The sequence below is a fragment of the Balearica regulorum genome, chromosome 2 (genome assembly GCF_011004875.1).
Source record: "Balearica regulorum gibbericeps isolate bBalReg1 chromosome 2, bBalReg1.pri, whole genome shotgun sequence".
NCBI classification, from domain to species: Eukaryota; Metazoa; Chordata; class Aves; order Gruiformes; family Gruidae; genus Balearica; species Balearica regulorum.
In genome coordinates this window covers 50,399,771-50,517,455 of record NC_046185.1, presented here as the reverse complement: position 1 = coordinate 50,517,455, position 117,685 = coordinate 50,399,771, and the positions used below count along the sequence as shown (strand labels likewise).

The 117,685-nt window shown below is 43.0% G+C and overlaps 1 protein-coding gene across 3 annotated transcripts; it reads left to right on the top strand.

Moving 5' to 3' along the window:
- The first annotated feature begins 25,979 nt into the window (after positions 1–25,979).
- TAF4B (TATA-box binding protein associated factor 4b) lies at positions 25,980–99,278 on the top strand. 3 transcript variants are annotated; one of them, XM_075744207.1, is made up of 15 exons: positions 25,980–26,480; positions 41,881–42,029; positions 42,801–42,908; positions 47,167–47,334; positions 47,441–47,563; positions 49,760–49,849; positions 53,122–53,700; positions 58,792–58,927; positions 59,399–59,504; positions 64,814–64,983; positions 67,734–67,864; positions 72,022–72,147; positions 73,213–73,269; positions 84,225–84,344; positions 97,463–99,278. In XM_075744207.1, exons 1-15 carry the CDS (start codon positions 26,165–26,167, stop codon positions 97,628–97,630), a joined length of 2,547 nt encoding a protein of 848 aa, XP_075600322.1. In that variant the 5' UTR covers positions 25,980–26,164; the 3' UTR covers positions 97,631–99,278. The 3 variants fall into 3 exon arrangements, with proteins under 3 accessions (XP_075600322.1, XP_075600321.1, XP_075600323.1); XM_075744206.1 differs by having other exon boundaries at positions 64,811–64,983; XM_075744208.1 differs by lacking the exons at positions 47,167–47,334; positions 47,441–47,563 and having other exon boundaries at positions 64,811–64,983.
- The last annotated feature ends 18,407 nt before the right edge of the window (positions 99,279–117,685 follow it).

Below are 117,685 nucleotides of genomic sequence, written 5' to 3'. Positions count from 1 at the left end.
GCGCGGAGCCGGTGCTAACCGCCGGGGGAGGTGCTGCCGCCGCCGCCGCGACACTTTTGCCGTTTGTGGTGCCGCTGCTTCAGCAGCGCCTGTGCTGCCGCCGCTGCCAGCGTTGACAGGTGGTGGTGGGGGACACAAACCATGAAGAAAAAGTTGGAGGGGGGCAGCAGCTGGCGCCGTGCGACCCCCCGGCTCGCTGGTGCGGGGCGGCTTTCCCTGCCGACCTCGGGGGCCGCAGCTTCCGTATCTTGAGAACGAGACGGAGCAAGGAGAAGCAGTTGGTGCTGCGACTTTAAATAAATTATAGACGCTGAAAGTGCTAAAGTCAGCCTTGATTTTTTACAGTGCGGCCGCTGGAGGGAATCTCGGTTTCACCACAGATCCTCATATACAAGTTTGCAAAGTCTAAGACTATACTTTCCAAGGATGAAAGTTTCAAAGGGTAATGGTACAGTAAGGTTGAAAATCCCCAACTAAAGCATTTTAAATCTGCTTTTTCCCAGGCACATCCCCTGCTCAGCCTGTGTGCTTCTCAGTGCCGCGCTGCGGGCTGTGAGTGCCGTCTCCTTCCCAAGCTATGGCCTTCTTTAAGCTGATGGCTGCTCCTGCGGTTGGCAGACGTGTGTGCTGCTGCAGCTGATGGGACACTACTCGGTGACGTGATGCCACACCACAAAACGTGAATTTTGTTGCTTCCTCGGTGCATTGCATGCTCTGTTTCTCAGCTGTTACTGGCTGAAGTCCCTGGCTTTCCCCGCAAGCCCTAACCCCTTTGGTTACAGCACACATTTGTCAGTGGCATCCATGGCCACCCCGTGGCTGTACAGCTGCTTCCCAACTGGCATGCTTTCTCCTCAGACTGTTTCTAGGCTGGCTCCTTTCCCCAGCCCCATGGAGATCACTCTTCCTGGCTCTGCTGTCCTAGGACCGACTGTGACTGCTCATCACCCCCTGCCTTTTTCCCTTGACAACCATTTCCCAGGCTGCTGGCTCCAAGCTGTTCCTGCCTTCCTACAGCATCCCCCTCTCCAGGCGCCCACCACCTGGGCCCGATGCTCTCTGCTTCCAGCATGGCACTGCTTCTGTCCTGTCTCTTCAGATTATACAGGACCCTGAGTTGATATGATGCTAATCTGACTTGCTGTCCTCTCCAGAAAATGTCTCTGGCTCAGTCCTTGGACTGAAGGTCATGCTAAGGAGGAGGAGAGACGCCAGCATATCTATTAGGCTGTTTGTGTTTCTAACCATTCCACTCATCATCATGGTATCTGGGTCCATTTTTTACACTAGTAGGGTGTTTTTTTCTGTCTCCCACACACTACTTCTTCATCATCATCACCACCGCTATGATACTTGTAGGAAACCAAAAGAAAGGGTTGAAGAAACCTGTTTTTTCTAAAGTTGATAGTCTTCATGGTGATTCATGGTTATTATTCTATGATCTTGGAGTAAACTCATAGAATAACTGTCGTAATAGCTCTGTGCTCAAATTGATACTATTTCTAGTTACTACACATGACAAGGAATCCTAGGAATGAAGAATGCAAGACAGCTGTGGCCAAATCAGCATGTCATCAGAAGGTGCCATCTCTTAGCCAGTTACAAATAGAATGACAAGGACTTATTTATTTAGCATATACTTAGCTCTGGAGAACTGGTGATGTGTCTGAAAGTGTCCCAAGGCTGCAGGCATCTTCAGCAGCTGGAGGGCAAACATGTTCTCATGAAATACTCTGAACACTGGGAATTCCACCTAATGTTTTTCTCTTCCCACAAGTATAACTTGTCTTGCTCTCATCCTCTGGTTACCCAAACACTGTTTATAAAATATTTTGGATTGGGGTGTCTTGGTGATTGCAGCATTTGAGACAATGTGAGTTAGATGTCAGCCACATAAATAATGCTTTTAAGATCTGAATGCCCCATCATATTCTCCCACATTTTCAGGTTGATTTTGAGTGGAGGAAAAAAATAGACTTGCAGAATGGCACAGGTGAGGAACCTTGAAATTAAAGTAGTAATTTCCCATGTATTTCCCCAAACCGTCTAAATGAAATATGTGATTTTTTTTTAGTACATTCCTGTTTCTATGTAAAATACAGGAGAACAGTGTTTGGAATTCAACTGTATCAGTTTTTAGAGGATGATATAAGATCATTCATCATTCATAGTAACTAAAATCATCTCCTTTGCCTAATTTTGTCTGACAATTAAATTAAATCAAATCCATTTATTCCCCTTTGTGATGATTTTTCATTCATGTGTTTAACATTTTGGACTTCCACATTCATAAATAGCAACAGATCTAAAGAAACATTGAAAAAGAGAGTCCGCAGGTCTGGTTTTTGTTACCAGGCAAAGGGAAATTCGCACTCAAAATCAACATTTAAATAATGGCACAGATGCATACAAGCAGGGAAATAGATAGCTACAATGGAAATGTGCCACATGTCTCAGAACACATAACCACAACAGGGTGTCTCTTTTATGACTTTCTTAATGCACTGCAATATGCCTAGATATCAAAGGACATATGGTATATTTTCTCTTTAATTGCACATTTCTTTGCTCTTGTGAGTTGCTCACAACCTTAACATTATTTAATTGTAATTTAGATGCATAAATCTAGATCATCATCAAGAATTTCAAATGCAAATACATTTCAATCAGATCTTCTTCCACCTCTGTTCCAATTTTTGTCAGTGTAGTGTCTTTTTTGTTGATGTGCATTTGTGTATGTCAGTTTTTTGAGAGAGAGAAAAGAATGCAGACAGAGGAGGATGGGTCCTTTTCTGAAAGATTTTTTCCCCATGTTTCCAACTTGTATTTCTCAGTAACAAGTAGTAGGTAGATACTGTTCCTGAGACTTGGGTCCGGAAAGCATTAACATTTAGTTCCTAGAGAAAGCTATCTGTTTGAAATGAAGTGCTAACAGTAGAGCGATTTTAGTTTCCTCAGGATTGTGTCACAATTCCTCATTGCAAAGGAATTAATTTAGTTTTGGAGAAACCTGTAATATTGCAGTAATCCAGTCTTCCAACAATTCTGAGAAAAATGGTAAGCGATCTTCAGTTTCTGTCTATATTTTCTGCCATTTTTATTGTCTGATTGTGGTGGGTTGACCCTGGCTGAGGGCCAGGTGCCCACCAGAGCCACTCTATCACTCCCCTCTTTCATTAGACAGGGGAGAAAAGGTACAATGAAAAAAAAACTTATGGGTCGAGATAAGGACAGGGAGAGATCATTCTCTAATTATCATCACAGGCAAAACAGACCGAACTTAGAGAGGGAATTCATCTTATTTATTACTAAGCAAAACAGAGTAGAGGAATGAGAAATAAAACCAAATCTTAAAACACCTCCCCCCACCCCTCCCATCTTCCCGGGTTCAACTTCACTCCCGGCTTCAACCTCTGCCCCCCTCAGCAGCACAGGGGGACGGGGAATGGGGGTTACGGTCAGTTCATCACGCGGTGTTTCTGCCGCTTCTTCATCCTCAGGGGAGGACTCATCGTTCCCCCGCTCCAGCGTGGGGTCCCTCTCATGGGAGACAGTCCTTCACGACCTTCTCCAACGTGAGTCTCCTCCCTGGGGTGCAGACCTTCAGGAGCAAACTGCTCCAGCGTGGGTCCCCCACGGGGTCACAAGTCCTGCCAGCAAACCTGCTCTGGTGTGGGCTCCTCTCTCCACGGATCCACAGGTCCTGCCAGGGGCTTGCTCCAGCGTGGGCTTCCCACAGGGCCACAGCCTTCTTCAGGTGTCTCCACCTGCTCCGGCATGGGGTCCTCCACGGGCTGCAGGTGGAATCTCTACACCCCCTCATCCTTCCTCCATGGGCTGCAGGGGGACAGCCTGCTTCACCATGGTCTTCACCACGGGCTGCAGGGGGATCTCTGCTCCGGCGCCTGGAGCACCTCCTGCCCCTCCTTCTGCACTGACCTTGGTGTCTGCAGATGTTCTTACATCTTCTCACTCCTCTCTCTGGCTGCAAAAGCGCTAACTGTTTTTTCTCTTTCTTAAATATGTTATCACAGAGGCACTGATGGGCTTGGCCTTGGCCAGCGGCGGGTCCGTCTTGGAGCCGGCTGGCATTGGCTCTGTCAGACACAGGGGAAGCTTCTAGCAGCTTCTCACAGAAGCCACCCCTGTAGCCCCCCCGCTACCAAAACCTTGCCACGCAAAACCAACACACTGATTTTCCATAAATTCTCTGGAATAGAAGCGAGAAGCAAGAGAAGGAACCAGCAGACATTCCCATCCACAAGCTGGAAAATACAGAATGCTGATTCATCATCATTTTCAAATTTACATTTAAAATTAAAATTTCAAACTTGGCATTTACAAAGCTATATATACAGGAGAGAGGACAGCAAAGAATTATATGGTAGCACCATCTGCTTAAACTTGCTTGACTAAAGGTCTCAGTATGAAAGTTGAGAATGATTCCTGAGAGTTAGACATTTCTCAGATAAAGCCTTTAACATGTTGGTGACAGCACCTCATTTTGTGCATTCGCTTCAAATTAATTAAAAAAAAAAAGAAAACATTTTACTACAGTAAGTATGATAGCTCAGGGTCTATTGCTAATAGGATGACAGGGTGAATTTGAGCCTCTTTTTCAGGGTAGACTACATTTTCAATTTGTGATTAAAAAAAAAGAGGTGTTTATGCATGTGTTTTGTGTTTTGTAATATCAGCAATACAATCAGGTAACAGAGCAGATCCCAAGGAAGGAGTGTCTTTCAGTGTATGAAAAAAGAAGACAGCAAAAGGAAGAAATGGTATTTTTGGGTAAGTATTTCTTCATCAGCTGAATTTGGTGTTATCTTGTAACTTTGGTGGGATTTTCTATGCGCCCAGTCTTCCTGTTAATGCGTCATGTAGCAAAATGGTGCTTGCACCTGAAGGCCTGCCTATGTAAATGGTTGAATCCTGAAAACTGTTCCAGTTCTCCTTATTTAATAAATGGTAATTTGTTATCAAAATACACAACAATATCAGACTGTTGGTAGGGTAAACGGTGCTTTTCACTTTCTCTAAGAGATCGCGCTAACAGGATAAATTTGTCTTGAATTTATTCTGTCAGCTTCCTGTCTGTTTTTTTCAATTTTATCATTTATATTCCACACTGGTTATTGTAGAGAATATTAATAAGAAGTAGCACCTGAAGTGCAAGCCTATATGTTCTGATATAGAGTGAAGTACCCAAACAGCACTGCACGCTACAAGGATATTGGTGGCTCTGCCACGTTCCAGAGGGACAATAACAAAACCAGAAAAAAATCATTGGGATGCTAAATTTTTATTCTAATATCTGTCATTTTAGTCTGCAAATATAAATATTTAGAATAAAGAAACTCACAGCGTGTTCAGCAGTTTGCAGTAATGGGAGTAAGTGCAACAGCTGCGGTGAGAAAATCTTTTTGTGTCTTGATTTTATTCTACAGAAGGGAATCTCCAGCTACTAGGACTGTATGCTATAAATAAAGAATAGCAAAATGTCTAATCGAAGCCTCCTTAAAGCTGAAAATTCTTCAAGAATTCTTAGAGGTTAATATTTTATTTTAGGATACAGAAGCAAAGTATTATAGTTCACTAACTTCCTAATTTTTTGAATGTTGAAAGCAAAGCAGAAAAGATAAACGTGAGAAGGCACTGCTAAGCAGCGCTGAAGAAAAGGTAGCAATGATCTTGACGATCTGAATATTCATATCTGTTAAAGGCAACAATTTGCAATGGAGAGGTATACTATTCTTCTGGACATACTTTTGAGGACTCTCACTTCTGCATCATCTGCATCATCTTCAGCTTCTGCCTGACTCATGACCATGAAGGTCAGAGGAGATGACTGAACGCTACAGGACAGTAGTTCTCCCTTACGGTCACCATCCTAATCAACAACTTCCTGAGGGAATACAGAAAGATAATTGTATCATCAAGTGCAATTTTCTTTCAGCAAGCCTGATCTCATAGCGTAAAGAAGATCTCCCTTATTCTACTGGCAGTGCTGCTCCCAGTGATGCCCAGAACGCTGTTGGCCTTTGCTGGAAGTGGCCCATGTTCTCCTTGTCCACCAGGACCCCCAGGGCCTTTTCTGCAAAGCTGCTTTCCAGCTGGCTGGTGCCCAGCAGGTACTGGTGCCTGGGGTTGTTCCTCTCCAGGTGCAGAACTTCGCACTTCCCCTTGTTGAACTCCATGAAGTTCATGTCTGCCCATTTCTTCAACCTGTTGTGGTCCCTCTGAATGGCAGCATAACCATCTGGTGCATCAACCACTCCTCCCAGTCTTGTAACATCCGCAAACTTGCTGAGGGCGTGCTGTCTCCTGTCATCCAGGTCATTAATGACGTTAAACAGTATTGGCCCCAGTATTGATTCCTGAGATATATCACTACTGACTGGCTGCCAGCTGGACTCCATGCCACTGATCACAACCCTATCAGCCTGGCAGTTCAGCTCATTTTCGGTACACCTCACTGTACACATATTTAGTCTGTACTTCATCAGTTTACCTATAATAATGTTATGGGAGATAACTGTCTAAAACCTTACTAAGGTTGAGATTAAAATAAAATCTACTGCTGTCCCCCACCTGCATGCTCAGTGTCTCTCTATTGCTCCAGGTCACCTGTCCCTTATTACATCTCTGGTATGCTTCCTTTTTATGTCTGGTTTGTGTCCGGAGCTCCTTGTTCATCCCTGCAGGCCTCCTTGCTCAATTTCCTGCACGTCGGAGTGGACCATCAGCTTGGAGGAGCTGATGGTTGAAAATTGATCAGGTCTCTTGGATCCCTCCACTCTCCAGGGCCGCATCCCACGGGACTCTTTCAAGTAGGTCCCTGAACGAGCCAAATTCTGGTCTCCTGAAATCTAGGGCTGTGATCCTGCTTTTTGCTTTGTTCCTTCCTCTCAGGATCCTAAACTCCATTTTCTCATGGTCACTGCAGCCAAGGCTGCCCCGGACCTTCACATCGCCAACCAGTCCTTCTTTGTTTGTAAGTGCGAGGTCCAGCAGAACACTTCTCCTTGTTGGCTCCTCAATCACCCTTGTTAGGGATTTGTCATCGATGCACTCTCCAAACCTTTTGTATTACTTGTACCCTGCCCTGCTGCCCCTCCAGCAGATACCAGCATGGTTAAAATCCCTCATGAGGATCAGGGCCTGCAAACATAAAGTTTCTTCCAAGAAGAAGGCCTCTTCTACTCCTTCTTCCAGATCAGGCTGTCTGTAGCAGACACCCAAAACAACTTCGCCCATGTTGTTCTGCCCCACCAGCTCACAGCTGACTCCTCATCCATCCCAAAGCAGAGCTCCATGCTCCATTCCTGCTGCTGTCCCACATAAACAACATTTGGTTTTGTTCTCTTCTGCCTTCTCTCTTTGTTGGTATACTCTATATACTACTTTTTAAATCATAGAAGAACAATAATGGCCATTTAACATTGTGTTCTTTAGCTTTCTATACATAGTGTATCTCAAAGCTGCTGTATATGGTATCAGAAGGTCTTCAAGATTAATTGTTTTGATAAATAAAATTAATAAATTATACAATGAATTACAAAGCAGGAAGTACAGTTATATTTGACCAAAAATAGATTACAGAGATAGTCTTGTCACTGTTAATAACCAGTGGTGCCACTTCTCTTATGCGGCACCTCAGTGACAACAAAGCACAGCAAAGAAACAATATACTCACATTTCTGTAAATATGCTTTGTGAGTATTACTATGCTTGAAACTAATTTGGGAAAATGTACTCTAACTAAAATCTTGTTGTATTGAATGTACATTTATTGTTTTCTGCTTTTAATGTCTGTGAGATTCTTGCTTCTTGCTTGCTTTCTTCTACTTTTCAAGTATTTTCAAGGACAAAATTATGATGACTGGAGATCCAGTTGCAGAGTGAGGCTCTATAACCTTTCTATTACGCACAATGATTCCTCTTAGCATGAAACTACAGATACAGTATCTTCATATTTTGTAATGTTTAAAAAGAAACAAAAATAAATTTATATTGAAGACGCACATTGCAACATAGCTTGTACCATGGAATTCACCCTTCCAGAAGTAGTCCCGTTTCTGTTTGTCCCCATTTCTGTATTTGGTATGTGTGCAGTGATTTAGTCATTGGGAATGCTTAGAGACACATGATTCACTGAAGGACAAAACTCCTTTCCTGTGGAAGCTTATTCATTTATGTCTTTTTGTCCTGAGTAGTTCCATCATTAGTGGAAATACAGTAACTGAGTAGGTATGTATTTTCAAGAGCCAGGAAAATAATTAGGAAAAATAACTACAATATTCAGAAATGTTTCTTTTATGTAGTCCAAATTTCTAACCATAGACTGTGCAGGTACAGTGAATGGCTTCTTGGAATGGTAGTGTCTCTAACTTGCATTACTGTAAACACATATAGAAATATATATATGTATAATATGTGTCTGTGTATGTGTGTTTCTTTTCAAGCAGGAGCAAAAGGGCAGAGAAGGAAGATGCTTCATGTGAGTGCAGTCTGTGAGAAGAGGTACCCAAGGTACACTAGGTCTGCTGTACAAAACAGGAGGTTGCATCCATGGGGAGAAGCCTGGCCTGTAGGGATGATGGCTGCTGGAGCGCTGCTCTTTCCCTGTTACACTGCTGAGGAAAGCAGCTAACTGATCTGGACATCTGTAACGATGGCAAAATGTTTGGATATTCCCCTGTCATGTGAGGTGTCCTCCTGCCTGCCTGGGAGGACCTCCCTGGGTGCTCACAGGAGTAGGCACACCAAAAGGTGGTGGGAAGGTTGAGCTCCAGGAGAAGCAGGGAGCACACACAAATACACTGTAATTACAATGTGTATAGATGGTATTTGCAAGGTAGGAACGATAGGCCTTGGTCTCCCCTTGTTTTAGAATGAGGGCAACAAAGGACGAGTGCTAGAAATAGGTAAATTGCCTTTGAACTACCCTACAAGGAGAAATTTTCTCTAAGTAACATATGAAGCCAGAAAAAAAAAAAAGTAACTGTGTTGATTTCTAGTGTTTATTTTGCTTTAAGGACATAGCAATGCTTTTTACCGCTCTTCATCTTTTCCTTTTATTCAGCATGAAATTTTAAAGCATGGCTCTAGTCTAAAAAGATACTCTAGAAAAGTATCATGGTGTTATTACATAATTGCTATATATTCTTTTGCAAGTGAAATAGCAATTTATCAGTCTGAAAATCAAGTTGAATTTGCTCTGGATATCAGTAAGAAAAAATCTAATTTAAAGGACTAATTAGAAGCCTTCTTGATGGGAATGTGAGTCATAATAATAGCTATGTCTCTCTTGTATTGATTCTATAGGAATAAAAAATGAGTCTTTTGTTCAATGACATCATCTACACTTTATTATTAAATACTACTAGCTTCTGATAATGATAAAATGGGATTTTGCATAACTTTCTGAATACATTAATTTTGCTATTAGGGTGTATTTTTTTCAGGAATAATGTATTGTTGCTCAAATAAATTCATTATGCCATTTTCTAAATGCTACATTCTTTCTTACTCGTTCCAAGTGGGCCTTTGATTCTGCCATATATGATGCATCATTTTACCCTGCTGATTCAGCTGTCAGGAATAATTCCGTTCGGAATAATTCTGTTTTGTAGGATTCAGAGTTTATGTATTTATTGAAAATATTAAGTATAGATTTTCGTTGATCTTTGTCTTTCCCAGACTTCCTCATAGTGTTTGGTCAGCATCAACTTGAAAAGTTGACTAGATACTGCATGGACAAGAAACTATAACCCATGAATCAAGAATAGAGGTAATTTTGCTCTCTGGGGATAGGAAACAAAAGTCTGAAATTCATAAGAAATGATGACCAGGAGAGCCAAGTGGAAGAGGTAGTGGTCAAATCTGGTGAAGAGAAGCAGATAAAACCTCCTGTGTTTATTGGTATTTATTAGTTCAGATCTAATTTTGTAAGCAAAACAATAAATGGTAGGGCTAGAACAGAGGAGAAAACTTGTAATGGATTGAAAATACAACAAGAAATTGCCTATGAAAATTTTTGCTGGCCTATTTAAAATAGAAGTTGTATGAGCTCTAAAACAAGTAGAATTGATGGCTAGATTGCATGTTGGTTTGGATTTTTTTAAAGAGCAAACATTTTATAGGACAAGTATAAAACTATAGCCTGTTATTCTTCCTAAAGGCTCAAAGACATCAGCTTATGTCTTTTAAAAATAACATACAGTTTTCTGCATTCATTTAGGTAATATTTTACCCTCTATGTATTTTATATAAAATAGTCACAGAAACTGAGAAGTTTGATGTTGGTTGTGATGTAGCAAAGCTTTGGTCTTAGGTAAGTGATAAGGAGAATATTTATCACAAGGAATTCACGTAAAAAAGGGATGAGTTTTGTATGTAGTGTACTCAAAGAGCTTTTCTTTCTTGAGTGCTAGATAAGATGATCAATTTCTGCAAGGAAAGGACTACTCATCTTCCTGTCAGCCCTCTTTTGCATCAATTCCTTAGTGCTGGTAGGAGAGCATCTTTGAGGAAGACTGAAAAACCAAAGGAGGGGATGCTTATGTGCTGTTTCAGTCATGCTTGAGGCTTTAAGCTCCAAATCCTAGTCTATTTATCATTGTATCATTGATCATATCATTCATTTATTTTCTTCAGCCCATTGTCAGACCTGACACAGTGCTGGTCAGTTTTTCTTTCCTTTTGATCTGCATCTTCTAAGGAAAAGGTTTTATGAGGGGAAACACCAAGTTTCAAACCAACTGAGAAAGAAAGAAAGTTCTTACCTGCACTTGAGATGTTGGCCATAACATCCTTTCCATTAGTCTTTCTTAGAAGTTTTCAAAGCAGCAGTCTTCATCTTTCTTTCTTTCTACCTGTGGATATGAAAGGAGCTTCTCATCAATGTCTGCAGTACTTTGTTGTCTACCTTCAAAAGTTTTCCCCACCAAAATACCTATGAAACCAGGGACAGCATTGAAGTTGCAGTCTGGCATTATCCTATAGCTAAGTAAACCTCACAGCTAGCTGTTACCAAAAGCCATGTTTTTCCTTCGGCCCCCTCTACGCTCACTTGTGGCCTCATGTTCCCACTCTGTCTCCTGTGCCATCACTTCTACTCATCTGACCTTGTAGCAAGATGTTTAAGGAAGCTAAATTAGCAGAAAAACAATTGCTTTTCTATAAAAGCACTTTTCTGCCTGTCGGAGTTTCACAAATTGGGAGCAGATGAGTTTCAATGTCAAAGCAAGAGGGGACGATTCCTGGGGCAGAAGAGTGGAGCAGAATTACCCTTCTTTGTCAGCAGTTAGCTTATAGATCAGCCTAGCCATGATTGCACCTATAAACAGTGAGCATACGAAGAATTCTGCTTATCACGTTGATCTTTGTTGCTTTGCTATCTCCCTGGGTTCTTGTGTCTGTAACCACCTTATTTCCTTTGTTTTCTACTTTGGTTGTAAGCCTTGTGTGCAGGGGCTGCCTTTCTGTACTGCATTTGTAAACCACAGCTTTTGCAACTTTGAAACTTTTTGCTGTGATCTTTACCGCACCTTATCATTTTTCCTTCCTAACAGATGTCAGACATTATTTATCGTTTGCAGAGGATGACAGAGCATCCACATAGCTGTTTGCCTATGTCCTTGTGAAAAACCTTAGTATTATAACATGCCCTCTGCATAACATAAATAAAGTTAATATTGGAGATAACAATTTCTATATTCTCATCTAATGGGCTGGAATTTGAGGGCTGGATACAGCTGTGTTGGGTACACAAAAAAAAATCTGTCACCAAGCTTCAAGAGGGAAGAACTGTGAGGAAAATGTATGCACTTGGTGATCACGTCTGTTTGGCTTTTGCAGGTATTGTTCCTAGTGTTATTGCTCCACAATACATTCCGTTGCAGGTATGGAGTACGTAAAAGGCCTTGAAAGACTGGATTTTTGAAAATCATTGTGAAGATGGACACAGTGGTTTGTGAGATTGGTACTAGAATATGAAGGCTTGGGTTCCTACATAACTGGTTTGAATATAGCTGAAGGATTCTTATGTGGCCAGTGGGAATTATTTTGATTTTTTTAAAACTTATTGGTCTCTTTCTTGTTTTTTTAAACCATCTCTGGGTCTGTTTGCATCTCTTCAGCAAAGACAAGCCCCTCGGATAGCATAAGATGCTCTGTACCGGTTGCAACAGCAATAAGCAGACTGAAAGGGAGGAGAAAGGCAAACCTAGAGACCAAATTCAGCAAAACAAATGAGGCTGATATTGGAAGTTGGAAGACAACTTTGAGCTTGAATCTGTGTCCTCCTCTGCCCTCAAAACTACCTCTTGACACGCTCATCTCATGAGATCCTTGTTCTGTATTTGAACTAGCACTTAGGAACATTTGCCTCTGCAAGGAATATTTTCCTTCAGATGAGGATTGAATGAAGGAAGAGCTGCATGGAAACCCAGCAAATTTGTTAGCAAAACTGCATAGCGCATACGTCTCATCTCAATGTACAGTTTCGTGTGACCACTAAACTGACTGGTCACGGCTAGTTGCCACTGCAAGACAAAGGTCTTACTCCTGGCTGTGCTCTTCCACTGTGACTTTTGTGCTGGCTTTTGTGCCTGGCTGAGGCGTGGTAAGAGACAGAAGCCAGGAAGAAAAGGTTTCTTGCAGTGTCTGACCGAGGTCAGGCGAGAGCCGGCAGAGGCTCAGGGGAAAGGGGAGCAGTTCACAGACGAGAGCCACGGTAGCACTGGTTTAGATCAGTCTAAACTCTCATACAAGTGTGTGCTCCTGTCTCTGCTCTACCCTGGCACTGTCATCTCCTCCCTGGTGCCCTTTCTGATGCTTCTTTGACCCCTCGTGAGTTGACACAACTCACTAACCTCACAGAAAAAAAACCCTCTTCGTTTGCTTGCTGAATTGATTCATTGTGCAACTGTATGAACCCTCTAACTCTGTGAGGGAAGAGGGGAGTGAAGGAAGTTGGAGGAGGAGATGGAATTGTCATTTTTTGGTGGTCAAACCATTATTATCACCCACTGAGAGTGAAATTTGATGTTAAACCTAACCAACTGTTCACACGAGCTGCTACTGAAGAAAATAATCCCAAACTCACTGATCTGATCAAAGCGCATTCTTTTTTTGGTGAGTTGCCACAAAGTTGTGTGATTGTTAAATCCAGTTCAGGAAAGCTGCAGGAATGTCTGTGTAGAAGTTGCTGGGAAGAAGAGAACTGCTGCTTTTTGTGGCAATCTCCATTTAGGTTATGCTGTCAGGATGTGAAACTGTCTTCTCTGCATGCTTTCAGAAGGAATGAAAACAAAACTCAGCTTGTCAAAAAAAAATAGTTTTGAGTTGGGTCAACACACTGATCTGACTTATCAGCTGCAGAACAGCTTGTCCTAACATAAGGAGAGAATGAGAAGATGCAGTGAAGGACAGGAGATGGGGCAACCTCCTCTTTTGATAGCAGCGTGCTCTTAGATTGCCTGATGCTGAACATGGAGCTGCTCCCCAAGAAGGGGGATTCCAAGTGATAGAAGAAATTTTCAGCTTTTTGTAGTCAATGGCTCATCAAAATGATCCAACCTAAAAAAAAAAAAAAGTTAAAAATTATCTTTTACTTTTGGAAGCGGAGTGTTTTCACTGGCCTCACAAGCAGGTGAATTTGTGGGAGAACAGGAGGGTAAAGAGCTATGCCATTGAGTGAATAATTGATGAGGAAATTGGGAAATCGGGAACCTACTCAACTGACTTTACCATCAGGAAAGTTATAATGTGAAATGTGCCTTGGATTCTCTACAGTAGCTTGTAATGAAGAAGAATAAGGATGTACCTCAGCAACCCTCTCTTCTTATATGCTATTATGGTGCTGTAACACCAATTTCCTGGTACCGTGGGGTGGAGGGAGTTGTACAATACCAAAACCATGATGTGTGATACGGTAGGGAGGAGGGTACTTTTCATATGTGGTTTTGGAGCAGCTAAATCCATATTTAATTCTGTAAGTTAACTTTCTGTAAACTTAGAAACTGTTACAGCCTGGAATTTACTTTCAATTGCTGTTTCTCAGTTAGAATAGTTACTTCTGTGTGCTGTTTTGAATTTATTTCTGGCTTCACCTACATTGCTTTTTCAGCAGTTTCTGATTTTAAAAAAAAAAAAAAGTTGCAATGGTTTGCTCCTTCTTGAATAATAATTTTTTGTTAGTTAATGAAAGAATCTTTGTGATGACTTTATCATTATGATTATGCAGACCTGGCTGCTGGTGTTAGAATAGTGATTAACAGCACCATAAACTGACTCTTGAGAGTCCAGTCACAACAGAATATACGACATGCTGCCTTGCAACTTTAGCAGGTAAAAGTTTGACACTTTTAGGTTTTTGCTTAAAAACATCAGATGATCCTGAGTATTGAAAACAAATCCATTGTTTCTATCATTATCTGTAAAAAAAAGGAAGTCAGGTTAAGTTTCCTTTGCACGACTTCTTAAAAACAGTGAATATCACTTGAGAAAAAGAACTATTTTTCACAAGAAAATAATCATCGTTACAAGCTCTTTTATTTTAAGGAGCACCAGCAAACATAACTGTTCCTCAGATGTATAGGTCTGTGAAGAACTTTATTGTATAGTTTGGCTCAGGCAGAACACCTGTGAGCAGGCTGATTGATTGCAACCATCTGAGATGTTCCTTCAAATCTGTTCACAACTGTGCCTGAGATCATGTTAAAGGATAATCTAATTAAGCCTTAATTCCTGTAGTCTGCATGGTTTTAATAGGGAAGGGGTTTTTTATGTTGAAGTCTGTTTTGTCTCAGTTATTTGCATGTGACTTGAATGCAGTTGTACAATTAAAATGCCAACTGTGACCTGACTTCTGAAGATCAGAAACGATTGGAAATGAAAAGTTTTATGGTAAGTATCTGTATCTTTTTCAATCTTGTGTTTTGCTTGTGTATTGGGCCAGTAAATTTCTTCATTTTCTGGGATGCCAAAAGTGGTCAGCTTTCCTACAGTGCTGCACACAAAGCTGTGGCTGCAGACCTTTTGCTGTGGCTACCTTCACTGTGGACTTTGATAGCAATGGGAGTCCTGAATTCCACCAGTCTTAGAAGATGAGTGTCAACTTTATATATATATAGTCTGTAAGTATCTACGTATATATGTAAGTACTGCATATATAGACTGTATGAAGAATCCATTTTGTGCATTAAAAGTTTTTGCATAATCAGTGCATGTCTCTGGCTTTGGATGTTGAATTCTGAATGAAACATCAACAGGATCAGAACGAAGGTTCAAATGAACTAAGTCACTGAAGCATATTTGGCTTTGGAAATAAAGTTATAATAAACTATAGCAAAAATACATAAATAGATGCAACACCTTTACAGAAGCTTAATACTTACTGCAAGAAATGGTAACCTGTTCAAACGGGGAAAAAAATCCATCTGAAATGTGTCTTGTGTTTCTTTGCAATTGTTTTGTTCACCTGTTACTTTTTATAGAAACTTTTCTGTATAGATACTGAAAACTCATATATCAGCTGTATTTGAAAGAACACAAACAGCAACTAGGCTGTTACTGGAGTTTTTGTGCCAAAGAATTTTGAGTCGTACCTTGCTCTTGATCGCAGGTTTTTGTAATTGACTCGAGCAGGACTGGAACAAACACGGTGTACCCTTCTGTCTACGCTCTGTTCATACCAGAAGCTCTCCCTATCGGTGCTGCAGCTGTGCTGCTGGAAGCAGTAGCGAGAGAGCAATCTAGATGAATTATATTTAGGTTTCCATTCCAATTGCAGGGAAACTGTTGAATGTGTTGGTGGGTCATGGAGGCAATGACCAAGGGTATCATGACTGTAATATTATATGAAGACAGGTAGAGGCAGGGTTGAGGAAGTCCTCTGGCTAAATGAATGACAGCAGGTGGTGGTGTCCATACTTTGTACTCAGTCAATCAGATATTTACCACTTTAAATTACTGGTGTAATTTCATTGCTGAGTTTGTGCCAGGCAGTTGCTGAAAGCCCTTACGGTGCACGAGCTTGTGTGAGAGAGCTCACTCTTCATTAGTGAACAAAACTGCCAAAGCCCGCTTCTTGTCCCCAGGACCATGTTCATACCAGTCTCTCCTTGCCTCCAAAATGGCCTAGCTGTGTCCTGGCTGCCTGCTCCCCGTGTGTGCCAGAGATAATTGCAGCAATAGAGATAATTTGGGATCCATGCGCTGATGGCTTTTCTGTTCTGGCATAGGTATAGCTAAGGCAGCTGAAAGCTGCTGCAGGGGACCGGTCTCCCCAGTGCAGACAGGAGCGGTGTCCACCTTCACTGCTCAGAAGGCTGTGGATTAATTCTCTTTGAAAAACAAGTATCTTCCAAACTTAGTAGGAGAAGACGAGGGAGGAAGATAACATGCTGACATACTGTATTAGCTTCTGTGCTTTGGTTATGTATAAATTTGAACAATTTTTCTGTAGAATGGATTAAAACTGCCCAGACTTGTAAGTGTATGTGCCTTGGTGAAGGCAAAAGCAAAGATCACATTTGGTTTGAGGCAAAGGACTGAAGTGCATAAAGATCCTTTTAAGTCTTACACTAGTTTAATGTATGTTCCGCATATTTTATGAATTTCTTTCTGTCTTTGGCCACCAATGAAATAAAAAATCCAAAGAGAAAGTTGAATAGTGAGTATCACTTCTGTATTGACCTACCTTTGTTTCAAAGTGGATAGTTTTGTTATATAAGTATTTCTCATTACTCTGTTGACACTGTAAATGCTAGTTTTATCAATTTGATATTTTTTGCCATTTTTCTTACACCTCTTAATGCTATTGCTGGCTTTAACGTAGCTGCTAGAACTGTCAAGTAAGTAAACAATTTGCATTGTCTCCATTGAAGAAACTTTGTGGGGAAAGTTACCTTTTAGATAGTTTAATATGCCAGGTAATAGCAATTGTTGCTGTTAGCATTCTCTCCCCTCCAACTCCCTTTTGCTCTGAGGCTTGGGCTCTTAACTTGGAGGTTATGGACAAATGGGAAGGAGAAGTCCTAATTCCTTCTTTCCTCCTTTCTTAATTATTGCATGTTTGTTTTTATTTTTCCCAAGATGAGCATAGAGTATTGAGTTACCTACCAATGCAAGCAAGTGGTAGTGGTTTTGTTTTGCAGTCTTCTATTTTTTCTATACAATGATGCGCACATCATGCCGCCTTCTTGGTTCCCTGTCCTGCTGGGACCTGCCAGTAGTTGCTTCTTATTCCCTAGTTTTTGCCTCAAGGGTGTAGTTAATTGGATTACAGTTCATGTTCTCTGCTTGATTCCCAACAGCCAGAAAGCAGGGAAGTCCTAGCCACCATCTGCTTTTCCCCTGTCCTGTGGATTTCTTTTATCTCTAATGAACTCGGACCAAAACACGGACTGCTGTGCTCGTGAGCTATCACAATATTTCAAAGGCGGTTTTGAGCTAGTTGGGAAACAGTCCTGGGACATGCAGATAGATGCTGGATAGATCAAGCAATGAGCCTGTGAAAATTTGACGGTTTACAGAATCTGACAACTGGCTTATTAATGACAGTGTTGTAAATACAAAAAGAAAAACAACTTTCTGAATGTACTTCTTTCACTGTAAACAGTGCAAGACACCATTCTTGCCATTCTCATTTTAATTTGAAAAAATGCTGATGGAACCTTGTCTGCAGGATTGGCAGAGGTGTGTCAGCAGTTGGGCCACCAGGGATAGGGTTAGCTGACAAAGTCATGGCATGGGTCGAGATGGTCACGATCAGTTCCTCAGTAAACCCAGATAAAACTTCTGCCCACCTTCCACTTCCCTTTCAAGTGAACAAATGTTAGTGGGTTTTTTATAATTATTATACTAGAATATTTATTTTATCATTAAACTTCTGTTCTGGGTTTGCATGGCAAGGGTTTCGTAGCAGGGGGGCTATAGGGGTGACTTCTGTGAGAAGCTGCTAAAAGCTTCCCCCCAACAGAGTCAATGCCAGCCAGCTCCAAGATGGACCCACTGAGCCCATCAGCCACAAGTGGCAGTGCCTCTGTGATAACAGACTTAAGAAGGGGGAAAAAAACCCCAAACCAAACAACCTAGCAGCAGTTTTTGCAGCCAGAGAGATGAGTGAGAAGATGTCAGAAACTCTGCAGACACCAAGGTCAGTGCAGAAGGAGGGGCAGGAGGTGCTCCAGGCACCAGAGCAGAGATTCCCCTGCAGCCTGTGGAGAACACCATGGTAAGGCAGGCTGTCTCCCTGCAGCCCATGTTGGTCCATGGTGGAGCAGATATCCACCTGCAGCCCATGGAGGACCCCATGCTGGAGCAGGTGGATCCCCAAAGGAGTCTGTGATCCTGTGGGAAGCCCACGCTGGAGCAGGCTCCTGGCAGGACCTGTGGCCCCATGGAGAGCTGGAGCAGGTTTGCTGACAGGACTTGTGACCCCGTGGGGGACCCACGCTGGAGAAGTCTGGTCCTGAAGGTCTGCACCCTGTGGAAGGGACTCATGCTGGAGCAGTTTGTGAAGGACTCATGCTGGAGAAGTTTGTGGAGGACTGTCTCCCATGGGAGGGACCCCAGGCTGGAGCAGGGGAAGAATGTGAGGAGTCCTCCCCCTGAGGAGGAAGGATCGGCAGAAACAACGTGTGATGAACTGACTGCGACCCCCATTCCCTGTCCCCCTGTGCTGCTGCAGGGATAAGGTAGAGAAATGGGGAGTTGAGACCAGAAGGAAGGGAGGGGTGAGGGGAGGTATTTTAAGATTTGGTTTTATTTCTCATTGCTCTACTCTGTTTTGCTTGGTAATAAATTGGATGATTTTTTCCTGAGCTGAGTCCGTTTTGCCCATGATGGTAACTAGTGAGTGATCTCTCCCTGTCCTTATCTCGACCTGTGAGCCGTCGTTATATTTTCTCTCCCCTGTGCAGCTGAGGAGGAGAGTGATAGAGCGGCTTTGGGGGGCACCTGGCCTCCAGCCAGGGTCAACCCACCACAGCTTCAGAGATGGGAAGATAATCCTTGAATCGCTACAAATATTTATTCACTAGATATTGCAAGAAAAGACAACAGCTGCAGCACTAGAAGCCAGTCTTGCCCACCAGACCATGTGGACACTCCTCAATTCACCAGGAAGCTCTTGTAGCAATTTAGATGCCAGTGAAACTGAAAAAAGTTTTTAATTCCATTTGAGAGAAATCACGTGTATGCCTTTTTTCCCCTCTCTGATGTAAAGAAATAGGTACTAAGCTTTGGCAGTTCTTCCAGACAGAACTTCTTGGCTTTTAAGTGAAAAAAAACCCCACCATAAACAACACGGCATTTGTAAAACCCTGAATATGGATCTCCATTAGTTAGAGAAGAATTCTACATCCTGGCTTACTCTGAATGCTTCTCCCATGGACAGAATTTAATTTGAGTTTCTTCAACTATTGCTCACAGGACTGTGTTAAATGGTTTTGAAATTTCTGTCCTTCCCCTAGCTCTACACCAGAAGAGGTTTTAGCAAACACAGAGTTGCTAAAATGGTTTACAGAAAGCAAAAAAACATGTGTGGCATGAAAAAGTTGAGAACTGCTGTTCTCATATATTAATGTTTCGCTATTTGATCTTAGGGTGTCAGGGAACATAAGCAGAGCCTAAGTAGAAGCTGCAAGGGGAAATCATTGACCTGGCAGACACAGGCAAGCTGCGTGCTGCATTTTGCATAGTGGTAGTGAGGGAGTCCCAGTATGAAATGCATACGAGCCTTTATAAGATTAATTACAGCAGGTAAGTTAATGTATGTTGTGGTGAGACTTATAACTTCCTTTCTGTCCTCTACAGGCCAATGCAATTTATGGCAATGCTAAAACTGGTAAAGAATTTTTGGAAAAGAATTGCCCGAAAGAAGCTACAGGAGCTCAGAAGGACACCATTGAATTAGCAATCAGCTTTGCTAAGAAGTAATCCAATACAAAGCACATGATAAATGCTTCAAGAAAAGTTTGGGCTTCTTTCCTTCATGAAAATGTAAAACAAGTATTTTTAACAAACATTTCAATGATTTCATTATATGCTACGCTGTGAAATCTGGTGGAAAAAACATTGACATAGGGAGAAACCAGCCACCACAGGTATGTGTTAATGACTTTATAGGAAACAAGTATATAGCTGGCATACAAAAATCTTCTCACAAAAATTATTCCAGGTGACACCTGTGCATTCAACTTGATGTATGAAATCTCCCCTAACACCTGGTGGTACAATGTTAGGTGACTTTTGTAATGTCTCTGTAGATTGATAGTGCTGGGAGCTATAGTGATTGCTAATTTATAATAGTGTAAGACACTGTTGGGAACATTTCATGCAGGAAGCAGTGTAGGAAGGTGTATGGCAACATGCTACTTGTGTGGGTTGTATAAGACATTATCATTGTCTGAAAATGATGAAAATGATAGCAGTGTTTTATCCTGTAGTGATCCTTATCACAGTATTTCTGACATGCTGGGATCCGTTTGTAGCTTAATAGCTACTGTTTCTATCACAAGTGGAAAATACAGGCTTTAGAGGATATAAAGAAATTTACATTAAAAATATTATCAAAATGCAGTATTTTAATTTTTTTGAACAGTTACTATAATACTTATGTAGTATTACAAAGTGTTGCCAGCAGGCTGGGGGAGGTGCTCCTTCCTCTCTGCTCAGCAATGGTGAGGCTACACCTGGGTGCTGGGTCCAGTTCTGGGCTGCCCAGTGCGAGAGAGACATGGACATACTGGAGAGAGTCCAGCAAAGGGTCCCAAAGATGATGAGGGACTGGAGCATGGACTATGAGGAAAGGCTGAGAGCTGGGACTGCTCAGCCTGGAGAAGAGAAGGCTCAGGGGGATCTTGTCAATGTCTACAAATACCTGAAGGGAGGGTGTGAAGAGGATGGAGCCAGGCTCTTCTCGGTGGTGCCCGGCAACAGGACCAGAGGCAATGGGCACACACTGAAACACAGGAGATTCCCTCTGAACAGCAGGAAACACTTTTTTTTAAATTTTTTTTTCACTGTGAGGGTGACTGAACACTGGCACAGGTGGCCAAAGAGGTTGTGGAGTCTCTGTCCTCAGACACATCAAAAAGCCAGCTGGACACGGTCCTGGGCAGCTCTGACTGTTTGCATCACTTTGAAATGCTTTACAAATATTTAGCAGCACAGCTTTTGCTATGGAATGTAACTAAATAGATTAGAGCATCAGAATTGGAAATTGGTTGTGTTAATCATTCAGACTTTTAGTGCAAAAGATATTGACAGGCAAGTTGCAGAAATAGAGAAGGGAAAAAGAATCTGAAAAGAAAAAGAGAGAAATACCTATGACACAGAACAATTATGATAGCTGTTGTAAGGTTTTGAAGTTCTAAGAGGCAGGAATTGTCAGTGCACAGAGCTGTCGAATGAACTTTCTCCCTCAGTTCACTTAGTCTTCTGATCTTCCTTCCTTACTCAAAGCCTAGCTTGTGCTTCCCTGACCTTCCCACCACATCAGATCATTTCTGTGGCTTCACGATGTAACTTTGGGTTCCCAAACCAGCAGGAGTTGCACAGCCAGATAGGCTTTCCTCTGCTGGGACCTAATGGGCCTCACCGTTCAGTTAGCTTTCTCGTTACTAGTAGCTCAGTCTGGTCAACCAAGCTTTAGAGCTTAGAACAACATAACAGTATTTTGCCTAATTCTTTTGTTGTACCTTCCTGTTGTACTTTTAAATGTTTTATAAGGTTTTGAAGCTGCAGTGCATTGTACCTCATGGAACAAAGAATTTGACTTATTCATGTAAGTGTCATGTTTGGTTTAGCATCTGTCACCTGTCAAAAGAAAGAGGCACCTCTGTAAAAGATCATCAGTCAAGACAGAAAAAACAGGGCAGACTGTAACACTGACTATACATTTAGAAAAAAAAAAAATCTACTCAAATCAGAAATTTAATGTAGAAGTACTGATGATATTAAATAGCCAGTTTTGATTACACTTGGTTGTTTTCATTAGTAAATAAATTCACATGTGCAACCATATTCCCATTAGTTAATCCTTTTTTTTTATATCTTCTATTTCTGCATTTCCAACTAACTCATTCTCACTTTTTTGGTATGAAACTCTCTCTCCCTGATTTTTACTACTCTTATTTATAGTATTGCATTTCTTTAAGCATCTCTTCCTGAAGAGCTAGTGTTCTTTGTTACTATTTAACTTGTTTCATGGTAAGCTTTTCATCTTTCCCATTAAAAGTAACTATTTTAACTAATGAGATTAGATCTTCACACATATTGCTTCCCTTAAGGTTGCAGTTACATGCTTAAGTTAATTCTGCAGTGTTGCCAAGTCTCTGTCATTTCAGAAAAGCTTAAGGCAAGTATTACAAGTTTCTCATTCCAGCCAATTTGCTGGTTATATTTAATTGATGATTTATCAATCGGAGAGAAAATAAAACTTTTGTAAAAAGGATCACTGACAGATTAAAACCCCTGAGGCATATTAGATGGATTTTATAGGAAACTAAAACCAAAGTGTTGGATGTGAAACTGACTTAAGAGCTGAAGACTTTATAAAGGTCTGTCTTTCGAAGAGTTAAGGCTGGCTGTCTGGACAGGAATTTTGGAGGGTGGGTAGTTGGTTTGTATTTTAAATATGCTATTTGAAAGCCTCAAGAGAGCCTGGAACAGCAGAGATGGATTCAGTGTGCACTGTATGAGTCTCAGCTGTTAGAAAGGGGTTATGCAGACCAGCTATGGGCACTGTATCACCTAATAGCTCCTGGGGAGGAAATCTGGAACTGTTGTTTGCAGTAATGCTCCCCCAAACCCACAAGGTACAGGAGATACTTCTACACGAGCATTGGATGAGTCTGTTCACGGGTTATTTGGAGAGGTAAAGCAGGTCAGTTTGCCAAGGCTGGGCATTCATGGAATGAACAGCTAGGCGCATCTCCACCTGACTTGGAAAAGCAGTTATTATATTTATCAGTATCTCCTGGACAAGGTTTTTTGGGGAAAAAAAGTTGTAGACAAGAATGATGACTTAATGCAGAGGGTTTTTTCAATGCATGGGTGTTTTTGGTGGTAGCAGTCACCCATGAAAATACAGACTTTTAAAAAAACCTGAAACTCCAGGTAGTAACAAAAGTAACTTTCCTTACATGTGCTATAATCTATTCAATTATGAAAATAGCTTTAAAATTCCAGATTCTTTGTTCCTTGTTATTCTGACTGACTTTTTTGCATTTCTCTTAACTTGAGTAATGAAGACTGCATACTGGTAATATTCAGTCCTCTATTATAACATATTTTTCCAGTGTGGAAAAAGGACTCATTTCCTGTGCAGTTTCATAGAATGATGGGTGCATCTGCTTTGTTTGGAGAGGACACTTACGGCACTTTAACTTAGCCCCGTTTGTTTTGTTTTTTTTAAGATATGCATATTTCTAAATCTTCTGGGCTTTGTTCAGTGTGGATTGTTTTCCTTTCCCCGCCCCCCCCTTTATTATCACTGGGGATACCTTTTCCTGGGTTGTCTTTCATATAATTTCCTTTTCTCCTTTTGCAGCCTCTGTATGTTCTTCTCACAGTGCTGTATTTTCTACTTCCTCTTTCCATGCTGCTGTGCCTCACAGCTTTAGTGAATAAGCTTCTGTCTTCAGCTGTTTCTTTTTATCTATTCCAGGTATGCTTTCAGTCCTGAGCACTTGCATGAGGGGCTCAGAGAGTCCTTCAGAAGTTGAATGGCCCCAAGAAGAGAAAAACTTGGCCTTAAGTAATAAGCCAACTCCAATCTTTCTGAAGTCCAGGAACAGTGGCCAACGTGTCTTCCCTTGCATCCTTCTCCTCCGGCCATCAGTCACTGTTGGTCTTTGCTTGAACTGAAGTTTCCATGGCTTCTCTGAGCATCCTCTGACTTGTGGGAGGTAACTCACTGTACCCTGGTTGTTACTTTATGTGTATAACACAGCTTCATATCCCTAAGAAGTGATGTAATTTGCTCAGACTTAGCAGAGCTCTAAGGGGTACAAAGACTGCTTCAGTCCTGTGGTATTCCATCACCTACTCTTCCACTGTTTTCCTGGCCTGCTCTTATATTTGGGATCTGTAACCACTGTTGCTGCCGCCTCTTTGGGATTTGGGGCTGTTTGTTCTGGAATGGTCAGCACGGTGAGGAGAGCTGCGGCAATGAGGGAGAGGGGATGCTGCGTGAGAGAGCAAATACTGTGTTTGGGTCCTAAACAGGCTTCTGTGGCACTGTGTTTCTTACTTGGTATCTTGTAGACGTAAGTGTGATAGCTGCGTTTTCTGCAATCTGTTAAAGTTACCAGTGTAGCAATAGCGGTGAAAACATGGTAGAATGTGTGACGCGCATGTGAAAGATTAAGGCATTTATCCAGCTACTCGCTGCGAGTTATCTTCATGCCTGTTGTCACCTGTACTAGTGGAGTTTGGGAGGGTACAGCTACCTGCGTTGTGACCACACTGGAAACTAAGCTGTGCCCATATGCTTTCAGTTCTCATCTCAAGCAACTTCTGTTCTGTCGCTGTTTCAGTGGCTACTGACAGCACTTTAAAGCAGTAATACTGTGAAATCAAGCAAGGCTGCGAATGGAAGTAGTCTGAGAGGAGTGTTCCTTTGGCTCCACGGTCTGACATCCTGTAAGCAACTATCTATCAGGGCATGGAGAAAGAGTTGTAGAATTTTTTGCATTCTCTTCACGCTTTACATGATTTTCAGTGTATCCTCAAGTATTAGAATTTCTTGTCTACATTTCTACCTGAAAAACATAGTTGCAAGGGATGTTTAATGCAGGAGTAATTAAAATGAAAATTATTTGTTGCTCTCCTAACACTTTGTTGGATTTTGTGCTTTTTGTACCACTATACTGAACTGTACACTGGGCCTTGTAATCACTTAACGCTGTGCTCAACTTAAGCAGATGAGCAATGCCCCTTAAGTTTTACAGGTAAAGGGAAGCACGTGCACAAGCATGCTTCAAAACCTATTGAAATTTAGCCCAAACTTAGCTATGATACACAAAAACCTCAAACCAGCATTACTGAAGGTCATGCTGACATCCCTATCAAACGAACAAAAACTTCCAGTTATACTCTGATAACTGTTTTTAAAAGCTGTGTTGTATGTATCCTGTAACAATTACACTTGTTTTACAAGGGGAGTGAGCTGCACGCCCCTCCTCAGCCGTCCTTCAGACCGAGCCTTGGCCGGGAAGGTCAAACGGCACACCTCAGCCCCCTTCATCCTCACAGGTAGGGGCCGCTTTCGTCTTGCCAGCCTGACAGCGAGTTCAGCTCCGGCCCTGACCTGATCGCGATACGGGGAACTTCTTGCGCTTGCTGTGGAGCTCCTTTGTTTTTCATGGAAGCCCCAAGGACACCTGCAGCCCCCAGGCAGGGCTGGCGGACGATACGGCTTTCGGTTTGGCGGCTCTGCTGTGGTCACCCGCGCTTTGCCTACTCAAACGGACCCAAATCGGGGCTCTGAGGGCGCCCAGGTGGTACCACCCGCAGCCGGCTGGGACGGGAGCCGGGTCCCGCAGCGAAGCGTGGGCGTCGCCTCCCGAGGGAGGCCCGGCGGGGCCACGCAGTGTCTCCCAGGGGCGAGACTCCCCCCTCCCCGCCGTGGAGCCATCCTCCCAACCCCCGGCAGCGGCTGAGGCGGGGGGCACCTCAGGCTGTCCCCAACTTTCTCCTCAGCGTCGGCCCGACTCCGCCCCACTGCGCGCGCGGCCGCACCCTCTGGGAGGAGGTGGGGGAGCCGGGCCTCGGCGCCTGCGCGGGGGTCCGCATGGCTCTATAAACACGGCCGGCGGGGGCGCGCCGCGGCCGGGCGGGCTCTGAGGGGCGGCGGGGCCGGGTTGGGCCGGGCGCCGCCGCAGTAGGGTGCGCCGGCGGCGTGGGCCCGCCCCCCGGCCGTCCTCCGGCCGTCCTCCCCTCCCTCCCACCGCTGGCAAGGGAGGCCGGGCCGGCCGGGCCCACGTGCGCGGCGCCCAGGAGCCGGCAGAGGGAGGCCACCATGTGTTTCCGTGAGCGAGCCGGCGGCCGGGGCAGCGCCTGAGCGTCCCCCGCCCGCGATGCTGCGGGGCGGCGCGGGGCTCTACGCGACGCGGCCGCCACCCGTCCCCTCGCCACCTCCTCCTCCATGAGCACCTCGGCGGCGGCGGCCCCCCTCAGGCTGATGCCCGGCGGGCAGCCGGAGCAGGCGGCCGCTGCGCCGCCCGCGGGGCTCATTTGCGCTCCCGCCGCGGGCCCGGCGCCCGACCGGGGCAGCCCCGCCGCCAAGGTGTCCGGCGGCCCGGCGCCCTCCGCCGCCCCGCAACCGCCGCCGCGCCTGGCGGCCGCCCCCCTGGGAACCCTGGTGGCACGGGTGCCCGCCCCCGGGGGCCCGCGGCCGGTGGCGCCCAAGGGGCCGCCCACGGCCACCCTCCAGTTACCTGCCAACTTCCAGCTGCCCCCAGGTGAGTGGGCGGCCGGGCCGCTCCAGCTTCGGGCTGGGTCCCGTGTCGCGACTTAGCTGGCACGTCGCGCTCCCTCGTGCCTGGGAACGGGTCGGGAGGACGGGGTGGCAGCCGGGGTGGCAGCCGGGCGTCCCCGGGAGCCGGCCGCCCGGCCCTTGCGGTGGGGGACGAGTCGTGGCGAAGGACGGACGGGGCGGCGGGGGAGAACGGCGGCGGCCGCTGCAGGAGGGGTGTTACACGGGTGTGCCGAAAGTTTGGGGCCAGTTGCTTTTCTGCCCCAAAGTTGTGGGAATCGGGGTGTTTGTCTGTCTCGCAGGGCACTGGAAACGTAAATGGGTGAAGTCATTTAGCACTGGGGATGCTTATAGCATATCTGGAGGATGGATCTGGAAGGCTCTGGATTAAGGCAACTTTTTACTTTGCTGGATAGCACGAGGAGCAGGAGGAGTAACCAAAAACCTCAGTGGCCAAGTTCCCATAATTTGTGACTCGAAAAAGACTAACTGAGGCTTTCGTGGAATTTGGATGAACGAGTAACACAGGGAAGCGTGAACGTGGGTTGGCGACTGCAAAGTAACTCCCACTTGCAATGCAAATCATACTGCTACTCCCCTCCAGACAAGCTGTTCTGGAGGAATTGTTTTCGCTATTACAACCAGGCCGATGTGAACCGTAATCGAAACAAAATATTACCCTGCATAAGGAGTGTCATGTTGAAATTTCATTACATGTTGCTCTTCGAAACGCTTTTTGCTATAAAGCATATGTGGGAAAGGAAGAGTTTAGAGAGGTACCACGCTTATGGATGTAATTCCTATAGCAGCAAAGAAAATATTAATGTAGGAATTGCATAGTGCTGATAAAGATGGCTTAATACTTTGGATAGCAGCAGAGGGTTAGCCAGGGCTCCTACCTGCGCTTTCTCACAAGAGGAAGAAGGCGCTGTTGGTTCCAAACTTCCCGCTCTTCCCTGTCAGGCTGTATTTAAATGCTTTTTAAAAAAAGATGGCTTTGCTTCCACTGGTCTTGGTATCGCTATGTTGAGATCCCAAAATATGTAGTCACTTTATTGCTATTGTTGCTATAATTATTTTCTGCCAGGACAGTTCCTTTGTTGGAGCATCTGTTCTGATTACTTTCAGGTAGGATGTTGCCTAAAAGGATGACTGGGTTTACATTAATTCCTGTGCTGCTGGGGCATATTTACTTTTTTCTTTTTTTCTTTCTTTCTTTCCTCTTTTTTTTTTCCACCCGTGTCTTTATCAAAGGCATGCACCTCTCAAGGACATACATAATGCTAATGTAATTTTTAAAAAAATACTGTCTTTAATCAGTAGTTTCACTATAGATTTCCCAGCACTCACATGATGCTGTAATGTCTGGGTAGTCAGTAGTCAAGGATGAGTCTAAATCCTTGACAACTTTCTTCTGAAATGAACAATGATTGATAGAAATATATTGGGTTTTTTGCAGTAGAGCTCCCAGATCTTCTGCTTTTCTATCTAGTATTTTGGCTTTCTGGAATGTGTTGGCATTCAGTTAAACATCTTGCTGTGGCGATGAATGCTTATGTGAGTTACCTGTAGCTTGGGAACTATAAGTTAGCAAAACTTTTGGTTTTCCTAGTACCCTGGGCTTGATTACATCAAGGAATACTGCTGAATGTCATCTGACTTGTATGGTGGCTGTATGCAGGTGTAACAAAAATAGTGTTACCCTTCAGTTGCATCAGCTTGTTTTCCTTGCTCCTGGGACAAGAAACAAAGCAAGCAGATTTTGTATTGGAAGTTCAGAAGTGCCAGTACTCTGTACAGCATAGTAAATTAAAAATAACAGTATGGAGTTTAATGCTCCAGAAGGAGCACAGCAGTTGTTGGATTTCAAATGGATCAATATTTCAGGGAAACTCCTCTAAATAATTGTCCTAAGGAAGATTTAAAAATGCATTCTGGCTTGAGTGTTAGTATTCTACCTCTGTCTTCTATGTAGATTCAATTATTAATGAATAATAAAATCATTCAGAAACTTAAATGCAAAATTAATACCATTAAGCTAGAAGTGTTAGTATACTTTGAAAAGACAGTGGAAGAAACCACCAAATTCTTAAGTTTGAAAAGTTTGTATTTCAAATAAATTTCAAAATCTAGCCATGCAGGATAAATAAAGCACAGAAGGGAGGATGCACTTGGCTTTAAAATCACGGCATTTAACCTGTGGCACCTGTTAAGGAAAATGCATAAGGAAAGTGTCCTCCCCTGAGTTTCAGAGGGAGGTATTTGAGCTGGCTTGTTTTGAGGAAGGCTGGACAGCACTGCCCTTAGTGGCCATCCTCAAGTACTCGTCAGCTGCTTGTGGCCCAGAGCAGGCATTGTTTGGCCCAGAGCTTTAACAGGGCTGCTCTCCGGGGAAGGAAGGGTACCTGGGGAGCTGCGGTTGTCCCCGTAGCTTGTAGGGTGGTGGAGGTTCATGGAAGTCATGGATTTAGGCTGTTCTTTCTCTTCCATCTCTACCTTCCCTCCCTCTTGCCCAGAATAAAGCCTGGCAGTGGGAGAAGTGGTGGCTGATGACCAGGTAGGACTTCACTTCTCTAAGCACGGATTGTCCTTCTGCCAAGTGCCACTTTACCTGGTTGCCCAGGGAAGATCACTGAGCTTCGCAAGTTTTCCAGGTCTTGCAGGACTCAAGGCTTGCTCATGAGTAACAAGGGTTTTTCATCACCTTTCTACGTTTTCCTCTACAAAATGCCAATTTTTGGCTGAGTAGCCAGCTGTTAGACCAGTGCTGGTACTCAAGGTCTTCCTCCTTCACCCTCAGGGTATCTGCTGTGCTAGCAGTCAGGAGGTGTGAGTCTGCCCCTGGCTTATGGCCGGCCACCACTGGGGGTTTTAGCAGACAGTGGGGCTCCAGCTGGGCACTGTGTCCTTTATATACCTTCAGCTGGACAGATTCTGCCTTGGCATTGGACTTGGTTGTGGCATTTTGACCTTACATACCATCAACTTTTAGACTGAATGCTTGGGCTATGTCTTCCTAAATGAAGGGAATTTGTATGATCTACCAAAGAGACCTTTCTTCAATTGCCCTTGTGTTGTCAAGAACATGTTTGCATCGTTGCAGAAGGCTTTGCATGTAGCAAACAAGTCTGTGGGACTGGCAGAGAGCAGAGCAGCATGGCAAGGGTGGTACTGCCTCAGTTCTGAGCTCTGCTGGTCGTGTGGCCTGTGCAGCCGCTCAAAAAACCGCAAATGTCTCGTGTCACGGACCATCCGCTTAACAAGAAATTGTGTCCTTGGAGGCAGGGGACGACACACATAGGAGGAGGGGTTAGCTTGAGCTTAATGTTGGGGGGTGGTGGTGGGCTGTGCTATTAACAGGAGGAACTAGTTAAAGGCTTGGGAAGGGGAAGGAGTGACAAGGTTTTCATAGGCCATGACAAAAGTCTGTAGCTCACCTTAGTGTCTTTGGGCCCCATACCGCTTTGGAGGAATGGGGGATAGAAAAGCAGCATAAAAATAGCAAGTAAAGTGTTGTGTTCTTGGTTTTCCTTCTCCTTTACTTTTCTTGAACTTAGTTTTCTCTCTTCTGTGTCCTTGTGGCTTTTATGCTATCCTTGCACCTGGAATGCTCATTACAGGCAGGTCTTGAAAGGACAACTAGCAGGTGTATCTGCTTCTCTTGTGGAGGGACAAAAAAAAAATACAGAACTCGACTGGATGCTAGGGATCCTCTGTCGTTACCTTAGGATCTGCTTACAGCAGGAAGCTGTTCAAACAGCTTGCCTGATGCCACTGCTGCTGGTTACAGGGCTGTGGCAGCAGCTGCCCCTGGTGTGTGTCTTTCTGTTATTGCTAACACCAATGGGCCCGAACAAGTACAGTGTCAGCAAAGTGAAGTTGCCCTGGCTCTGCCTTAATTTGTAGTAGTAACCTGGTGCAAGGCATGGCCACCGCATGCCTTTGCATCCGACTTGGAGGGGAATGGAAGCAGGCACAGGTTCTTGGTTTCTGTTTGCAGCTCAGCTGTATTTGCTTGGATATCCGTTTTGGCTTGGATATCCGTTTTGGCTTGTCCCTGGCAGGTTTTCTGCTGCCTACTGCTTATCTAGGCTGATAGTAGGTAACTGTTCAGAAAGTACCGCCACTGTTCGTGGCAGGTGGCCAGGGCTGTGTGGCAAGGGACGAGCAGTCAGTGTGCGGACACCTGCGGGTAGGAGGGAGAGAACTGATGGAGGTATCCCAAAACTGCTATGGGGTGATATGGAGCCTGATCTTGTCAGGTTTCTCTTTGTTGGATATAGAAACTAAGGTAACCTGAAGAGGTGTGGGCTGGTAAACATTGGGATGCTGCCTCTTTCTGCTTTTGAAGTTGGCCTAATACCTCTCAAGTACAGCACTCTGAATCTCCCTCATCATGTTCTAGTTCTTACTTCTCAGTTGTAAGACCGTATGAGGAATTTGATATTTTCATATTTGCATCTGGTCCTTCACTTTGGCATAGGAGGAGGGCCTGATTTGAAAATACTACTTAGTTTATATTTTGTTTGGGTAGGAAGAGGCTATCCAAAGATTTCTTGTTTCAACAAGACAAAACCCCAAGAAACTCCTTCAGAGTCTGCTATTTCTGGATGCTGATAATCTCATGAAGTCTGAGCATAATACTTGTGCTGTAGGATGATCAGTAGGGATTAAATAATACTTGGTTGCAACCTTTTGTATCCCAATAGTGTCCTCTGTTTAGCAGGTTTATCAGGATGGATAGTTTGCAAACTTCTCTCTTCACAATAGGCGACACCAGTCAACTTTTTTCCTGAGGAGGAGGGAGCAAAGCTTTGGTGGACTTGCAGAGCTAAGTCAAACTTAAAAAATAGTTAGTAAATGCTTTCTGCTGTAACCAGTAGAAATTTCAGCTGCACTGTAGGACTTAGTTTTGCTTTTAGGACTGAATGTGTCTAGCAAAACAATGCCTTCATATCATTAAATGCACAGCCTTGTAGGAATTATGATTTAAACTTTGGCAGAAGATATAAAGCTAACTTCTAGATTTATGATTTTCACAAAAAAACCCCAGATGCATTCTGAATACTGAAGCACTGAAATATGATGCTCAGTAAAACTAATGTTAAATGCTGTTCAGATTTTACAATTAATTGGAGTGTATTGCAAAGAATTGCAGCTACGGATTGGTGAATAGTAAACATTTTTTAATCCTTAGAAGAGAGAGAATGTAAGCCTGACTTCTACTGCTTTTGCAGTATTTAAAGAACCCTCCAGCAGTAAAAATAGCATCATCCACACACAAGTGTCAGCTGGAAGAAATACTAATTATATTTCCGTATTCTTTTCCCAAAGATAAAGTAGGTAAGCTCATGAGTTATCTTGAGTAGTTTGCAACACCAGATTATTTTTTTTAAGTTGTCTTGGAGAACCAAGTATATGTCGTGCCATGTGGTAGAAATCTGTGCTGTTCTTAGTGGACAGGATTGTATGCTACAGTTCTATATGCCAGTTTTGCTGTAAGTTGCAAAGCTTCTGATAACTATCAAAGATGAATAATTAGTACTGCCCTAACCACTTAGACAAAAACCCAAAGGCAAATACTTTTTTTGGAATTCTTTCTGCATGAAGCTACTTCTCTGAAAACTATGATGACTTCAGAAGAAAAATGTGTGTAATTTGCAAAGTGGAAAAGATTGCAATAGATGTTTCTAAGTGGCTTGCTGTTCAAATTGTCACCGCTGAGGTCTGTTCTGCCATCTGAGTTACCTTTAGAACAAAGTCCACTAATGGATCTTTTCCACCACTGTCTTGAGCAAATAGTTTCTGGTCACAACTGAAGCAGGGTAAAAATGGCAGCAGATGGAAGATCCTTGTTGCTAATGAGCAAATCTAGGGTCTGTTAAGGCTGGAGAGCTCATGAAGCTCAGTAATCTTACTGGGGTGATTTGGTGAACTAAGAACAGTCAGATGTTGTGATGGCACTTGGTTTCCTTAGCTCGTGTTTGCAGGCCTAGCACATGCTTCCAGTTTGGTGGAGGCAGCGGAGATGACGCCTTTGTTAGTACTGGCTGCTCCTAGGAGTTGCCTGGGAAATCAAAGTTCCTTGTGTGGATGTCCAAGCTAGATTAACAAGTGGGTGAAATAGCATGTCCTGGTTGGCAGTATTACTGGGCAGTCTGCTTGGAGCAGCTGATGGTGTGTGTTGAAGGGTTAAGTGTATTCAGAACATCTTTATATACGGCTTACATACTAGCCACTTGACCAATATCACACAATTTTGGTGACAGTTTCCACAGTATCTGTGTAGACAGAAGTTAATGCTTTCATGAAGGTTTTGTTGTCTTCTACAAGAATTTTTGTTTGCTCCATCCCACTTAGAGCAAGGTAGTAATCAGTGTTACAATTCAGTGTTAAGACCTCGTTTGTCCTTCTGAAATGAGTGAAAATCCATCCAACAGAGGGGTGAATATGTACTTTTAGAGGAAATTAAGTGGAATTGAACCCTCTGCTGGTCCCCATGTGAACACCAAGGAAAAAAAGTGTCCCATTTCAAAATGAATCTGGATGAATTGAGTTGATTCTCCTCAGGAGACAGAGATTTAAAGGGATCTTGTCCTTTATTAGAACTGTATCAAGACACCAGTAATGTTTTTAGCATCTCTTGGTTTAAAATTAATATTTACAGTTTGAGAGTCCGTAAGTTTCAGATTTCTCTGTAACAGCTTAATAGCTAACGGCGTTCTAGAAATGGTAAGTGCAGAGTATTGGCATACCTTCTGGTCCTTATAAAGCTATGCTCTGTATATATATGGCTGCAATATGCTGAGCATCTAATTTGATATGTAAAGAATTTGCCTCCAGTGAATACTAGGAGTACACAGCAAAACTAGAAGAGGGTGCGGTGTATAGAGTCATTGCCTTTTTCAGTGCAGTAGGAATTGTCTTGAAGGAAAGGAAGTGTCACTTTGGCTCCTTTGAGTTACTATTTCACTGCCATCAGCTGAGTCCTCTGCAAATACTTCAGGAGGTAACTTGGGTCCTAGAGAACTCTTAAGTCAGATCATCTTATCTGTAGACAATCCTGGAACTGTCTGATTACTCGTAGAGGAAAGCAACCAAGCCTCGAGTAGCAAAGTTGCAAACCACAAAGATAAGATGAGGAAATGCTGATGGGAAATGATCCCAGTTGAGAAAGACATGGCCCAAGGACAAGAGCTAGATGTTCTCACAATATCAAATAAGACTCTGCCTTGTGGAACACAGCAGGAATCCTGTATGCCTACTCACAATAAAAACAAAAACTCTTGGGATTCAAGTGTAATAAATAAACTTCAGATTCAAATAGAAACACTAGTGCCATCTTGGAACTATGCCCAGAAAACATCTATGACCTGTCAGTTATTTACAGCCCCTCCAAGAATCAATGCAATGTCCAGATTTTCTTTAGGTGGTTGGTATGGACATCTGTTGTTTGCTATAAATAAAAGGTATACTACCTTGCAACTGGGACAGTTATATTTTTGCACAAGAGTTCTACTAGAACTGTGAAATTGTGTGGATATAAATGTATTCTCAAGTAATGAAGCTCAACTGTGCGTGCACTCGAGGAGAACTCATAGCTCTATAACGTGGGCCTGTATTCTGTGAAAAGGCATCAGCACTATGTGGGCCCAGTTGCTAGTCTGTTAAATAGATATATCCATCTGGGCACCAAAATGCATTCATGAGCAGCTAGCCTCCAACAGCTTGGATGAGACTTACTGATTAAGCAGTGTGTGAAACTTGGCTTCTGGTTTTTGCATTTTTAGCACTTTTTAGTTCCTGGAGGAAGGGAGGGAGAGAGTACGTTGTTTAGACTCTTCAGAAAGATGCATGGAGTCCATCATTCCAGACTATTTGAAACAATAGATTATCAGATTCTGCTCCACCCTGCCTAGAAGAGATATCTTCACCCCTTTCCTGGCTCCCTGTGCTTGAAAAGGCTGTGCCTGTACTCAGGAGCTGGTGCCCACTGTTAGCATAGAACCTTGCTAGAGAAAGGTTGGAGTTCATGGAGGCAGCAGCCTTCACTGGGGTTGTATGCCCCTTGAGATGTTCAGAGTTGGGGGTGGGTGGTGGTTTAAAAAGCTGCTCACAGCAACCCAGGCAATCTGGGAAACAGTAATGCTAGTGAAACAGTGCTATCAACTGGACAGTCTGCAAACAGTGCTGGTGCCTGGCTTTGCAGGGGATGAGATGTGGTCAGACATCTGAGGCTAGTGCAACCTTAAAAGCTGTAGGCCAGAGTCTACAAGAATCTGCAGTGTGATGTTTGTACAGTTGGCAAAGATGCAATCAACTAAAAAACTTACGGGTATAACATTGCATTGTATTTTATTTAGCCTGTCTGTGTTCTGTTGTAGCATGAAAGCGTATTGGGATTATGCCCTTTGAACTTTTCTCCTGACCTGGAAATTAATGAATTCCATATCTGTGGGCAAAATAAGGTGTCTTTCATTGGAACTCAGAATCGGGCATCTCATTGTGACACTACAATATCTACATGCTAGTCATGGTCCTGAGCTATTGCTACAAAGACCTGTTAGTATAGAAACTTCCCTGGAACAGAGGGAAATGGTGCAGAGGGTGATTGCTGAGATATGTAATTATTTGGTTAGTGAAACGACATGTGAATGGAATGGCTTGGTTGAAGGCTTGGGTATGTGGTGCGTGATTCTGGCTGCTGTCATAACAGTGTTAATTATGGGTTGATCATTGCTGAATTCCTCTTACATCAACTAAAGTTGACCTCCAAAGGTTGGAATTATTTGTCGTACAGAGTGAAATGCTTTGTGGATGTAGTGTACAAGCTGAACAACTCAATCCACATGGTGTAGGTGAGCCCTCTACCCTGCTTATCTTGGGAAATCTAAGAGCAGTCAGAGACGTTTTCCCAAGAAAAGCCCCAACAGGCAATGTCTGTGGTTTCCCAGAAGATCAGTTGTCCGAAGTCAGTTCTGTTTGATTTAAGAATAGAAGTTAGAGCTCATCTTTGTGGTGGTGAACCTGTGGTGAGGTAACCTCAAATGGCAGCCAAATTTTCATTGTAGCTTCATTCCTAAGACTGAGAAGCACAGCTAGCTGTTGCCTCCAGATTGGTCTGTCATCTTTGTTTCTTCATCTTCAGTACAGAAATCTGCAGTAGACATCTAGGAAAACTGAAATACCAAGTAAGGGTCATGGGAAATAAGTAGTTTTCCAGCATGTGGTACAGTCCATACTTCATCTGAAAACATACAACCCCAACACGTTCGAAGGGTTATTATGTAAGTCAAGTCAGTTCAGTATCAGACTTACATGTCATGTCTTTCACAGCATTTCATTAATGCTTTCTGCCTCTTTAGCAGTCTTTTACAGCCAGTCTACAACATAATATACCTTGATATCACTACCTAAACAGTTGATGTCTCTAATAATGTTTTGGGTCTGTCTTAGTCCTGTAATGTGTTTTTGTAACTTTTAAGTGACCTATTCTGTGGGGCTCAATAAATGGGACTGAAGAAGAAAAAAATGTGTATTTTTTAAAGGATCCCTTTAGACAGAAAAACTATCTTCAAAGCTGTTGCATGGGTTAGTAGTATTTGGCCATTTATTTTCTGAATTTCGAGTCTTCCTAAATAGTCAGGCTCAGAAACGTAAAACCAATATTCCTTTCTAGTTGCCATTCAGTTTCCTACTGAAACATTCCCTTTACAACTTGGTCTTACCTTGTAACTGCCTTAAAAGCTATCCCTTTGTTTTGAGTAGTTCAGTGAAAGAATGGGATTTGTTTAGGAACAGAGAGCACTGAAAGATCACTGTTGTTTTCAAACATTTTTGTTGTTAAACTGTTCACTTACTGACTTGGGACCTGAAAGTCTCTTTGTAATGGGTGTTAAAGTGAGCTTTACTAAGGTTGGCAACATACCCTGATGCAGGAACCCCTTGATTTGAAATAAACTAAACTTACCATTCTTTCAAAGCGGCTTTTGGAACTTGTGTTCTCTTATATGAGTTTGGTCTAATGCAGTTGGTTCTTGCTTGTATTTTGTTTTAGGCGCAGGAGACTTCACTTCCTCATGTTGCTCCCCAGCCAGCAGTTCCGAAGAGCTGTTGTGTTGGAAACCACGTAATCGAAGTGGTGGCTTAACTTGACAACTTCAGCTTCACGTATAGGAGCATATGGTGTATCTCCACTGGAGCATACCTGCTGGCTGGTTCATCTCAGGAAATTCCTTCTGGATGTTCCCCTTCAGAAATGGCCTCAGGCTTGTCATATGTGGTAGAAATGTAACGGTGGAAGTTGCCCTTACGGTGAGATGCTTTTAGCATATGTTGGTGTTCAGTGCTGCTGGATGAAACCCTGAGCATCAGTTGGCAGCACAGCTTTACGTTAACAACAGTGTGGTTTCCTCAACACTATTCCCCGAAATACAGTGAAGCCCATGCAGATGGCCTTACATACAGTGGTATAAACAGATCTCTGCCGTGATCCCACAGCATCTTGTGCATGTTTCTGGTGAGTTTTTGGTTCTCTGTATGTAGTTACAATGAAGAGGTATCTGTAAGCTGCTGCTCCTGCTAATCTCTCTTTCTTCATTCCTGGATTGGATGCTCAACACTGCTACAGCTTAGAAAATTTGAAGTGCATTATAACCAAGTTCAGAAAAAGCTAGATTTCCTTGGCTGGTGGTGCTGGGACAGCAAAAATTTACAGTGGAGGTATCTCAGGTTTGAGCGGCAAATGGAATTTTAATAGAAGGCCTCTGGTTTTCCATGGCATGCGCTGCTGGTGTGCCTGGGTACAGGCTGTTCTGGGTGGTGGCTGCCTGAGCTTTGCAGGAGTGATGCCGGGCATTCTTTCTGGAGTCATGGTTTCTGGACACCCTGTTCAAGGAGAAGGCAAGTCACTGGGGAGGAAGGGTATAGATCTCAGTGAGACCCCGTCAAGGTGAGAAGCTATAGCATGGCTCCTTCTGTGTAGCTTTGGAGGAAGCTGACCTGGGTTTCTTTTGTCAGTTCCTTCCCCCCCAGCCTTTCTGCAGAATTGCAGCTGAAGGAAGGTGTGCAGGGAACAAAGGGCTGAAATAGCTGATTTTATTTTAACTGCCTTCTCTGGCTGGCAAGAAAAATAAATAACTTTCCAAAGGATGTTTTTTGGCAGGACAGGCAGAATATCTGGAGACAGAAGTCTCAATTCATTGTAAAAAGGGCTGTTTGTTAATCTGCAGGAGACACCCGAGTCCTCCAGCGAAGCGTGCAAGAATTAATCCCTGCTGGTAACTAGTCACTTAGGTTTTCTGTTTGTGATCTGAAAATAGGAACAGCCCTGTAGCCCCAAAGGGTTTGTCCCTTACTATCAAAGTGCACGAGTGGTGAGGAAGTCTTTCCTGTTCTCTGAAACAACTTCAGTAAAACTATCAAACTGTGTATCCTGTAAACGGTGCTTTCTTGGAAGTGCTGCCTGAAAGAGGGTACCTTTGGCATAATGAAGGTGCCTCATTGCTGTTCAGTAACTACAGTTGGTGCTGATATTTTGGTCAGAGATTGCAGATACCTTTCCTGTTTTTAAATGCTGTGCTGAGTGGTGTTAGCTGAAACTTTACTCCCCTCCCTCCCCTCCTCTCCCCCCCGCCCCCCCGCATTGTCCTGTGGAATTGCGATGACTGCAAGACCTGATCTGTTTTCACATTTAGTTTGGCAAAAATTGCCTTCTAGTGAATGTGAAAACAGCTCTTGATAAGAAATATTATCCCCCCCCCCCCGCCCAAGTGAAGAACGTGGATTCTTGCTCTTGTCTTCTCTTCATTTCTGATAGTAACATCTTGGTAGCTGCATGAGTCTGTTTATGTGATCTTTCTGTTGAGAATCTCAAGGTTACCATCACCTGCTGTTCCCTCATTTCACACTGGTGCAGCTGTGTGTTGTGTATGAGACTTCAGGCATTGGTTTTGAGTGCCGTGGAACCTTTTCTTCTGGCAGAAGACACCTCTCGTATCTCCTCTTGGAGCCTGTTGGGTTGTTGCTTTTGTTTCAAGGCAGAAAGGGAGCAGCAAAAGATTAGGGGTATTTTTAAGTTGTGAAAAAGTAAATAAGTAAATCGGGGCTACCAGAAGCGAAAAATAAATGCCTTTCTCAACAGCTTTCAAACTGTTTCAGACAATCCACCTGTCAGTTTACTGTCACTTTGCGACATTAGGTTGTAACTGCCCAGAAAAGTGTGTTTCATGCTTGAAGTGATGTCTTGTAACTCTTCACTACACGGATCTGTAGCTATGACAGTCATTTCAAATTTGCCTTCAGCTTTATTTGTGCTAGCATCAGGCATTTACAGTATTAAGCCTGCAAAACCAGTAGTTATTAGATTACCATAATACTGATTTTGGAGTTCTAATTTTGCTAGCTGTCGTGAAAGGCTACTGCCATGAAAAACTTACCACCATATTAAAAATTCTGCAAAATTGAACAAATATAAGGAAATGAATGTTTGTTCCAAGTGGAACAGGTTCTTGCCATAACTTATATGGAAGTAAACAGCAATCATCTTAATTGTATGCTACAGTCAAGGCTATGGCCACTGGAGTGCCCTTAGGTAACTTCTTCTGTGGATGCTCTCAACAAGAATAAGCCTAAAGTTACTTTACGCTGTTTTGATGAAGTAGGGATATCCTTGTGTTGACTAATCCTATTACTAGGAGGAAAGTTGATTCATGTTTCAGGTTACAGCACTGTTGGGGATCATTGCAGTCATGGTCAAATGTAAAGGGGCTACTTGGACTTGTTAATATTTGTGGTGGTTGTTTTTTGTTTACCTTTTTTTTTTTTTTAGGTGTTTATGAATTTGGGTATGAATGGTATAGGATTTGCATAAACTTGTTAGCTGTGTTGCTCTTCAGTTAATTTCCTGTCAAGTCGAGCCTGCTGGAAACTCCCCATTCAGGTGACTGGAGGATGGGATACTCTTGAGGCAGGGTCTCCATCTCTGGCAAATGCTAACTGAAACTTCAGAACAGTAGTGCCAAAAAAACCCAACCCTGTAATTGAGTTGACTGGTAATGATGCTGTTTCTGGTATGCAGTATGATTCAGAGAAGTAGAAATTATGCTTCTGACAGTTTGGCTTAGAAAACAAATGTAACAAGTAATGACAAAATATCCAAATACATGAAAACAAAAACCACTTAATGCATTCCGAATCTCTAAAGGAATTAAATGATAAATTTATATGTGCCTTCTCAAAGAGTAGAGCTAGCAATGACATTTTTAAGCGAGCTTAGAAAAGCAAAGCCTAAAACATCCAGTAGCAATGCCTCTGCCATCCTGAATGTAGACCTAAAGCAGAGAGAAATGTTATTGCTATCAAAATGTGTGGTATCATCAGCTTTCTCTCTTCCCCTAGAATCTCCATAAGCATGTGATGTGAACAAGGAAAAAAATCGCCCTTTTTTGATTGATGATAAATTGTATGCCATGAATCACTGTCTAAATAAGATGGCACGAAAAAAAAAATCAGAAATCTGATATGTTTTCTGTGATTCTGGGTATGCATTGATTAAATTAAAAGATACATCTGTACCTAAATATAATTATAGTCAAGACTTCAGTGGAGGAGGAGAAAGTTGAGTTGTCAGATGGAGTAACAGTATTTTTGTGAATAAGCAACCGTTGTGCGCATCTGCCCTCTAGTAAAGGCTGCTTGCAGAAGGAGGGAATCACTCTAGATGCTACTCTTGCGGTCTCAGTTTGTGTGCGCTATGTAAATGGCAATATGTTGACGTTACAGGATTTTATACCAAGTTTTGTGTTGTCTTGCAATGTCCTCTTATGCTTTTAGATGTGGAGGATGAAAAGCTGTTTTTAAGCATGTGGTTATAGCTTGATTTTTTTCTTCTTAAACAAAATCCAACTCATGGAGCTTGTGGCTTTTCCTGTTGTATTCATTTAAACTCAGAGAGAAGCAGTGTTTTAGGCTGTATTGTACAGCAATATTTTGACGGCTTTCAGACTAACTAGGTAGTAAAAAGACTGTTCCGTCGATGCGGGCTTGCTTTACGCTGGGAAAGATTGTAAGTGTGCATAGAAGATCTGGGACTCTTCAGATATTGGATGACTTGCAAGAAAGTTTAATCCTCCCAAAATGTTGAGGTATACTCTTATTTATGTATCTGGCATTCTCCTGGACCTTCCCCCTTTTTATGCGAAAAGCCTTTGTGAAGTGAGGTGGTTTTACTGGTGGACTCTGCAGCAGCTGCTATTCAAGGTAAAGGATGTGAGGCATCAGCAAAGGTAAGGTGCTCTGTAGCTTAGCTCCCTTGAAGGATCGGAAGCAATTCAGGCCAGGGATCCAGCTTGCGTTTTGTATTTGTGACCCTGATGAGACGTCTGGAATTTCCAGAGCGTAGCCCTTAGGGGCCTGGGGAAGAGGAGGAGGCATTGGTAGCTGAATGGTTTCCAAATGCAGGGAAGATGGGACTGTGCTGTGGCATCTGTCTGACTTTCCTTAGGGGGATTTTCATTTGAAAGCTTTAGTAAAAATACTGATTGTTTGTTAACTGTTTAATTGTTTGTCGTTATAGCTGATGGGGTATGAGAAAGGTGATAAGAGTTGAATGGTGCTGGGCTGACATGGCTGTAGGTTTGAGAGGAAAACAAAAAAGCAAGGAAACAAGGCAGAAGAGTTTTGTTTTGGTGTGTCGTGTCCCGTCCCCCCCCCACCATTGGATTCTCTTTATTTGACTGTAAGCTGCTGTGACTAAAACCACACATTTTAATGCTTTTGGACACACCCTTGACAGAGGGACAGCTTCAAATGTCTGAGTGGCTTTGGCTTTCATTGGAGACCACTGCCCTCTGAGAAAGAGGGATGGTCTTGATATAGGTAGGTGAACTGGTATCAATCAGGCTTCAGTTCCCGTTGCAGGTTTTCTTTAAACCGTGTCTTCACCTGTAAGCACGTGCCTAAATGTTCAAAAAGTGAAAATGTATAGAAGCAACCAAGTCTAGTGGTGATGAATTTTGCAGGTTGAAGAACTGCCGTTAAAGTAATCACAGAGCGTCAGGGAGAGGTGTGCCTGTCTTTTTAATGTCCAAAATATCTTCTTGACTCAGATGGCATACTGCTTTGGAGTTTGCGTCTTGTATGCATGTAGTGTTTCGATGTAGCTGTCTAGTTAAGTTTTTCTCTTGACTTTAGGAATTATTTTCTGTCATAAAATGCAGAGTAAAGCTGATGTACACTTAGCTTTTACATTTCTTGGCAGCTGTTCCTTGGAGTAAGAAACTAAATATTACATTATCTTATCAGTGTGGTCTAGTTATTTCTTCCACAGAAGCATAGGAAAGCCATATCGCTTAATTTCTAACAGTCTGGATGTTTTTCTCCAACAGGAACTGTTCTTATCAGAAGCAGTAATGGCCAACTAATGCTAGTATCTCAACAAGCAATAGCACGAGCACAGGGTCAGCCACAAAATAACACAAGCGTGAGACCATCTGCACCGACCAGCACACCTGCAATCAGAATATGTGCTGTACAGGTAACTTCTCTCATAGCTTTAATTTGACGTAGCTGTATGTTATGTAGTTATAACAGAGTTTGTAAATAACTTATGGAGGGTTAAATAAGCATTTGAATGCTTTCCGAACAGCATGATGGTGTTTGGTGTTTGGACATAAACATTACTATGTGCTTTGCTTTCTCAGTTTGAAAAAGCTGCTAGCTGTTACATATGGTATAGTTCAAATTAAGGCATTCCTCTCTGCTGGTGATGATGGTGATGTAAAGGGTTTTAAGGGAAAAAAAAACCCAAAACAACCCCAAGGCAACAAACCTACCTAAATGGTTACTGCTAGTAACTGCAACCTTGTGGTCCTCTGGTGGGATACTTCTCTGAAGCTGAGGACCTTTCCCATGTCCCCTGGAGGTTCCTCCTTCCCTGAGGTCTGCTGGCTTTTTCTTCCATCTCTTGTAATGTAGTCGGCGCACAACTGTAAGAGCGAGTACGAAAAAAGTGACCATCTGCACAGGTCTTGCCACCGTGCTCATCCTTTAAGCATTTTGTTCTGATTAGGCATTGCATCTAAATGTCTCTGAATCTGTTCATGAGTATTAAACTGATAGACAAATAGCTGCTTTGAACAGTGTTTAAACTGTGTGGGCTATGTGAATGATGCCTGTATTGTTACTGTGAGAGTGGGTGTCTTGTATCGGACAAGAGCAGGTATTAACTTCAGTGACTGTTTTGTTATTGGTTTGTCTGACAACTGTTCTCTTCACATGTTTGTGTTTGATTTGTTTTGTTTTTAAGAACTCTGGCACCCAGTTACTAAAAAAAGTAGCAGCTACTCCTGTGAAACCATTATCTCAAACAACAAATGCTGTGGCTTCTACTGTTCAGCCACCTGCTGTAATACAGGTAGGTGGCAAGCTTTATAGTGCGGTGGGATAAGAAGAAGTGACAGAGAGAAGTGAAGAAAATACGGATGCATTCTTGTTATTTCTAACTCTAAGGTGGTTTTCACTGAGCTGGTAACTTTTGTCCTCATGATAAATTCTTTCCTGAATGTCTCTTTTTAAATGCATAATTTAATTATGCTTCTTCTAGTGTGTGTCAGCTCGTCTTCTCTCACTACAGGGGAAAGCACATGAACAATGGATAAAATAAATAGTTCAGAGAGCTATTTCCAGTGCTTTTGTACCCCATGACACAACTCCTTCAAGCTCTAGCTGATGCTTTTCCGGGGATGGAGACTTCCTAATGCTCTCTCCTGTTTGGATTCCCTGATTCCTGAGGGGGAGAAAAAAAGTATACCTGGAATGACGTTGAGGGGAAAATGAGCTGTCTGCACTAGTCAAGCTCTTTTTCAGGTCTACATTTTTTTTTCCCCTCATTAAAAGCTGAAGGAAGGTCATAGCTGAAGATGTCTGTTATCTAGTTGAATTTGGAAGACAGGTTCCACAGATATGACTATAAATAGACAGTGGTTGGAAATGCCTCATTATTTTTAGGTAGTGTTTCTGTCTTATTTCTTAGGTCTTACTTCTTTTTTTCCAGAGAAAAATGTTGTAGGACTTTTCTGAAGAGGTTCTTGGTACCTGTAGAGTATGAGACTTCTAGATACAATTCTTCTGTTCTTGAGGACCACAGTTCTGGATGAGCACATCTGATGAAATAAAAACCACTCCTTTCTACAGCCAAAATACTCTGTTCTCCTCATAACCTGGAGGAGAAATTGGGAAGAAGTCTGGCTTGTACATACCTTTTCTTTTGTGAACAAGAGCTTGAAGGAGACTGGGCTGTGGCGGTTGACTGAGCACTCAGTAAATGATCAGGATCAGTCATTCAAAAAACCTCACTGGATGTATGTTCTTGACCTTGAGGGTATTTGAAGGATTGGGGGATATGTTCACTGACAGCGGTAACTAACAGTCTGACTTACAAATTTGTCCTCCTGCTGTTCTTCTCCTCTATCTGAAACTGAAAACTACTCACAGCTCTGTCTGATCTTTTTTCTCTTCCTTCTCGCTACAGATGGATAATGTTGGGGTTGAAGCCGGAAAACCTAGAGGCCTCTCTTAATGTGTATTCTATTTTGCTTAGAATGGAAACAACTTACGCTTTGTGTCTAAGTACAGTAAGGAGTATTCCTTACCCACTTTTATTTTTGAATACTAGCTTGCAAACCATGTGCTTGTGACCTCTGCACAGAGGTCTTTAGGATATAAAAGCAATAGTCATCTACTATACTACCCTTGCGCTGCGGCGAAGAGATGAAGGTAAAGATTTCTTCCATCTGATGGATGCTGCTGCCTGCATCCTTGCGCTCTCATGTGGATAAACACTGAGAATCACCACTTTTTAAACTTAGGTCTGCCTTTTGACTTGGTTCTTCTGTACGTACTTAGTTCAGTTTTGATATAATCAATTTAACTTGTGTTCTTCTGAGATACTTAAAGAGGTAGACATGGAGTATCTTTGTAAGCCATATTTTTTTCTGTTGTAGAAACTTGAACCCTTCTAACAAGCTGTAGGGCTGGATTTAAACAGCAGGTACAATGACTCTGGGGGGAAAAATAGTGCCATTCTGTTTGGAGTGGCTTCCTTGGAGCCACTCTGTTTTGCAGAGGATTGCAAAGCTTTCTGTACAGCAAAGAGTAAATAGGTGCCATATGGATACATCCTGCCATCACAGGGCCACTTCACTCCTCGCCCTGGGGCAGAGAAGAGTGCTGACAAGGGATTCTGTGCATAAGGTTGCAGGAACTGTCTGGGAAAAGAAAGGAGGAGTCCTTGGGTCTGATTTCCTTAGCAGCAGTTCATTCATCAGTCCTAAAAAAACTTGCTATTAGTCTTGACAGTTTTTTGAGGCCACAGGAGAGGAGTGTTGGTGTGGAAGTATGATGTCATCACAAAAAGTGGGAGACAGCGGGGAAGAAATAATCCTTGGCTTGGCCGTGTAGCTCCTATCCTGTACTAAGTACAACTCAGAACACTGCTATCTGCAAAACTCTAGTTACTGTCTCCAGGATTATTCTCCTCATCTACGAAAATATTTCCATTTTGACATTCCTGAATGTTTAAGCTCTGAGATTAGACAAAATACCTGCACATTTTTATTTTTTTTACCTTCTTTCCAGATGGGGTAACGAAGCTGCAAAGTATCTAATTAGCATCATGCTGGGGCACTCTCATTTAGATGCAGAGCACTTCTTCTTTTGAAATGACTTCAAAATATGCAGGATTAATGCCATTTTTTATGGCGACTGTTTCTGTGTTGCTTGAAGTGAGAATGAGAATTGTCAGTAGTGAAAAAGGTTGAGGGCAGATGACAGAAGTTAATTCCCATATATTCATCTTCTTGGGAAAAGGGTCCAGCAGAATTCCTGTTGTTCCCTCCCTCAGCTGATAAAATGCCGTTCTGGTCTTGATATGTAAACACGCTGGAATTTGCAAGAGATCAGCTCCCCAAACCTCATGTTTTCGGCTTTTAAAAGCCCAGGGCATTGCAGCTTGACAGATCTGTACTCTGTCCCCTTCCGTCTTCCTCCCATCCATCTGTTTCTGGGATTCTCTTGCCCAGTTTGCCTCCCTGTGGTCTTAGAGCTGTTGAGCCTCATCCTTGGAAGAGGCAGTGGTGGTGGCAAAGATCCTGCAGAGAGCTATTAAAGTGTTACCAACACTGGGAGCCTAAGCTGGAAAGCTTTCTGGTAGCTGCCTGCTTCTTTCATGTCAAGCTGGCAGCAGCTTGGGTGGTGGGGGGACCCACCCAGGAAAAAAAAAAAAGATAAATAAATGACAAAAGTGCCGTGTTTTGCTTTAGCTTTAAATGTTTGTTCATTAATTTTCCCTATCCCGAAACACTTAAAAGCCCTTTGATATTCTATATGATGTCTGTCCAGCTCTGATTAGTTTTTGGTTTATCCATGGTAGGGCAAGTTGGGCTCTAGTGCTACTGTGTTATCATTAATGCAATTAGCAAGTATTAATTCGTGATTGCTGGACTAAACTTTGGTGTTTAAGTGTGTTAAGAGTCAGTGAAAGCAATTGTGTTGCACGGATCTGAACCTAGAATTTGGCCTACAAAACCTGACTTTCCCTTTCTTTTGAGAGGTTTGGAGGAAAAACTACATCCAACTTCAGGTTTTGAATGCTAACCTGAAAATCTTGCTTTTCTGTAACCTGTGGGTTCAATCTGGCTTTTGAGTTTTCAAGTTGAGAAATTGAAAGTAGTGGTTTTTATGGAGGCAAAGTCTTTTACTCATACTGTATTCTGTTGTATCAGAACTGTGTTGGGTTTTTTTTGAATGTGGGTTTTTTATTGTTTTCCTTTCTTTAAAATCTGAAGTAGAAATACTTCAGTTTAGTAGGTTTTCCTCTGGAAACTACTGTTTAGCTTGGTTTGCAAATGAGAGAGGCAATTGTGGTGTTCTTTTTTTCCAAAACCTTTGTTACTCTCCTGTAGCTGGAGCTTCTGAATCTGTTGGTAAATTCTAATGAGATTTTAAAAAGAGGTCTCAAAATAACTGAATTTTGTGAGTTTGTGTCTCAGCAGAGCAGAAAGAGATCCAAATTGCTGCCCACAAGGTAAAGGCAGGAAGAACTTGTTAGGTGCATTTGCTCAGCTGGCTGCTTCTGCTGGCACATGCATCCTTCCAAAGTGGACGCAACGTCTTTTGCCTAATGCTTGTGTGATAGGAAGAGTAAGGGATATTGCAATTGGGAGAGGAGCTGCAGGGGAAGAAAGGAAGATAAATAATCACTTAAGATTGTATTTATCTTCAGAGTGGTATCATCTGGCTTAGCATTGTCCAAAATTCATTAGTCTTAGACTGTAGGAGCTTGACAAAGTTAATATGTTGGTTTCTTCAAGACAACTTTACCTTTCTCTCTTCACTTGAAGTTGCAGGCAGTGCTTCGGTCTAGGTGAGCCTGTGTCATTTCTTCCCCCCACCCTTGATTTAAAAATACAATTATGGCTGTGGGGGTTCTGTCGCTTACTCTATTAAATAAAGCCTTTCAAAGCAAAGGAATCCAAACTTTAAAGGCAAAGATAAAAACCCATTTATTTGTTTTAAATAGTATGTGGAGTGAGGGTGCTACCTTATATGCTAGCAGAATACAGTATGTTTGTCACGTTAGTCTTTGGTTAAAAAGTGTTAATTTTTCTTTTCAGCCAGCAGCTGCAACGGCTAGTGTTACTACAGTTACTGCTGTAAAGCCTTCGAGTACTGGAACACCTGTAAAACTTCCAGTTACAGGACCACCTGCACAAGATTTCTCCCAAAAGGCAGTCTCTGTGAAAGCAGAGGGCACAACAGTAGCACAGACCAGTGCTTCTACAGTAAGGAAGAAAAAAATTTTTAATTAAAAATTAACATTCTCTATATTCATCAGAGGTTGGAGAGCCAATGCAACATCTAACAGGCTTCTCTTTATTTCCATGTTAGGAGATGCTAGAGAATGTGAAGAAATGCAAGAATTTTCTTGCTACGCTAATAAAACTGGCATCTAGTGGACCTCAAGCCCCTGAGATGGGGCAGAATGTGAAGAATCTGGTGCAGAATCTATTGGTGAGACTTTTCTTTTTAAACCAAGTCTGCATCACTTGTGTATCAGTTTTGATGTTGACTTTATCGTAGTTTTATTTCTTGTCTTTTTATTTTATTTTTTTTTAAACAGCTGAAGAGTTGGAGTTGTGGCTGTGTGCATCTGACCCTCTTTAAGTCTTACATTATAAGTCTTACTTTTAACTAGATCCCATGCTGTATCCCCCCCCTTCCTGTTTCATTTTAAGCACACAGGTAACTACAGCAGGAGGAGCCGATAGCATTACCACAACTTCTGGGTCTAAGCTGCTTTTTTTTTTTTTTTTCATGGCAGTGTAGTTTTCAGTCCCCAATGGCAAAAGTGTTACTGTAGAGGTTGTAGTGCAGTGCTAAGTCTATACTACTGCTTTACTCCAAGACAGAACTTATAGGTTGATAGTGAAGCTCCAGTGGAACAAGCATGACATTATCTATGTCTTTAGACAATGAGATGGAGAAAATAATGTGGTAGCTGCCAATGTCTCTCACTCTCTCCTTGCAGGTGGCTTCTGTACGGTGCTTTGTGCTGTACCCCAGCACAGCTGGGTTTTCTTGGTAACGATTTCTCTTGCCACTTCTTGTCTTGGCATTTGACCACTGCTGTTGTTTTGTTGTTCCACTGTAGCAGAAGGCTGCAGGCTGGTGGAGGGAGATGACTTTCCTAGTGGTACCAAAGGACTTTTCAGTCTAGAAAAGCGTGGTGTAGATGGAGGTGTAATTTCAGAGAGCAGATTGTTTTAAGATGCACCATTGCAAATCTGTTTGTTTCCTCTTTTTCCTCTGCCTTTGTGCCCCTGCTGGACTGTACACCTTGATTATGTAGAAAAACAGTAGAATTGTTCCTTCTCATGCTTACAGTACTTAGGTTTTTTTTTAAGAACAGTTATTACCAGACACTAATACATTGTTTAACTGTGCATTTGTTTGTTTGCTTTATGTAATATTTTAAAAATACTGCTGTTCTGCCGTTCAGTATGTGTGTATGATTTAAATGCAAAATAAATTAATGTTTCATATGCATGAGAGAAATGAGTAAATGACAGCTGTGAAGTAAAATGGTCCTTAAGGCAGCATCTCATGAAGTGGGTGTCAAGTGCCTTATATACACTGAGATGTAGCGTGCCAAATCAGTGCATCTGTATTGGTGAGACCTCGGTGACCTGTATCCATAGCTCGAGACCGAACAGGCAGCAGATCAAACTACTAAATAAGAGGTGCTGTAAGTTCTGTTTGTGAGTATACAATCCTTAAAACCCTTGCTCTGGTCATGTAGCTCCTTGGAACAATTGTTCCAAAGGAGAATATGGGTGAGAGGAGTAATTTCTCTGTAGACACAGAGATTGATGCTGGGGCGCCTCTTCCTTGTGTGTCTGTACCTTCTTGGAGGAGGTAATGCTCTTGGTGACTCTGTGGCAGGGTTTCATCTGGGAGGGTGAGACAGGGCAGCAGTGTCTGGGGCTACCCACCCCCTTACCCCTATCACGGTGGCACTGAAGTAGTGAGTGAGGGGTCTCAGGAGTCTGCTACAGCTTCCTAACCCTCCCAAACCCTTGAGTTTGTGTTGGGGTAGAGCAGAAAGCATTGCAAGCTGGAGGACTGTTACCGAGGGCTGTTACCATTACCGAGCTAGAGGGCTGTTACTGTAGTTGTATGCAAAAGTGATGCTCTCATGTTCAGTTTCTCCTGCTTTTGAAAGATGATGTTAAGTGTTGTGCTTTATTATGCTATGTGTGTGTTAGACTAGAATTGTCTTACCAAAGCTACTGAGCTGTCTTTTGTCTCCCATTGCTTTAAATTGATCTTTATGCAGATAAACTACTTTTGCAGAAAAGAGTATTCTTGGTGGATTTTAAATATTTCTGCATAACAATGAGGTACTCAGTGCTACTTACAAACTTGTTTCTATCAGTTCACTTCAGTGAGGTGTTTGAACAAGTATCCTTAAGTGCGTTACCTGCCTGGAGTTTAAGAAAGTAATTTGATTTGATAATACTGAATCTAAATTACAAGATCATTCTATCCTAAAATCTTTTGTTTATAAATGAGGGGAAAAAACATGTGAGTATTGATATTGAACAATTTCACAATAATGTAAATCTCCATGAATTTTTGATACACCTGGGGAAAAATGTCGTGGATTCATAGTTATAACTTACCATTGTAATTATACTTTCCTCTTAGGAAGCAAAAATTGAACCAGAAGAATTCACGAAAAAGCTATACGTAGAGCTCAAGTCGTCTCCACAACCGTATTTAGTTCCTTTTCTCAAGGTAAGTGATTGTGGATATGTAGTATTTAATGAGGGGAGGAAGGATGACCAGAAAAGGAAAGGAAAGAGAGCATTCAAATAGGTGTTTTCCCATGTCGCTTGAGGAAATGGTATTTAACCTAGCCCTGAGTGACTGTTGCTCTTAGACAACTTTTTTGGGGGATGGAGGATTTCAGAGGAGTAACTCATGCTGTGTTCTTAAATTGAAGAGTAAATTACCCTCTAGTCATTAGTGGAGACTAATGTTTTGGTGCATCTACAGTAGAGCAGCTATAGTAAGATGACCTTTTATTTTCTCATCAAAACTGTAACCATACTAAGTTCTAATACAGAAGACTGACAACGGAGGCTGTGTACAACTTAGGCAGTTTTTAAGCTCAAAGAATCTACATAAAGCTAGTACTCATCTGTCTGCTGTTTGTGTTTAAGTAGAGGTAGAAAAAACCCAGTCCCTTTCTCCAGGAAGTCTGGCAGGATTACTGCAAGTTAGGAAGAGTAATCGAGGATAACTGTACCTCCATTCAAGCAAATAATCGTGTAAATAAAAAAAAAAGAAAAAAAGGCACTCAACATTTTAAATCATATGGTAGAATGGAATTTATTAACGATCAAAATAAAAAACATCTTTGTATAGCAAGCATTCAGTTCTACTGAAAACATTGAAAACTTGTTTATATTTAATTGCAATGCACATAGTGTTCTTAGGTTTGATAGATCTGTACTTTTCCTTGCCATTCACTATGGGCACAATTGAGAATCAAGGAAGAATAGGCTGGGACAGAGGTTTTCTGGAGTTTGTCTCCTTCCTCAGTATTTGACAGCATAACAATGCACATGATAATGTTGATATTACTTCAGATGGCTGATGTTAATCTGTTAAAGTGTGGTATGAATAGTTTTGTTACAGTAGCAGCCTTTAGATGCTTTGCTAGAAAGTTTGCCATGAGTCTAGAAGACTACAGTCTTTTCTGCAGGGCTTGATACAAAATTTTCATATTGGTCACTTACTCTCTGTTTAATTTCCTGGAGGTTTCTTAAAAGCCCAAGGAAAAGCTTTAAAAAAAAAAAAAAAAAAAAGCTCAGGCCTTCCTGCATGTAGTGTAGCTCTGGCTGCAGAAGGACCAGGCTGTGAATGCAGGGTCAGCGTGAACGGCAGAGGTTTTCTGTGAGCTGCGTGGAGTCTTGGCAGAGCTCTGCTAACTGCCAGGGAAGTTTTGGCTTCAGAAGTAGCATAGCTGCCTTCTGCAGGGCCCTGGCTGATGAACCCTGCTGGAGGTGGGCTGGCTGCACGTGCTTGGGGCCAGTGCAGGTGAGCCTCAGTAGCTCCACATAGACTCAGCCTAAGTCTGGCACAGCTAGACATCATCTGGGGCTGGTAAGCCCTGGACTAGTTCATGCAGAGGAGTTGAGCTGAGACGAGGTGGCTGCGCAGCACTTGGTAATGCTTCTACCCCTGTTGGTCCCCGAGGAGTTTATTAGCTCAGGCACCATGCTGTCCTCACACACTCGGAGGACAAGTTAATAAGCCATCCCACAGTTCAGAGAGTTGTGACATGTGGTGCACAGACCTTGAGGCAGTTCCACAGAAGTTAAGTTGGGTTCATCAGCGTGGGTCAGACCCTGACCCATCATGGCAGAGGTGTTGCACGTTTCTCCTGTGGCATGCTGGCCCCAGGTACTGGCCCCATCTAGGCTTTTCTGTTTTGGCAGTATCCATACTCCATAATTCTTGACAAGGTGCTCTCTCCCTGTTGTACTCTGTATTAACAATGAAATACTATGACTTCAAAAACTTTGACCATGACAGTGACTAAACAACATTAGCTGACTATAGTGTTACCATCCTTTAAAACATCTTGCACCCTGATTGCTTTTTTTTCTGAAATACGCTAAGGATGTGTAGTTGATACAGACTGGACTTAATTGGTGTGTAGCTGCTGGGCAGCTGTGACAAGATTGAGTGCTAAATGGAAGGTGCCTTCAGGAGCACTTCTCTAAGGTGCTGTGAGGATTCGTGCTGGCCTTGTTTGTGGGGGAAACACTTGTAGCTCGAGTCCGGAAAGAAATGTGATACAGCTTATTGCCAATTGACTTGCAGCTACTGAAGTGGAATTTTAGGGAGGACTCTGTGCAGTTGTCTTTTATCTTTGAGCTGCAGGGTTTTTATGAAGTTGTTGCGTGTGTTTTGTTTTTTATCTATTCCAATAAGTGGAAAAGTACAGTGACTTTGGCTGTAGAGCCTGGTTGATTTTCAAGTCTGTGCTGGATGCTTTTGGTAAATAAATTACGTCAGGAGCATGTGGAAAACTGAGAAGCCTTTAAAAAGAAAAGGAAATGAACATTAGAGATAGGTGTGCCACAGAAGGTCTAGATGTCCAAACAATTTGTTCACTCAATAGATTAGCATGTGAGACAACATGTTCCTTTCACGTGAAGCCCAGAGCAACAGCACTGTGCTGGAGATTCTTACAGACTTCAGAAACTGTTAGGGGGAAAAAAAAAGGTTTGTGAGAAAATACAGGTAGCTGCAGAACTGATTTCCCCTGGTTCTGAGCCATAACAGATTGTAAACAGTCAAGGAGAAAAATCTGTGGAGGGCTTGAAGATTATTCTGTCCATTAACCTTCTCAAACATAGCTGTAGTAAAAATGAGATGTTGCCAGATACCTTTACTAATGTTCTCTTCTTGCACAGACCTATCTGGCTTAAGTTTCCTGCTGCAGCTATACAGGCATTATTAAAGTGGTATCTCCCCCTAGTGTAGATACAGCTGTATTGGTATAGAAGCACTTACATCTTCAGAGCGTTTCTCACTTTATTGGATAATTTGTAGTTCTCTGTCAGACAGGCTCGGTGGAATAAACACAGCTGTTACAATATAGAAGGGGTTTTTGGCAAAACAAAATTTTTTGAGGTAGTAAAACAGTTAAAATGGTCTTTTTCTAGAACACAAATTTCAAATCGAAAAATCTAATCAAAAGAACAAAGTTATGGATGGGTTTCCCTATGGATGGCATTTGCTACATGCAGTGAAGCCATGGTGCCTGCTGACCTTTGCTCAGCCTCTGTTGGTGATTCTTGTGGTCTTCACTGAGCAGTATCGTCATCAATTTAAGGGTGCCTGAATTCTAGCAAAACTTGTTTGGAATAAGCAATTTATTGTCTTATGAAAAATTAAATTGGAAGATGAAAAAGCAGATTCACTTGCTAATGTATCAATATTGTGGAAGACTGCTGATGTTACATCCAGTGGTTTTTTTTGTTTTCTTCTAGAAAAGCATGCTTGCCTTACGGCAGCTAATGCCCAATGCTCAGAGCTTTATCCAGCAGTGTATGCAGCAGCCAGCTCCAACCCAAGAAGCTGTTTCAATTTGTACCTCTGCAGCACCAACTCCTTCGATAGCAGTGGCAACCTCAGCTGTAGCAACAACTTCTCTTCCAGTTGTAAAACCGGTGTCTGCTTCTGTAACAGTCACAGCCTCTCCGGTTACAAAACCCGTCCTTGTCAGTGCGCCAGCGCCAGCTTCTCTGCAGACTGTGAAGCCTGTTCCTGCCTCTGCAGCGGTGACAGCATCTCTTCGGCCTGCAGCTTCAGTCCTCACCACAACGACAGCAACATCAGGGCTGACTGCTATCCAAACTGTCAAGCCAGTCTTCACCTCTGCAGTAGCAACGTCCTCTCTCCAGTCTGCAAAGCCACTGCTGGTCTCTACAGTGGCATCTTCAGCAGCAGCCCCCCTCCAGCCTCTGAAACCGGTCATTGGAACCCCAATCAGTATTAAAATCTCACAGCCGAACTCTATCGTTGCGCAGTCAGTGGGTGCTCAGCAGGTGGTTAAAGTGAAACAGTTGGTAAGATTAATTTCTCTGCTTCTCTGTAGCCAGGCTTCTTTACTTTGACTCATTGTTTTGTAAAGAGAATATCAATTTAGATCTTAGTGGTTTTTTGGGGTTTTTTTAAATATATGAAGCTAGTCTGTCATGAGTTAATCAGTTATGTTTGTCATAGTTAGGGATATTGAGCCCTTGCTGGAAAGGTCACTCTAAAGCCAAGCTGTAAGCTCAGTCTCTTGCAAGGCATGCCGACCGTCGTTCCACCAGACTGAACGTCCAGCTTGAGATGCGAGGGGACACGAGTTCTGACCCCTGCTATGCATGCAGCCAGGCTAGGTTTGCATCAGAAAGAAAAGGCAGGAAACGCTAGTGTCAGAAACAGAAATTGCTGGTGGGATGCTTATATCAATTACTATTCGATGCTCTGTTAGGGCTGTGCTTCAGCTAGCCACCAGGGATTCCACTCTCTCTACCTTGGTAGTTCCTACTCTGGATACTTTGCAGGCACCAGGTGGCTTGATGATGTTTAGTGATATGTTAACTGAAATGTACAAACTAGCTCAAGGAGCTTCTCAGAGCAGAGTTCTGACCTCCAAATTTACTAAGACATGTTAATTATGAAGTCATCCAAAAGTGAGCTTTTTCTATCAGGCCTCATTAGCTAATAAATTCCAGGAGGAATAAATGTCTTATTAAAACAATACCCTCAATAGCAATGTGTTAACGTTTTTTTCTTGGCACAGGTTAACTACTTGCTAATGTTAATGTTAAATACCAACAAACTGTGGACCACAGGTATACCCAAAAGAGCGAAATGTGAAATACATTAGGTTTTGTATATGGGTGTTTGAGATACTAAGTAGTATGCTGTCTGACTGGTCTACCTGCAAATAATGTTCTCGAGTACTTGAGAGAGAATAGTATCCCTTTGGCAGATAAAGAACTTGATTCTTGAATAGGACTTCCTTGTAAAGATTTACTTTCCACAGGTATATTAGGGCATCTAGTGTGTGAATTTCCTTTGTAGTTTGTTTGTTGTGTATACTTGATTTAACAGTCTTCAGAACCCTAAAATGTTTTGCTTTTTTTCCTTTCAAAGTGCGTAAGGTGGATGCAATACAAGAATCTTGCATTCTAAATAAAGACCTTACACTACCAGCTTTTCACCTTTTCAGATTAGCTTAAAAAGAACAAAGCACTCAACTCTATGGAGAGGATGAGGGGTCCTTTTATGAGTGGGCTTGTTTTAAAAACAGTTATCAAGCATATGCACTAGCAGTCTTTGATGGTAGTAGCTAAAGCCAAATTGGAAAAGGAGTTGATACCCTTACTGCCTTTAAGGACTAAATTTGAAATTCCAGCCAGAAGAAAATGAGGGCTTCTTAGGTTGAACAAGGGCTGGAGAGCAGTCTGTTGGCTACACAGCAAGCTATGTAATCCAGGGGAAAGGTTGACCATCTGTACAAATAGATGAGGAAGCTTAACTCTACACTGGGGAGTCGAAACACTTCTTGAATATGATATTGGTGAACTCAAGAAATGACTTCTGCCTCCTCAACTACTGCTGTGTGGCAGCCTATTGCAATTGCTTTTCTTCGCTGTGCCTTACAAGCATTGAATTGCATACAAAACGTGGTTTTTGATCCTCATTTGGGTAGATCCCAGGCATGGTGATTAGAATACTTGCTCTTCGAAATACCTGTTTAATTTTGGTCTTGTAGTTAAAGGGCTGGGTTGACCACTTTGTAGCTTAGCCATATCAGGAGCTTGGTGTTTGTTCAGACAACGTATTAGCATGAAGAGCACAGTTAGTAGAAGCAGCTGTTATCTTCTAGGGCTTCCCTGGTGCAGTTACTTGAAAGGACAGAGGGTCTGTTTTCCTCCCACAAGAAAACAAAGCTGGACCTCCCCTCCCTGAACAGAAGGGTCCTGCTGCCAGCTGAAAGGAAGCACATGCCAGCTGTGCAAATCTGTCCATACAATGCTGCCAGCAATTTCTTTCCCTTTCCAGCCCGTAGGGTTATCTGATGCCATACACTCCCTCTGCATGCCCATTTCTAATTCAGGTCTCTTGTGCTTGGGAATGTTTAAGTAAACTTTCATGTGCCAGCTCCCATATAACGCTGGTGCTGCTTAAGAATCCAGCACTGCACTATTTTAATACCAAAATTGTGACCAGAGTGATGCAACGTGTAACTGTCTTTTCTGTGGCATGAGTATTGAAACTCTGGGTTTGTATGGTGGACGCTGAGGGACCTGTTCTTCAGGGATGCTGTTGGGGTTGATGGCATGCCCATGCTGTGGGAGTTGCATCTTGGATAGAGTTCCCTTCCAGTGACTTTCTTAACACAGCCTCATTTAAGGGCATTGGCATGCACAGAAGTCTCATCTTGGAGAGAAAGCTTGTCTTTCTGTGGTGTTGTTTTGTCTGTTGTTAAAGCAAAATAAATTAAAATTTACATGACCAGTCGCTGTTTCCAAAGGTGAGAAAGCTGCTGTGAGACTACAGCTTCACATTAAGCATAAAGAGCAAGAGTTTTATGGTGTAGTCCCTGCAATTACCAGTGAGACGTGCTCCCTGGACGTTGCTAGTGAATGCAGCAAGGAGTGAAGTGCTTGTGCTGTTCCAACCACTCGTTCTTAATGAGTTGTTGTTAGTGTCGAGTCCCCTTAGAGCTGAGTTTGGTTGAGCAGAGAATCTCCTCTGTTATTTTTCAAGAGTTTGTTTTTTTTAGTCCTGGATGTATGCCTTTGCATTCAGCGGGTGACGCTTCCTTCATGAAGCAGCACTGCTTGTGGTGATACCTTACCATCTCTCCACTGATCTCCAAACTTTGCTTTATGAATGCAAAACAGGTTCAAGTAGGGCTAATCAAAGTCTCTCTCAGGCAGCTGTCCCTATGCTGTCAGCTGGACGCTACATTGCACTTTTTTTACTAAAGAGTGTTGGTGCTTTTTATTCTGACGTCTGTCAACCTACTTAATGGGGCACTAAGGAACACTCCCTTTTTTTTATTACTTCTTGCTGCTAACCTGAAGAAAAGAGGCAATAGCTCTTTCTTGCAGATATTATCTGGGTTTTTTAATACTTTTTTTCCGGCATTAGATCCTTGTTGAAATTTCTAGGATTGTTGCCCTGTTCTGTTGCAAGTCCCGAGGACTTCCACAGTTTGTTAGTCTAGCAGCTAGAATAGCAAACACAAAATGAGCTTTCTGGTTTCTTGTTGATCTAGTCTCCTCGGTTACTTGACTTACTTCCCAATCTGCACCTAGGCTATTGATTTAACATTGGCTATCTCTGTTCTTTTTGTCTGCCGCACCTTCATCTTGAACGCTTATGTTTCCTCCTGTGCTGTTTCAGTGTTTTGCCATGCTGAAGATGAAGCATCGTTCTTGCTGGTGGTAGGGAGGATTTCTAGGTGCATGGCAGCGTGGGTGCTGGCAGAGCCTGTGTGTAGTTTATCCAAGCAGGTCAGTGGGTCAGTGAATATCTGAACATATAAATGATGCTGTTAACATTATTTTCAACTTCCAGCATATGGAAGCTGGATCTTTCAGAAAGATCAAATGCACAGAAGCAAATGTTAGCCTGTGTACCAGTGTGTAAGGCAGTGCTGCCTGTGTGAGTCCACAGTCCCTCCCTGTACTTCTGTGGTTCTTTCCTCTGCATAAAAAGGTGGGAGATACAGATCTTATGTTTCTTCTCAAGAACTGCCTGTTCATTGTCTAGTTTTCAAACACCACCTTCAGCTCAGTTGTTCTATGTTACTGCTGCTATGGCAAACCATGATGCTATTTGCAGATTAACATGGAGGTGGGTGGGGTGTATCTTGACTATTTGATATGCAAAGTACCTCCTTTTGTGAATGTGTGATACTTACCCTGATGATGTTTACTGATAAATCTGAAGTTAGATGACAGAAGGAAACAGCCTAATTTCTGAAGTATAATAAATGTCAATTCTTTATTTAATTAAACTTGTGCAGTGTTACTATACAAGCACTCTTTAGACTTTCTGAAGTTAGAAAAAAAGATATAGAGGAGAAAAAGTGGTTACTCTGAAATTTCCTTTGTATTAGCTTTTGCTGCTAAAAAAGTAGGATTCAAGCTATGGATGTTGATAATTGTGTGCTTTTACCAAAGCACAAGATTCTTGCTATTACTTGTAATCAAGAACTTTTCCAAAGGATGTATCAAAATCTGCAGCCTGCGTTCTGCTAGCTAAGAGGCTGAGAAATGAGCCTTTTAGGGATGCTGCAATTTTATTACTTTCTTGCATTTTAATAGCAGCCCCTGAAGAGGAAGAATTAGTATTTATGGGCTGTGCCTGTAGGTCTGTGTTGTGATGACATCCTGCTGTCTGGTTTTGTTTCTTTCGAGAGCCTCTTTAAACAAAACTATCAACCCCTTTCCTTTGTACCCTTCAGCAGTGTATACTGATGTTTTTGTGTAGAGGCTCTACTCGCTATAGGTGTTGCTAGTTGGTACTTTGTGTTCCCAGTAACTGATGTGTTCAGGGTACTTTTGCTTAACGCTTTGAAACGCAGCATTTCAATTTACAATTGATGTTGTGGCTCCAAAAATGCATTAGTAACTTTCTAATCTGTACTGTTAATTCTTGACAAGAAAAGGATTTCATGCGAGACTTCTGTTTGGTTTGGTGTTTTCTCTTTTTAACTAGGTGTATGTGATACCTACCCTTTTGAACTTGTTGGCAGGCAGACTCATTATTCAATTGTTAGTCTGTTAAACAAGACTTAAGGAGAGGAAAGCCTCTTAGTGTAATGGATTGTGTAATAACTCAGTGAAACTCGGTCTAATATGGTTATCAATAGAGAGTAGGGGTGAAGTGTCTGCTAGAGCTCACTGAATGAGCTGGAGCTTAAAGCTTACCACCAGTTGTGAAGATTTCTTGTCACGAAGTGGGTTGGTTCTTTTTTTTTTAAAGAAAAAGGTGAGGTTTTTCTGAGCATGCTGTTTGCTTTAAAGTGAAAGCTAGACATGCATGCATGCCCAGCGGCGCTTCTGGCTGAATGAACATGTTGATACTATTTACTTCTCTGTATGTTTAGCTCTTCTCACTCTTGATACTGGATGTTCCACTCCCAGGTAGTCCAACAACCATCAGGAAGCATTGTAAAGCAAGTATCCACACTCCCACAACCCTCAACGCTGACCCTACAGACATCTGCTGAGAAGAGGATGCCGCTGAATACACTTGTTCAAACTAACCAGTTTCCTGCAGGTAAAGGGGAACATTTTTGATGCGGGAGAGGACTGCTGAGGTCTAGAAATAAGTGCAGGCTGTTGGTGGATGGTGGGAATGTAAGAAGGTGGTTGTCTGTCGGGAGCAACCAGCTCTGTGTGTAAGTTGAACATCTTTACTGTCTGCTTGGAGTTCTGATGAGAACTCAGTGCTGTGTCTACTTCTGGCACCTGTTAAAAGCATTTGTACTTGTTAAAGTATTGTAAGCTCCTTGCAGTTTTCACTAAAACCTTTCATTGGTCAGCACAGAGGAGGGTGTTCACTGAGAGCGTGTAGGATTTTTGGCCGTACAGAACTTGTAGAATGTAAGAGTCTAGAGTATCTGGTTTTCAAATGGACCTAATGAGTTGTTATTGAGTCTGCAGTAGCCTTTGCTAGAAGTATGAACTGATTAAACAGTTTTCTTAGCATTTTGTTTTCAACTATGGTGTGTTCTTTGTTTTGTTTTAGGTTCCATTCTAAAACAAATTACCCTGCCAGGAAATAAAATTCTGTCACTTCAAGCATCTCCTGTTCAGAAAGCTAAAATAAAAGAGAATAGAACAACATCCTTCAGGTAAAAATAAACAATAGCAGAAGTTTACTATAGGAAGGAACAAAAGAAACAGACAGCAAGCGTAGAGGTGGGAGCAGAGCCCAAATAAAAGCAACTTTCTTTAGAAACTTGTTTATGATAGGTGTTTTTCACTAATTGGCAAGGGGGAACCTAAAATTTTTGACCTCATAGCAGATGTTAATTACTCTTAATATAAGAAAACTGTCCTGATGAAGTTGGATTTTCATCACAAGAGTGTAATTATATAAACAGTGTGCATTAATATGTATCAATTTTTTTCACTCATAGGGGAGGCATATTGATCCTCATCCTATGAGTACTATTAGCTAATCTAAAGCAAAGTTACCTTGTATTAAAAGCTCTCCATAGGATTAAAGCAGATATAACCTCTGTTTCTTACAGGTGGACAGATAGCAGTGAAGTGTTATTTGGACTGGCTGTTAACCTGTCTAAAGCTCTATGCTATATTTCAAAATCTTTTATTAGCTTCTATTACAAGCTTTTTCCTGTATGTAGAGGTGAAAGTCTTTTACTACACCTCTAGTTATGGCTTCTGGCTTATTCTCTAGGCCTTTAGATTACAAGAATGCTTAAAGCTTTTTAGTTCTGGTAACTGATTAACTTTTCAAAAGCAGAAATTATTCTTGTAGCTCCGAAATGTAATGTTGGAACAGAGGTATGGGCTATTATTGGTCTTCGGACTTTAAGGCAAGCCTGAAGTTGCTCTTCCAGGGATAAAAGCAGACATGACCGTTGTCTTGTTGACCAGTTGACTTCTCATCTCCTGAAAGCTACAGTTTTGTGTGCACTGTTACAGACAGAGAGCTGTTGTTGTGTACACCGAACACTTAAAAAACTAGTAGCCAGAATTTGAAATTAAAAGCTGCTGTTAAAGCAATAGCTCTGTTCAGCTGCCTCCAGCTCTTATGAAATATACTTCAGAGTATAATTTGGGATGTAATTTTGGGTAGTAATGTTTGAAAAAGAAATCACTTCATAAACATAACTAAAAAAACCCAACAAAACAAACCACCAAAATCAACAAACAAACTCCCACCAAAAAAACTAGAAACAATTTTTTTCTGTGATCTTCCAATTAGAATATATCAACTGTCTGACATGAAAAAGTTTTGAATTCTTCACGTTCCTTCCTTGAAATGTTAAATTGTTAGTGTAGGACAAACTCTGCTTTTACAGTGTGATCCTAGATGGGTTTCTGTTCTTGCTTTTGGATTATGATTTTCAAAGTAACTTAAGTTCATGAGAATTCAGATTTGAAATCTCTCACTCACCTTAAACTTTTCTAGTAAATCTCTTGAATCTGAAGAATGTATCTCTCTGGATACAACCCTGGTGCTTCTCCTTTTCACTGATATAGCCAAACTTTTTGACCTGAAAAACTACATGTGAGAATCTTTGTATATCTGAACCTGGACAGCGTGTACCTGAACTTCTGGCTTCCCTAGGTCAAGTATCTGTGTTCTCCAAGCAGGTCTAGCACCACATAGCATTACTCTGGCCTGGGCAGTAGACATTCCTTGCTCTCTTCAGTCCTGACTTCTATTATTCCCACCACAGCTGTTCTTTGACTTGTGATCCATCAACTGGCTGATCATTTGTGAGGCAGAGAGAAGCACCATGGCCCCCTTTCAGGTTTTGTGATGAGATTCGTAGTGGGCTGGGAGCATATCTTGTAAGTGATGTGACTACACCTGACACTTCAAACTGTGGCTTCTCATTGTGGTATGCCATCAAGCCTGACTCCCTTTGCTACTGTGTGAGTAGGTTAGATTAGGATTCAGGAATGTAATACTCACCAAGCTGTACTTAATAAGCTGCAGTTTGACCTTGTCTGCTCTTTAATGGGCTGGTCTGGTTGCTTGAGATAAGCAGTAGAAAAAATGGTGATACTCACCCCCCAATTAAAAAAAAAAAAAGTCTTCTAGAAATGAGAAGATTTCAGCTAGGCATGAGCACCCTGGCACTTGATTGTCCCATGGCATGTATTGTAAAGGGAAGTCTGTTTTAAAAGCATCAAGATTTTTTATAAACTGTTCTACATTTTTCTGTAAAGTATGTGCTAGAGCACCCTGGAAAACATAAGACATGTATTTACATCATCAAATATTTTTTTACATCTGTTCTATTTGAGTTGTTCTCCAAAGCACATATAACTCTGACTTGTGCATTTTGTCTGGAAGGCATCAGTGATCTCCACTAGCAGACAAACAGGAGTGAGACAGCAGAGGGGAGAACATGTGGGCAGCTGCCTCTCCTGCCCCACAGTGGTGGGGAGCGCTGGTGGTTCTTGCTCTACTGGAATTGTTCTGTCCCACGTAGTTGTCTGTGATGGTGCACAGAGGTTTGGGTTAAGTGCGCCTTTCTAGTTTTCCCTTTAACTGTTGTATAAATGGAGTAAATATTCAGAAGACGACACGTGCATTGATGAAACACCAGAGGGTGCCACAGACTCACTTTTCAGCTGATAGAGGCAAATTCATAGATGTGAGGTACATCAGCATTGCTTGGGCTTCTTTTCCAGTGGAATATTCAGTATAAATGTCAAGCCTGACTTCATGCAGGGTAATGCTCAGAACTCTGTGTTCTGTTTTCCCCCTTGTACTGATAAGCTTAAAGCACCGGAGACTTGTAACAGCTGGGAAAGTTTTTTTCTTGTTGATTTCTGGATGTGATGTGATCAAATGCAAAAAGCATTAAAGGAAGTGGTATAGAAGAGGGACTTTACAGAGGGATTGCTGAAAATAAAAGCAAGTCCATATCCAATAGAAATATCTGCATATATACTCTTGAATATTCTAATTTTATCACTTTAGTAGAATGATTTTTATAGCTTACTCAAAGTACATGGTAACTTCCTTAAAATGATTGAGGTTTGTTTGAACAGCAAGGAAAAAAGAAGAGTAAAAAGCAGAAAATGCAGCTTCTGAAACTTACAGTAATCTTTAGTGAGCAATACTTCTAAAGAAATGTAATGATGTAATGTAACTTCTTTGGGTGAAGGAAAATAAGTGCAGCAGTGTTTTCATAGGTGCAAATTAATCTTCCATCAAGGCTAGTGACTTGGTGGCTTAATGCGAACTTATGTCCCACAGTGATGAAGTTAGAATTGGTCCTTAAAAACAGTAGAGATGTCTACATGCATATAAGCTCTTGTATGCATGTATGCACAAGACTGTGTGCATGGAAATATTAAAGAAAATATTTATTAAAAAACAAAGAGAACTGAAACTTGTGTATGTGGAAAGGTGGATAGATATATAGTATAGAAGTTTACCTCCTTCTTGCTTGAGTATTTGGAGTGCGTGGCCAGATTAAAAGGTAAAATGATTTACTGAAACTGCATGCTATACAGGTTCCAGCATCTGCAGCTCTGATAGCTTGTGTGGCATGTTCTTGGTGCTAGTTGTGCTGATTTTGCAGTCTCCTTTATTAGCAGATCCGTGGCAGTCACTGCACTTTGGCTGGATTCTTGTCTCTGCCACCAGCAAAGACTTCTCTGTAGTGGTCATTAAGAAGAGGAAACTGGAGTGTACTTGTGAAGATCAGTTAGCACTCAATTAGCATACAGTGAAGCTTCATTTACTTCTTGAAAGATCAGGGTCTCAGTTAGACTGATAGAGCATGAGTATATGCTTGGAACTGCTCAGCTGCTGGTTGTGAAGGGGTAGGAGGAGGGAAGAGGTCCTGGCAGCGGTGACTTACAATTCAGCTTTGAATTGTAACTGTGGTCACTTAACCATTCTGACAATACTGGGGTTTAACACTTTCCTTAGCACGATGGATTTGGGGCACAAGCCTAGTCAGGAAGCTATATCTAGTTAGGCTTAATGAAGCTGTCTTGAGAATCCATTGGGTCCCCCTTTCCTCGAACAAATCACATAGAAACTCCTAGCCATGAGGGCACAGAAATGAATGGCGGGAGGAGTAGCGGAAGGCTGGACTCATTTCCTAGCCAGGCTTCTCTCTAGAAGTTTGTGGGAAAAGAGTTACGCTACAAAAACCTATCGAAGCCCAAAGGAGAAAAAGCATCTATAGTCTAAGAAAAAAATCCCGCAACTTTCTTGTGTCTTTTGAGTATTGCTCAAACTCAACCCATGTTCTAATAACTTCATTTTCTACCTGCTGTCAGGCAGAAGACAGCCTCCAAGAGATCCCATTTCACCTAAGAATGGCAAGTTTCTGACTAACCCCTTGTTCAAGAGTTATGTAGGCCACACAGTATTTTCTGAAGAACTTTATCAAACCTTGCCAGAGAATACTTTTCAGGAGGAGTGAGTGTGTGGTTTTTGTTTTTCTTTTCTTTTGTTTTCCAAATCAAAAGACCTTTGGATTGAGTAGTTCCACCTGTCTGTATTAATAATGCTGGCTTGCGTCAGTTCTAAACCCTTGAAGCTACTGTTAGAGCCTTTGTCACTTTGTGAAGCAAAAAAAGCTTTCTTTTGATGATCTAAACTTAATCGAAAATAACTTGGGTATTTTCATTGCTAAAGTCTTGCAAAAACTTTTCCCATATGAAATTCATTCAGTATTTTATCTAAAATGATTAAAAAAAAAAAAAAAGAAAAAAGCTGAGGCTTACAAGCTATTTGCTTAACACGAGCTTTGCCATGATTACAGCTAGCCTTAGTTCTATTAGCCCTATTATTAGAGGTCTGCTGCTGTTCTTCAGAAGCATAGCATCCTCCCTGCTATGCACTTAAGTACTGTATGGTAGGACTGAGTCAAAGGGTAAGGTCTGGTTGGTTCTGTATACCACTGACAAGGAGCATTTTTATCTTAATTTTTAAGGGAACACACTAAAAGAAAAGATCAGGTTTGTGCTAATACGCTTGTGCTGTAAGCTTCAGTTTGTAGGGTGGGCATCTCAGAAAATAAGCTTGTTGGTATGTTCAATGAGTCAGTATTCAACTTTATTCATCACTTGATTCTACCTGGTGAATTAAAGTTTTAGAACAAATTTCGGGCTGTGAGAGTGGTGGTGCAGGGTGGGGGGCTTGTGGGGACTTTTAATCCAACTTTACCTCAATCCTTGGTTTCTGAGCTTGCTTCAGTTTCATGTAAAGGATTTGCATGCCTAGCAACTGAGTATTAATCAGGCTAACCTTTGAGAGGCACGTCACTGAAGTGTGAAAGGTCTTGGGAGCCGCCTGTCCCTGTCCACGGCCACGCTAAACATCTATTGTATAGGAGTAGCCTCCAAGATACGTGAATGTTTGTTGATAGTTAGGAGGCTTTTTGTTTGTATCCATTTTGAACCAAGCATAAAATGTTGATTTTCTCTTTAGCAGAGATGAAGATGACATAAATGATGTGACTTCTATGGCTGGGGTCAATCTCAACGAGGAGAATGCGTGCATTTTGGCAACAAACTCGGAGCTTGTTGGTACAGTGATCCGCTCTTGTGCAGATGAACCTTTTCTCTCATCGGAAGCACTTCAGAAGAAGATCTTGAACATAGGTGAGAACAAAGCATACGTAATATGTATGTACATGTGTAGTATTTCCTTGCCTGTTCCATCAGCCAGCCTCCAATCTTTGAAGAAGGAGCTGGAGCTATTAAGATCTGCCCTCTCAATTCATGTGTTTCTACCAAACTATACTGAGTTTTTAAATCCCCTTCTGGGAAACAACTGTTTTCTGCTTTTTACGTGGAAATAGTCTGAAGCACAACCAGAAAAAAGAAATTGGTGCCACTTTTACATGTGAGAACTGAGCAACTTTGAAGTTAATGGAACACAAAACGACCATATAGATGCTAGTGTCAAATCAAACACTTAAGCGTGCTTTGCTATTTCTGCACCTTCTAACTTGATGCATTACACTGACTTTGCTAACAACTTTTGCATTCCTCAGCCTGTTCAGATACATGTACTCTATTGACCAACGTTACAGATCCTGCCCATGTGATTAGGAAGAAGTTTCAAAGTGCCAATATGTACAGGGCAGACCTTTGTTTATGACTCCTTCTATGGAAAAATCTTTCATTAATTTTATGCAAAAAATGTTAAAGCTGTTTGTATTAGTGGATAATACTGGGGAATGTATGTTGAATGGCTGAGACTAAACTGTAATAGGAAGTTTTTAGAGTATGTATCATCTCGGCTGTTAGTTTCTGAGCAAAATAATAACTGTTGCTTAGCAATGTTGTATTATGTCAGAGCAGGGAGCATGCATTTGTATAGCACCACGCTGATTGGTACCACTGCTGTGTACAGCAAACTGGATGAACATTGCTCAACTCCTTGCTCCTGCTCTCTGCCTGGTAGCTTGCCATACTGGAACAGTGAGTTTTACCGCTGAGTGTTCAGGAAAGCCTGCAGTTGGTACGTGCAGTCATAATTCTGTCACAGTCGTTTAACTACGTGATTGCAAAGTCTTTCTACACACCACTTGTTCTTAGTCCAAACTAAGCAGCTAGCCCGTGACAGGAGTGTAACCTGCAAATGCTATCTGCTACCTCAGTACAGCCCACACCAGTTAGCCAGATGTGCCATCTGAGCTGTGTGGGGCATTGTTGAGTGAAGTAAGTGCTGCGCTACTAGTGGAAAAGGGAAAATACACATTGAAACTGGTGCCTAGAAGCTTTTCTCAACATTCAGTAGACGGTTAACCAGTCATCCATGGAAAGTAGATATAAGGAGAAAAAAAAAGACCTCGACAAAAATATAAAGAGAAAGGACTTATTCTACAATAAGTATCTGGTTTGGGGTGTGAAGACAATTCATCAGAAGATGGAAAATACAATTCTGGCTGTTTCATGACTGGCATGGTAGCCGTTCCATGTTATTATAATAATAAATATTATGCATGTTGTAAATGAAAAGTGTTTTGATTGCAAGGAAAGGAATACTGTCAGGGAGTACAGCAATTCAGAAAAGGAACCCTTCTGCTCTTGAACCTAGCCCTCTTTGGTTTAGGAAGTGTGTGTGGAAGGAGGTGTTGCGTTTTGGAGGGAATTTGGTTTATCTTTAAGTTGATGTTTCAATATTCTGATCGTATAGTGGGAAACTGCTGAGAAAGTGGTGAAAGGTACTTCAGCAAAATGAGCTTTGCAGGCAGCTATGGTACGGGCCAATGCTTATTGGCCAAGATAGAACAGCGGGAATACTTTGCTTGTATCTGGGAAAACATTGTAGATTCTCCCTGTCTTGTGAGATTGTTACTCTTTTTCAGTTAAAGTAGCAAAGGCAAATTAAACAGGTGATTAGGTTTTGTTTCCAGTGTACTGTTTATCCATTCTTAACGCTCCACTTGGCAATAAATACCAAAATAGGTTTTTGAAGCCATGCTGTATATTGAATCATAAAGTATTACAGCTGCTGTAAATGCAGTGAGGGGCAAGGAAAAGCACTTCTGATGGGTATGGCGTGTGAAACTGCTGCCTGCCGTGCCTACCAGGGCAAAGTTGCTGCCATCCAGGTGTCTTGACAGAGTTGCGTTGAGCGATTGATGGTGTCAACCATGGGAAGGCTTCCCTCATCAGCAGCCCGCAGCCACAGGAAGGTTGCAAAGGTGATGCCCAGCTCTGGGCACAGGGCCGGGACAGATTTGCTTGGAGCTGTCGCCAGCCTCGGTCGCAGCTGCTGAAATGCAGAGAGGCGGCAGCAGCCTGGGAGAAAAGGTTGAAGGTGATGGCATGATGACCCTGGCCGGACTTGATGTATGTTGTCCGAGCTGCTGCCGTGGGACAATGGGGTCGGTCTGCCCTGTACTGGTCGGTCGAGGCAGGTGAGAGGATCCCATGTGCTCGGAGTGTGCTGCAAAAACCATCCCTGCTCATTGAATAAATGTCATGAGTTGTTAACAAGCACGGTGTCAAGTAGGGCAAAATGTAATTCTCTATTTTTTTTTTAATTACTGGAATTAACAGAATATGGCACTAATTTCTACAGCTACCGCTTCTCCCCCTCCCCGAACATGAAGCTTGATTTGTGTTCTTATTAACTTTGTCCTATAAATGACCTTGCAAGGAGAGTGGTTCTGGAGGCTAAGTGAAACAATGTCTATATTTTCTGAAGCTCCAGGCTAAGTTTTATTAATGTAATGTCTAAGATCTTTGAAGTTGTGACTTTACCAGGAAAATCATAATCTCCAAACCTTTATTCATAATGGGTATGACTTCCAGGGGGAACAGAATACCTGCTGTGCTAATTATTTCAATTATCAGCTACTACTAAAACACGTAATGGATTTTCTCTGCTTCCACAGGTAAAAGGCATGACATTATGGAACTTAACTCTGATGTTGTGAACTTGATCTCCCACGCTACACAGGAGAGATTACGAGGGCTCCTAGAAAAACTGACTGTAATTGCTCAACACAGAGTATCAACCCACAAGGTAAAGGAAATCATTAAGCAAGTTTTGCACCAAAGTTTTCCTGCTTTGCAGCCTTGAAGGTAAAACCTCTTCCAAGTATAGGTACATCATATGCAATATGTGCATTTTCCGTATCTACCAAAGGCTGATTTTGTTTTAACTGTTTATAGCCTCTAACTATTTGTTACGTTTTCCAATGTACTTGTTGGGTAGGTGCTCTTAAAACCCAGCATGAGAGTAAATGCACGTGTTTCTCCTCTTCCATAGAAGCGGTGGCTGTTATACAAAATCTGTCTTGCATGGTAGATGTAAAGCTATTTTTGAATGCTCTTGGTGGTCGGGTTGATTTGGGGGCTTGTGTTTGCTTTACGCATTTACTGTTGGTAGAACTGCAGTATTGGCTCAGTAAAAACCCTTGGGAAACTGAACGGAGTATTTTATTTTTAGAAAGTTCTTCATGTGAAGGCAGACACCCCTTTGATCTTAAAGTTCCTGGAACTTTTTTTCTGCCAGTGCTACTTAAGATTCTCTCCCCTCCCTCTTGTATATTAGCTCCATTCAATATAAAGTACATTGGGTTCCAGTGAGCCAGTATCCTTGAAGATGCCTGTATGGTACAAATGGGAAGCAATAACTTCCTAGAGGCCAAAATAGCTCTTTTGAGGCCTTTTTTATCGTTCAATAATAAGATATTAACCCTTAATTTTTTCAGTATCAAGCTGCTTTAGAAAAAAATTCGAAGTTAGGAGCAGATGTATCTATCAACTCCTAAATTCTTGTTTGTTTGGGTTTTCTTTTTACAGGAACTTTATACTTAATGAAATTTAATGAGAAGCTAACTGATGGGATAGGAGTTATTTTTGTGCTGAATGCTTTTTATAGGCTTTTAAGCACTGGAGAAGCAATAATAAAGACCAGGAACTATTTGGAAACTTCCAAATATTTATAGTGATGTCTGGAGTAGTTGGAGTATGCTCTTCCTTGCCAGAAGAAGATGCAGTAGAAAGAAAAAATCAATACAGAAAAAGTATAGAGTTTTTAAATGAGAATTCTTTAGAAATCTGCACATGTTCTGTGTTGTCTCTCCAAAGTGGGAAATCCAGTAGGGTTCATGAGCAAAAGTGAGATGGAGGCTGAAGTCCTCAGTAACCAGTCAGAGTTAGTGTCTTGCAGACAGAGGAATGTGTGCGGACAGTGGGCTTGATAGGGCTGATTTTTCCTTCTCATCGAACTAAAGCAATGGAAAAACTGATAGGTTTTTGTCTGATTGAATTTCCGAAGCAATGATAAGATTTTAAGGCTACAATAAGCTTGCTTTCTTTTCCTCTTTTCTCAAAAACAACACAAACAAACAAACAAAGTAATGGGCATAATAACCCTGGAGGCACAGGTACCCTTCTTCGTTAGGAAGATGGTATTACATTACAGAGGAGTGTCCTACAGGGTTGTGTTTGTGAGTAATATTACTGTGAGAGTTGCTGACAGACTTTTAGAAATCTAAGTTCAAGACCAGAACACTACAGGGTTTTGGACCCCTGTTATGTATTTATATATGCATTTACACAGCCCTGTATTCCATCTCCCTAGTGCTTGCCCCATCCTCTTTTCCCTCTAGGCTATTGATAGGCATTGGTTTAAGGGGTGAGCTCTAAATGTAGCGGAGGAGTGAGCACTCTTGGATGTGAAAACAGCCAGCCTCCTCCTACCCACCTCATGCTGCCATCAAACTGCAGAGTGCAGAAGTAACTTATCAGAAGCTTTTCTGTTATTAACTTGGTTTAGGGGTTGACTGTATAAAAGCCAAAGCTATATAGGTTCCCGCATAGTAGCTGAGCCTCTGCAACTCCCTCGTTCCTGCTCTGTCCTCAGCAAGGCTGTTCAACATGACTTAAACTGTTCAGATTTCATGGGAGAACTGGTCTTTGTGGGATTCTTCCAACTTCTTTCCTGGTGGACTGGAGTGCAGCTTATATGGAGAAAAACTGAATCTAAGTTGCTTCATCATAACAGTAATGGCTACAAATTATGAACAGGTATACAATAAAATGTCTTCTGCCTGAGCAATTCAGTGCTAAATTATCACAGAGAACAAATTTATTGAGTAGGACAAAATATAACCACAGGTGTTCCTCTTCTAAAAAGGCCTGAAATAAGATATCTTAAAACAGTTGTTGAGCTGAAATGCTGTTATGAACGTACTCATTTTTTGTCCCATCTAAGCTCATGGTAGGGCATTGGGGTGCTTCTGGTTGAGAGGCTTGTGTTCCTGATTGGCGTAGAGTCTTGAATTTGACTTCAAAAAACTAAGTATCTAACTCCAAATTTGGGCATTCCAAAGCAAAACACTTCTAAACTTTGGAAAAAATAATCTTCTAGTAATATGACTTTCTTCTTTGTCCCTTTAAAAGGATTGCAACATGGTGGTGTATTATAAACTGCTGCTTCAAAAGAAATTGTGCTAATGTACTGAGACTGACTCGAAGTAGTGTATGTTTTGTGGGGAGCAGTGAAAAAAATAATCTTGAGCAGTAACAGAAGAAGGAGGAAAGGCTCATTGGACTTTTTTTGCAGAGCCACAGACTCTGCTTGGGAATAAAAGTCTCCTTGGTTGCAACACATGGTGTGGTCTGAGCCGCAGTTGGTGATCCATGATAATGTGGTGGCTCATTGAAAAGGAACAAACTTAATACCAGAAGAGTGATTGATTTCATGCTCTGGCTGGGTTGTGAGAATTCAGATTGGGAGACAATGGTGCCCCACCAGAAGACTTTCACTTTCCTCCCAGCTTTTAAAAGTATGTGAATGGGTGTAGTAAGAAAAGTCTGAGTGTCGTGTGTTTGAAAATTAAAAATTTAGCAACGGAAGTCACTGATAGTCCATAAACTTAAAATATACACTTGCCTAAAATATAGCTGCAAAATATTTTGTGCTTATTCCGGAACAGTTGTCTCAAGGTTGCTTCATTAAAGTGTGAGATTGGAGTAGGGTAGAAAGAAGGGTTGCTGAAAGTATATGGTGTGTTTGACTTGTAAAAGCCCACGGATAAATTTCTCAGGAAAAGACAAGTTCACAAAGTCACAGGGAAAGAAGATGACTCTAGGACGTGCATTAAAGAGTGGTACAAACAGGTGGTACAGACATGCCTCATCTAGAATGAGCTCCCTGCTTTGTTTTGCCTAATGCCCTCTGGCCAACGCATGGCTTAAATAGCCTGTCTTTGGAAGAGCAGACTAGTAAAAACAAACTTTTCATTGCCAGTTGACCACGTTTTAGATGTAAAGTAAAAGGAAACTTGGTGAACTAAGTAAAACTAAATTCAGACTTTCCAGTGAGGGCAAAAATAGTATGAAAGATAAACTACTGATTGTTATTTTTTTAGACCAAAAGGATTGTAGTCTTGTTTCAATGCATGAGTGTCCAGTTATTGTTGGAACTATTCATTAGTATTCACTGGCCCAGCTTTGCACAGGGGGCTAGACCAGATGATTTGCACTTCTATGACTTGAGAGCATCCACTGAGGCAAAAATATATATTCCTAAAGCTATGATAAACCATATATAGTTTATGTCATTTTCCCCCTCCCCAAGATTCATTATAATTACTTGTAAACCACCCCTCTGCTCCATAAAACTTCTTTTTGGAAATATCAGATGAGGCTTATTTCAAATTCTGGGTTAAATGGCTGAAACTAGAACACCAAAGACTGGAAACTTAAAATGTCAAATTTTATTTTTTCTTTACCCTTTTTATTTAAAGGGGAAAGAATATGATAATGTGATGTTCTACTGCTTTACAATTTCTTTTTTTTTTTCTTTTCCCTTCTTAACCTGTCCAGAAGACAGTCTTGTACATATGTTTACAGGTTATAAAGTTGCTGTTTAAAACAAAGTTTTAGCCTTTAGACTTAAAAACTTTATTGTTGTTATAGTCAATATAGACTAGACGTTGTTAATGTCACTTGTTCAATAACTCTTACTAATCACAGACGCCAGGGAACATGCTTCAATGGAGAGGAGATGTGTAAATGACTACCTACCACTGAAGTCTTTCTAAAACAGCCTACACTTTTCAGCTTTGAAAAAATAGCATTGTTCTTTTCAGGTTGTTCCCATTGGGTTTATTAGCTCTAGCGGTGTTTATAAAAGTCTGGTCGTCTATAACAAACTTCTCTTTCCAGGGGAGTGATAGGTACATCGTATCTAGCGATACCAGAGCACAGCTGAGATTTCTTGAAAAGCTTGATCACCTAGAAAAGCAGAGAAAGGATGAAGAGGAACGTGAAATGTTGCTTCGAGCAGCCAAGGTAAGAACTTCACTTCTTCCTTTCCAAGGAAGTAGTGGTGTCCTTTAGACTGGTGAACATCTTCAAGTTTCTCCTATTTCTGCTTTAACTGTAGTAACCATTAACCCTGTAACTGGAAATCCATAATGTTTAGGATAGCTTAGGCCATACAGAAAAGGATTTTGGCTTTTTACGTTCTTTAAAGAAAAATCATGGGAGTTCTTTCAAATGTGTGGTGGGGTGAACTCTTCCTTTGAGATTATTCCTATTGGTCAAAATGAAATAAAAAAAGTATTCACATAGCTGTAAACATCCTTCCTGGCTCTATTTCTGGCTCTGAAATTGGTATGTCTTTCTCCATATCTGTGTATGGCACTACTTGAAAATATGGGCTCACTGTTCTTGTTCAAACTGGAGCCTGGTGAAATCCACTGCCCTGATGGATGTATTTGTTTTCTGTAGTCAGATCAGAGGACTAGCCTTGGAGCTAGTACCCTAGCATCTGCAAACCCCTGATGGAGCTACTCTTCTTCCCTCTTCCCTCCCCTCAAGAACAGGAGCAAAAATAAATAAATCAGTAGATGTTGCTCCATCTGATGTGACTTGATCATCTTCTGTTTGGTGGGTGGGATTTTTTGGTTGGGTGGTTTTTTTGGGGTGGTTTTTTTTTTATTTCAAGCTGAATTCTGGAGCCCCTTGGGTTTAAGCCTAATCTAGGCTTGAAAGAATTGTGTTGTACTTGCACGAGTACGACTCCCTTTCTTTCCTATACTTCCTGTCCTTTTTAAGTGTCTGCTGCTGACATGAACAACATCATGCCTAGACTGGACCTGACTGACAGTGTTAGCATCATTTTCAGCTTAATCTTGCTTCAGGCTAGAGCAGAGGCAGCCGGCCCAGATGAGGAGGGGGGTTGTGCGTATGTGCGTGGAGGGGGAGGGAAGCCAGTCTGGATTGAGGCATTCACCCCTGGAGCTAAATCTTTCAATCACCAGAGAAAATTGTCATTTATTAAATATTTAACGGATATGATGGTGTTTGGATGCCAGTAATTTCTATTCAATCTTTTTCCTCTTCCTTTGGTAGAGCCGTTCCAATAAAGAAGATCCAGAGCAACTGCGGTTAAAGCAGAAAGCGAAAGAGGTAGGACTTTCCAGTTACCATGCTTGCCTTTGTGTGTTGAGAGAAGGTTGGCAGCCCTGTCCTGGCAATTAGGTCAGGGTTTATTTTGCTGCTGCATACCATTTGCAGAGGCCTTGGGGAAGGACAGGAACTGCCACAGGCAAGGGCAGTGCTTCAAATGAGGTCAATGAATTATGAGCTCTCTTTTTTAACATTTTATTTTTGTAGTTTTAGTCCTGTCTAGAAACGGTCCTTTGTAAACTGTAGCAGTACACTTTGTAGGAATATAATGTGGGATTAGAAGAAGGAAAAAAAAAAAAAGAAACTTTGAGATTTAGCATCTGGGACTGTACAATAGGCTACATTTTTCCAGGGTAATTGTTCGTTTTGTAAATCTGATACTGCTTATAATTCTTTGGCTGGGAGGCGGTACTGGGATTTAGTTTTAAATGGAAAACGCCTCTGGCTTTTAATTTTCTGGGCCCAGCAGTTTTCTGTTCTGGAATGGAGCCCTTGTTTCACACAGTTCATGTTTAGCTGCAGGGGTTTTAGTTTATAGCTTAGACTGGTTAAGCTTTTACTCCCAGAGGCCTCTGCATAGCAACTGTAGAAATCAACAAATAAGTTCATTTATGTCTGCAGCCTCCTCTCAGTAGCTGACTTTTTACATTTCCCAATATCCATTTCCTGACTTTTCTAGCCTGAGAGAAAAAAGCTCCACTAATTGGAGCTTATTTTAATTGAGCCTTAATATTGGATCTCACTGGAGTTGCCCCCAGAGCTACTGGGAACAGAATGAAATGAAAGTACCTAAGGTTGAAGATGTGTGTGCGTGTGTATGTGTGTGTGAAATTTTTCACTTGACCTACAGATTCTTTTCCCTGCTGAATAAATCATCAAGCCTGTTCACATTTCTGATTAAGGATCTGACAGCAGACGATAATAAAGACAATTGAGGTGTGAGACGTGTGATACAGAGCTGAAGAAATTGGTTTCTATAGTTACTTGACTGATTTCATGCAATTTTTAAGGATCTTTGTGCTAAATGAGAGTGATTTTCTGAGCAACCTTTTTCCTTAACTGTGCCTCTTGAACTATGAAATTTGTTGTTGCTTAACATTGCTGCACTTGGCTCCTAGGTGCCAGCAGCAGCAGCAGGTTATTTATGAATGCTTTAAAGGCCCTTATTGTTTGGATTAATGTAGGAGCCCAGGCAAAACAAATGAAAATCCAGTAAAATAGTATTAGAATCAATGCTCTGGATTTGCGCCATAGTAGAAGAAATTTGTAAAATAAGAGGAGAGAAGGAACTTGCTTTACTATCTATCTTCTAATTCTTTCTTTCTGCTTATAACTCTTTCTTCATGCTTACAATCTGTGAGTACAAAGTTGCCCTAAAGCCCTTCCAGGTTTGCCTCTAGTGCCGCCAGGATCAGCAATCAGTGGGTGATGCTAATTTGTCTTGTTTTGTAGGTAGCTTTACCTCTGCATCATCTGGTCTTTTCTAGAGGTTCTTTTTTTTTAATATAACACTGCAAAGCGATTCATTTATGCAGCTTCTTTTCTCTTTTTCTCTGAACAATAATGTGTAGGATTTTGAAAAATATTCTGTGATTTGGATATTTAGAACAGAAAGAAGTTAGGTATGTGGTTTGGATCTTTTTTTAGATTGGTTGGTATTGTTAATGAGATTTCTTTTTAAAAGTGGCATATAGGTGTACAAAAAAGGAGCCAACAGAGCGAAGAAGGAGTCTTAATTTTAGTTCTTGGTGTTCACCCACTTCTGTGTATCTTATCTTGTGCCAGACTAACACAGCCTTCATCGCATTTGTCCTGCATATTTCTCCATGCTGTGCTGCTCCCAGAGTGATGGTCTGTGACTGCTTCACCAAGAGGAGATGTGCCTCTTGGGACAACGCAGATCTTTGTGTTGGTATTGCCTTGCCCTCTGTCCTGCTGCTTTGTTCTCCGGAGAACGAGGCAGCCAGAACTTCCCCAGGCTTCCTGTGCCGCACGGGAAACCCACCTTCTGTGCCAGGGTGCTTTCTTATCTGTGAGACCGTCTCAAGCTTGAGTGGAAATGAGCCCAAATGCAGCTGGTCAGTTTTGTCACTTTATTGACAGTTTGGAGATAAATGGTCAGCACACATTTGCATTAAAAAATGCAAACGTGAGTAGAGCTGGAATAAGAGAAAAATAAAAATCGACCAATATCCCAAGGCTGAAACTGGTAACACAGAAGCACAGTGTGTACTGGGTTGAAAGCCTGAAAAGGCTCACCATTGTCTGTCTGTCTTGTTGTGTTGTGAGTGTAGCCTGCTCCTAAGAAACCACACTTGGGAAATTTGGTACCTCTGTCAGCTGAAAACAGATCCTTTCCAGGACACTCTGGTTGAGTATCCACTGGAAAGCCTGATCTGATCTACTTAAAGTTCTTTAAGAATGAATATGGCCCTTCTTTCCTTAAAACTGTCTTTTATGTGTTGATGGTGACCCCTGGGAGAAGGGAGATGGTGTGGGGTAATGGCACTGGAGCATGTTCTAAAGCAATGTTTCCCAAAATGCAGAGTGTACATCCTAACAATGAATACTTATAAATCCAGGATGTGCTGTCATCCAGCAGCTGGAGGCAACATCTTCACATTGCTGGAAGTACATCCAGAGACTCAGCAGTGGATTCTTTTATCCAAAAGGCTATACATAATTGCCGTGACCTTTTCATCCCTTTTTGCATGACCTATTACCTCAAACTTCCCCTGTGCTAAGTCATTTACTTTCCTATATTCTTAGTCTATGAATTAAGTCTTTATTTACTTCCCCCTTTACCTGTTTTCAGCAGATTTTAATACCTACAGAAAGTGTGCATTCCTTCTCAGACAGCTAGAAGGCTTGCCCCAAGCTCCTCCTTTTGTGCACTCAAGAATTTTGTCCTTGCTTACCTCATGGGCCAGCTCTTTTGCAAAGGCATTCTCAAAGTCTGGGTGAATTACCCCTGCTTTTCATTCAGCCTTATCTGCCACTGCAAGCTGAGAGGATACAGTCCTTGCATTGTCCCTGATGCTTGCACTTTTAAACCATTACTTTTTTTTTGTTGCTTTCTGCTATTTCCTGTTCTACTTTCAACTATACTTCCAGTAACAAAGAAAATGTTTAGTAGGAGCAATTCTTTTAGCCTTATTTTATAGTTTATCTCTGGCTTCATCCCTTTTCTGAAATGAACTTACTTAAACTGAGTAGGTGTAGGATACTGTCAAATGCGCAAGTGTGCCATATGAACAGTGCATCCCAGAAGACCTGTAAAAATGTCAGCATTAAGCAGTGTGTACTGTAAATTTAAATATAAACCCTGATCTTTTGTACTTCTGTCTCTCATCCTCAAAAGTGAATGTGCTTGTAGCAGGGCTTCCGAAAGCTTAAGGCTGAGGCTGGGCAAACCTTTTGGATTGTACGTGTGCAAGATTGCTGCTTGGGGTGGAGCAGGTGAGCGGGTATCGTATTGATAGCATCTTTGCTTATTCCGTGGTAGCTACCTTCATCTCTGCTCTTACTTTGTGGCACCTTGCGGCATCTATCAGTTGATAAAGGTGAGCAGCCGCATCTTGAACTAGGGGAAGGAGTGTGTGGAGCACCTGATGGACAGCAGATCTTGCCTGCCCCATTCCTCCTGCTTCTTCCAGCAGCTCTGCTCACATATGACTGCACAGGTCTTCCCAGTCCTTTGTTACTGCCTGCTTGATGCACTTGTGCATTTTACTGTTACAGTTTTGACACAGATGTCATAAGACGGTAGCAGATGAGATGTTGAGAATGTTCAATACCTTTAGTATCAACTGGGAGGAAAATAGCAAACCCTAGGGTTTTTTATAGAAACAAAAACATTGGAAAAAAAAGTCTGTATGATTCCAGAGAGTTCCTGGGTGCTATAGAGTAGTGACTGAAATTTAGTTGTTCTGTAGTATCTTTTTTTCAAAAATAATCTTTTTTTTTTTTTTTCTCTATTTCATGTGTCCGCCCTAACACTCTGCCTTATTTCCTCTCACATCCTCAGATAACAAGTAACTGTATCCTGATTCTTTGTCTACTTCTCTCCCTACTGTCTCCAACCCACATTTTCTAGCTGTTTGTTTCTTTTTTTCCCCACACCTCTTGTGCTGCTTCTGTATTTAGTCTTCTGGACCTACTGGTTCAAATTCTTTAAGACCACTCTTGTGGCAGGGGAAAAAGAAACTCCCTAGTTAACCATAATCTCTCAAAAAAGCAAATATGATGCTGTGAGCAAAGTAAGATCTCATCGCGATCAATTGGCTTTTATGAGCCTTCAGTGGCATCCTGAGAGCTTCTGCTTAATTATCTGATTTATATATTATCTTTATTGTTCCATAGTGTTTCTTACCTGCTTCTGCGTGTTTTTAAAAAGAAGCATGATTATTGAACAGACACAAATTTTGTTACCTGCAGTGTAGCCCTACTCATCAGAGATTCAGTGTGTTATGAGTCTTGCAGAAAGTCAGGGAAGAAATCCTCTTGGTGTTTAGAAGGAGCATAAGAAAAGAGGAGCTGAGATACTGTGTCGGATACCCTGAAACCAGCTGGCTTGGAAGATGATAGTAACTACCTTTAGTGAAAACCAGACAGAGAGCGAGCTTGATGCTGGATGCTAGACACCCAGGAACTTCTCTGGGCTTCCAAGTAAGGCAAGCTGATGAGACTGCACAGGTGAAAGCGTGCATGCTCCAGGTGTTATAGAATAACAGACATGCATCAATAATTGTTAAGCAAAACAAAGAAAACTCTTGTAAAGGGAAGTACACACTGCAGAAAATCTTAACAAGAATGGGCAAAAGCAGGAGTCAAGAAGTCAATGCATCCTGGACTTTTTTCTTAAATTTTGTGAGGACCTAGTTGCTTATATATTAGAGAATGTCAAATATCAACTGGAGAAATTTTTTTTTTTTTTTTTTCTTTTGGTAGCTTACTTCATGGCTATCCTGGAAAAAAATGCTGTTTTCTGAAACGTCTTATTGCACCCTTTAGTTCTAGTCAGATGAGGCATCTGGTCTTGGCGGACACAGCCATGGTAGGGGCTGTTCTGCCACTGAAGCGTGTATGTGGAATATTAACCTAGAAGAATCCTACAGTGTTACATACAGGCCTGTTATAAGTTAGGACTGTATAGCAAACCAGTGCATGTGTATTCTGCCTTTCTGCTGTTAAATCTAAATTACAACAGAGGGAAAAGTCAGTGGAAAGTAATTGTATGGCTAATTAAAACAATTTGAAAGGAAGCAATTGCAAGAAGAGAAATTGCATTATAGGCAAGAGGAGAGGATGATAAATGTTTAAATATGCAGCCTTTAAATGTCAGTTTTCCTCAGAGAATGTCCCCCATATGAGAAGTCTGCTATTCAGCTGCATTCAACCTGTAGGGCAGAAAATTTTGTATAGGAAAGGTAGGGGCTGGAGGCAGTAATGCTCATTGAGCTTTATGACAACCAGTGTGAGAGGCTTGGGATTGAAACCAGATTTTTAAGGTTTATTTTTCATTTTCGTCACAAGTTCCTTAAAATGCTTAAAGGGAATGCAAAAAAATTAGAGTTCTTTTTTTCCAAAGACAATGAAGGGAGAAGCAACTGGTAACAGTAGAAAACTTTCAAAGCACTAAATGGAGGACACAATGAAACTCAGTGAAACTTTGAAAAAAATGGTCAGAAAAAAGACTGGATAGAAAGAAGACAGAAACATCAATTTGGTGGGATAAGTGGCCCCGCTTAAAAGATACCTCAATATTTAGGTTTTTTTTGAAATGCCTGGTAAAGGGTAATAGTAATTACCCGTATAGGTGTTCAGGTTCCTTTTTCACTGATGCAAGCTAGAAGAAAGTAAACGTTGATATTTGATCACAGTTGACTTACTTTGAATTTTAATATTCATTATTGTTTAATTTCTTTATTGTGGAAGCTGAAAGAATTGGATGCTTCTGCCTCTTTTGTACGCTTATATTCCTTGCTTTTTTCCCCCCGCAAGTCTTACACAAATTCTTGTTCATCTCCTTTAGTGCTTTTATTACTCCTGATGTACTTATTGCTGGATAGCACACATAACCCTTAGGCATACATTAACTTGTCTTCAGCCTTCCCTGGTTTCCTTTCCTGCCAATTCTTCTGTTACTTTAAATATTTATTCAGTCTGTCCCATACTCTGTCAGCCTACGATGTCATATGTGAAGACATACCTACTTTTTGCTTGATATTAAACCAAATATGCTTTTTAGTCTTTCCCTTATATTAATTATAAGCAAGTCCAGAATCGTGGTGTTTAGCTTCCCCATCTGTCTTCCTAGCATTTCTTCTGAGCTCATGTACATCCATATGACTGTATTTATTTGTTATTGCATTGCCAAGACTATTTTGCGTTGGTTTTTTTTTTCGCTAAACATAAGTTCCTAGCACTTAAATCTGAGAAGTGGAGAAAATAAATCTCTCTCCATTTGTTTCCTAGTACTTTTACATATTGAAGCTCCTGCAGCAGTGGGCAGTTGGTATGAATGTCTTGAGGTGCATGTCATCTGCCAGCATCATGCTGGACAAGTGCCACCTGTTTGGCTTTTCTTTAACCTCAGACCTGTTGCTGCTCTGTGAGCCCTGGCTAATACAGTTGCTTAATTTCTCGTCTCTACCTATAAAGAAATCTTCACCGGTAAAACCATTCTTGAGGATCTAGAGAGTAAAGGTTTCATGTGCTTTGTCTTCTCTGAAAGCTTGTATCAAATACCTTGTTCTGCTTTGGGTACTTTGTGATGAGACACGAGACATGAGGGGTTTCGTTACTCCTGTTCAAAGGTGAACGTGTATTCGGCAAGGTAGCTCTTCCATTTCCCTGCTTTGATAATACAGCCACCTGCTGCTGCACACATGATGGGTTAGCTGGTGCGAATTAGTTGACTTTATTTGTGGTAGAGTATACTTTTTCCTTTCTTCAGTTATATTTAAGGGATTCTTCCTTGCAGTGTTTAGAGAAAGTCTTGCGAGATTTGCATAACTTGAATTATTGGAGCTCTGATAATGCTAACAACCACATATCATGTACTTCGTAACTGAAAGGGTTTAAAGCCAATTTTTAGTATTGCTTTAAAAAAAAAGTCTCAGCATCTCATAGCTGAAGTACTTTTTCTTATGCAACTTGAAATTTAATTTTTAATATTAAAATGCCACAAAAATGTCATTGGTGTAGTAGTAAAAATAGACTTTGCATATTTTCTGAAATGTAGAGTAGGAGACATAAGTGAGATAGAATTTCTGTGAACAGGAAAAGAAATATTTCACTCAGTAGAGGATTGAGTGAAGAACAGAGAGGTCAATTTTAAAACCTTTCATTTTGTGTGATTACAGCCATGCTGCAAATGCCATTTCACTATAAGGGAGGACTTTAAAACATACCTGACTTCTTGATTTGTGCTCCAGGTCAGATTAACTAAAATGGTTATTGTGTCACCCTAGAGATTCCTGCTTGCTGCAAGACCAGACTTTAAACCCTATTTTTATTATTAAAAAGGCCAGCAGCAACAAAGACTATTTTACAAGTTCTGAGACGTTTTCATAGCAATTCAATCTTTATACACAGGTTTTTAGAACTCTTTGTACTGCAATTCTTAGTGTATGTAAAAATCAGAAAGGGGGGAGAAGGAGCGTGAACGTGCATTTGCCTCTTGCCTGGAGACTGTCCCCTCTCAATGCCCTTCTTGAGGAATGAATTTTGAGCAGAACATGTGTTGGACTCCTGTGTCGTGGTGGAACAGCATCTTTCAGCAGATGAAGTAGGTCAGGTTGAGGGGAAACCTGCTAGTTTGTGGGTCTGATGTGTGGTGCAGGTTTCCCCTGCTCCTCTTGAATTGCCATTACACGCTTCTGTCTTCAAGGGAGACAAATCATCTTTTTTCAAGATACAAACCTGGGTATGACAGTTCCTATTTGTATCCTGTTCTAGTTGGAGACACCAGTGTTAGTAAACTGGCCCCTAGAAGGGAAACAATACTGGATCCAGCTGTTATATTTTAATAAAGTGTATATACGGCTTTTACTGTCTTTCACTTGCTGCAGTGATCTTTCTGCCCTAACTTGTGTGCTACAATACTGCTTGTTAAAGGAAGATTTGACTCAACATAGTTGTCTCTTGCTCTTTCCTAATCTTGTTTAAGAAAATCCAGCAGTAGTTAGCCAGCCAGTATCCTCGGGTATCCCTTGATGTTATCTGCCTTGTCTTCTCCTTATCCTGTGCTTTTAACTGCTCACACAATGTTTGGACATTTAATCTCACACTTTTTAATAGAACAAAACTTGATGAAAAGATGATTTTGCTGGCTTCAGCAGGGTAATTTGGATGTCTGCCCATATCGCTTAATGGAGATCTGTTGAGTCCATTATGGAGATTGAATGTTTAAATTCATTTGTCTTAATTATGTTCTCAGAAAAATCCCCAAGATGTCTAGAATGCAACAAGACTATGATTTCTTTTTTTTTTTTTCCTTTTGCTCCGAAACTCTGGTGAGGTTCTGCCTGATTTGAAAAATCCTTTGATTGGTTATGAGGTGGAAAATGCAATGAGGAGAGTAGGTGATGGTAATGACGTGCATTTCCACTGTTGTCTTGGCCACCATGACGACTGAACTACATTGCTAGTAGGAAAGTGAATAGGTTCTAAGCCTCAGTGTTTCACAGAATTCGTGAAGTTTCAAGTTACTTTTTCAGATTTAGTCTTATTTCCCCCCCATTCCTGATTGGTTGCTATGTGTTCTTGAATATAAATATACATATTTAAGATTGAGATTAAAGGGAAGTTTATCTTAAACATCTTATGCAAGTAGGCCAGCTGGACATAGTGTCAGACAATTGCAGAACTGTAGTTTTCAAGTTTAAGGGACATAAAAACCTTATAGTCTCTAAAATATTCTTGAAAGCAATACTTTATACTTTGAAAAGGACAAACAAACAAAAAAACCGCATTCAGAACTGGCATAATTCTGATAAATATAGTCATAAATGTTTACACTGCACACAAAAGCAAGAATAGCATATGTGGTAAGTGAATGATGGTATCTAGTGTTCAAGAAGTACATTTTCCTTACATTTCTGTAAGGAAAAGCCTATGTAGTGTGATCAAAGCTTTCTTGCAAATGATGTTGTTCTTGTGACCGAATCATTTGTCTCATCTTCAGAAAAAAACAAACCAAAAAACCAACTACTCTCAACATAGGTATGTCAAAGTCTTGCATTCCCTGATGTCTGTTTAAAAATCTTGAGCATGTGTATAGTTTGAGTCTTACAGGGCAGGATGTCCTTTTAGGAATCTTGCACTGAAACACCATTTTTCTTTAAATAGCCTAGCTGGCTGAAATACTTGATGTGAAGCTACCAGCATCACTAAAATAAGAACAAATCTGCCGATCTGAAGTAAAATAATGGACTTGCCCCCCCCCCCCCCAAACCCACCCACCAACGAACAAAAAACCCCAACCCACACCCCAAAAACTAACCCAAACAAAACCCCCTAAACTCTCAACAACAACAAAAAAACACTCCCAAAAAAACCCATGTGCTTTTTTTATCTTATTATGGAATCTTACTTAAGTAGTAGCAACTGCTACAAGCTCAGTTCTTAACAAGCTGAATTTCTCTTCTCCAAGTGGGATCTCTGAGAGCTGAAAAGCAAGCAAAAACATTGTGTATTGCAAGCGTAGTTAGCAAAATATCTGTACTGACTGAATGAGGAATTCCAATTAATTTATTTTCTTTTTTTAGTGATTTGTGGGATTGAGGGAAGGGAGGATAGTTGGATGCTTTGCTACCATGATACAGTTGTATTTTCTTTAAAGACATGGACATGCATGAATGTAGAGAATTCCCATCCAAACAGATTTTGTAAGTCCTGAGAGCGGGGAGAGCATGGGCTAAGGAGCTGCTCTAGTTGCATGTCAGATCATTTAAGGATTAACATCAAACCTAGAAGTTTTGTGTTTAAGGACAAACTCAACCTGAGTAAATACAGAGAGAGAGCGAGCACTCCCCCCCACTCATGCTGCAAGTTGGATGGCTGATGGGTCTGAAAGCAACGTGGTTGCATTAGCAAGGTGGCCAATCCAAGCTAGTAAGTCTATCGGGCTGACTTGACTGGGTTGAGCTCCAGAGCAGCTGGCATCTATAGTTATTGAATAGAATGTAGTAGTATGTACCTTGAAATGTGGAGGTAAAACTTCCCCCCCCCCCAATCCTCTTGACTATGGGTTTCTCTCCCTTCCTGGGTTTACGTAACCCAGGTACAGGTTGTTTCTAAGGGTTTATTTGTGTTCAACAGTTTTTTGGAGGTGAGTGAAAATAAATATATGCAGCGTATCTCTAACTTGCTTCACATATACCTGAAGATTCAAGTATGTACTGGGAAAAGAAAGAGTATCAGTGAACTTGACAGCATCCTGTTCAGTTGGATAATAAGATATTTCAGAATGGCAATATTGAGTGCTGGGTTCAGGTAATACAGCGTGAAGAAATTGAATGTCATCTTGTACAGTCATGAACTGAGATTTTGAATTAAGAATGCACCCAGTTCACAGAACTCGATAACTTCAATGTTTAATACTAATCCTGCCTCATAAACCAGTTCTGATCAATATTTTCTGTTAATCAGAAATGGTAAAGGTTATGAGCTGAGGAACCAGCAGCAATGCTCCTGTGTTGATACCACTATGCAGTCTCCATAGCATGTTACTTACACAGTGCTATCTATAGGGCTGTTAGCATTTCAAGGCTGTAAGCATGACTGAGTGTTGGTATCTATCAAAAGTGTCCAGAAAGACAGGAAAAGATGCTGTGAAATACATGGTTTCAGTAGGGACTGCAGAGCTGTCTGAAGCTGCCATAAAGAGAACCAAGACCTTTGGGATAGTGTATATCATAATTAATGTAGGTGTTTTCTTTTTAAATTAGATGCAACAATTGGAGTTAGCACAAATGCAACAAAGAGAAGCCAACCTCACAGCTCTGGCAGCCATTGGACCGAGGAAGAAAAGACCATTGGATTTATCAAACGTTGGATCTGGGCTGGAGGTACGGAGATGACTCGCATGTTGTTGTATCTTCATACTGAATTACTTTTATCTTTCCCGGTAGGAAGAACTGAGAATTCTCTTACGTGAAATGCCTGGTTACATGCTGTAAGAAAACTAGCCCATGTGTTAAGATACTTGAAAGCATTGTTTCTGGTAAATTTGATGGGGATGTTTCATTGTGTGTTATAGGAAGAACTGTGAATAAGAGTGCGTGTAAAGGACTAAGTGAAATAATGGGTAAGAGAAACTTCCATCTGCAGTGGAGGGTAATGAAGCTGTGGTGGTCTTCTACAGCAGCTAGGTATCATGGCCCCTCAGTTGAAGTCATGAGGCTTTTGAAATAACTCTTGCTTTGACATTTGGCTGTGGACTTTTTTCCATGCACAATGCACAGGGACTCTTTTCAAATATCCTGTGAGTTTGCCTTGGCTAGATCTCCCCACAAAGCAATAAATAAATAAATAAACCTAGACCATTCAGTTCCTTTAATGACCCAGATCACCTTTTTCTGGCTTATGCTTTGTTGTAAAAGTGCCTTGAAGGTGCTTTTAACAAATCTTGGTCAGAACAAATCTCTTGATGTTGTGCTGGAGATTAACTGTTTCCGGTACCTGACATATTGGGTTTGCGTGGCAAGGTTTTGGTAGTGGGGGGGCTACAGGGGTGGCTTCTGTGAGAAGCTGCTAGAAGCTTCCCCTGTGTCTGATAGAGCCAATGCCAGCCGGCTCCAAGATGGACCCACCGCTGGCCAAGGCCAAGCCAATCAGTGCCTCTGTGATAACATGTTTAAGAAGGGAAAAAAAACAAGTTAGAGGGAGCTTTTGCAGCCAGAGAGAGGAGTGAGAAGATGTAAGAACATCTGCAGACACCAAGGTCAGTGAAGAAGGAGGGGCAGGAGGTGCTCCAGGTGCTGGAGCTGAGATCCCCCTGCAGCCCGTGGTGAAGACCATGGTGAAGCAGGCTGTCCCCCTGCAGCCCATGGAGGGAGGATGAGGGGGTGTAGAGATTCCACCTGCAGCCCGTGGAGGACCCCACGCCGGAGCAGGTGGAGACACCTGAAGGAGGCTGTGGCCCTGTGGGAAGCCCGTGCTGGAGCAAGCTCCTTGCAGGACCTGTGGACCTATGGAGAGAGGAGCCCACGCCAGAGCAGGTTTGCTGGCAGGACTTGTGACTCCATGGGGGACCACACTGGAGAAGTCTGCTCCTAAAGGTCTGCACCCTGTGGGAGAGACCCACATTGGAGCAGTTCGTGAAGGACTGTAGTCCATGGGAGAGACTCATGTTGGAGAAGTTGGTGAAGGACTGTCTCCCGTGAGAGGGACTCCATGTTGGAGCAGGGGAAGAGTGTGAGGAGTCCTCCCCTGAGGATGAAGAAGCAGCAGAAACACCGCATGATGAACTGACCGTAACCCCCATTCCCTGTCCCCCTGTGCCACTGAGGGGGGAGGATGTTGAAGCCGGGAGTGAAGTTGAGCCCGGGAAGATGGGAGGGGTGGGGGAGGTGTTTTAAGATTTGGTTTTGTTTCTCATTCCTCTACTCTGTTTTGCTTGGTAATAAATTAGATGAATTTTTCTCTAAGTTCAGTCTGTTTTGCCTGTGACAATAATTGGTGAGTGATCTCTCCCTGTCCTTATCTTGCCCCACAAGCATTTCGTTATACTTTTCCTCCCCTGTCTAGTGAAGGAGGGGAGTGATAGAGCAGCTCTGGTGGGCACCTGGCCTCCAGCCAGGGTCAACCCACCACACTGGGAAGTTTGCAGGGCTGCAGAAATTCTTTCCAAGGAGACTGACAGTCTACTTCTGTTAGCGATCATCTTGGCTGGAGATGGGAGAAATGTGTTGTGGGCTGTCATTCAAGTGTTGTTGCCAGTTGTGCCCCTCTTTCTCACGAAACCTTAGCCTTGCTCAAGTGAATGGCTGGTTGGCTTGTGACCCAAGCACAGCGAACAGAAGCCTGGAAGGTAACTCTTGTGTGGAAGAAGTGGTGGTAAAGTTGTCCTTTCTGATCAACCTTAAGTATTTTTCATTCTTGTGGCCTAGGAAGCTTAAGTTGATGATAGGATTGAAAATACTTTTGCGTTTTTGCATACTGGAGTCTGGAAGGACCTTTTATAAAGCTCAATTATTTGCAATGTAAGTGAGACAGTGGTGGCATCTGTCCTGTAGGTTTTCCCTCAGCTTGGACTGTGACAAGAGACCTCTCTAAGGAGGTGAGGTAAACTTGTTTCTCGTGATTTTTTTTTTTTTCCTGACATGGAGACACAATTAGCTTCTTGAATGCTCCCCGTTTACTGCAAGTGAAGTGAAGGAATCTGTATCTAAACAAGCTGCAGAAAGCAGCAATGCCAGCTTTTGAGCAGCTATTTTTCACTACTTTGAAGTTTGTTAATGCATTTTCACATGAAGCTGAAGGTATAGTTATTTTTCTTTTTTTTTTTAATAATACCACTGGAAAAACTTTGAAAAAATGAGTCTAGCACAAGAACAGTTTTCCCCATCCTTTTCTCCTCTTCCCCCAAGCTTCTATCGAGTAACTATTCCTGTTCTTCATAGTGGTTTTCTGTAATTATTGCCGGATTTGTTTCTGAATATTTAACAAGTCTGCCTGTTAGGTACTTTTCAGTTATTTCTCATAGTCTGCAGTGTGTCTGCTTTATTAAAAGCTTCATGAGATTGTGCCAAAGTGAGACAGATAACAGCATTGCTATCGAAAGGTGGTGATCCATTATTTACATTGCCAGTTTAAAAGGAAGTGGACATAACATGCCTAAAATTGACCATAAACCTTGATAGCATATCATTGTCACAAATTTACCTGCTGTATTTTAAGATGCTTCTCATATAGGTTGCCTTACTAGACTGAATTGTAAGGGTAGTAGGTGAAAGTAATTCTGCCCGTGAAACTGCTTTTGTTTCTCGCATGCAGTCTTGCATTCCAGTACCTAGTACTTAGGCTTCATGCTACCAGAAAGCAACTCTCTCTGCGGACCTTTTTTCTTTTTTGTGAAATTATACAGGATAGCAAACTTGAGAAGGATGTTTAGACTTAGACGTTTAAGTGTCCCAATATATCTGAGCAGGATTTATAAAAGGCTTATGACTTCTCATATAGAATAAAGAATAGTTTTGACAAACACTCTCTAGTTCAAGAAGCAGAACATTCGTAATACATTCGTGATAACATGGCAAAACATCCTGAGCAGTAAACAACATTCCATTCTTCCGAGATGAAAGGAGGTCTTTGAAACGGAAAGCAAGTACAATATGGCCTTAGGCAGATACACATTTGGGCATCTTTAAAATCATCTTTTTGGGCAACCTGTCAGGGAATAATTTAAACAGGCAGGATGTACTTTCTCATTTCAAATTGCAAATACAGACAGCTTTACTCTCAAGTAATCTTAAATGTCAGAACTTCCTGACTATGCAATGGCAAGGAGTAAATCTGTGCATAATACTCCTGTGACCTTTTTTTTTTTTTTTTTTTTAAAGCCTAATATCTTGGTAGACAGGTGTGATGGCAGAAGTTATTCCTGAATGTGAATGATCCTTTGACAGTATTGAATGAATTCACTGATGCTAACTGCATTTGATTTTTTTTTTTTAACTAAGACTTCAACTTTCCTTGGATAATATTCTTTGGACAACGGTTGTATCTCTTATGTCCATGTTAGAGCAAAGTTGACTCCGTTCAGCTTCTTTTTATCATTGCCTACTGAAATAATTAAAGGAAAGGAATTGTTTCAAGCCATTAGTGATGTAAACTGAAGCCCTAAGGTATTTGGGGAGACAGGGAAGAAATAATCAGTTACAGTATGTATTAAAAAAGTGAAACTCTGTAAGCAAATTTGTTACATATTTGCCTTTCTTTATTCAGTACCAAAATTAATGGGTACTGGAAGAGCACAGCTCAGCAGACCGGGTTGGTGTGGTTGCAGTGACAGTAAGTGTGAAGTGCTAAGAACAACATTTTGTTAGCATGCCATGTTTCCTTTCTCCACAGATGAGCATCTGGGTTTAATTGGGATGGTTCTTCAGCCCTGGGTATCTGTTTTGCCACACTCTACCACCTGGCTTTCCACCTCTTCTGGAAAGTTTTTTTCCTGAGATAGTTGAATGTCTGATTCCTGCACATTCATCCTATCTTATTCTTTTAAATTCTGCTTTCTTTATTTGGATTATTTTAATCTGGGATCTAGAACATATGGTGACATGAGCATGTGCTTTACAGCTAGAGGCCTGCTTACCAGCAGCCACATCACCTCATTGTGTGGCAGGTAACAAAGAAAGAAAGAGGTTCTTGCCCAGAGGAGTGTCTGTCAATTAATTTGGACCTAAAAGCAGCATAAAAAGGGTCAACTATATCTTGCCATGATTAATGCTTATGTATCGCTAAACTTGAAATGGCAGTAAGGGCAAATCCATGATGATCATAGAATGAAAAAATAAGGCTAATGCTCTAGGCCTAATTAAAAAAAAAAAAAAGAAAAAAGGCATCAGTTTAAAGGGAATTCTTTTTCCCTTGTAAGAAATACTCGTTCGGGTAGTTTTGCATGTTCTCTTCACTGCAACTTCACATTTGAATGGTATTGTTCAGAAAGAGTAATTTTAGAAAATCCTAGTAAGAAAATCCTTCTATTCTGAAAATGTGTTAATTGGTGCTACTTGTATTCCAGAGGTGGTAATATCTTCATCTCTCTCATTCTTGTCCCTCTGGACACTTTTGGATACAATGAGGGGGAGGGGCTTCTGGATTTGATTCATATGTGTTTTCGGGTTTGTGTATTTGTACCCACCTCTTGTCTTCTCCCAGTTTGGGGGCATGTGATGAACAGTAATGAATTAAAGGGTGGGAAGAATTGAAAAAATAACTCGTACTGAGAAGGGAGAGCACTTCTAAAACAGATCAGAAAAAAAGTAAGCTTGAAGCCACAGACTTATTTTCCCAAGTTTGTGTTCTGTTTCATAGTTTTTATTGGTTGGTAACATGCCCCATAATGTTTTCAATGCTGAGAAATAGTCAAGGATTATTTTGGATTAAGTCTTACTGGTTTTCTGATGGCAAAGCTATTTTGGAAACAGCATTGTCTCATTCTCGCTGTAACTGGAGTCTTAGGAGTTTGAAAACCCTTGCAGTTATTTAAAGGTTTTTTTCTGTGAGCAAACAGAGTGCAGTTCTGAGTCCTTAAACTTTCTATCCTTCTATCCAAAGGTGTCCCGGGTTCAAGGTCATCTTTGGCCTTGAACTAAGAGCAGTCTATTTATGTGGTATTGTGCAGTGGGGAGGGAAATAAAAAGTCAACATATGTTTTGAAAGTAGAGTTAGGAGACTGGCTGTTACTCTTATGGTCAGCTTCTGGAGACTGATTGGACCATTCTTCTACTTTATACAGGAAAATTTAGCTGGATGCCTGCACTTCTGTGTAATTTTTTGGGAGAGACTGCTTGCTTCTCATCCTTTTTCTGGCTCAGTGATAACACATTTACTACTTGGAAGCGATGTGGTCTGTCTTGCTCCAAAGTGATTGTTGTGGTTTAACCCCAGCCGGCAGCTAAGCCCAACGCAGCCGCTCGCTCACTCCTCCCTGGTGGGATGGGGGAGAGAATCAGAAGGGTAAAAGTGAGAAAATGCGTGGGTTGAGATAAAGACAGTTTAATAGGTAAAGCAAATGATGCACACGCAAGCAAAGCAAACCAAGGAATTCATTCACCACTTCCCATGGGCAGGCGGGTGTTCAGCCATCTCCAGGAAAGCAGGGCTCCGTCATGTGTAATGGCTACCTGGGAAGACAAATGCCATCACTCCGAATGTCCCCCCTCTTCCTCCTTCTTCCCTCAGCTTTATATGCTGAGCATGACATCATACGGTATGGAATATCCCTTTGGTCAGTTGGGGTCAGCTGTCCCGGCTGTGTCCCCTCCCAACTCCTTGTGCACCCCCAGCCTGCTCGCTGGGGGGGTGGGGTGAGGAGCAGGAAAGGCCTTGGCTCTGTGTAAGCACTGCTGAGCAGTAACAAAAGGATCCCTGTGTTATCAACACTGTTGTCAGCACAAATCTAAAACACAGCCCCATACTAGCTACTGTGAAGAAAATTAACTCTATCCCAGCCAAAACCAGCAAAGTGCTTCACTTGCCGTCTTCCAGGTTGGTTGCATTGACTCGTGTAAATCTTGTGTCTTTTCTTTTTTTTTGCCTGATGCAACGGCAAAGGAAATTTCTTCGTTCCAGATACTGCTTGTGGCTGTTCCGTCCACTGCCAAGACTGGCTGCTCTGTTAGTAAGTGTAGGTCTTGCCTTGCCACCTGTAGTCTGACTCTGCTGTGGAAACTTAGGCTACTGGAAGTAGCTGCTACAGAAGTAAATGATGCAGCTGATATCCTGGGATCAGTGCAGAGCCATTCAAGTACTGTCTTTCTGTCAGACTCCTAGCTCTCACCACCATGCATAAAAACAATGAAACAATGTGATACTTCCAGGGTGAAGCATATCTTCTAAAACAGCAATCCACAAATAATCTTGTATTCCCCTAGGAAGAAGTTTGGCAAGACGAAATGGGAGAAATGTCTTGTTTACCACACTGGTCATTGTTCCATTCTTAGTTTTGATTGTGGGTGGAGAGAACAAGCTTGTTGTCTTCTCTTCTAGGGCTCAGTCTCTGCCACATATGATCATTGTTACCAGAACTTAAAACTTTACCCTCCTTGCTTTACAGCTTAGGATGCCGGTATGCATGTTGATTAAACATATACTGTATACTGTGCTTGTTTAAACTTTGGAAATGCTCTTTAGGCTGACCTAGGAAGAGCTAAGCCTTTGAGCAACAAGTCCTTTTCTGCAGAATGAAAGAAAACCTTGACTCTTCCGAATTGTTTGGGAAGACAGAAGTTTTGTTTTTTCCACTGTGTGACAATCAAATCACTTTTGGGTTTTTTGGCATTTGCGGGAGGGATGTGTGGTAGTTAAGGAGTACGTGGCTTTACGTTCTTACAAGCGGTAGCTTGACAAGTTACTGCCGCCTTTTTTTGGCCATAAGCTCTTCTGATGAGAGGACATGCTAGCATAATTTGTCAACTTCAGTATTGGTGTTAAGGATGTGACTGTGGCTAAACGTGAATTAACCGCAGAAGTTGGCTCTGTAGTGAATGACGATAGGTTTGCTGCTCCCTGTATATCCATGGGGCACAGAGAGGCTGCTGGCTAGTGCTTTGCATTGGTACATGATAGTCTGCTAAAGTATTTTCTTAAAAGCTGCAGAAAATGAATTTAAAAGCAATCACTTTAAATTGGACCTAGACTTACTTGCATGTAAGTAGGTGTTCAGAGCCAGACTACAAAACCTATTTCTACACTTGAGGGGTTTTCCTCCATTTCTCTGCGTCTCTTTCTGTCTCTACCATCCCTTCCCCCAGCCCACAGGTCTAAAGTGATGCAGGAGTGTTTGGGTTTTTTTAGTACTTTGCATATGCTTAATGTATGCAGGCTCTTGATTCCAGTTTCTGCTTCTTATTCAAGCTATCGGACAATTGAAGAGTCTACAGCGTGGTTATGCCTTTGGGGAACAGAGGAGCTAAAAGTACTATTACAGTTATAAAATATGGCTTCAGCATCTTACTTATCTGCTGCAAGATCTAACTAAGCACAGCCCTGTAAGCTAGAGAGTTTCAGTTTCAGCACTGAATTTCCTGGCTGCTGTCAGTCTAGGCCATACACTTGATGTGAATTTTTTCCCATGTAAATAGGCAAAAATATTCTTGACTGCCATTCACACACTTCAGAAATACAGTTCATTGACCCGTATCGTGCCTTCTCTGTGTTAGAGATGAACTTAATTCTTCTTACGTGTGAAAGATATCTGCAATTTAAATGACTAATTGCATTGTAGCTTTAGGCTGAACATATTGGTAACGCACAAATGTTGATGACATGTGAAGGGTCAAGAGATTTATAATTTAGTTGACAATACATTGCTTAAAATGATGTGGCAAAGAGCCAGAAAATTTCAGCTTAATAATTGTCTATTAACTAAAATGACATATTTGTGTAGTATTCATTACCTCCAGGTACAGATTAAGCATCTGATGTAGCCATACAAAGTGACATGCGTACATGAATCTTGGGCATAATAGTGAATAAACTGACATTACATTCGCAGTAATTTGTTTCAATATGTAAAACATGTTGTTGCCTACATTTGAAAGGACTTGTAGGAATGTTGCAATGAAATCTGAGGAAGAATGCATAGTTGAATAGCGTTCTCTAGTCTATGGATCTGACAGCTTCATGAGGCTTCTTTGTAGGCTGCAGATAACATCATAAATATACATGTTTGTTTTCGGTTGCACGAGAAGCAGCCTGGATCTAAGCCTTTCAGACATTGGCTTGATCTACCCTAGTGGTCTATAAGGTTAAAAACAAAACTCCCCAAAACCCAAACTACCTAACACAACCAACTTTATTTTAAAAAAAGAATCATATAAATATTGAGTAATATAGTATTTTAGTATTGCGGAGGTGGGGGTGTTTCTATCAGACTGAGGCTTGTTAGGATAGGCAAGCATCAGTAGGCTGGCTTGTCACCAAAGCAGTATCAACTTCTTTCACTTTGTTTTCTCTGGCCTAAATTAGACACTTAGTAGTACAAGCAAAGCTGTCACAGTTCTGACAGGGTCTCTTCCTTCCCCTTTGCTGCTGGGGGAGACCCAGGAAAGCGTTGGAGCACTCCACGATGTGTTAAGGGCTTTTTAACCTTTTTTTCCTCCTGTGAGACAGGAATGTGTTCTGTGTTTTATAGCTGGGCAGCTAATGTGCACGGTACACCAGGTACCACCGACCTCAGTGTGACCACAGGTGACAGAGCTGGGGGGGGGGGGGGGGCGGTGTTGAACCTGGATGCTTTTGCTCTGATTCGCTAGATGCTCTTACCACCTTTTGGCAATGTCTCTGCTGCACACAGCTGTAATTTTTCAGTGTTTGGAGATGTCATTGGAAACTGTCTCGTGACTTTGCTTCCTTCTGCTGGTGGTATTTTTAATAATGCACAGCAGAGCTGCAATGACAGTTTGCTCTCTTAGGATCTTGGCTCCGGGACTGAGATGTGTTTATGCCACACCAAAAATTGAAACGAGAACTCTTGGCTTGACTTTTAACATTTGACTGAACACTTTGCTCTCCCTTAAAGTGCCCCCCTCTCAAGAGTTTAACATTTTGAATGTGATTGATGTGAAGCCATTGAATTTGAGAAGGGAGCATGTACCCCGTCAGGAACAGCTCACTGAGCCTGACCTGGGCTTGGTGGGAAGGGAAGTGTCGTCTGACCCCTCTGAGCTTTGTGTCAGGGCCAGTAGAATAGCTCTGAGCAACTTTGATATCCTTGTCAGTACCTGTGATCCAGACTTGTGGATCACACGCTCCAGATACCTTGGAAACTAGGAATAAGGTGGTGATGGTAGCTCAGGTAAAGGAAGAGCCTTCTTGTGAGCTGTGGCTCTGTATCAACTTCACTCTTGCCTGTTCAGAGAGAGTTGGTATTTAATTCTCAGTCCAGCCACTGGAGAGAGCTCTAGAGATCTTAAAACAGGTTTTGGAAACAACCTGTCAACAAAACTAGCTGCACAGCAGGCATGAGACTACAGCAGGAGCTCCACAATGTCTTCTGCTGCCAGGATCACTGAGAGTAACTGATCTCTGTCAGGGGTCTATAAAAGGCGCTGAGGATCAAGAAAGAGTGACGGCATGTTGCTTTGGCAAAGTTGCTGATTTTACTTCACTCTGAGGACAGGCCAAAAGCAGGACGGCAGCTGTTGTGGCCTCCTGGGGCTGGTGTTAAGCCAGCTGGTGGTCTCAGTACTGTGAAGGGCGGTTTCCAGCGGTGCAGAGCCACATTGGCGCGGTGCCTTACCTGGCTTACAAACAGGGTCTGTCAGCTCTTGATACCCAGGTGGCTGATATTCAGGTTGACTGGTAGTATTTATGCTGGCAGTTACCCCTCCTGGGCTGCGTGTCTCTGCGTTGTTTCTCTTTTAGAAGGAAAGCGGGGTGCTGGGGGTTCAGTGAAAGGCAGGAACTTCAGGATACAGCTGATGTCTTCCAGCCTCCCATGTGGAGAGGAGGAGTATTCCCAATGTAAAAAAAGAAAAAATTAAGAAAAAGAAGTTGCTAGTTAAGGCAGTAATAATTAGATGTTGCAGAAGGCAGGCTGGGTGCAGTACTCTTTGCTAGAATTGGTTCTACAGGGATGCGTTTTACATTCACTTATCTTTGTACTTGTCCATGGCCTGGTTGAAAAGCAACACCTTTTCATTTCCCCTCAGCAGAAGTTCACAAAGCTGTCTTAGGGTAGGCTGAAGGCTTTTACAGTGAAGAATCCCCCAAAATAGTAGGATACAAGTGGTTGCTGCCCAACTGAGAGGAAGGTAATAGAGATGTCTGGGAGCAAGGAGTGGGCTGGTGGTGTTCTAACCAGGGTATTAAGCGCTTAAAAACAGCACGAGGAAGCTTCTGTGCAGGAAGGGGTATATGAGATGTAAACAAGAGGACTGCTGACTGTTGCTTAGAGCCAGACAAGACTGACCCGCTGCCCAAGAGGAACTTGCTCTGAGAACTGAGCAGCAGAGGACCCTCCCCTAAAGTGCCCCTTGTGTCAGCTGGAGAGCTCAAGAGTTGGGCGCTTCTTAAATAAGGTCTTGGACATTAACAGAGGCACCTGTGATGGTTCGTTTTGATGCGCAGATGACATTTTAACTTCAAGTGTTTTCACTTTTGATTCTCTAAATGTTCCGTTACAAAAAGACAGGCAGTACATCACCCTCCACTGCTTGGTCCAAAGTCCAAAACAAAACCATCAAAGACCAGCGTTTCAATGCAGCCGTAGGGGACAGTAGTTAAAAGGAGTTAGCGCTCATCCCTGTATAAACTTAGTTTAGAGTGAGTTCCCCAACACGGTCCCAGTCTGGACTAGAATTACCTAGGCTGTCTGTTGGTTTCTTTAATTTTAAACCATCATGCAATTTGAGAGAAGGACCTTTTCTTTTAACTTGGATGTGGTAGCAGCTGTTGGTTTAGATATGTTCAGTAACTAAAAAGCTCCCGGCCCCTGAAATGCTGTACTTGGTAGCTCAGATAAGCCCATGTGATGCTACGTGAAACTTAGAAGTATGCACTGACTGTCTTGGCAAACAGGAGTCCAGGATAAGCTTTGGCTTTGGATGTGATATTACAGCATAACATCGCTTTACGTCTCTACACTGGGCATGATAGGTAAGAATTTAAGAATAAAGAAATCCATAACTTTGTCTTAAACTCAGGCAGCGTGGCACTTCTGCCCTGTTGTAGCATCTTGCAGCTCCAGCAGCTTTCCAAAGCAGGTTTGGGGATTTGTGCTGTCTGCCTCCTTTTTGGAAGGGAGTGAACAAGATTGAGGTGGCTTTGTTTGGTGTCTTTTTAAAGGTAAGACTTCTAGTCTAATGACTATTTAGAGAGAAAATACTTTCACCTCCATAAAGTTCTTTGAATTATAAAGGACATTGCTGCTGGGTTACTGAAAACCCTTGGGGTTTGTTTCATTTATAACATTGCCTCAGGCCTTCTGCTGCATCCTGTTAGATTGACCTCCTTTTCAACCCGTGCTGGCAGCTGCATTGCAGAGCTATCTTTTCCCTGGATCCTTCAGGGTTGTCATATGACAAACTTGAACCATGACCCTTTTGTGTCTTACCAGGACAGCAGTGCCTTCTCTGTGCGATGTGGCCAGCAGTCTTCCCCACACACGCATTTGTTCCAAGCCATTTAACAAACTGAAAGTTTCAAATGATGGCATTTCATAGTGTTTAATAGTATCGACTGTAAAGCAAATGAAATGGTGCTGAATACCCTGCATGCTGCTAGTAAGAAATACAGCTTCCATTTCTGCAATATGCCCTGGGTTTTCTGTGGTTAGTGCGTGCTCTCTGGTGAATCTCTTTATTTTGTTAATAAATTTCAATGCTTCCCCCCTAACAACAGTAGCATTCACTGCTATAGATAGTCTAGCGCTGGTATTTGTTTCTAATATATGGGGGGTTTAACCCGATTTCTCTAAGCAAAGTGGGCAAAGTCATTTTGCTGAAGTCTTGCAGAGAGTGTTAGGGTAAGAATTGATATAGTTAACACGGCATCCAAGCAACACCATCTCCAAGTGGTGTTGATGCTGGCAGGCATTGCCTTACTGAAGTTACAGAGACTGAGCACTTGTATTTGTACAAATTGCATTCATTACCAAGAACCCTCCAGTAGTGATAAGAGACTGGCTGTGTAGCATAGATTGGCTCCAAGATAAGTAGCCAGTCTATTGTGCAGCTCATGGTAATCTTCTGCCTCCCCGCCCCTAATAATAAATCTTGGGGCATTTTGGAATGCGGGGGGGTTGCTCATTCCAGTAGCCTGAATGTATAACTACTAAACATCATCATCTCCTACCAATTGCGCTTTCATAACCAAGCGAGGCAGCCAACTGACATGGATAGGCTCGGGTACAGAGTTCTGAACGTGTAGATGCTTCGACTGTGTGTGTGTGTGTGTTGCTCCCTTAAAGGACAATTCAGAGGTGATGGCCAGCGTAAGAGTTTCTCCTGGCCGTGTTTCAAGGCTAGAGCCCACTCGCAGTGATGGTTTACTTCAAGAAGAGATGTGAACATCTGGAGCTTGGGTGTTTGCAAGTGGGAGTAAGAGCCTCGCACAGCCTGAGGCTCTGCATAGGAACTGTGGTAGTACCTTCTTCGTAGTTAGCTTGTCCTTTCTCAGTGCAAGTGTTTACGTAGTATGACTTCACTGAAATGGCTGTTATTTATCTTACCATAATAATACATTTTTTTAAAAACATGATTTTTTTTTTTTTTTACTAAAAGTCTTTTCATTGCTTTGACTAAAATAAACCATTAACTGACAAGTGCTTGCTTTGTCTTTTAAAGTATTCAGTATGGAAGGACTTCTGGATTGCTGGTTTTCAATACATAAAGCTGAACATCAGCAGGCTAGTTTTATGCAAGTAGGCAGTATAATCCAACCAGTTTGGTCAAAACCCTTGTATTTACATGGAATTCTAATGTTTTTTTTTTTCCTCTCTCCCTCCCCCATTTAGGATTTGAAAGGCAATGGAATTGCTCCTGGATCATCAGGTTTTAGCCTTACAAAACAGCTGCTCTGTCCGAGAATAACCCGTGTCTGTCTCAGGGACTTGATATTCTGCATGGAACAAGAGAGGGAGATGAAGCATTCTCTAACCTTGTACCGTGCTCTTCTGAAGTGATTTGAATTTTACATTTCAACTTGCTGTCTACTGCCAAAGAAAACACTGAAGCATTGTTGCACTGTCTTGAAATTCCAATTTCTGGAAAATGATCCGTTGTAAGGATAACTCTTGTTTACAGATAAACATTTTTATTAAATACCTAACTTAGCACCTGTAGGGTTTTTAATAATATTTGGCTTAAACCAGTCTGTAAACCAGTGAAAACACTGAGCTGCACACACAAGCACCTAACTACCTGCTTGCATTTAACTGTCTTGCAGGCTCTGAGGGCTTGGTATGTGTCCCTAGTTCACGTATGTCGCTTGCTTCAGTACTCCAGAGTCTGTAACATCTGTTCTACATGTAGTGCCTTCTTCCAACCTTATTTAGGGAAGCAAATAACACTTTAAAGGCACTGCATAGCATGGCAACTGTATTTAATCATGAACCAGCAGTCAGTCAACATGCTCATGTATTGCCTATCTAACTCAGCATCCCCTTAAATTTTCTGGGATTACTACTGGATGCTCGTTAGTGGAGAGCAAAGTAGCAAGCAAAAGAATGAGGGGTGCTTTCTCGCCCCTATATCACCTCGACTGCTCTCCTCCTTTCCTCTGAGAAAATGACTGAGGGAAGGTGCACAAATTGGTCGTTCTTGTGAGTGAAGTACACCAGACAGTGTGGTTAGGGCATACTTCAATGTTTGGGAAAAATTTGGAGTTATTAAACTTGAATACAAGGAGTGAAAGAGCCTAAAAAGGAAGGGTAAACAGAAGAAACAGTTTATCTTTCTGTAGATACAAAAAAAATAGCATTGAACTTGAGCTTGGATGTAGAAAGAAATGAACAAAAGCAATCTCTGCTGACTGCAAAAAAGGGAAAACTTGAGATGCATTGAAACTTCGCAGCTGGAGACTCTCTTAAGGAGAAGAGCAGTGTTTGCAAAGCACAGGATTCACTGCTTTATTTAGAATATTGACTTAATACCTTAATGTGGTATAACAGGGAGACTTCCCAAATAGAAAGTATTTAGACAGTTGCCTGGTTGCCTGGACTCCGGATTATTAAGACTGCTAGGATAGATTCAAAGATTTTTCTTCTTGCTGGTAAAGACTGCCTTGCAGTGGCAGGAAAAACCTCCGGGTCGCCCTTCTCCCCAACCTCCAAACATTTTGCCTCCCCTGACACAGTGCTGTACAGCATGGCTATTTCCCAGGACCGGTAGGAAAGGCACTGACTGTATTGAATGGCTTCCTGCTGAAACTTTTTTTTTCTTTGAGGGAACAGGCTTCCTATGGTTATTTGGCATGCTACTTCAAAACTTGAAGCAATGATTCAAACGCCCTCCACCGTCAGAACCACTGCAGATAATTTTCAAATTCAATAAGTTTTGAATCAGGTTTTTTTTTTTTTTTTTGTTGGAACAGTAGTAAACAAATTAGTAAATGAATGCTGTAAATTATTTATATATGTATATATAGCTTATATATATATATATATAAGAAAAGCAGTACTTTGACTAAGCTATAGTTTGCAAGATATTGATGGCATCAGGCAAAATTGTTTTGTATAATTAAATGCTTAGCTTTACTTTTTATGTAAAGTGCAGCATTTTCCATATTTGTGTACTGTATCTTATTGATCAGATGTTAAAAATTATTTTAAATACTGCATTAAAGTAATTATTTTATTAAAAATAATAAATCGGTAACTTTGTTTCCTAATGTGAGAAATTCAGCGTCTGAAGCTGTCGTCACCATGACTAATGGCGTGGCTCTGAGAGCGAGTCCCAGCTATCGTAATTGGCACGGTTGCCTCGTGACGTATTAACGATAAACATCTATATTTTAAGGTTTTTAAACAGAACTAGGTGACAGAGCAAAGAATTACTTGAAGGGGGGGGTGAGCAGGGAGAAGCAGCAACCTCTTGCTTGTCTGATTTCCCCCAGTTGGTCAGCACAGAGGCTGGGTTGTTTGGTTTTGGGTTTTTTTTAACACCTGGGAAGAGGTGAGCACGTAGCGTGTGTTCTGGGAAATAAAAACACAGGGATCGTCTCAGACTTCAGCAATGTGCAGTGGAAGCATTGTGCTAAATTATTTTTAAAGCAACTCACAATTAATTAAGTGCAGGTTGGAGAACAAAGATGAGCATCTGCATATTGGCCTGCCTCTTTGTCTTCTTTAAACTAATGCGATACTTAATATGAAAGATGTTGGAGAAAATAACTTAATTGATAAATAGATATATATAAAATATGACACGATTCAAGTGGTTTTACGGCTTGCCTACAATGCAGATTGCAGGCTTTCATTGCTGCTACAGGAACATGTCTCTTTCACCAGTAGTTCCTCCCTGTGTGCCACCTCTTTCCCCCCACCAAAACACCCCAACCCCAAAATTTTATCCTGTAAGGAGTAGCAGACATTTTCAGGAAGTTTTTCTCAGTAGGTCTTTAGGCCTAATTTCAGGCAGGGGCAGACAAGGCCTTGGTGCGAAGGCTAAAAATACTTTTCTTTCTCTACCTGCCTCTCATTCAAGCTCAGCTTTGTTTCTGAGAAGAACGTGTGTCCTCTACAGTAGCACTTATGAGACACTTGAGCTTTGCCCAGCCACACTGGGAGTTAAGACATGACCACAGGTTCACTTCCCACCTTTTCCCTGTCTCATGACCCTTGATGGGCAGGCGGACTGCTCTTTATGCAAACACTAAAAGCCCAGTCATGAGGCGACAAAGACAAACCCTGCCATGGTGCTCCCTTGCCTCCTAGTTCTCGGCATGCTCGTGTTCAGGCTTGGGGACCTAGCAGCAGAGCTGTCTATGCCACCGATGCTGCGAGAGCTCTAAAGCTTATGCTGGGCACTTCGTGCTGTCCAGACGGCCTGCTAGCCTAGTGCCTGTTTCTGATGCACCGAGCTGCCCGGGGAACTGCCCCTGCTGCTCTAGTATTCTGAATTTAGGGAAAATAGTATATACAGTTTTGGGGGGGAAAGCTGTTGTTGCTGGCTCTTGTCTGCCGCTATCTGAAAAGCATAGTAAGCTGAGTTTTGTATGTTACAAAAGTGACGAAAGGGGCCCTGTACCCTTTCTCCTCCAGCTGCTGCTTTTTCTCTGCATTGCCATTTTCAAGTCCTACCACTGAAGCCAGCCCTTTGCACTGTCTTTGACTCCAGCTTTTCCCTTCCTCTCCTGGGAAAGACCAGTCAGAGTGCACTAACACACCCTGCAGCTTTGTGCAAGGTTTAATGAGGAAGGTAGCGGGGGCCCCTGAGACGTTGCTAGATGATTCCTCAAAGCCATTGCACTCTCTTGGACACTTTGACATGAGCAGCTTAAGGCTACTGTTTGCATCGAGTTGTTCTAGGCCCACTCTCTTGTAGGCACCTGTGTCCTCCCATGTGAGTGTGCTGCTCAGTAAAAAATGCCGTCAGCTGTTCTCCAGGTTCATCTCTTTGCTCTGTTCTGTGCTTTCCTCTTCATTTGTAATCACTGGGGTGAAGAAGGAAAGACTGAGGCAAACATGGATGTCCTGAAGGGGCACACAGTCCAAGTGATTGGACTTGATGAAATGGGCTTGCTCCCAGCAACTTTGCAAATGAGGGTTGCTGGGTGTTTGAGGCCAAGCACTGCATACGCTTCCCTCTGCATGTAGGACACATGATGTCTACATTCTCCAAGAGCTGGATCCAGCCGTTGTTATCCAAAGTCTCGTGGCTAAAGCCTGCAGCTCTGGAGATGACTGCTATCTGAAGTGAAAGCTTTGCACCTCTGATGAGTGCAAAATGGAGTACCAAGACACAAGAACATAGCACACCGGACCTCTCTGTTTTGTGACTTTTGGCACTGGGCTTGTAGCCACCTGTCAGTGGCTTCTGTGTCCTACCCTCATCTAGTAGGAAGGCTACCTGTCTGCAGGCCACAGTGCCAGTATTTCACTTGGTGCAGGCCTTTTGTAAGCTAGGTGAGCACCCTTTTTGGCTTTGTAACACTTTGAAGGAATAGGCAAGAAACCCTGTCTTTTCCTTCCAGATACATCAGTCCTTGTTCCTACCATCTCTTCTTTCCTGGTGACTCCTTGCCTGCTCTCTCTAGCTATTCTGGTATGTTAGCTGCTAACTTTTTGCTACCCAGCCTCTTCTCAGGATTCCCTGCTTCACAGTTCACAGGTTGCCTCCAGACACCTGCTTTTGAAAGGGTTTTTGCTATGAAGGAGGGAGGAAAAGGAGGATTGTCATCCTGGACTTGAAAGTTGAATGGCTGTTCTGGAGTGGAAGGAGGTGGTGGTGCAGGTCAGCTCATGTCAGCCCTGAGGCTGCTGCTTTCTGTGCAGGGAGCAGATTCTCACAGGAAGTTTGTGTTTCATGGTGGCCAAGGCTTCTACCATTAAGTCCTACTTTGGTCAATGGTTTTCTACAAGGTCCTTGCAGCAGTAGATACTTCCCACCTTCCAAGGGATGTTTCCCTGGCAGGATTGTCTCTTCAGAACCACCTAAGGTTCTTGCCAGAGACCCCATCAGAGCCGGTCATCCATTCTCTTCCCCAACTCCCATCTCACAGCCCCACAGCTCTTCCAGGTGTCTCCTCTTCAGCCTCTTTCTGTCTCAGAAGTAGGAAAGGGCATAGCTATGTCTTGCGTGATTCAGCCGGACATTGGGCGGTAGCAGGACCTGTGCTGAGGCCCCAGGGAGTGACCAGTACATGTTTCTCCAGAGCTCTGCCCATCAGTAGCGTCACTGAAACACTGCATCCCCTGGGGCTGTGCCCTGGCACGATGGAGAAAATAGGTGGGAGTCTTCTTCGTGGGTATTGCAAAGGCAAAAAAGTCTTCTTCATCTCAGCAGCTTGGCATGCGTGGTCCAGCTCCGCAGGCTTTCCTTGAAGAGCTGCATTTATTGGTAAGCGGTTACCCTCTCTGCCAGATCACAGGGAACACTATTTTAAAATCTATTTGGAATGAAAAATTATCTGACAGATCATCTGTATCTGTTTTGGAGAGCTAATTCATAATTATGTGTAGCTCCCCAAGCTTCTTGAGATATTTGCACTTCTACTTTGAAGTGTTTAGCGTGACGGGGTTTATTATTTACAGTTATTTGAAGGTGTTTCTTATTTCTGTCCTTAGAAGCTGGAAGGGAGGAGGGGGAATATTTTTTTCAAGTAATTATGTGTGAATATACATGTACGCTGTGTGTATAAGGATGGCTAAGTAACTTTTTAAAAGAAATACCCTACTTCTTGTAAGGGCTGAGTTGTAACAGCTCCCAGGCGTGAAACTCCTGCAACAAGGAGAGAGGGAGAAAGGAGACAAATTCTTGAAGAGGTTGCAAGTTTTAATATGTTAAAATCCTTTGATACCTTTGTGCAAAATTGGGCAGAGAATAAAGACTCCCTTGAAGGGCTGATCAGCGGGACTTCTCAAGAAGGGAGGGTAGGAAAAGGAGAAGGCACTCGGAGGACTGTAGGCAGAGCTCGCTCCTCTCTCCAGGAGCTTTGGTGATACCTTTACATGCGTTCTGGCAGAGGCTTTCATTTACAGAAATGACAGAAAAGGGCCTTTCTAGAAAAAAAAAAAAAAAAAAAATTTAATGAAGCAGACTTATTGAGTAATTTCTGTTTGGGAAGAAATCCTTTAATTGTTGCTTCCTGTTCAATGAAGCTTTTGTTCTTAACTTCATGTTTCCTAAAATTTGGAGAAACCCTCTGTAGTCTTCTCTCTTTGGAGGAGTGGCAAGAAGCATTATCACCAGCCGCAGCCCAGTGCTGTGGTCCAGCCACAGAGCTGCAGCACTGCAGGATGCAGGAATGGGGGGATACATGTGCTGTCCACAAGAGTTGGTGGCCTGACTGATGCTGAAAGAAGAGGCTGGAATGAGCAGAACATGCATAGATACAGTAGATACCAGAAAACATGTAGATACAGCATGGGCTATTCAACACCTCAGAGCTGAAACAGTTTTCCTCCGCTAATGTTAATAAACCATGGATGGAGGCTTACAGCTCATGTGAGCATCTGCCTTGCGTCAAGCTGACATGGTAATCAGGGTTGTGCTACCTCTTGTCAGGGCCAGGGCTGTAATTTTCTGCACCCTGCCTTTCACCAGCTGATTCATTAGCCCTTTGCAGCACAGCTGGTGGGCGGTGTGAACTCCAACAGGCCTCATCTCACACAGCTCTCAGAGTCTTTGCTTCTAATTTGAAAGTTTTAGCCTTCTTTATTACAGGGGGAAAAATTTGAAAGTGACCCAAACTTCAGGTACAGCGGGCAAATATTAAAAGTAAGGTTGGTTTTTGCCTTTGAAATTCCTCGCTTCTTAGAGACTCTTGGTGAGTGATGCCCCAGAGCTGGGGAGGATGGCTCCAGAAAGAGATCCCCTCGAGTGTGCAATCAGCCCTTCACAGCAGTCTGTTGGGGATGCTGAAACAGAAATCAGTGTTTCGAGTTTTTTTTCCCATGCCGTAAAGAAGAACCTGTGGGAAGGTTCTGCCTGTGTCCTTACACAAAACCAGGATATCCAGTAATTAGTGAGAGATACCTTCAGGGCAAGCTCAAATTTTGCAACACTTCCCAAGGCAGGGAAAATGCCCTGGGCTAGGGCAGTCTTGGGAAGAGAGTGAGTCAGAAGGCACTTTTTTTTTTTTTTTTTTTTTTAATTCTCTACAGTCTCGATCAAGTCAAAACTTCAGAAAATTTTGCAGGGACCCAACTCTTCCAGACCTCCCTATACCTGAGTGAGGCTCCTCCACCTCCTGAAGCAGACGGCTGACTTTTCAGGCTTTTTCTCTATAACAGGCTAAACTTTTTGCAGTCCTGAGCCGCAGTTGAGTTTCCGACAATGGCTGGGAGCCGGGAAGCCAAGCTGACCCCAGGGGCAGTATCCCCCAAGGGAGAAAGCCGGGAAGATGCAGGGCAGCAGGGGCAGGGTGCCGCCTCTTTTGGTGATTTCCCCCCACACACCCAGAAACACAGGTTTCTGCTCAATAAGGATTTAAAACCCTGCATAGCCGTCACCTGCCTTGGGCGGCACTTTGGCACCCAGAAGTCGAAGCAGCACCGGGTGCGGGCAGGGTGGGTGCCATGGGGGCAATGGGTGCCATGGGGGCGATGGGTGCCATGGGGGCAATGGGTGGCTCCTGCTCGGGGTCCCGGGCCCGGTGCCGGGAGGGGCGGCGGGGCTGCGCTGGCAGAGGCGCCCTTGGGAAAGCCGCCCGCTTGGCGGAGGGCCCGGAGGAGCCAGCACAGCACAGCACAGCACAGCACAGCACAGCACAGCACAGCACAGCACCGCCCCGGGGCCGCCGGGCATGCCCAGCCCGGCCCAGCCTGCCGGGGACCCGCGGAGCTGCCGCGGGACTGCCCTGCCCCTCGGCTGTGCCGGGTTGGGGTCCGGTGGCTCTCAGCCAGGGGATCAGCTCGTGAGGGGGTGGGAGACCTGGCCGGGGGGGCTTTGAGACCACGTTGGGCCAGGTGATCCCCCTGGGAGCTCCTTCATCCGTCACAGCACCATATGGTCAGCCGCCTCAGATGCACCTCATGTTGAGGAGGGCTTGACACGAGGAGACTCCATGAGTCTCCATCATGGGTGGTAAGCCATACGTAAGTGACTCGAGCTCCCGACATCAGGATGCAGCACAAATACTTCTTGGCTCTTGGAATAAAGATCCCCAGATGTGTCTGGCTGAGATGCAGGTGCAGTGGCCCAGCTCAGCTTTCCCCCTCTTGCCTTCTTCCCCCCTGCCACGTGGTTTCTGTGGTGTTGGATCTCCTTCCCACCTCCCCTGTCCCCCTGCAGCTGCCTTAGTTTTGCATTTTGCCCCCACGCTCATGTCTTGCAGCACAAACACACTGTTGCACTGCCTTCCCTTGCTCGTCTCCCTGGCCACTGCCCCTTCTCAGTGTTTTAAGCCCTGGGAATGATTTGTGAACATGGAATGAACTGTCTGCTATGTCCAGGCACCCCCCAGCCTGGCTTTAACTTCTGTGCTCAGGTGAAACCAAAGTGAAATGCTCACGACCAAATAACATCTAAATTGGGTCCTCTCACCCTCATCTTGCACAGCTTCTTGGGCACTTCTGCTCTTCCCAAAAGCTTGCCTTCTTCTTCAGCTTCCATGGCTGCTCCAGTTCTCCTCCTCATCCCTCAAAAAAATATGTTTTCTTTGGATGACTACCGTCCCTTCCTAGTCTCCTTCAGGCTCACTGCTTTGATTGCCTTCCATAGGAGACAACTCCTGCACAAACAGCTCCTCAGCTGCCGCTTGTCTGGGCTAATGGCTCACAGGATCTGGATTGCAAACCTGTTGTCCTCTGCACAGGCAGAAATTGTAAGCTCTTGGAGACCTTCTGGGCATGCTGAGACATTAAATCAAATACAACAGGGCTAAAATAGGGCTCAGTTACTTTCTTTTCTCGTGATCTTTGTTAATGACTAGGCAATGTTGCTCTTGTTGCACTTGCCCTCTCAAGAGCTTCCAAATCTTGAATATGACTTCTGGACAAACATGAAGAGTGTTGGCTGCAAAGGTGTCCACCATCATCTCTGGCTTCCCAAGGTGTTGGAGGTGCAGGTTCCCTTTTCCCCAGGGGAGGACAGCTAGGGTGGAGCAGATTTCGTTTCCTAGACCGTGTGTGCATCTACCACAGAAAGGAGATGGACTGTCCCAGCCAGCTGCAGTGTTTTTAGGCTATTAAGCTGTTGCCTTTCAGCTGTCTCCTTCAAGTCGGGCTTTGCTGAGATGCCAATAAACACTTGCTGTTGTTAAGACTCTGCACAGTGAATACCATGAGAAGGAAGCACTTGCTTCTCAGCAGCTGAAGCCCTGTGTCGGGGATTTCCCTCCATCTAGTTTTGGTAGTTCCCCTTCCCGATGTGCCATCCTCTGGGGATCTCCTCGGCACGTCGCTTGAGGCAGTGGAGTTCCAGGGTAGCAGGGTCCCAAACTCACCACCAAGTCCACATCTTGTAGCACCTCCCGTGCCTGGCCCTGCACGCTCAGAGCGTGCTGCCACCCAATTCAGGGCCAGCACCCTGCAAACCCTCCCCATCGCAGTGGGGCTCCCTTTTGCTCCCTGACTGCTGCTCTGTGCTCAAGTGGGCAGGGATCCCTTGCAGGGAATGGAAAACAGCCTCCACTCCCATGGGTGTGGGGTTTTGCCTTCTATCATGCCAGCAGCAGGCTGTCTATGGGAATACAAATGGTGCTCAGCAAAGGCTTTTGGTAATTAATACTGTTTCTTTGAGCTAAGGTAGCATTTATGCCCCTGATTAATATCTATGGCTATAAAGATACAGTCCCTGCAATGATTGGATGAAAAAAATATTTGAGAGGAAAAACCAGGATTTTTTTACTACCTGAATAAATATGGGTCCAAAACTCTCACACTTAATCTCCCAAAACAAAAACATCCTCTTTTTGTGACCCCAGGAGAGGCCCTTAGATGCTCTCCTAGGGGCTTACGTGCCTGTGTGCACCCCAGACCTCCCTCCCCAGGGCAGCTGATGGAGGCAGAAGCTCAGCTTTCCCACAGAAACACATGGTCACGTCCACCACAGTGGTCCAGATCTTGTCCGCCACCCCCTGCATGGATGCGGTGGGGGGACAGCATTTTCCCGATGCTCCCTGGGGAGAGGAGCCCTTGCCAAATCTATCCCGCCCCAAGGCAAAGCAGGAGCAGGGAGGAGTTGCTCCAACGCGCCGTGGTTATTTTAGACTGTAAAGTTGTGGGGGATTTTTTGTTGTTGTTGTTTAGTGAGTAGCTCACTGTGAATTTAATAGATGAGTTTTGCTATCGGTAACAACTCCCCTAACCCCCAAGCACTTTATTTCATGTATACAAGAGTAAAAAAGGGAAAAGTAAGAACACCTCTGGGGAAAATAAGGGGTTGGGAAATGGCTGTAAGTGCAAGCACAGGATTGCCAAACCCACACGTTCAAAAAGCATGAATCAGATCTCCAGGAATCACAAGACTGGTGGTCTGAATTTCAAATACAAAATCTGGGCAGTTTCTGAAGGGTATTTCCCTCCATGTTTTCAACGCTCCAGGGGAAGCTGCATGCCCTCCGTTGGGGAGAGAGTGCTGACAGGCTGAAGTCAAGGCTTACATGTGCTTGTAGGAACCCATCCTGCCTATGCTGGAGCCCGAGATGGTCATCCCACCCTCCCACTCCCCTAAGCCTGCCTCACAGCAGTGCTCTCCCCCACCGCGGGGCATTGCTGCTGCTCCCTCACATCCCTGCTGAGCTGCCTGGCAGGACAGCCGAGCCCCAGTGCCCGTCTGGCCAAGGTGGAGAACAACAGCCGCTTGCACCAGGGGCAGTCTTCTCCCCATGGATAGGTGGTGAGGAAGCAGCATCTCTATTTTGTCCCACAAACTGTAATAAGAGAGAGCCACCGCTTTGAATAGTTCAAAGATGTACGTAGCCTGGGCCATAAAACCAAAGCAGCACTGCCTGAGGTAGGGAGAGTTGCCTGCGATGCCTCTTTTGGAAGGACATGAATTGCCTTCCACACTATGCAAAAAGTCATTATAAGACAGAGCTGAAGACACTTTAACTGGGGGTACAAATTAATACCTCCTCCCTCAAAGTCACCCAACCCCCCCAAAAGCCAAGAAGATCACTGTGGCAAACTTCACCAGTGCTAGACTAAGCTGCCCAATTTGTTGATGCCTGAGCCCCTAGGCAGCGAGCAGCCTTCACCCACACCTCCAAATATGGATGTGCTGGCAGGAGAGGGAAGCTTCCTCTGTCTCCTGCCTCACTTGAGGGCCTCTAGATCTATAGCTGATCTAAACTGCTGTTGCCCAACTCAGTCTTGCAGAGTCAGCTTTGTTGCAAGTCCTTTCCTGTCTATCCCTCTGGAGTCCCTCAGCCACTGCTAGCGTCGCGATGCCGGTCCTCGCAAGCTTTCCAGTCGTGCTTCAGTTGCTCAGTTACAGCTGTCCACACTGGAGGAGCAGCGGGGTGACCTCTGTGGGAGAGAACTCCCAAGGTGGATTGACTACACAGCACTACAAGGTGGTCTTCCCAAACCCACACGCATTAGCGTTGCCCCTGTGCACTGGACCAGCATCTCTTCTGCTTCAGCAGAAGCCACTCTCATCCTTGTGTGTTGCCCCCTTGTTGCTCTTACATCCCAGCTCACAGTTACAGTTACCCATCAGGACTCATTGGTGTGAAATGTGGGGAAATCCCAGGCTGCATGGCTCTTCCTGAGCTCCTGTCAGGTAGGCAAATTACCTGTCGCAGGGAGAGGATTCAGGAATTAGAAAGAATTGTATGCAAATGGGAAGAGCAACCAAAGAGCCCCAGTTGTCCCAGACCTGTGGAGGCTGAAGTCTGCAGTTGGCAGTGCACCTGCTTCGGTGAGGGGTGGAGCTGCACCCGCGCAACGGGAGAAAGGCTGTCATCTTCAAAGCTGAGCTTTGTATTTTGCTCCAAAGCACTTGTACCACTCACCTGTGGAAGAGGAATCCAGGTGGCTTCCAACCTGGTGGGCAGGGACAGCAACCAATGGGCAGTGAAACCACACGTGTCTAACAGGAGCAGTAGCTCTTGCAACGGTAGCTCACGAGCAGGAGCTGGTCGGCTTTCAGGGCAGGAATGACTCACAACCAGTTTATTGTTACCGGTAAGCCATCATGCCCGGCTCCAGGCTCCCCGGGGCCTGGTGCAGCAACGTCTGCTTCCTGAGTTTGGTGAAAGGGAAAAGGTACCTCGCTCCCTATTGATGAACGTGAATTAATCCACTCTTGCCCTAGGTTGGAGGTAACATCAATAGCACCAAGCACTCCCTCTTGCTGCATAACAAGCAAGTGTGGGAGTATCCTGGCCTGAAGGACCAGGCGTATTAGCCTGACCCATGTGTGGAGTGTCTACATCAAAGAAGAGGTGAGAATAACGCGTACACGCGCAGCCAGCGGCAGCAGCACCTTGTAAACATGCCTGCTTGCCTTGTTAGAGGCTCTTTATCTGGTAGATGGTCTCATTTGCCAATATAAATACAAATTTGCTAGTGAGAGACAAACACGGCACGTGTAGCGCAGGAGAAGCTGAAAGGGCAAAGCGAGCCCAGCACAAGGAGAGATCCCAGGAAACAAGTGCCACCAGAGCCCAGGGGACAGACCCAGCCATACCCCAGTGTAGTTCTTGCTTCGATTCCTCTTCTCCCAGTCTCTATTCAACCGCAGCTACCTGAGAGGGAGAAAGAAGACGAGGAGAAATCCTTCCTAATGCCTACACTGTAGATTGGAACAAGGTAGTGAGACCTTTGGCTGCTCCCAGGCTGAGTCTCTGCAGTGTAGACCATGCTTCCTAGGAGATCTGCTGACACAACACGTGGCCTCCTGGGCTCCGTACACAGTGCTGGCTCTGGGGATAGAGAATGTGGAGCTCCACAGCAAAGCCATCTCCAGCTGCTCCCTGCCAGCAAGAGCTGTGCTGGACCTACATCTCCATCCCAATGCTGTTCTAGGTCAACAGTGAGTACCCTCCAGATCTGAATGCAGCTCCCACTCTTCCTCAGGGACCAGGAGTTCACAGTGCAGGGTGCAAGGCTTAGCCTCCCAAGCTTCTTGTCCAAATTGCAAACCTGGTGAGTGTATCCTGCTTGCTTCCTGATACGACTTTCCATGCCCAGATGCTGCCTGCACCCCGGCTGGTGAGCCGTTCCCCACAGCCTCCTTGCACACTACTCCCAGCTGCCTCTCCCCTGCAATGCATGCAGCGGTTATTTTGGGACTCAGAACATCAGCCCATGAGCGGCGAGTGAGCAATTTTACTCACCCTAAGCTCCCCATCAAGTTCTTCAATGTGAGCAGGCTCTGGAAGAGCTCTCAGGCTGTTTCTATGAAGCAATACCTGTCTGCTTTTAGCTATGTGTGCCACCGGCCTGCTGAACTCTCCTTCTTCTTTGAAGGGGAGGGATTTCCCACCCTTCACTGTGAACTTTCACTGCTTGCAAAAGTACTTTGGTCTGGGCAAGATGGCCTCAGAGGGGATAGCTCTGTTCTTGATTTCTGAATACCGCTGACTCTTTGAAAGATGGGGTTTGCTGCTGGGTCTTTTCCCTCGGAGCAGACGCCCTTACCCAGCTAAATTCGTCTGGGGGAATTCCACCTGTAAGACATGCAAGTAAGGGCAAAGACATCCTCTGCCTTGTCCCTGTCAAGTTTCTGCTCCCCAAGGCCTTGCTTTCTCTGTTGGTAGTTCCTGCATGCAGCAGCAAGTCTGCTTGCCATGTGTTTCGCTAAAGCCAAGATGCCCACACATTTTTTCCATTGTGAACCTGGCTACATCCCTGCCAGCTCACGCAACCAGCTATTGTTAAGTAATTGTTTGAGTCATCCAATGAGTCCACACCCAAGCAGGCTTTTCAGATTTGACACATGGGATATTCACTACTGTTGGTGTGGCTTTGGGGTACTCTGCCTCCCGCCTCCATCTGGGAGGCTGACAGCAACGGACACACTCCAGATGGGCTAAATGTGGCCATTTTCACGCCCATCCTTGGGTTCCTAGCTTCCAGCCAGCAGTAACAGAAAGTTGATGCAATACAGAAGACCCACCAGCTGCCCCCATGCAAGAGCTTGCATTTCCCTCTTGACGTTGCTAGTGATCAGAGGTCTCTGTTTCTCTCCCTACCCCCATTGTCATTACCATGTAATGCAGATCAACTATATCAGAGCTGCTTCCCCAACCGGTGATGATGCCTCATCCTGATCCTTACTTGACGTGTGGGATTTACAGTTCTATTTAAGTTTGGCACGGTTGATACTCCCCAACTCCAGCAATTAGAGGATTTGAGAAGTGCATTATGGGGCCCTGATTTTTCATATGGTCATTCTGGCTGACACCACCCTTTTTACTGCATTTTTACATACACAGCCAAAATGCTCGGCACATTTTCAGAAGAGGGAAGATTAAAAACCCAACCAAAGAAAAACCCAGGAAAAAAACCCAAAGTGAATTACTAAAGTTTATAAGGCTAATACTTTATAGGGCTAGTATGCACAGGCCTGGGGCCTTCAAGATAATATAATCTAATACTCGGAGATCCCCTGATGAAAGGCACTATATATGCAAAGTGCTTTATAAACATTAATTAGTTAATGTTAAAAATTTTGCCCAGGGCAAAAAAAAAGAAAAAAACCCTACCAAAAATCCCCCTTCCCTCCCTCCCTCTAGTCCCTAACTTATACAAAGTTAATGATTCTGTGTGTGCAAACTTAGAGCATACTTTAATTTCTGTTTACTTCTGGGGAGATGGAAGCACTGGAAGTACTTTCATATACATTACGCTTCTGCAAGCATTGGTAACATGGCTGCTTCTCATGTCATGTGATTTAAACTTCATGAATGAGAACACTTCAACAACTACAGCATAATCTTGGCCACAGTGTTTGCAATAAAACTGCCCAAGCTCTATTAGCTCATCCCTTCATACTCTGTAATCACCAACTAACCAACCCACCCATGTGTGAAGGTCTTTGCAACAATAGCTTTCATCCCAGGTCACCTTTCCAAACCTTGGAGGATCTTGAGCACAGGGTAGCTGTTTGAGTGTTGTCACCATGATGTCATACATCACCACGCAACATATGCACAGAGAGCAATGGACAAAGTAATATACTTGTTGTTGCAAAAGGAGGTAAACTGGGCAGTCTGAAGGATTAAGCAGACCATGCTTTTGTAGCTGGTTGCATGCAGGATGAGGTTTGTTTCAAAGTAGCTGGTGTAAAAGGCAACAAGTTGTGTATTCAATGATATTTCCAGCAAGAAACATATTTCATCTCTGCTTCATGATCCTTGCTGGGGAAGCATTCAGCTCCTAGGTAATGCTACAGGGGTTGCTTTCCCCTGAAGCCCACATCTGGTCTGCTGGATGCTATGTAGACCCCCTGGCAGAGCAAGCAGAGCCCACTTTCAGACATCCTTTCAGAGCACCGTGCTCACCTCCATGCTTTGCGAAGCTTAGGGGCCTCCGTAGGCAATACTTTTCCCAAAAGAACCCCACAACCCTTTGCATCCCTGACAAGACCCTTTCAGACTCTATGCAGTCCAAACAAATCTGCACCATGCACACTCTGACTATGCCACAATCCACCACACTGGCTTGCCTGGCTCTGACTCCTCTGTACCATGTCCAGCAAAAGACCATCAGGGCCCCTGACCCGCAGCCAGGATTGTCACCACCTCCCACTGCTCTCCTCTCCGGCTGCGAGGGTAGCAGACACCCTGAGGTAAGCAGAGGCGCAGGCAAAGTGCATCCCTGAAAAGCTGGTGGTATCTTCTGGAGTCCTTTTGCTCCATTTGTCCTGTTGAAACCCCAAACTCAAACTCCTGCCTGTCAGCCTGGACACTGCGGTAAATGTGCTTGATGGGGCAGGAGAAACTTTAACAATGGAGTGGCAGAATGCAACCTGTTTGCGTCAGCGTGGTCTAGCCCCGTGGTGTTTTTTCAAGGCTGGGTCACCCAAGTCCCCGTGGCAGCGTCTGGATGTGGGGAGCCCCTTTGCTCTCCATCTGCCACCTTCCCTGCCAGCCAGGTTTCTGCATGCACCTGCTCCTTCCCCCAGCACCCAAAGCAGCCAGCGGCATCTCCCTGACAGTGGACCTTTGGTGCAGGATGCTGTCCCTTCCCTCTCCTGGGTCCTGTGTGCCTCAAGGGCTGCTCTCAGCATTTTGGCTGCCCATGATGCCACCCCATGAGATGTCACTGTGCTCCGACAGTAGAACGCCCAGCTGGACATTTTCCATCTGCCTGAATTGTCTCTGGGAACGGCGGCACTACGGGATGGGACCACTGTAAGGTGCCGATTGCCCTTAGCTTGAGACTTGTAACTGCTATGAGCAAAATCTTAATATGAGGTAGTCAGCCTAAATGACCACCAACTGTGCTGCGGGTGGCTGCCTTGTGCCTCCAGCACAGCCTTCCCTGGCACTCCCTTGCTTCCCCATGCTGCCACTCAAAATCCGCTGTCCCTTGCTCAGCATGCCTCTAACAGGTCTTTGAACGCAAACCCCACTTGTGGCCAACGCATTGAGTTTTGCTGCAGTGCTCCTACAACTTAAAACCCCCACCGTGTCGCAGTCACTCATGGCGGTGCCTCTCTCCTGGCCAGACTCCTCCAGCACTGGTGTCCCCGGCCACGAATCCGATGCATTCCCAAAGACCTCATCCTTAATGACAGCCCCCCTTAGCATCAATGACGGCTATTGATGAGGTCTTTGGAGAATCAAAGGCTGCCAGTGTTTGCCCTGGCCTAGTCCAATCGCTGGCACCTCCGGGCATAGTCACGGTTCATCTGAACATCCAACTCGGGCGAATCATATCGGGGGAGTTTTGCCTGTACACGAATGCAAGATCAAGCTAGTGGAGAGCAATCACTTACACACGTATCTGCTACAGACATACCTGAATGAGCTAAGCTATACTTTCATCTTGCGCAGTTAAGGATGTTTAATTTTAATCCTATGTCAATGGGGAGGAAAAAAAAAATGGTACTGAAGTTCTAATAAATAAATCATACCGCTGAGTGCTCAGATCAGCACATCCTTGCTAGAAGCAGTACAGAAAAAGCTGCCTTCCAGCACTGCAGACTGCTTTAAAACAGCCCTTCAAATAGATGCTGTTGCAAGCTGGTAATAGACCAGTGCTGTTGTGTTGACTTCAGATCATGAAACGTTTGCCATTCTGAGGGCGTGCAACACTGAGGAAGAAGAAAAACGTGAAATATTTAGTAGTTTTTGATGTTCGACTTGAGAACTCTTGAAGACCTCTGATTTTCCGAAACCATTGCGCATCCGCTCTCAGACAGCCTGGCTGCTTTCAGGTGCATCACGCTGGGCACCTGCCAAGGCAGCCGCTGAAATCACGAGTCTGCTTGGAAAAAATAGATGGGAGATTGCGATGGAGGAAACCGTCTATGCTGCTGTTGCTGAAGTTACTGATTTTTACCTCCTCTGGTTTTAAATTACTTTGCTGCATTATTTGCTCTGAAGGAGGCAATTGGAAATTTAAAGCATGAGAGATGCCTTTGGTAGTGCAACAGGCAAAGGACTTGATTCTCCTGGGATTTCTTGAGCTCTCAGACCCTGATTAGGCTCCCACGATAGCAACTAGCACGGGGAACAGTTGTGTCTCAGTCAGATGCTACCGATTTCACCAAAGCTGTCAGTCTGTGCTGCAGCAGAATATTTGCAATATGTATTAGGACAAAAGCTGTTTACCACCCACTGATGAGCTTTTATGTGTAAAACGTCCCTTTCACTCTGTGCTCAAGCAGACACTTGCTTTGATAGTTTATATGAAAAAAAACCTTTAACTTTGCTTCGGGATATTTATAACCAAAACGTGCAGAATTATTGCATCATAAAGACTGCTTCATTGGATCTTGCTGATATAAAGAAAAAAAAAAAAAGAAGAAGAAGAAAAAGAAGGTTAATACAATAAAGAAAAAAAGACAGGTGAGTACACGGAACACAGTTTAGATCAACAGCACTATATTGTCCCAGCAATGCCACCGATTCAATTTAAATCCTAAGGAAAAAGCTAACGCTATTGAAGCACTGCAAATGAACAACAGCCCTGGCCTTGTGCATCACCGCTCCACAACAACCAGCACATCAGACACCTTCGCTCCTCTGCGCGGAGACAGAGCGGAGGAAAAGTAGTATGAAAGTGAAATGGTTTCTCATCCTCTGCCCTGCCAGAGGCAAATGCCAGCTCTCGCTGTTGTAAACTGTAAGGCAAAGCAATCCACAGCGTTAGGGAAAGAGAACGAACACCACACTAGCAGGCAGGCAGAATGAGACAGAGGTATTTTTAATTGATGCTAGACGAACATAAATAGATGAAGTTGGCATTAAGCAGCACAGCCCTTTTTCTCTCTCTGCCAGGTACCCATTTACCCGGGCTCATAACCAAAGGCCAACATGACATCAGAAGCCCTATGGTGCTTTGCCTTTGGGCAACAGCCGGTAAAACTGGTTTAGTCTGGCAGATGAGCATGTGAGCTGAGGTAATTGGTGTGTTCTTTTCTGCCTCAGATTCCTTATCTCATCCTGAATATTCCCATAACCTCCCTTTTTCCAGCCCTTTTGTTTCTCAACAAAAAAAATATTTACATTGAAATAAACAGTGGGAGCCTCTAGATCGCATCTCGGGGAGACACAGGTGCCGGTAACTTCACAAACAATGAGCAGCACAATGACGGCTGCAGAAACGATAAGCTGGAAATGGGGGACATTTTCTAATGGGACGTTTCCTGCTGAACAGAAGGGGTTTGAACAGACACCATTTGATAACAGAGCCTCGCTCAAAACCAGCTGCCGCTCCATTTTTCTTTCACTCCTGAGATCGGTTTGGATTATTTTTCTGAACTGTTTTGCAACTGAAGAATAAAAAACATCTGAATGTGACAGAAGCACAATGTGAGAGTCTTTCTTTCTACACACCAAGGCTGGAAACAACCAGGGCTGCCTATTTCCAGGGCTGCATTAGCAGTGCTTTGCCAGCGCAGCCATCCCAGGTTAAGCAGATGTTGAGCGGGCTTCCTGCGGGCATCCCTCGCATCAGCCCCTGCTTCGCTGGCTGAGGAGAGCAGCGTCACGGAATAAATCCTGCCAGCAAAAGCGTATTTTCTAGCATATCACTGAATGTACATCATGGGTTTTTGTTTTTTTTTTTTTTTTGTTAGATCAGCTATGTGGATGAGTGGCTTCACCCATCACAGCTGTTGGTTTGGGATGGCCACGGCTCAGGATACACATACTACCGTGGGGCAGCACCACGGTCAGATAACACGTGAATGTGTAAGCTGGCTGATGGGACAGACATTTCTGGCTTGCCTGAAACATGTCAACCTCTACGAGCTGCCCCTGAAAAGAAGTTGGAAGGCAAAAAAGATTTTCTCCTTCCTTCCAAATATAAATTTAACAGAAGGATGGGGCATGATGCCTAGCAGAGATTCGCTGGAGATAAGGTCCCTGCTCTGACACGTTGGATCAAACCAGGTAGGATGCTGCCTCCATCATCTGTAACCTAAGGAAATGTGGCCTGTTTTTCAGAAACATTGTTCTTTCTACTTACAGATCCCTTTGGAGCTGGGAGGTGCTGGAAGCATGGAGTAGCTTGGGAAATCTGGCCATAGACAAACCCAGACACTTAGTTTTAACTTCTCACATTGGAACATTTTAAATGTTTTTCCCCTGCTCCTATGGAAATCACTGGTGAAGCTTCCTACTGAAGTCAAGCTGGATCCCAACTCTGTAAACCCTGACATATTAAGAGGGAGAAGAAAATGCACAACATGAGATAGAAAAGGGAGCCTTTAACCTGCTGAACAAGGCTAAAACACAAATCTAGTGGTTATGTTAAACAGTCCAAATGAAAAGTACCCAAATGTACAGGATTATAGGAGAAGAAAGCAAACAGACGACTGGAAAGAGATGATGAAAAATGGGCTAAGGGAGGAGGAAGATATAAAAGGTGGGAAAATGAATGGGAAAATCCACTCTGGGATGAGGGAGAGGCCAAAGAAAATGTGAAAGGAGGACGTAAGTGAAGGAACTCCAGTGTGAAACACAGGAGGTCCTGGGTGCGGGGATGGACACAGGGGCTTTGACATCAGGGTGTGAGCCCCATTGATGAGAGAAAGAGACTTCTCTGAGGAGTACTGACACCTCCAGAGAGGCTAGAAAATATTGGAGCTGATTGTGGTCTCTGTGGAAAAAGACATAGGGGTAGTGGGGCAGGGAAGGGCCGGAGGGGGGGGGGTCCCCTTGTCTTGCCCACCTTGCTGGATGTGCCCCAGGGACCAAGCCTGGGCAGGTGCTGCAGGAGCTGCTGCTTTTTTCTGAGGGGCTTCAGGGCTTCCTGCAGGACCGAGGAGCACAGGGCAGGGGTGTGCAGCACGGCGAGCAGGGCAGGCCCAGGTGGCTCCTCCACCACGTCCCCGCTGCCCCGGCACACACATGCGCACCCTCTCTGCACCACTCCCTGCTCCCAGCCTGCGAACCAGCATCGGGGGTACCCATGGCCCGCACAGGCGGCCGAGGGGGCTGCAGCACTGCG

What these genes read in the sequence shown, in the direction of transcription:
- TAF4B (XM_075744206.1), top strand. Translation starts at nt 26,165, where the DNA reads ATGAGCACCTCGGCGGCGGCGGCCCCCCTCAGGCTGATGCCCGGCGGG. An exon ending in CAACTTCCAGCTGCCCCCAG is followed by an intron (nt 26,481 to 41,880) that starts GTGAGTGGGCGG and finishes TTTCTCCAACAG; the next exon opens with GAACTGTTCTTATCAGAAGC. An exon ending in AGCCACCTGCTGTAATACAG is followed by an intron (nt 42,909 to 47,166) that starts GTAGGTGGCAAG and finishes TTTTCTTTTCAG; the next exon opens with CCAGCAGCTGCAACGGCTAG.